This window comes from Dermacentor andersoni, chromosome 9, assembly GCF_023375885.2.
Source record: "Dermacentor andersoni chromosome 9, qqDerAnde1_hic_scaffold, whole genome shotgun sequence".
NCBI lineage: Eukaryota > Metazoa > Arthropoda > Arachnida > Ixodida > Ixodidae > Dermacentor > Dermacentor andersoni.
This window is the reverse complement of record NC_092822.1, coordinates 116842366-116986544: the sequence shown is the minus strand read 5'-3', so window position 1 is coordinate 116986544 and position 144179 is coordinate 116842366. Positions and strand designations below refer to the sequence as shown.

The 144179-nt window shown below is 46.1% G+C and overlaps 1 long non-coding RNA gene across 2 annotated transcripts; it reads left to right on the top strand.

Moving 5' to 3' along the window:
- Nucleotides 1-68792: 68792 nt before the first annotated feature.
- LOC140213257 (uncharacterized) lies at nt 68793-134539 on the top strand. 2 transcript variants are annotated; one of them, XR_011890211.1, is made up of 4 exons: nt 68793-69027; nt 113324-113571; nt 132794-132900; nt 134351-134539. It is a non-coding gene; the product is annotated as an uncharacterized lncRNA (long non-coding RNA). The 2 variants fall into 2 exon arrangements; XR_011890210.1 differs by lacking the exon at nt 113324-113571 and adding an exon at nt 84396-84501.
- Nucleotides 134540-144179: the final 9640 nt, after the last annotated feature.

Sequence of the window (144179 nt, the reverse complement as noted above, 5' to 3'; positions counted from 1 at the left end):
AATCCTGCCCCGCATTGCCTCTGATCACGGAGACATTTACAGCAGAGAACATGGCCGTTATTTAGCAATGGATAAACCTCACCAGTTCTACAAATCTTACTAAGGCCTATAATATCGCAAACAACGTCAAAGAGTCCTAATAAGCTAGTCTCGCTCGAGAGAGATTGGCTGTTACATGTTGAGTGGGTCGGCTTCAATGGCGGCATGTCCGGACCCAGAAATTCTTAGCACCCTCTGCAGCGTTAGAGGTCTGACCACCGCCTTCGTCAGATGCTCCGCTGCTGCTGGGGACTAAGGCCATGCTTTAATTGTAGATATTGTCAGAGAGGTTCTGGTCGAATACTACACCAGGGAGGACAATTCCTGATCTGTTGAGCGAGAGTCTGTGTTAAAAATTAGTGGACCTTCCTAATATGGTTGTACCTGGATTAGTAAGCTCCCCTAGCTCTCGGAATCTTTCGCCGTTGTCAGGCGTCACTCCATGCTTGCAGATGTAGTGCACTGGAGAATGTCAAATGTAGGTACACCATCGTAAAAAACAAAAAAAAAACGGGGGGAGGGGTGGATTTGAACTTTTGACTACCGCGACCGGGCATTCGACATAGCTGAATCAGATAAACCCGCAGGCAGCTAGGCTACCTTGTGGCCGAAAAGTACGGCCCACATGCCCCTACGTGCCTAAGAGAACCCCTGATTTGTACGTCCTTTGCGGCTATTGTGGTTTTGCGGGATTGCGGGTCATAGGTTTCACGATATAGTGTCGATTCGTCGTGGTCTTAGCCTCCTGTTTACCGAATCTGACGCATGACGTGGTCTTGAACGCGCCTAGGTACACGATGTATTTTCGCTGAATTTGAACAGCACTTAACACCTGTGTGTAAAAATAAAAAGGGGAAAGTTTTCAGCGCTTACCGAGAGGCCCCGAGTCGCGCATGATCCGGTCATCGCGTCTGCTTGTCCCTCGGCGTCCGAAAACTAGCGCTCCATGGTAGCTATTCAGAATTGTGAGTCGTGCCGCCGTATCAATACCGCTTTGAGTCTCGCGCAAAGCAGGCGACCTTGATCGCTCCCAATCAGCCTTTCTACAGCTTTGGACAGCAGTTATACTAGAGCTAATGAGACGAAGTAAATGGCACGGAGGGGCGGGGGTGTTGAATGACGTCATAGTCTTTCTGGGAATATTGTGGGCCATAACGCTAGGGAGTTGTAAATTGTATGCCTCACTTAACCCGCAGTGGTGCCTTCTTTGATCTGTAGGAGCTGGTATTAACATGTCGCACTTGTAAACAATTGACGGCTCTGCTATCACCGCGGTCGCGATACGATTCTTGTGAATACAATCGACAATAAGCGAGAAAGACCAACTGCAGATGTAGACGAAAGGAATGGACACCTATACGATCGTTCTGACGTGCTGAAAATCTGTGTGTTAACTTTACTGCTAGGTGTTGTTGCTACTTTCTTTTTCTTATTCTTTGCGTGAATACTGCAAACAAGAGCCGTCCCATTATTTTTCTCTGTTCCAGTTGTGCGGAAATTTCGTATCCAGAAAGAAAGCCCGTTTTGGCATCTACCACCATACAACGCGTCAGGGAAAACTACGGGGAATGGGGGTATTGGAAAGTTATGACGATGAGCTAAAGGAGGACAAGGTGAGAGCAGCAGCCAACGTTTTGGCTAGTCGGCCTGTCTTTCTCAAGGCACATGTAGGCTCATCCCACATGTATTGCTTTAAACCCTGCCTGAGGTGTAGTGAACGTTCGTATAAGCCACCTTGGTAGATTACCTGATCAAAGGGTAAGTGAGGCTTCGATGTGAATGAGATGACTCGTTAAGAGCAACAAAAAGTAGGCATGATAAAGTAAAAAGAGAGATGGTTGCGTTGCCAAATAAACGCCGAGGCAATAGCACACAAAAATATTCCCGGCTATTTATGCGGCTAACAGCGAAATTTGAACGGGCGCCATAGCGCATTAGTCTCTCGTAGTATCCACAGGTTACGCTTGCGTTTCCTCTGCTCACTTGTTCGTTCCCTGTTATTCATTTCCTGAAGCCCTAAATATTTTCATTAAAGTGTACGTACTGTGTACGTATTGGTATCTATAAACATGCGTGGGAGAGCAGAAAGAAAGTGTACTTTTATGCGTGCGTTGATTGCATGACTTTATTTTTTCTTACAGCCTACACTTTCGTATGCATGAGTGGGCCCATTTCCGCTACGGTGTTTTTGACGAATACGGTAAACGGGGAGACTCAGTTTCCGGAGACCTACTCCTCGGGGGTCAGGGTGAGCAGCACAAGTTCTTTTTGTGCAGTGTGCGCGATATTTTCCATCTGCGACTCACTCCCGGAATCCTGGGGCCCTATAACATAAAACTATTCCCATATGTTTCTATTCCAGTCTTCTGACGTCAAATTTGCGTAACCATCGTCGCAAGCACCGGGCGGTCACCCGCAGGGTTGTCTGAACAGGCCAATCAAACGCTTTCCTCGTTCATAGAATGTCACTTTTGTTTGCTTGAAAAACGAATAACATTGCCTACACTGAGCGGCTTGTAGTATATAATTGGCTGACAAGAGGCGAGGAGAACGCTCAAGTGGAGAGGGATTCACTGGGGCAGAGCCAGTGCACTGAAAATCGATAACCGGATGAAGAGGGTGGTGCCGGCGTCTGCGATTGGTCGGCTTTCCCTTACTTAGCTTGTGGCGGCTGGTCGAAAATTGTGGCGGCATGCAACGGAAGCTTAGGAATGACGGTAAAACTGACCCTCAGCAAAGAAGAGTTGGCAGAATGAGGTGGTAAACGTGCCGAAAGAGCTCGAAAACGTTACACGGTCACGCAAGAAGTTTTATTATACGCAAATACACCCATGCTCTCCGGCAGGTGCGAGTAGCCAGCGTCTCAGCGATCGGCGGCAGCTATCTTTTATTCCTTACGGAACGGGGCAGCCTGCGGCTATTCCGCAAAAAATTCAGTTTTGTTCGGCATATTAATGCATCTTTATCGCGTACACGTCACTTTGACGCGGTGAGTTTGTGCGGTTTTGTGACGTCGCGTGACTGGCAGGTGAAGTGGGTGCAGCCCCAAAGCTTTTTACCAATAGCCGAGGACTAATGGCGAAAAGGGGTCGAATCATGAATAACTGTTTTTCTTTTTCTGTCAAATCATGTATAATTAGTATGTACGCATCATATCAGATGGGGAGCTATCGCGGTTTCCGTGACGTCGCGTGACAGACAGGTGAAGTGGGGGTGGTCGAAAAAAGTTTTTGACCAATCGTGGAGGGCTGATAGCAGAATTGGAATAGAAAACTTCGGAATAGTTTTACGTTATAGCGCCCCTGTAATAGCAACGCTGGAGTGATGGAGTGTTCGGCGCGCTGGTTGCCTTTAATGTGCGCGTCTTCTACTAATTCGTTGTTATTCTTTGCTCCCGACTATACGACGCAGCATATTTATGGGCACATTTCACCCGTGACCAGTTTGAAAAATGACATGGCAAATCAGAGACATTATCATACTTGCTTTCCTAAGAGGCCAAAAGAAACTTTTGTTGTATATACTCATTAATGACTCTAGCTCTTCTAAAATGGTTCCTTCAGCTGATATTACACAGCTGCACCGTTTCTGCGGATTACGGAAAAAATTAGAGAATTTCATCTGGGATGCGCTTAATCAGGTTATAAACAAAAGTTTGGAAGTCTGCACACATACTCGTGGGGCGTCCTTCTTAGGGGCAACTGCACATGGGGAAATTAAGATATCACGGTAAGCGCCCGGGTGAAAATAGAACGTGCGATACAGCGCATGTATACCATTCGACATAATATTCCTGGACTGATGCACTAGTATCCGGCCTTGCGATGTCGTGGATTAATAATATCTGTTCAAAAGACGAGCATCGGTGGTTGCGATGCCGAATGCTTCAGCGCAAACATTTTAGCGCGTATGCTTTCGTTGTTTCTCCTTTAGTCACCTAATAATGATCCACCTAAGCTATAGCTCAAAAAAAGAAAGGAGTGCAAATCGTACTTATGCAAAGCTTGCTGCGAGTATATGTAACCAGTTGGCGTTCCGATGACTCAGATACAGGCGACGGGCGTGCATCGCCATTTGGGAGCCACCTCTGCTGGCAGACGCGTGGTGGCAGTAGGATTCTCCTTATTTTCGTTTCTGCCATGCTAGGGACATGTTCATCATATATGATACGCCATGCAGTGTGACATAATACAATGCAGCAAACTAAACAACCAAAGTACAATCAACATCGCCAAACGCACACACATGCGCTAACGAAATGCTCGGCAGCCTCCGGAAACAGCTTTAGCGTGGTAGAGCCAAATACTAAGTAATAATGAATAATAATAATAAGAACACGTAACACCAATTATCTTTTCCAAATGATCTCAATTCCAGGTGGCTTCCAGAAAGTTCCAGAATTCCAGAAACTCAGGCACATTTCATGCCGCGTTCTGGTGTCCTGTTCGTCCCGTCAGAAACAATATAACCACCAATAAGTCAGCGTTTAATTATGGTGCAAAAGTTATGTGTACAAAACTTAGCCCATCCTTTTTTTTTGGCCATAAACATTGGCAGCTATGCATTTGGCTAACCCATCATCGTACGTTTTTTTTATTGCACCCCGACATTGGCTGCCGCGTTTTGTTGCGGGAGAAATAAGAAAACAACCCTGTGCTTAGATAGTGTACCCAGGTGACAGTGACAGTGACAAGAACTTTATTAGAGTGTCCTGAGGAACTTGATTGGGGGGAACCGAAGGCTCCGCGCTCAAGTTGGTGGCTCCTCCCACGACGGGACAGGGAGATGGTGAGTCTCCGCGACGTCGCGGGCCCTCTGGACGGCCTGTAGTTTGTTTGGAAAATCCGAGCTCTTGAGCAAGGCGTCCCACTTGGACTTGTTATGACATGTTATGTTCGTGAGTCACCTCTACTCGCAGACGCATGTGACAGTAGGATTCTCCTTATTTTCGTTTCCTCAGGTACCCAGGTGGTTGGAAATATTCCGGAGACCGCCACTTCGGCGTACCTTATAATCAGATGGTGGGTTTTACGCGTAAAGCACCAAACGTAATTTCATTTTATTTACTGTGGAGAGGCAGGAAATGAATGCTTAGTAATTATTGAAAAGAACCTGCCAGTACGTAAAAACATCATAAACACCATCATTTTAAATTGCCACCTAAACGACAGACCAATAATTATTCGACCCAGTTCATTGAATTGAAGACGTATTAGTGTTTTTCCCGCTCCTGGGGAAGCCCGCGAAATACAAAACCAGATACCACGTGACATACCCGCTTGTGCGCCATTATTGCAGGGCTCGCCAACGTTCCGAATACAAACGAGCATAGTGTTTAGCCGCTTCGGCTGCCGCTGCACCTTCTTATCGCTATCATGAACCGCCGCCAGGGAAGCACCTCGCTGGCGGCAGCACAACCTGCTGACTTCGGAAAATCGTCGAATGTCGAAAGACCTATACCACCATTGGGACAGTGCCGGGCAGGAACAAGAAGATAAAAAAGATAGTGCCAACCAATTGTAGACGCTGAAGTAGACAAGGTCGACGAACACGAGGCAAGCATGGGGGTTCTAATGATTCGTTGGGTAAATGTTGATTACCTCCCTGTACTCTGTGTCTTTCCGTCTCCGCTTTCGTATCCATTATTCACTCATTTCATATCTTATTATTACCGCATTTAACGCGCAATAGTGTCGGCATTGTTTTGCTTACGTTGACCTTTGTCGTTATTTGACACATGGCTGAGCCTTCTCTTTTCATCACCAAGAGGCCATGGGCTAATAATCGGAGACAGTGTGGTATACGGTAATGTGGTTCATTTTGGTCGCTTAAAGGTACTTACGCCCATAACATTAATTTTACCTACAGTGGGACTGATTCTCTGTCCTCGTGGACACGGCTCCAGCTGCCTGCCGGGCACAATCGCCTTGCGTAAGCGCTGTTTATTCCTAGAAAACTAGCTCCATATTCCAAATGCGTACCATGCGGCATCTTTGCCTCAGTACAACACCATCTACGGCGGTGCACCCTTTACAGGAATAAAAGCACATTGTCATCATTTTAGGAGTCTGTGTATACATCGCGTATCTCGGTAAGCGCTGAAACATTTTTCCTTTGTCTCACTTGTTTTAACCGAAGTTTTAAGTGCTGTTCAAGTTCACCGAAATATGTCGTGTATCTATTGGCGTTCATGGCCGCATGCGAACGGGAGACTACGAAACCACGATGTTAGAACCAATGAGAAATACCAGATCGTTCCAGCTGCAGCGATCAGCAGAACCCTTATACCCCAGATAAATCAATCACGTTTTCAGACGTTTGAGGCAGACGAAAGTGACTTAGATTGACTCTGCTGATATGCCTTGGGCAAAAGTTATGTGTAGAAAGCTTAGCCCATCCTTTTTTTGGCCAGAAACATTGGCAGCTATGCATTTGGTTAGCACATCATCGTACGATGTTTTTATTGCACCCCGGCATCGGCTGCCGCGTTTTGTTGCGTTTTGTTGCGGTTTTGTTTCACTTTCTAGTGAAAGCACCCCCCCCCCCTCCTTCCCGCTAAAAAAGATTGCCGCACAAAAGAAAGAGGAAGAATTGATGAGATCCGCATTATCGTGCAAACAAAAAGAATAAAGTAACGTAGCTACAACAGTTGCACAGTTCACATGCTGATTGTCATCAAATGAAAAAAGTCTTTGGTTGAATCCATTTATCTCTTCTACTCTTGCGCCTGTATTAGTTTTCGCGGGTTTCCGTTTGTACTCCTTTAGATCACGAGGGTGTATTCGCAACTGCTAAATTGCAAGCATTGCGTGTGCGGCTGCAAAAGTCATGTCACTAGCTTCCCCGCGCGATGTCTACCAACAATGTGTAACCAATCGCAGACGCATACGCTATAGCTTTAAGGAGGCGCCCTGTAATCGCTTTTCAACCGTGGGTGCAAGGCCACTTCCAAAGTAGCCAATTTTACAATCTGCTCAGAACCGTATTTCTTGGTGGCCCGTCTCGCCTCTCTGAGGGTGTGCCATTTGAGCGAAAGTCCCTGCCAATGCATCATACTCCCACCTGAAGCCTCAGCCCGGGTCGGCGCTTCAGTACCCGTTCCGTCTCGTTCGGAAAGAGATTTCCGATGCCCGATTGCTGTTTTAAGTGCGGTTAAAATTCGCCAAAAATATGTCCTTTTCCCTTTTTCCACACAAGCTTTAGGTGCTGTTCAAACCCGCCGAAAATATATCTTTTACCTAGGTGCTTTAAAGGCCGCATGCGTGTGTGAGATTCGGGAACCATGATGTTAGGACCATTGGGAATGGATGCTATATCGTGCAACGTATGGCGACCAGTAAAACCCGCCGATCGCGGATAAACCAACGGATCTATTGGGGGACGTAGGCGCCTCAGGGCTTTACTGTACTACCTGAGGTACTACCTGAGGTACTACCTCTACCTCAGGTAGCCTTACCGCCTGCGGGACTGTCTGGTTGAGCTATGTCGAATGCTCAGTTGTCATAAGATAAAGTTCGAATCCTTCAATGACATTTTTTTAATCTGAAGATAGTGAGCTTGAATTTGTCGTCCTTCAATGCACTACATCTGCAGGCTTTGAGGGACGCCTGACACCGACAAAAGATGCCGAGAGCGAGTGGCGTTATACTAATCCAAGTAAAACGCCATTAGGAAGGCCCATTGTGTTAAAACAAAAACGCTCCCTCACTAAAACAGGAATTGGCCTCCCTGGTGCAGCATTCGGCGACTCCCTCCTTCATAATTCCTACAAGTAATCCATGGCCCTCAGATGCCAGCAGCGGCGGAGCACCTAACCAAAGCGGCGGTCAGACCTGCAATGCGGCAGAGGGTGCTAATAATCTCTCGACCCGGACAGGCTCGCTATGAAAACTGACCGTGGCAACCTTTAACAGCCGAGGTCTGTCGACTGAGGCGAGCTTAGCAGGACTCTTTTAGGAACTATGAGTCATTGTTTGGCATATTGACACGCTGATGAAGAAGATGTTTTAATCATCGTCGGAAGAAGTTCGCGCGCTGTCTACCATCTTGTCAGCTGATCTAATTATTGTAAATGTTCTGTAAATTCACGTGTGACTGTTTTGACCCCGTAACATTTTTGGTGGAGGTTTCGGGATTATTATCAAGACGGATGTACGCAGCGGGTGCTCCTTGGCTGCATCTACAATGCCAGCTCAAGGCGTGGATGCTTCGGGCCCCCACGCACCCACGCCCATCGTCATTCTAGCACAACCCCGCGACCTAGGAACCTTTTCTGGCACCGACGACACTGATGTTGAAGACTGGCTTCAACTATATGTGCGGATGAGCGCCAGCAACCATTGGGTGACCTATAGGAACCTTTTCTGGCACCGACGACACTGATGTTGAAGACTGGCTTCAACTATATGTGCGGATGAGCGCCAGCAACCATTGGGTCCAGACTATCATGCTCGCAAATCTGATATTTTACCTCGTGGGCACGGCACGCGTCTGTTTCAGACCCACGACGAGGAACTTACCAGCTGGGAGACTTGTAAACAGAGACTCGAAGACTTGTTTGGCAAGCCTGTTGGACGTCAGCGCGCCACCCAAAAAGACCTCGCTTCGCGTGTCCAGACGTGCACTGAATCCTATCTCACGTACATCCAGGACATGCTCGCTCTGTGCCGCAAAGTGAATCCGAAGATGTCCGAACCTGATAATGTTGCACATGTCATTAAGGGCATAGCAGATGATGCCTCCCATCTCCTTGTCTTCAAGAATTCTTCCACTGTGCAAGCCATCATTACCGAATGCCGCCGGTTTGACGAAGCCAAGAGTCCCCGCATTGCCCAGCCATTTCCCTGCCATCCTAACACTGCTGCTACGTCCACCTGCGAAGACCTCCGCAGTCCGGCCACACCCAATCACTCTGATGACATCCTCCATGTGATCCGACGTAAAATAGAAGCCGCATCTCCTGTCACGACCCCAACCCATGGCCTCGACAGTTGCCAGGCGACCGTCTCATTGATACAGTCCGTTGTGCGCCAAGATTTGGCCAACATTGGCTTGACCAATGTCTGCTCAGTCAATCGGCCTGACTACACACCGTCCAGCACTGTCATACGCGCCGGCAGCCTGAATGCCCCAACGCGGTATCGCAACCCGGCCGAATGGCGTACTCCAGACGACAGGCCTATATGCTTCACTTGTGGCGATATCGGCCAGATTTCACGTCTCTGCCGGTCTTCGTGGAATTCGACCCCCAGGTCCTACCACCCATCCCATGGCCCTCATGCTACTCCTCGGTTCGCCCCGCAAACGCAGCCAGCAAATTCTGGCGACACTTCTCGTCCTACCCGCTCTAGCCGCTCTCCTTCGCCACGTCGTCGCTTCTCCCGATCACCCCCATCTCACCGATCACCGTCCCCTAGCTCCTTCCGGCGCACCCTTCCGGAAATCTAACGGGTACAGCACCTGGAGGTGATGCTGCCAAACCTACCCGACGCAAATATCCTCTTTTGACCTTGCCCACACATCGGAACCTCATTAACGTGAACGTAGATGGTGTACCTGTTACGGCTCTGATTGACACTGGCGCGCACGTATCTGTGATGAATGCTCAGCTTCGTTATCGTCTCAAGAAAGTCCTTACTCCCGCCCCTTCACCTGTGGTCTAAGTCGCCGACGGTGGAACACCAGCCGTTATTGGCATGTGCCCTGCTCGCGTCAGTGTCGCCGGACATCATACTTCTGTTTTCTTTTATGTACTAGAGCACTGCCCTCACGACCTCATTCTGGGCCTTACTTTCTGTCTACACATTCTGCTTTGATAGACTGTTCTGCTGGGGCTGTGCAACTCGCTCTACCTGCTGCTATTGACCCTCCCGATAGTTCTCCGATACGGCTATGTTCCACAGAGCATATTCGCCTCCCTCACCGTGCTGTTACTTACACAGGTGTCTCCTAATGCGACAAAGAGGTGAGGCGTGCAGACAGGACACAAGAGTAGAGAAGTGGACAACAAGAACGCCAACTATCAACTAAAAGGAGCACGGAGGCGGTCTATTTCTCTCTATGCAAAAGGTCTATTTCTCTCCCTATGCAACAGGCCATTGCTACAAACTAGTGTGCAACATGTACTTTCCGCGTTTAAAAGAAGGAAAATAAGTGTGAATTATAAATACATGAATTAAACATGCGTTCTAGCGTTTCGCTGTGGGGTAAGAGGGATGTTGGGGGAAACAAAGTTGAAGAGAAAATGTCTCTGGAGAATAGCTTTTGGGTGAAAACCGTTTGAGCATTGCCAACTTACGGAGTCTTACAAATGGTTTTTTGCACGATATGGCCCCCATGGCCCCCGTAGTCGATGCGGTTTGTAAAAGCGGAACAAGGCTGGATTGTTGCTTATTCAGCAATCGCACGAGACACGTAACTGTAGCATGCGAATGCGCTCAACGACAATAAAAGTGCACTAGTTCTTTCTGTGTCTCTTAGAACGCGTACAACTATGAATGTTTTTTTTTTTCATTCCAAGTTGCGAGGCACGAAGTATCTGGTACTGGCACTAGGAGTCACTAATGGTCCATTTATTGTTACCATTATACGCTTCGCGTGTGCATGATGAGTCATTCTGGCTATATATTCTGTCTCGTTGTTTCCATTCCACAGTCGCCGTGGTCTTGCTGAGCGGGTCACTCGTTCTTACACTGTGGTTATTCTGCTTGGCGAGCGTTGGCTCTGGGACCACCGACAAAAGTCACGGTGGCTACACCGACATCATGGTATTGATACCCCCGGAGGTTGCACCAAACGAAGGCATTGGGCGAAATCTGAAGGCAAGGGCAAGTACTCAAGCTTTCTTTAAATTTGATGCAATAAGCGAATGGAACGTATGTTTTCATGAGATCTTAGCGTATAGGAGTGGGCTAAGTTCATAGCAATTGCGCTACTACCCTTCCGTCACTCTATTACAGGAACGCGAGCTGTGCTAATGAATTCAGGCCGACGAAGGGAGAGCCCCTGAAGCTTAGATGAATGAAGTTATTTGTTTAAACAATACGCGACGACGTTTCGTGGAAAGAATTTGGTTCAATATGCTATTTTTGATGAGGTAAATATTCAGACATAATATAGGAGATGGCTGATTGCTTGAGAAATCTTCTCAAGGCCGGCGAGGCATTGATCATGCGTGATGGTTACAGGGTATGGGCAGCGGTACCCTGCACGACTATATTCGTGGGCCAGTAGAGGACGCGTAAAAGCTTGCCCACACGAAATTGATTACCATTGCGAGAATATACTTAAACCTCCACTGACCCATGGTGAGCGAAACAATTAAGAAAAATGTTTAGTCCAACTAGATTGAAACATACAGCTTCCCTTATAAGGAATTTATCATCCGTAGTGAAAAGGCAGCTTCATGACTAAAAAAAAAGCGACGAAAACGTGAAATTGGAGTGGTGGCACCTGTTGCGGACTGGGTTATGTCTCCTATGTTGCCCGTACTGGCTAGTTTGCAGAGGTCATCATTGAGGGCGAGGTCACGTGCATGTTACGTGAACTCGTCCGTTTTTACTCGGGCGGATGCAGGAGCAGCGGGACCTTCGACGGCAATTTTTTACGCAATGTAGTGATTTTTTTCGGCACACCGAAAGCAATAACGATCTAAGGGATAGATATAGGGGATCGCGCGCACCTGTGGGAATCTGGTGCTGGATGAAGCTTTCGTAGATGATTACGACATGTGTTTACGTTTAGGCCTGTGCGCCGGCATAATTTTTAAGTTTTTCTGCTTGTAAAAAATGTCCTAAATATTTTAATTGGTTACCCAATGGCACACATTACAATATACGAATTGTAGCCGGTGAGCTTTCAAGGCGTATCTCAAGCTGAGCTTTCAAGGCGTATCAAGGTTAGCTTTCCAGACGAATTGTAGCCTTTACGAAATCCTGCCTGGTCCGCCGCCGTGGTCGATTGATTGCAGCGGCAGGGGACTGAGGGAAGGGGTTTCATTGCTGTGTTAATTAAGGAGTTTGCGGCCAAGTACTGCCCCAGGATGGCTAATCCTGCTCTGGTTAGGGAGTGCACTAACGGTTCTCGTCACGGGGAGATGGGTGTACTCCAGGCCTGTTTATGCAATTTTATCAACATGCGGATTTTTTTTTAATCCGGTGGAAATTTGCGCGACACCGGGATTCGAACCACGGTCCTCTTGTATGCGAGGCGGATTCTCTGCCTATACGACACCGCGGCACTGTGGCGTGGGTCTAAGCAGAAAGGTGGGTCTAAAAATTATTTTTCAGAAAACTAAAGTAATGTTTAAAAGCCTCTGAAGAGAACAGCAATTTACGATACGTATCGAGGCACTGGAATGGTAGGGGAATAAATCTACTTAGGGCAAGTAGTGACTGCGGATCGGGATCATGAGACTGAAATAAGCAGAAGAATAAGAATGGGCTGGCGAGCGTTTGGCAGGCATTCTCAGATCATGAACAGCAGGTTGCCATTATCCCTCAAGAGAAAAGTGTATAACAGCTGTGTCTTAGCAGTACTCACGTACGGGGCAGAAACATGGAGGCTTACGGAAAAGGATTCTACTTATATTGAGGACGACGCAACAAGCTATGTAAAGAATAATGATGGGTGTAACGTTAAAGGATAAGAAAAGAGCAGATTGGGTGAGGGAACAAACCCGAGGTGACGACATCTTAGTTGAAATCAAGAAATAGAAATGGGGCATGGACAGGACATGTAATGAGGAGGCAAGATAAGCGATGGTCATTAGGGTTACGGAGGGGATTCCAAGGTCAGGGAAGCGTAGCGGGGGGCGGCGGAAAGTTAGGTGGGCGGATGAGATTGAGAAGTTTGCAGGGACAAGATTGCCACAATCAGCACATGACGGTGGTAGTTAGAGAAGTATGAGGCCTTTGCCCTGCAGTGGGCGTAACGAGGCTGCTGCTGCTGCTGCTGCTGCTGATGATGATGATGACATCGAAACTGGTGTCATCCTGGAGTTTCGAGTCAATACATGTTCCAAACTCACAGGTCACAATTTTTATATTGTAATATGACCGATAAATAAATAATAAGGACGTTAATAGCGTTTCTTAATGAGTAAATTCTGCATTTCGATTTCTAGTTTGACTAATTCCCGCCGCTCCGAGTAATCCAACTCGAGGCGAAATTTATGCTATTTGTCACAAGTGACTTCTTAAAATTTCAGAAAAAAAAACCATTGCCTGGAATGTTTTTAAGCACGACTCTTTCCCTGATTCATCCAATGGACGCACACGCAGGCACAGAGAGAGAGAGTCTGCGAGACTCTTAAAAGTTTTGCATTCTGTACGTCTATATCTAAGACCCTATAACAGCAATTGGCGACAAAAGTATGCCGTGATTGGAAGAAAAGGCCAGAAAATGCAACTGCAGGCTGCACATTTTTCGTGTGTAATCATTGCAAATAAAGATATTTCAGCGTATTCCAGTCAATTCCAGGTTTATTAGGATTGCGAAGAGCCATTACCGTGTACTTGCTTTGGGAACTTGTTAGACTTCCAACAGAAGAGATTACCTCATGAAACAAAATACGGGAAATATTAGTCAGTATACAGAAATATTAAATTGTTAACCTTTCCTGGCGTGCTACGATGATTCCTAGAGAATCTTGCATATTTTCGATGTCCTTGCTTCGAGCACATCTCAGTGAACAGTCAACAGCAATCACTACGCCACAATATTATTGTTTACATCCGCTCAAATCCCGCTCACTGCTGGAAATGAAGTCAGCCTGCTACCCGAAAAATTGTGTCTAATAATTTACTTTGATCATCTACATTCTTTTTGGTGCTTTGGTACTTAACTAATGACGTTTCCTTATTCGGTGACTCTCACAGTAGTTCAATTGTTTGTTTGTCGGTAACCAATTACATGTAATTGGTTCTTTGTTGATGAGTCGAGCTGTAACAGGCGACGCAGGTTTGAGGCTTTCCAGTTGCCGAGAACTGTACTAGAATACGGGCGGTCACGCTACGCAGTAGCCTCGCGCATGCGCAATGCTGGAGAGACAAACGCCCCCTGGTGCTCAGTATTTATTGCCTCTTCTTAACATTCTGCCGGGTGTTAGCCGACGAAATAAACTGGCGCCACCTGGGATCCATTAAGACGGCCACTTCAGACGTCGACGCCAGGAAATCGCCTACGTACAATTTTGTCAGCTTTTCATTGGCGCTGAAGCGAGCGCCTTCTGCGAGCACCAGCAATAATAGAGGGCTGTGCTTCGTAGAGGAGCCAGACGCGAGCTTAACGGCACTGAGTAACCCCAACCATTGTTAGGCGCTAGGTGCTTGCATGTTAAAACACCACCTTTCCCTCCTGCGCGCACAGCGAGCGAGCTTTCAGTGTTGCGGATGATGTGCTGAAAAGAAATCGAGAGAACAATGACGGATGGAAAATTCTTAGTTATTGTTAGTTGACTAAAAGATGTGCGAATGGCTAAAAAGGAGGCAGTGAACAATCATGCCAGCACGTTCTATTTACTGTATTTGAGCAATGTTTATAAAGAATGGGAACACAGCAACATAAAAGCCGTAATTATGCTTCATTATTTCCTCACTTGTATTTCTGTGGTAGCAATTGGTCAGTGTCACCAACAGATCTTTTTAATTAAGCAGCAGTACTTGTTAAGGGCTACATAAGAACCAATACAAGTCTCACGTGTATAGCATGGTTCGATGTCGTGTGATTTGCAAGCAATGCCTTCAGAGCTATATTTCAACTGTTTTCAATGCTAAAGCGTCATGGAGCTAAAAGACGCCGAGTGTGGTGAGTGACTTTTAGGTAAGCTCGGTCACGGTATTAGTGCACGTCATATGTTGTCCAAGGCTGGTTGTGCGTGGAGTGTATTCTGTCTTTTCGATGCGCGTGCACACCAACTACTCTTGCGATAACCATGAATTGGGAACAAACCTGTGAGAAACGACGTGGCAAGCTTCAGTAGGCGGATAGCGTATCTCGTGAAAGTTGTGGGGGGGGGGGGGGGGGGGTGGCGGAGGAGGCAGTGAACGATTCGTCAGGCGCGATTAGAACGCGGATGTGAACGCGCCAGTTTGTGTCCCCAATGGGTCCCGCTTAGACTCGCGCTCTACAAAGCTCCCCATTGTGAAGGGGCCTTGATGAAGCAAACCCTTCTAAAACATACTCCTGCGTTTGCAAGGCTGCTGTCTGCTGCTGCTGCGTCGGTCGTTGTCTGGACGGAAATGAAATCTCGCAGATGGTGTGTGCGGCGTGCGCCACACGCTCGTCGCGAACACTATTTGCTGGGATGCACTCGGCCTTGTCACGTGGTAGCAAGCACTTCACGTAGCGGACACAAGGTGGGTGCGTGGTGAGGTCGACATCGACACCAATGGCAACAACAGACTGGGTATGGCGGGAGGCCAAGCTCGTTTTTGTGCCACTGGAATGTGCACGATACTCTAGAGTGTAACGTCGTGGACTTGTATGTGCGCACCTGCTTGTTCAAAAATAATAATAATAATAATAATAATAATAATAATAATAATAATAATAATAATAATAATAATAATAATAATAATAATAATAATAATAATAATAATAATAATAATAATAATAATAATAATATAATAAACATCATCACCATTCCTTATTTCTTTTCCTCGCCATTCTTATTTCCCAATGTAAGGTAGCTAGTCGGAGCACTCTAAATCTCAGGTTGACCCCTCTGCCTTTCTGTTAACAAATGTAAATGTCTCTGGTATTTCCATCTGTGATTACGAGTACTATAAGACGTGGCGCGACGGTTAATGTAATGAAAGTGGGGACATCTAATGTTTAACGTTGTCCAGTTGAAATGACGGCCCAACTTCAGCGAGACATTTGCTGCATTACTTGACGTTTGCTGATCGCGATACGTTTGGATAGAAGATGCGTTGCATTTGCGTCGCTAATCACATACTCTGATGACTTACAATTTTACTTTACTTCGTACGTCATGAATGTTATCCCCCTGGTTGCATCAAATATGAAATTAAGTTCGCGTAAAAATCAAGTAAACGTAAGCTTAACAGCCAATCACAAGTAAGTGTGTTATCGAACCATTTCTACTTCCCTTCAAGAAAATACGCCGGCGCGTGCAATTATACTTACGGTCGAGCATTGCCACTATCTCTCAGAACCTACGAAGACTAAGTGACCTCTTTGAACATGCAGGTCATGCTTGGATCAGAATACCAGTTCTTGCACACTGTTGCGAGAGGCTAACGTTACTTCAAGAAGTTCATCATTGAATTTCCGAAATCATGGCCTAAGAGAAAGCATCCACGCATCCTAGGGACAACGTGTTTCCCGAAAAGCAAAGTGCGAATAGGGAATTCCTCGTTTTGCGGAGACGATCGACGCTACAAGGTGACATCGAGAGACAGCGGGGAAAACGGAGACTTTATTCGTCTTCAAAGCGAGTATGTCCTAAACATGAATTCTCTGACGACGAAAAGAAAAAGCTCAAGTATGATACTTCTTTGTTGCTGTTAAAAGATGAAAAAAAAAATATTCTCACATAACCCATCTCACAATGAATGTCGACTCTGACGTGATTAGTAATGAATCTACATAGCGACACACCGTATTGTCGCCATCGAAATTCGTCATGTGTGCAGAGTGTCTGCCTCGAATGTCCTCTCCCTGGCGCCACCTGGAAGCGCCGCGTCTAGTAACATCGCTGCGAAGTCCTCACGTGACGCGCCTATCTTGTATGAATGTACATGAAAGCAACTTGTATACCACGCGGTTTCAATTTACTCCAGCACCGGAAAATTTTATTTTGAAGCACTCTCTTTCTCCTGGAGCAGCCACGCATGCCCAGTATATGCTGCGGTGCATAAGCATATGGCAGTGGCCTAAGTTGGCGTGAAAAATGTTTGCAGGCTGCCAATAGATGCCGGGGACAGTGTGCATCCAAAGTGAGCGGGGGTTATTGAGAGAGGCGGCGGGCCAGCCGGGCGGTAGGCTGCCGCTTGGGCTCGGTAGTGATTGAGGGTTCTCTCCGTAGCTCGCGACTTGTCGATCGCGATCGTTCCTTGGCGGACATCGTGAGCGTCCGCTACTGTAGCGCTGTTGCACGTTCGTTGAAGAGCCGCTCACGCACTGTCGCCCAAGTTGGCGTCTAAGAGCGTTTCTCAACTGTGGCACACGCGGATAGTCACAAACAAGACGGAAGCTGATTCAACGGTTCGTTTCGAACAGGGCTACCACAATGCAGCACTCCAATGCCCGACCTATTAGACCACGCACTTTCCAAGTGCGCCAAGCTGGCCTGAGAACTGTTAGGGACGTTGAAGGTAAAATGATGCGCGTCTTAGAAGAAGCAGGTTAGGTAGCCCGCTCTTGCGACGTTTACTTTGCTGAGTATAGTTCAAAAGCCCTCGGCATGACCCCGTAGGGAAACAGCATATTTAGGAGACTGTTGTTCTTAATTTTGCCGTCGGTTCCCCACTCTTAGTGCACAGATTTTCAAAGTGTATGACAACATGCGAAACAAAGCGGTTGATTATAAATAGCGCGCAAGCGCCAATTACACTCCTGAAATGTCGTTCCTACAACACACGCGTGCCTTACAGATTGCGAATATACGTCACAGAGAGTCAATCAATCAATCAATCAATCAATCAATCAATCAATCAATCAATCAATCAATCAATCAATCAATCAATCAATCAACCAATCAATCAATCAATCAATCAATCAATTTTGATTATTACATAAAAATAATATACAGACAGTGGTACACAGAAGGAGGTCCCATAGTTAAAACTGAATTAGGACCTCCTGTTCATGGTTAATATAAACGTTCATTTGGCAAGCAACAGCTGCTCAAATGGTACAATTGCAGTAATGATAAATAATGAGATACAAATCTAAGTAGATGAAGTAATTAATAGACAATATAATGACAGGAAGCAATATTTCAAAACTAGATAAAACTTAAGTAACAAAGAAAGAAAGAAACAAATTAATTACATGTTGGAGTACATAAGAATGGCAGGTCTAAAACCAATATCACACTGTACAGTGCATAGTGCCATTTAAATATCACATAACAGAAAATTTTTGAGTTCATCAGAACATCGATGGGGTTTCAGGAGTTTTATGACACATGGTAATGTAATCCATGATGATATGGCTGCAAAGTGAACAGTCTGGTTCCCATAATTAGCGCGCTATTTCGGCGGAATGAAGTTATTATGAAGCGCAATACTAGTTCAGTTAGTATTTGTTAGAGATGATATAGGAATTAGCGATAATGAGACTTTGTCATTTATTAGTTTGAAAAGAAAAGTGGCCAGGTTGTACTTGACAAGGGCTGCAACGTCTAAAGTGTAATTTGCTTGTAGCAGCTGTTTAGCATTGGCGGTGTGTGGAGTAGCTAGATATTGAATTTTCATATCTACCAATACGAGCCATCCTAATCAGAGCGTTTTGAAACAAGCACATAGCGCACACAAGAGCAACCACTCTGTTGCGCATGGGCTAGTGCGGCAGCGCACTGCGTATTAAAATTGGCGATCATCGAGAGGACCTAATTGCTGAGTGCATATGAACCTTAAAAAAAACATTATGGTTGTGTAAGCAAGCTCTGCTCAATCTACCCCATGGTATTGTTGAAAATGAAAGGCATATAAAATTAAAAGCAAAATGTCCAATTGCACTGCGTAAACCTTGGCACTTGGGTCTTCAGCGAATTTCACTGAAATAGGCTGTATCTAACAAGCGGGTCTTGGCATTCTGTATCTTAAAGGCCACCAATCGCTCCCCTAGCTATGCAATCGAAATTTTGCGTGCATCGGCGGGACTGACCGTACGTGCGTTTGCGTTTGAGCGAGTTCTTTTGGTGGTCAAGGCACCATGCCAACAATGAAGAGCAAACAGGAGACGCGCTGCAAGCATCACAGTTGCCCATGTCTCCCATGTTAAACTTTCCCGGCAACAAAGCGAGTATAATAATAATAATAATAATAATAATAATAATAATAATAATAATAATAATAATAATAATAATAGTCGACTGCACGACCAAGGCCGCTCCCTGCGATCTCCAATTACGCTTGTCCTGCGCCATCCGATTCCAAGTAGCGCCGAACAATTTCCTAATTTCATCGCCCCACCTAGTTTTCTCCCGTCCTCGACTGCGTTCCCCTTCTCTTGGTACCCATTCTGCGACCCTGTGGTCCAACGGTTACCTAATCTGTGCATTACATGACCTGCGCAGCGCCATATCTTTCTCTTAATGTGAATTAGAATATTGTCTATGCCCATTCTCAGATCCAAACCCCTATCTTTCTGCCTCTTGAAGTTATACCTAGCATTCTTCGTTCCATCGCTCTTTGCGCGGTCCTTAACTTGTTCTCAAGCTTCTTTGTCAGCCTCCAAATCTCTGCCCCATATGTCAGCACTCGTAAAGTGCACTGATTGTATACGTTCCTTTTCAATGATAACGGTAAGCGTCCAGACAGGAGCTCACAAGGTCGGCCAGATGCGAACCAACCCATTTCTATTCTTCTGCCAATTTCCTTCTCCTGCTTAGGTTTCCCTGTGATTAGTTTACCTAGGTAAACGTACTCCTTCATAGACTCTAGTGGCTGACTTTCGATCCTGAACTCTTGTTCCCTTGCCCAGATATTCGTCAATATCTTTGTCTTCTGCATATAATGTTGAACCCCACTTTCACACTCTCCCGGTTAAGGTCCTGAAACATTTGTTGTAACTCGTCTGCAGTATTGCTGAAAACAACAATGTCATCCGCAAACCGAAAGTTGCTGAGGCATTCGCCGTCGATTCTTACTCCCAAACATTCCCAGTTTAATAGCTTCCAAGCATGCAGTGAATAGCATTGGAGAGATGGTGTCTCCTTGCCCGACCCTTTTATTTATAGGTATCTTCCTATTTTCTTGTGTACATTTAGGGTCACTTTGGAATCTCTGTAGATATCCCGAAGGCTAATTACGTAAGCGGTCTCTACTCTTTGAATACGCAATGTGTCTATGACTGTTGGTATCTCTACTGAAACAAATGCTTTTCCGTAATCTATGAAAGCCATATAGCGAGGCCTATTGTACTGTGCGCATTTCTCGATTACCTGATTAATGACATGGATGTGATCCATTGTACAGCATCCCTTCCAGAAGCCAGCCTGTTTCATTGGTTGACTAAAGTCCTTCGTTGCCCTTATTTTAGTGGAGGTTATCTTGGTAAATATTTTATATAATATTGGGAGTAAGCTAATGGGTCTCTAGTTCTTCAGTTCTTTGACGTCTTTCTTTTTGTAGATTAGTATATTTCCATTCATTCAGTTTTCTGGGACCCTTGCAGTCGATAGACACTTCGTATGGAGAGCCGCCAGCTTTTCTAGCTTTATCTCTCCTCCATCTTTGATTAAATCGACTGTTATTCCATCTTCTCGTGCCGCTTTTCCCCGTTTCATGTCTTGTAAGGCACTTCTGACCTCATATTTAGTTATAGGAGGAGTTTCTATATCCTGTTCATTATTGTTTCGAATGGAGTACTCCTGAGTCCTCTGGGTACTGTATTGGTCAGTATAGAATTCTTGCACAGCTTTTATGATAGCTTCGACCTTACTGAGAATATTAGCCTGCTTATCATTCAGTACATACATCCTGGTTTGTCCTATGCCAACTTTCCTTCTCACTGATTTTAGGCTGCGTCCATTTCTTATAGCTTCTTCAGTTTTTCTCACGTTTTAATTGGTAATATCAATTATTTTCGCCTTGTTGATCACTTGTGACAGTTCCGTGAATTCTATTCTAATATCTTGAGTTGGTCACTTTTATTCCTTGTCGTTTATTTATTAGGTCCTTTGTTACTTGGGAGAGCTTGCCTACTGGTTGCCTTGGTGCCTTGGGTCCCACTTGAATTGCTGCATCTGAAGCCCGCCTCATTATGGCTTCATTAATTACGTCTATGTCACCAACATTGTCTGTTCTAAGGCTGCATATATGTTTGAAAGTAAGAGCCTAAATTGTCTGCTTTTACCCTTACTTTCTCTAAGTGGACCTGATTCTTCTCGACGAATTTACCTCTTTCTGTATTCAAAGTGAGGTCAATCCTAGCCCTCACTACGCTATGATCACAGCACTTTAGCCTACCTATCACTTCTGCATCTTGCACTATGCTGGGATAGGCAGAAAGCATGAAATGTATTTAAATTCTTGTTTCACCGTTACGGCTTTTCCAGGCCCACTTTCTCTAATTACGTTTACTGTAAGCGGTGTTCAATATTCTCAGCTTATTTCTTTCTGAAAATTCTACCAGCATCACTCCTCGAGCGTTTCAAGAATCGAGGCCGTAGTTGCCGATTGCCAGTTGACGCACCTGCTTTTTCCCCGCTTTTGCATTGAAATCAACCATTAGTGCTGTATACCGAGTTTGCACTTTTCTCATCGCTAATTAAACATCTTAAGAATGATCTACTTCCTCATCGTCGTGACTGGACGTTGAAGCGTAGGTTTGTACTACCTTTAATTTATACCTTTTATTGAGATTGATTACGACTGCTGCTACCCTCTCGTTGATGCTGTAGAATTCGGCAAAGTTGCCTGCTATGTCTTTATGGATTAGGAATCCTACCCTGTATTGCTTTTTATCCGCGAGACCTTACCAGTTCTTCTAATCTCACTAAGGCCGATAATATCCCAAACAATGTCTGATATTTCTTCGAAGACGCCATCTAAACTTGCCTCACTCGAGGGGCTACGGGTGGTAAACGTTGCAAGGATCTCTTTCCACTGGCAGCCTGCCTCGACCCAGGCATAACCTCTGCTGCGTTGCAAGTATGACCGCCGCCTTGGTCAGGTGCTCAGCATCCACTGCGGACTGAGGGCCATTTCATTGAATTGATTATTTCATTAGGGAGGTTGTGGCCGAATGCTGCACCAGGGAGGCCATTTCCAGTTCTGGTGAGGGAGTGACTTTGTTAAAGCTTAGTGGGCCTTCCTAATATGATTGTACCTGGATTAGTATAGCCCCACTCGCTCTCGGCATCTTTTGATGGTGTCAGGCATCACTCCAAGCCTGCAGATGCAGAGACGAAAGGAATGGATGCATATACGATCATTCTGACATGCTGAAAATATGTGTGTTACTTTACTTTACATATACTTTACATATACATATAAATATACTTTACAGCTAGGTGTTGTTGCTACTTGCTTTTCTTTATTCTTTGCGTGAATACTGTAAACAAGAACTATCCCTTAATTTTTCTCTGTTCCTTTTTTGCCGAAATTGCGAATCTTCAAAAACAGCCCGTTTTGACATCTACCGCCATTCAAGTGACGCTCTGTGCCACTGGCTTGGCACAACCAGGGAAAACAGGGGGGAAAGCGGGAGATGGAACTTTAAGACAATGAGCTAAACGAGAACAAGGTGAAAGCAGGAGCCAGCGTTTCGGTTTGTGGACCCGTCTTTGTCAAGGCACATTTATTTATTTTATTTATTTATTTACCCTCAGGGCCTTTCGGTATTAGAGAGGGGAGTGGGTTATACAACAAATAAGAAGAAAAAAATATATCATGAGCTTATACCTAATATTTGCTAATTATACAATGTTATCTGAAAGTATGATAAATGCAGTAATAGAACATGACATATAAAAGTAACATTAAACAAGAAAAAGGAAAACACCAGGAGCAGTTCGTACAAATGTTTGCTATTGTACATTGTTAGCTAGTGCTTTTCGAAAATGATCATTGTTATGAATGGAAACAATGTCAGTAGGAAGATCATTCCAATCTTTCGACGTACGTGGCAAAAATGAATGTAAAAAGTGAGTCGTGTTACATGTACCAATTCTAACTTTCTGATGATGATCAGTTCGGTGAGATAAGTAATATGGTAGCGACATGAATTTTGGATGAAGTGTAGGGTGGTGATACAGCTTATGAAAAAATGAAAGGTGGGAAATTTTTCGACGTGTTGTTAGCGGTTCAAGACCCAGAATCGATTTCATTGAAGAGACGCTCGCACCACGGTAGTAATTCGAAAGAATAAAACGAGTGGCGTTGTTTTGGATGAGTTCAAGGGAATGTATTAGGTTTCCGTGGTAAGGGTCCCATATAGCTGCAGCGTATTCTAATTTTGGCCGTAACAGGGTTTTATAAAGTAGTAATTTTAAAGGAGAGGGAGCATGAGAAAAGTTACGGCGTAAGTATCCCCTCAAGCGGTTAGCTTGATTAATTATGTATTCGACGTGATGATTCCATGTTAAGTTAGATGTTATATGTAGGCCTAAGTACTTATATGAGTTAGTAGATTCTACAGCAACGTTATTCAAGTAGTACACTGGCAGACTATCGTTAGATCGGGATACTCTCAGAAATTTCCATTTGTTAATGTTGAGTTCCATTCGCCACAATCGGCACCATTCGCTGACGTTATTGAGATCGGCCTGAAGCATGGAAATGTCGTATTCGTTAGTCATTTCTCTGAGGATTACACAGTCGTCTGCAAATAAATGTACGTCAGAGGTTATTGCTGAAGGTAAGTCATTAATGTAGATAAGGAATAATAGAGGTCCCAGGACCGAACCTTGGGGCACACCGGACTGAACGTCGCTTTGAGGTGAGTCATGGCCATTAGCTGTTACGAACTGAGAACGGTTAGCGAGAAATGACCCATCCATTTGAGAACGTTATGATCGAGGTTTACTTTGCTTAGTTTATAAAGTAAAAGTTTATGACACTCTTTATCAAAGGCTTTCGAAAAATCTAAAAAGATGCAATCGGCAAGAGAAGAACAGTCAAGTATTTGGTGTAGTTTGTGAGTAAATGTTAATAATTGTGATTCACATGAGATTGATTTTCGGAAACCATGTTGTGATGAAGAAAAAAATGAATTAGATTCAAGAAAATCAGCAAATTTAGTAAAAATAACGTGTTCTAGCAGTTTGCAGCAGGTACTGGTTAATGATATCGGGCGATAATTTGTAGGCGATGTTTGGCTGCCAGATTTGTGCAAAGCAATTATTTTTCCTATTTTCCATTCTGATTGAACAGTAGATGTGTTGAGTGATTGTTGAAATATTTTGGTTAGTATAATGGAACTATAAGTGCAGGTGTTTTTCAGAAATTTAGCACTGATGTTATCAAAGCCGGGTGACGAATCCATCTTCAATCAATCTATTTGTCGAATAACTCTGGGAACTTCAACAGTCACTGGAGGCATAGTTAAGAAGTTAAAGTCATTCAAGATGGGTAGTTCAATATCAACTGTGCACGAGAAATTTTTAACAAAGTTATTATTCAGGACAGTTGCGCATAGGTTTTTCGGAACAGGGTTACGAGAGCAAGTGTTAAGAGTGATAGAATCATCGGAAAGTGGATGTGAACATGTAGGCTCATTGCACATGTACTGCATGAAACTCTGCCTGAAGTGTAGTGACGGTTCTTATAAGCCACCTTGCTAGATTATGAGATCCCAGGGGAAGTGACGCTCTGATGTGAATTAGACGACTCGTTAAGAGCAACAAAAAGTGGGGTAGTTGCGTTGTCAAATAAACGCCGAGGCAATAGCGCATAAGAATACTGCCGGCGACGTCTACGGTTAAAAGCGAAATTTCAACGGGTGCTGTATAGCGCATTGATCTCTTGTAGTATCCACAACTTACGCTTGCGTTTCCTCTACTGACGTATTCGTCCCCTGTTATTCTTCATTTCCTGGAGCCCTAAATATTTTGTTAAAGTAGACAAGTGTTATCAAAGAGGTTTCAATTTCTCTTCCGGATGGTGCAGTTTCTGTGTACGTATTGGTATTCATAAACATGCGTCGGAGAGCTGAAAAAACCTGTACTTTTATGCGTCTGTTGATTGCACGACTTTATTTTTTCTTCTAGCCTACGCTTTCGTATGCATCAATGGGCCCATTTCCGCTATGGTGTGTTTTACGAGTACGGTAAACGGGGAGACTCAGTTTCCTCAGACCTACTCCTCGGGGGTCACGGTGAGCAGCACAACTTCTTTTTCTGGAGTGTACGCGATATTTCTCTCCGCAACTCGCTCTCAGAATTCTGTAATAGCAACGCTGGAGTGATGCAGTGTTCGGTGCGCTGGTTGCCTTTATAGTGCGTCAATTCTACTCATTCGTTGCGTTATTCTTTGCTCCCGACCGTGCTACGCACCACGTTTGTAGGCACACTTCACTCATGACCAGTTGGAAAAATGACATGGCAAATTAGAGACATTATCATACTTGCTTTCCTTAGAGTTCTCAGGACATCGCTCCCAAAACAAACTTTTGTTGTATATACGCAATAATTATTCTAGCTCTGCTCAAACGGTCCTTTCAGCTGATATAAAAAGCTGCACCGTTTCTGCGGATTACGGCAAAAATTAGAGAACTTCATCTGTGATGCGCTTCATTAGGTTATTCGCAAAAGTTTGGAATTCTGCACACATCCTCGTGGCGAGTCCATCTTAGGGGCAACTGCACATGGGGAAATTAAAACATCACAGCGAGCGCCCAGATGAATAAAGAACCTGCAATAGAGCGCATGCATACCGTTTGACATATTATTCCTGGACTAATGCACTAGTATGCGGCGTTGCGATGTCGTGCATCAATTATAACTGTCCAAAAGACGACAATTGGTGGTCGCGCGGCCGAATGCTTTGGCGCATACGCTTTAGCGTGTCTGCCTTCGTTGTTTCTTCTTTAGTCACATTATAATGGCCAGCCGAAGCTATAGCACAAAAAAAGAAAGGCATGTCAACGATACTTGTGCAATACTTGCTGCGAGTAACCAGTTAGCGTTCCGATGATTCAGTGACAGCCGACAGGCGTGCATCGCCATTCGGGAGTCACCTCCACCGGCAGACGCGTGGTGGCAGTAGGATTCTCCTTATTTTCGTTTCTGTCATGATAGGGACACGTTTATCATATATGATACGCCATGCAGTGTGGCATAATACAATGCAGCAAACGCACAACCAATGCGCAATAAACATGGCCGAACGCGCACACATCCGCTGACGATATCCTTGGGAGAGGAAACGACAAAGAATGAAAGTGTCCAACTCAAGAGAGAAGATAGAATTCCCGGATCTGCCATCTGCCAACAACAAAGCGAAAATAATTGATATTCGAAATTATCAAGTCAGAAATACTGATGAAGGCGTAACAATGGATGCAGCCTGAAATCAGTGAGAAGGAAAGTTAGCATAGGAGAAACCAAAAGTAGAGTTGAATCAGCCTCTATATATTCTTGCACTCGCTCTGTTAAGGTCCTCCATCATTTGTTGCAACTCGTCTACAGTTCTTCATTACTGTTTCCAATGGAGGTATTGTACTGAGTACTGTTCAAGCCAGTATAAGATTACTAAGACACTAAATTACTAAATTACTTTTAGATTACCAAAAGGTATTTGATTCAATAGAGATAGCAGCAGTCAAAGATGCATTACGTAATCAATGAGTACAGAACTCTTACAAAAATAACTTAGAAAATATCTACAGAGGTAGAGAGCGCCTTAATGAAGCTACCTTAATTCTCCACAAAAAAAAAAGTAGCAAGATGCTCATAAAGAAACGGGTCAGTCACAATCTCTCCGATGCTATTCACTACTGATAGGAAAGTAAAGTAATATCGTCAGCAATCTCGAAGGTATAGTAAAAGCAGCGAAATAATATTATACTGACTTGCACGGTACCCAGAGGAGTTACAATACCAGCATTCGAAACAGTAATGAACAGGATACAGAAACTCCTATATCCCTAGCTTCCTCAGGCCTCAACACATTATCGACGACCGCGAAACAAGGTCGACTTAAATTTCTGTTTCAAATGCTGCACCGTCAGTATAAAATTGATATCACCCAGTACGTTTCATATTCGCAATCTAGAATGACACAGCATCAACATGAACATACGCTAACCGACTATTCCTTTTCTAATGACGCATTCAGGTACTCATTCTTTCCTCGGGTAATCAGAGAATGGAATGAACTTTACTCGTCATTCACAGCGGCAAACTCTTTATTCCAGTTCGTTTCACAACTGGAGCTCATCACAAGAGAATATTAAAGACTTCTCATGTTTGTTCCATATTCTCTGAATGTTAAACTAACAGTACTTAGAAAAGAAATGTATACACTAGTTTGTTCACAAATATTTTACGTTTTTGCTTTGTCTATGATATGCCCCGGTTGTTCTTCATTTTATTCTGCTTTGTTTAGTGTTCTGTTGTATACCTTTTCTACCTTATCTTTGTATTTTGTTGAATATCGTTGCTTTTTCATCCTTTGTGTAGCTCGCACATGTATTTATGTAGGGAAAAGAAAGTGTTCATGTCCGTCTGCTAGGCACTTGACTGAGAGCTGCAGTATTGTAATATCAATAAAAAAAATTAGCGATGAGGTCAGAAGGGCTTTGCAAGATGTGAAACGGGGAAGAGCGGCAGGAGAAGATGGAGTAACAGTCGATTTAATCAACGATGCGGGAAACAAAATGCTAGAAAAAGTGGCGGCTCTCTATGCGAAGTATCTATCGACAGCAAGGCTCCAGCAAAACGGGAATAACGCAAACATTACACAAAAAAGAGAGACGTTAAAGAATTAAAATATATAGGCCCATTAGCTTAATCCCGGTATTATATAAAATAGTCAGGCTGGCTTCAGGAAGGGATACTCTTCAATGGCTCACGTCCATGTCATTAATCAGGTAATCGAGAGATTGCTAGAGTTGAATCAGCCTCTGTATATTCTTGCACTCTTGCACTCTCTCTTTGAAGGTCTTCGATCATTTCTTGCAACTCGTCTACAATTGTTCATTACTGTTTCGAATGGAGATATTGCACTGGGTACTCTGCAAGTCAAATATAAAATTCGTTCGCTTTCATAAATTACTAAACGGTATTTGATTCAATAGAGATAGCAGCAGTCAAAGATGCATTACGTAATCAATGAGTACAGAACTCTTACAAAAATAACTAAGAAAATATCTACAGAGGTAGAGAGCACCTTAATTGAGCTACCTTAATTCTCCACAAAAAAGTAGGAAGATGCCTATAAAAAAAGGGGTCAGACAAGTAGTCACAATCTCTCTGATGCTATTCACTGCGTGCTTGGAAGAAGTATTCAGGCGTAGATCGACGGCGAATATCTCAGCAACCTTCGATTTGCCGATGACATTGTTCTATTCAGCAACAAAGTAGACGAGTTGCAACAAATGATCGAGGACCTTAAGAGAGGGAGTGCAAGAGTGCGGTAAAAGCACAGTCACTCCTTTTTACCGGTGCTGAAATATGGTCCAGAGACTTGGAGACTGACAAGAAAGCTTGAGAACAAGTTAAGGACTGCGCAAGGAGCGATGGAACGAAGAATGCTAGGCATAAGGTTCAGAGACAGAAAGAGAGCGCTTTAGATCAGAGTTATTAAGGGAAAAGATGGAGCTGGGCTGGTGATCTAATGTGCAGGTTAGATAACCGTTCGACCATTAGGGTTACAGAAAGAGTACCAAGAGAAAGGAACTGCAGTCGAAGTAAAGGTAATGGTAGAAGACTAGATGAAAACAGGAAATTCGCGATCGCTACTTGGAATCGGTTGGCGCAGGACAGCAGATCGCCTTCGTCCTGCAGACTGATGATGATGATGTCGGCAAATACTCGCGCAGCGTCAGTTTTGCTTACATTGCTATTAATTCTTGCTTCGTCGGGGAGCCACTGAAACTGCCATTCAGACAACACTGCCTCGCTCGAGCCTTGCTTATTCCAAGCGATCTAGCTAATTACTCAGGATGGTGTTGTTCGACGGTTTTACGTCATCATGCCTATATCTACAGTGGTGCACCCTGCACACGGGGTTCATGCAATGTGATTATTTTTTTCGCATATTAGTGCTAACTACGACCATACGATTACTTTTACCTACTCTGCCGCTAATTCTGGTATCTTGTCTTGTTGAGATTTACACTTTGACACCTCTTGCGACTCGACACGAAGCTGTGAAGGAGTGAAAGGACGGTCGTTTTTTTTTTTGCTGGAAGTGTGCACGAGATACCCTGGTCCCAGACATGCCAAACACCGGGGGAAGCCCGTTAATAGGGCCGCCTCACCAAAAATATAGCCGTTCCTCCCAAAAGACGCAGCACCGATTGAAATAGCTAATTAGTAGACTGCTATACGAAGTGACAATATTAGTTTTATCGGCCGCATCAATTCGTAAACATTCGCTCACGAAATGGGTTAATAAGCATGGTTTCACACGCGCGCAAGGAAACGTGGAGCTATCTCCCTCTATGACCGTGGAATCTCGCTGTCAAAACGCCGGAATTGAAGAAGCACGGAAGCAGCAGCGAGCGGATTGTTCGTCGTGCTACCTCTCACTTCAACGAGAACTAAACGGCAAAAACACAGCGCATGACACAATGTGTCCCCACCGCAGATAGAACCCGTCCAGCCGCAGGGCTCCTATCTTGAGTGATCGATTGTTTCTGGTTCACCGCACTGTATAAATAAAGGGGATGCCGCCAAACCAGCCCTGTATGCACATAAACTTAGTGTCGGGATGCGGCAGCCGAGCCTTACTGATGTAATCCTTAATTTAATTGTTGGGCAGAATTTACGGCTCCAAGAGAATAGGACGTGGTCGTAGCGAGAATGCGAAGCCACACTAGATAGAGCGAATAGCTCATTCAGGATTGTGAATTAACATAAACCTAGCAGCGGCAGATTATATAGGCGGATGGGAGAATAGCAGGTACGAGAAACCACCACGGGAAGCGTTTGGTAATGAGTCTGCAGACTGGTGCGTGGGCAAACCTTTCTGCCCACGCACCAAAAATAAAGAGAATGCTAGGACCCCAATTGACGTGCAAAATGTTTGAATCACTACATATTGTAAGCGATGAACCTACAGAAAGTCGGTTATAATAGCTACTGATGAATGGGAGTGGTTCGATTTGTGCAGTGCTAAAACTACAGCTAGGAATTCTGCTGTCTACACAGCAGAATTCTTAGGGCAGAACTCGGGAAATCTATTCGAATGAATTTTCTTGTTACTCTAAAGTAGGACGGGGAAACGAATCACTCGCACAAAAGATTATTACTTAACGCGCAATGAAGACGACGTCGAACAGATATTATTAGTGCCGCTATAGTGCAGAGGGTTCAGTGTAGGAAACCAGAATCTCTTCAGGTTTACCTCAATCCCGTTTTTTGCCTCTTTCTCATCCTTATGAACGTTTTAGACGATGAAATACACTATGATGGAGGTTCATCATCATCATCATCATCGTCATCATTATACGGGTGTTTCAGGCGCATGCTAGGTACATCCCACACCTTGGTGGGTATTTGCCAAATTAAGGAAATCACCATCATCGTTGTCATCATCCTCATGCGCCTGTTCCTGACGCTGTTATTTTCTCCGGCATCCTGTAACGGTGGGGCAAGTAAGTGAACATCGGTTTTATGGCTCTCGCTGGGTTTTTCGGCTTCCCTGAAGTGTGCAGCCCACGGTGTGTTCTTGAGCAAAGCAGGCTAGCTTGGATATGGCATGACGGGGTGTTACCCTAGGTAGTTTGCATTACTTTCCTTCATGTACTGTTGGGCTTGCTCTTTGTACCTTTGTACCAGCTACGTCTCTGTGGTACGGATATAAACTCAATTATTGCGAGAATCAAGGCAAAGAAGGCCAGAGCCGTCTCAAGGCTCTGCCTTCTCTTCCAAAAGGTCAATAAAGGCGGTCATTTCGGCGGACATCGTATTCGTTGTTGTACATCATTGGATACGTGTGCTCAACGCAATTACGAAAGTTCTGCTTTTTCTCCTTGGCTGGTGCGCGCCTTTTAATCTGACTTACCTCCCGAGAAATAGCTCGTTGACAGAGTTGACAAAAATCTGAGCCTCGAAGGGATGGGACGTACGTTTTCGACGCCACGCCCGCTTTCGGCGTCCATGCCAACCTTCTTTGTCCTGTTCTCGTTCTAGTGAAAAATGTTGCGATGTGTTTTGTTAAAAGCTTTTTGAGGCTTTGCCGTAACTGTTCTTCCCTTAAATGGCGGTTGTTTTTGTTCTGCTTCTACCAGTTTAATTTCTTCAGAGTTATGATCTTCCTCTCATGAGTGCCTGCTGTACCCGCCGACGCACAAGGCGCTCCCCTTATATGAATAGTTAAAATCCGGTATTTCTTGATGACTCGCATGACTTTAAAATTGACCGGCGGCGCTTCTTTTAAGCACATATAATTTTTCTCTTGCTAGGAAGTCAAATCTTAAGCGTACCTGTAGGCTTAAGATTTTAAGCGATTTAAGATTTTAAGATTGTTTAAGCGGGCTCCCTAGCACCGTCTTTCTAAAAAAAAAAACGAAAAACTTGGAAGGAGTGAGATTGGGAGTCACCGAACACTGTGAAAGGTCTATCTCTCGGCCTGTGCAACATGCGAGTTCTACAAAAGTGTGTGCAACACGTGCTTTCCACGTTTCAAACAGGGAAAATAAGTGTACATGTGTCATGAATACGTTACAATTTAATAGGAAAATACATGAATTAAGCATCCGTTCTCGCGTTTCCCTCCGGGGTAAGGGGGAGGTGGGCGGAAACAAAAAGAGGGACAAAGTGTCTCTGGTTTTTGGTTTGAGCATTTCGAACTTGCAAATGGTTTTTTGCTGAATATGCACCCCAAACTGTATCTGCTTCTTCTTTTTCTTCACCACCACCACCACCACACGATTCTGCTGGGTCCCAAGCCATGTTGGGATACCGTGGAATGCAGCAGCAGGTAGAAGGCCTAACACTTCCATACAAAGACAGCATCCGAGTGATTCGTAAGGCCCTAACATCAAATTGGCATCAAGAATGGAACTCGTGCGTAAATACCTTTACATATGAGTTACAAATAACGTTATGACTGAATCCCTGCTTGGGGAGTAGAAATCATGCAGTCACCAAGAACGGTTCTATTAGGTGACATTATGTCGACATCGAGTTGAACACACACAATTTTCTATTTCTGTAAGAAAACGCACCAACTTGCTAGAAATTCCATGAATCGCTTACAGTAAATCACATCATTATGTCATGTCCACATACTGAAACACAGAGGCAGAAACATTTTAACAATTTGTATCACTTGCATATACCTTTACACGCTGCCTTCTTATTAGGCGATGGGCCGCTAGTGGCATTCACTAACGTGTTAGAGTGTTTAGATGAAACTGGGCATTTACACCGACTTTAAGGTAACGCAGCTATTCTCTCGTCACATTTTATCTGGTACTGTCCTGCGACTGGCGCCGCATAGCCTTAGTCGCTTTTGTGCCATTAAACTCGAATTACCTAAGGAACATCGGTGGCTCCGTGGGCTGTCGCAGCGCCGCTATTTTGTACACGTTCGAAAAGCCGACGTTCGATTTCGCCTCACGCGATTGGACTAGATTCGCCCAGGCCACGATATAAGCGCGGCCTGGACAATCACGCGAGGCGAAATCGAACGTCGGCTTTTGGAACGTGTACAAGATGGCGGCCCTGATCTGCCGGTCAAGCGCGTCGGCTTTTATACACTATCCATCGAACGTTCCAGTGCAGTCGCTGGTGCCCGCATGTCTTCCAGAAAGTTCTACACGATTCGCGTCACGCGTACATGCAGTCAGATTACACAAGGTTCGGCGACAACAGACAGCGGATAGAACCATCTATAACATTCCAGAAACTTCCGATAAATGCAGGTGCGTCCCGCGCTAAGCGATCGCATTTGTTAGACGGTGAAAAGCGCTCCTCGGAAAAATATAAACCGGCATGTAATTATTTTTTTACACAGAAACAAGTCCCAACATGAAGTTCCCTGAACTATTGTTGGGAAATTTGTTATTGTATGCCTCCGTTTGTGGTCTGCCTATTTTTCTACCACAAAACCTGATACAACGTTTCGCTAATCACTGCTGCGGACATGTTTACTCTTTCCATGCTATCCCTGAACGAAAGGGATTCAAAGAGGCCAGAGGTGCCTACGAGAGATTAAGCCCCGTGTTCACTCCTTCTAGCGCCTTTTAGATCCTTACCATGTGCACCATAAACAACAGCGGGAATAAAGGGCACCCTTTTCTTAGTCCTTTGGATATATCAACATTCTCCTTGTTCGTCATCCCTTCTCAATCAACGCAAATAGTATTATCTTGCTAAATCTCCCTAAAAAAGTTGTGTACGGTCGTTGCCTTAGCCTTCTCGCCCAAGAATATCGCACAGAATGAGGTGCTTGACGTTGTCGTAGGTTTCGGTAATGCGAAGGAAGCAAGTGCGCTTGCATAGAAGGTAAGGGGTCCACACATTCCAAAGCTAACAGCTGGACCCACAGTCTTTCTTCTTATATTTGTCATCTCTCGATCCCCTCTCCTCATTCCCTTCACTGTTGCCCGATGTTCGGGCATCAGCAGCGCGCGAGACAGTAGTGGCCATCTCGTCAGGCCTTGCTCCTCTCGGTCGGCCAGTGTCTCAATGGAACTCGACAAATGCCCAAAAAGTGCCAAGCTGCGGGTGTTCACCTTGGCCTCCGCTGACAGTGAGCTGCGTGTTTAGGTGACAGTCGCTGCCTAGGTATTGAGCAGGTAGTTGCCGAGTAAGGCAGTGAGCGTAGTCGGTTCCTTGAAATCACTTTTGGGGCCACTGGTCTTGCAGCGAATGGGTACTTACTGACGCGGATTATTTAGTATGTTACGCGCTGCGATTGCGGCAAAAATATATAAATTCATCGAATGCGAAAAGTTAAAAACGACTCAAAGGCATGTTTTATGGGAGGAAATAACAGTTTTGCCATCAAAAACCTGGCCCTCAAATAAAATATAAATGAAGTGGTTCGACAACATTTTTAATTGGTCGCTTTAATTCATCACCAATTCTCCTCATGGCGGAAAATGAGCTTTTGCGGATAGAGGAGAGATGTATACAAGGGAGTAGGCTGTACAAACTGAGAAACATTTGCTTGCTAACTGAAATAACAGGCATTATGCCAGCGACCACACGCAAACATGAAGACATCACAATCAATGATCGCGGAAACTCGCGGTCAAAATGCTCGTGCGAGCAAGAGCAGCAGCAGTAGCAGCGAGCGAAATGTTCTTCGTCTATTGCGTCACTGAAAAGTGGCGAGAAGAGAAAAAGTGCACAAAGGTATGAGCGGTCTCCAGGCCCCTTTCAAGATGTGGCGTGCGCCTCGCCGCGCGGCCGTGCACAGTACGCACCTGTTGGTGGAGTCAAAGCCACTCCCTTTCCCTTCCGTGCTGCCTGTACTTGCTTTCCGCCATATATGGCGTGCGAGATTGAGCCGCGATCGTCAGTTCCCCGTGAGTCCGGTCGCGAAAGGCGCACATGAAGCAGGAACGCAACGCCGTCCCCCTGTCCCCCCTCTCTAACTCCCAAAACCCCACCTTCTTCCGCACGATGGAAGACGGAGCCCTTTCTCTCCGCTTTCTTTCTTTGCGCGCGCCAGATTGAGCCGTGACCGTCGGCTTCCATCGCGTGCTTGCACTCGCACATTGACCATATGACGTGCGGCGAATATGTTATCGGCCTAGGACTTTATACGGGACATCACGGCGACAGCGACGGCAACAATGCTGACTGGAGGGTCCAAATATTTGCTATCGCAATAAATAGAAAGAATGGCGATCTCGCCTAATAGTGTTCACTTAGCTATGCCAGTCATATCTCTCTGTGATATTGGTATTATTTTAAACGTGATTAATTCTTCTATAAACGGGTGCGCGTTGCGTGTGAATGTGTGCGCACAACACGTCGATAATGTTCACCCAACGTTCGTTCACCCTTATTAACCCTATGTTGCTGCGGTGCTCATAAACACCATGCTCTTCGTCTCCGTGGTATGGGGCGTGACAAGTGCTTCATGTTGTTCAGGCAGAGACCGCTCGGAATGTGTGTCAGCCCAAGTCATTTCACCACTCCATGATCACCATACAGAACTTGTACACATTGTTTTTTTTAGGCGCCATTCATCGTGAAGCTGTTACCTATTTCTGTTTGTTTGCTATTGCGCGTTTCAGTTGTCACTTGTTGATGCAAATAGTAAACGAGCCCATTCACGGTGCATAGCAGTTCATCATGTAGTTGAGGTCACGGGGCCGAAATCGCTGCGCCGCCGTTCCTACGTGTGACGGTAGCCTTAACGTTTTTTTTTTATTGCAGGCGCTTTCGCAAAATTTATACATTTACAACCACTGCACTTTTGTAGAGCTATACATTGTCGCATTGTCGGGTTCTGTTTGTCTCTTATTGAATAATTTCTCCTTGTGCATTTTTTTTCTAGATACACCTAGAATTCAAAGCTCCTTGGTCCCCAATAGTTGTTGCAAATAAAACTGCACCCGCGTGATTACCATGCAGTGAGTGAAGCTTAGGGGTTTATGGCGAAAACTGCTAGGTAAATCCGCGAGCAAAATGTAGATCACTTTCGCTTTCCTGGTTCCTTACAGAGGCCGACATTGTCATGTATGAGCGTCTACTTCCCGAAAAAGCCTTATTTGACGTCTTCTGCAACGCGAATAGACTAAGAATCGATGCGACGGATGGAGGGTACATTGACCTTCTTGTCATAATCCATCCAGACATTCCACCAACTGAAGTTACCGGTAATGACGCAAATGTAAGTGCAAGATTCCGAGCTTTATTTTGCGCTACTCGTAAAGCATTGTTCCCAGATGCAGTACGCAACCACCGTTCGACAGTAGATGACAAGGCGCTTTCATTTGTTTTTGTTACCATCGTGGCCCTCGTGTGATTGTTGTGTATCAGTCTAATGGGAGCACTGTTACGCGGCATTTCGTATTATCTGATTGTTTGATTTTCTATTTAGTTGCCAAGGCCCATTTACAGAACCTATGCACACTTAGAAAAAAACAAAGATGTAACGAAAGCATGGTACACTTGCGCGACCATTTAATAGGCAGAGCAGAAATGTCTGCAAAACCATGTTTTTGTTGCAGTCTTTTTATTAATAATCAGTTACTATAACTTCCATGCACTTTTTCAAAAAATGCCCGCGGAAGACACTGCACACATTACCAGACATCTTGAGTGTACAATAGTAAGCAAAAGCCTTCGCACCAATGCAAGCATATGAGATGGGTGGATGGATGTATGCCGCGAGCTTCCCCTTTGAAACGGGGCGGTGGGTTGCGCCACTGAGCTTCTTTCCTTATTTGCTTACTTGATTTTTTTTGACAGACAAAAGGTTCCCAGCATCAAGCTATCTGAATCATTAGTGGGAAATTTGTTATTGTAGGCCTGCGTTTCTTGTGGTCTGCCTATGTTTCTGCCAACAAATCTGGAACAGCCTTATAATAATCACTGTTGCGGACACGTTTACTTTCCCTCTGCTATCCTTGAACGCAAGTGCTACAAACAGGACAGGGTTGCCTGAGCTAACAGCCGAGTATATATGTTCACATTCTAATAAAACATATTCCATCGTTTCCCTAGCTTCACTGCAGAAAGAACATACTTCCTCTTCCTGGGTCTTTCACGCTTTCTAATCACGCGTCCTGAGGTATCCTACCGCAGCCTGATCCCGCTTCGAAAAGTAAAGAGCGTCCGTTGGCATTATCATAAATTATTTCTTTCCTAATTTAGTTTTGTTTTACTTTTTCAGTAGTTACTCATAGCCGTTTTGTTTTCCATTGCCGCCCCGCATGAGATTATCTCAGCCTCTCTACCTTTTTTTTTTTTTTTGACGTGCCCTGTGGCCATATTGCCAGTTCTTACGTCCACTGTGAGTAAACGATACTTCCTTGTACAAATATATTAACACTCTCCTAACAGATGTACGTCCTATCGTATCTGTCAGTCATTCTCCAATATCAATTTTACTCTGAGCTTCCCTAATTTCAAGCCTTGTCTCGACCATATCACCTTGCAGTACAGCTTATTTAAGGTTTTCCCGCTAGCACCCAATACGAGGCGCTCTATTGACCTTTAGTTGCCATCACGTTGCGATTGTTCCTCTGATCTCAAGCAAAGAACCGCATTTCCAGATGTAAGTCCTGGAAGAACTACAACTTTCCACATACCCCGGAGCACCTCATACCTATTGTATTCCCATTGCTCTCTGTGTTACATCGCGGCCGCATTTCTCTTCTCCTTTGCATAAGCCAGACGAGTAGCAGGTAACAAAAAGCACTTTATTCCGAAACGCAGCCGGGTATATAAGGAGCGCTGCGATAAGTAGGGGGCGTGTTGCACATGCGCACTGGTTGACTTCCAGGCACAATATTGCGATCCAGTACATCTTCCCTTCTTTGGAAAAAAAGATAAGAAAAAGAAGGAACATCGATGAACATTTTCATTTGCAAACAAGGATTGCTTTGTTATTTACGTTCTGAAAGTGAATAACGTTGCGGCTTTTGGCGTGCCCGTTTACGTCTTCGAAGTGGGGCTTGAATTGCGTCTGCTGGGGTACTGGCGCCACCTGTCTTCGGGTTTCTGCTTCTGATTCAGCAGGCTGAGCAGCATCTGTGGCCCTGAGATGCTCTCTCGTACGGCGTAACTGCTGTCCACTGTCTGTAGCCACTAAGTAGGATCGCGGTGGGCCTGCAGGACCAATTACCACGGCCGGGGCCCACGTTCTGGTGTGGGTGTCGTATACGGACAATGTGTTTCCGCTACGAAGGTCTGGTAAAGGCCGTGTCGTTCTGTTGTAGTAGGAACGCTGTTTATGTCGTATTTATTGTAGTCGCTGACGAACTGCTTTCGTGGGTATCCTCTTGGGCTCCGTGTGACAGTTGAGAACCGGGAGTTGGCTTTTGGTGTGACGTCCCATGAGCCTTTGAGCTGGCGACTGCAACTGATTGTCCCACGGAGTATTCCGCCACTCCAACAACGCACTGTAAAATTCAAGGATGGAAAATAGGCATTTGTTTAGCAGATGTTTAGCTTCCTGAACGGCACGCTCTGCCAAGCCGTTGGCGCGCGGGTGGTACGGGCTAGAAGTGGTGTGGGTGATATTAAATTGAGCTGTGAATGCTTGGAATGTTGCACTGTTGAAAGGAGGGCCGTTGTCAGTGCACAGTTTGGCGGGAATGCCATGTGTCGTGAAGGTTTCTGCACTTGCATTGATTACAGCAGCAGCGGTAGTCTGATTAAGCTTGCGAACCTCGAAGAGAAACGAGTAAGAATCGAGCGCTATGAAGTAATCATTGCCTTCGTGGTGAACAAGATCGACCCCAACAACCAGCCATGGCAAACTCAGTAGTTCGTGGCTCAGCATGGGCAGCCTTGCATTTCTTTTTTTGTACTTGTCGCAAACAGCGCCTGACTTCGCTACATCAGAAATGTTGGCGTTCATGCTTGGCCAGTACGTTACCTGTCTTGCTCTCGCCTTCATTTTGTCTTCGCCGCAATGTGCAGCGTGGACCAGGCCGAGAACTTCCTTGCGTTTTGATGGAGGAATTACAAGCTTGTTGCTTCTGAGAAGCAGTCCATCCTCGACGTGTAGCTCATCACGGTATCTCCAGTATGGCTTTAAGGCATCAGAGAGCTGCTGCTTGCTTTTGGGCCACTCTGTACTCGCGTAACGGCAGAGGTCGGTCATGAGGGTGTCCTTATCAGTCTCCGTTCTGATACTGAGCAGCTGTTGATCTGAAACAGGTAACGAAGAAACAACAATGACTCGAAAGTGTTCTGTTTCATCCACCAGCTCTGTTTTGCACGGAAAGCGTGAAAGTGCGTCGGTGAAAGACAGTTCCTTTCCTGGTTAGTATATCACGCTGATAGGGAATCTTTGAAGCGTGAGGCGCGTGCGTTGAAGGCGAAAAGGGCAATCGCAAAGAGGCTTCTTGAAGATCGATTCCAGTGGTCGGTGGTCTGATTCTACCGTGACTAGTGGTTGACCGAGTATGTAGTCCTTGAATTTCATGCAGCCATGAACTATGGCTAGGGTTTCCTTTTCAATTTGTGCATACGGCTGTTGTGTGGCATTTAAGGAGCGGGACGAATATGCAATGGCGTGGTCATCTTGCAAAATGACTGCTCCGACAACGTACTGCCGCGCGTCCACGGACAGTTTCACTGGCTTGGACTGGTCAAAGTATACTAGGACTGGTGCTGTGGCAAGACGAGCGCGTAACTTTTGGAAACTGTTTTCCTGCACTTCTGTCCGCGTCCAAGCGACGTCCTTCTTAAGTAGCTCCCGAATAGGTGCAGATGCGACTGACAGGTTTGGGATGAATCGTGACACAAAGTTTATCATTCCAAGGAACACTTGAAGCTACTTACGGTTCTTCGGCGGTGGAACTTGCATGATGTCGTGAACTCTGTCTGGTTCCAGTGACAGTCCTTCAGCAGGGAGGACGTGGCCCATGTAACGTACACTGGCCTGCAAGAATTGGCACTTCTTTTTATTGAGCTTTAGATTACGCTCCTTACAGCGTTCAAGCAAGGCGGTGAGGTTCGTGTCGGGCTCCTGCCTTGTCTTTCCCCAGTCCAATATATCGTCCATTACGATAGCTACGCCAGCCAAGCTTTCAACGACCTCGTGCATGGCGCGTTGAAAAACCTCTGGTGCTGATGTGACGCCGAATGGCATGCGCAGAAATCTACCTTCCGAACGGCGTGCTCATGGTGGAAACGCGCGAACTTTCTTCGTCGAGGGTTATTTGCGAGAACGCTGACGCGGCATCGAGGGTGGAAAAATTGTTGGCTCCTTGCAGCCGTGGCAGCACGTAGTTACGTTTCGCCTACGACGCGCGGTATAGCCGGCGCGGATGCAACGGACGCCGGGGCTTCGTTCAAAGTGGCGGACATTTTGGCCCGTTCAGCGCCGCCGATACGCCTCCCCGCCAAGCGCGTCCAGGCGTGTTTCAGTGCCACGTGTCTTCGTGTGTGCGTGTGTGTGTGTGTGCCACGCTTGTGAAAGCGCAGCAGCCGGGGAGAGGAGCTCCCCAGTGTGAAGCGAGGAGGTCTGATCGGCGCCGGCTCGGCGATGCGTCACTACACTCGTCTCAACATGTCTCTCAGCCTGTCCGGGCCCAGAGTCACGTGGTCTCATCCCGAGACGTTCCTTCTTGCCCTCAACTCCGAGAGTATAAGAGCAGCTGCCCCAGGACGCCGAGAGAGAGGCTCCGATTTCTCCCGTTGAGTTACGTGCTCTCCCGTCTCTCCACTTCGGTCGACCTGACCGCCCGCTCTTTTGCGATGTTAGAATAAACAAGTTGTTCTGTTACCAGTCGACTCATGCTTTGCCGGGACCTTCGGATGCTTCCAGTGGTGCCCCAGGCCGCCAGGCCAACGCTACCCTTGGGGCTTGCGACCCATTTGCAATAACGGGCGTCAGCACTGAGGTTCCAACAACGGCTGGTAGCGGTGAGATCGCGACAACGGAGGCCAGCAGCGAAGATATGCGGTTGACTGTATGCTGAGCAGCACAGCGACCATCCGGGAGCAGTACAACGAGCCCTGTGTGATGACTGGTTGCCTGCAGCGGAACGACTGCGCTGAATTCTTGGCTGCGAGGTTTGGTGAGTGCGGGACGTTCTTCTACTGAGTTTTGCCAGGCTTTTGTTAGTGTCAGAAACAGAGCTGGTATTTGTGGTTGTCGTTGCTGCCGGGTTAGTTTGCGGCAAGACAATAGTAGGCAGTAGAGAAAGAAGCGTTCAGAGCAGCCATGGATTTGAAGTCGTTGCGCAAACCGAAATTGCTGGAGCTTGCAAGAGAGTTGGGTCTGGATGTCTCAGACAAACTCAGAAAACCAGAACTGCTAAGGGCTATTCTGGAGTTAGAAGCTGAGGATGACGAGCTGTCGGAATGCCTTGAGACCATTGAGGAGAGGGAGACGGCAAAAAGACAGGAGCGCGAACTTAAAGAGCAAAAAGAGAAACAGGAGCGCGAATGAAAAGAACAAAAAGAGAAAGAAAAAGAAGAGCGCGACCACGCTTTGGAAATGAAGCGTCTCGAGGTAGAGATGGAACGCGCTCGTAATGGAAGTCAGGCACACGGTGCAGGAGAACGAGTATTGTTCAAAATGACTGACCTGATGCGGCCGTTTAAGCTTGGAGAGGACATTGGTTTGTTCCTGGTTAACTTTGAGCGAACGTGCGAGAAGCAGGGGTTCTCTCGGGAAACGTGGCCACAGCGCTTGCTCACTTTGTTACCCGGCGAGGCGGCCGACGTAGTCGCTCGCTTGAATAGAGAGGAGGCAGAGGATTTCGACAAAGTGAAATCGAGTCTGCTAAAAAAGTACAGACTGTCAGCGGAGGCGTTCCGTCGGAAGTTTCGGGAAAATGAGAAAGGCAGAAGTGAGTCATATACAGAGTTTGCCTACAGGCTAATGTCAAACATGCAGGAGTGGCTCAAAGAAGAGAAAGCGTTTGGTGACCACGAGAAAGTTCTGCAGTGTTTCGGGCTGGAACAGTTTTATAGTCGGTTACCTGAGAACGTGTGGTACTGGGTCTTGGATAGGCCAGACGTTAGTACGGTGGCTAGAGCCGCTGAGCTAGCCGAGGAGTTTGTGACGCGTCGGGCTCGTGGAGCTAAGGATGGTCAAAAGGGTGAATTTGGCTAAAAGTTTGAGAGGCCGAAGTTCACGCCCATGAGAGCAAAGGGGGACACACGTAGTGCGGATGCGAGTGAAAGCAGTCCGACCGAACGTAAGGAGACGGCGGCAGCCGAAGCCGAACGCAGAAAGCGGTTCGAGACGAGGCAAGTGCGCGTGTGTTATACGTGTCAGAAGCCGGGTCACTTTTCGGCGCAGTGTCCAGAAACAAAAACAAAAGTCGTGCTTTTGTCATTGTGCAGCACTGACCAGAACATGAAGCTTCTCGAGCCTTACATGCGAGACCTCCTCGTGAACGGGAAAGAATGCCGAGTGCTTCGCGATTCCGCAGCTACGATGGATGTAGTTCACCCCTCTTACGTAGAACCCGATATGTTCACGGGCGAGTGCGCATGGATCAAGCAAGCCGTGGAAGCTCATAGCGTGTGTCTGCCCGTAGCAAAAGTGCTTATTGAAGGACCTTTCGGAGCACTTGAGACGGAGGCCGCAGTGTCATCTATGCTGCCCCCCCAGTACCCGTACCTATTTTCGAACAGGTCCGATCACCTCCTGCGCGAGAAGGGGCTTTTCTTTGGTGAGGCTAGCGTTCAGGCCTTAACCAGATCGAAGGTTCGGGAGCTCGCTGCAAAGGCGGTAGTTGCGGGGCCGACGTTGTCGAACAATGAGAAAGGGTCAGAGGCGCAGCAAGCTGATATTCAGAGCACGTCCGAACTGAATAAAATTGAGCCTGTAGCGTTAAAGGCACCAGATACTGGAGAGGAAATTCCCGATGCGGGAAAGTTGGAAGAGCTATCTGCAGATTTGCTCATCGCGCCTACGTCAGATGGACTTAATAGGTTGCTAAAAGTCAGCCGGTCGGCTTTGATAGCCGAGCAAAAGAAGGATGGCAGCCTAGAAAACATCCGCTGCATTGTCAAGGAAGGTATCGCCAAGAAAAATGCTCGCTTTGTGGAAAGAGGTGGCGTCCTGTACCGGAAGTATCTAGACCGCAGGGGAGTGGAGTTCGATCAGCTGATCGTGCCTCAATGCTATCGTCAGGATCTGTTGCGCTTGTCGCATGGGGGTTCGTGGTCCGGACACCTAGGAGTTAAGAAAACTAAGGACCGTCTCTTGCAAGAGTACTATTGGCCAGGGTGTTTTCGGGACGCCGACCACTTTGTGAAGACATGTGACACCTGTCAGCGGGTGGGCAAACCAGGGGACAAATCGAGGGCGCCGTTGAAGTTGGTACCTATCATTACGGAGCCTTTTAGACGGCTCGTTATTGATACAGTGGGACCTCTGCCGGTAACAGCCACGGGGTACAGACACATTTTGACTATGATCTGCCCAGCGACAAAGTTCCCTGAAGCAGTGCCGCTTAAGGAACTCAGCTCAGTTGAGATAGTCAATGCACTACTGTCCATATTTGCGCGAATTGGTTTTCCTGCGGAAATCCAATCAGATCAGGGCACAGTGTTTACTAGCGCTTTGACGACAACTTTTCTCGAAAGGTGTGGGGTAAAGCTGTTACACAGCTTAGTGTACCACCCACAGTCGAATTCCGTTGAGAAGCTCCACTCCGTCATGAAGCGCGTGTTGAGAGCATTGTGGTTTGAACAACAAACTGACTGGGAGCTGTGTCTGCCTGGGGTGATGTTTGCATTGAGGACCGCGCCGCATGCGGCTACGGGGTTTTCGCCAGCTGAGCTAGTGTACGGTCGCTCGCTGCGATCTCCGCTTCGCATGCTTCGAGACGGATCACTGCCCTCTCCAATGGTTGCAGACCATCTCTTCCATAAAAGGCCGCCTCCTGCGCTGGAGCCTCGCTTTGCAACAACATTCCTTTGAGGTGCGTTACAAAAAGGGGAGTCTCAACGGTAACGCCGGTGGCTTAAGTCGAAGCCCCTAACGTGGGAATCAGCCTCAAAATTGTTTGTTACTGATGTTTTTCTTCCTGAGGCAGGATTTTTAACATATTGCTTTTGTGTAGTGTTTCAAAGTGATGATGTGCTTTCTAGTGCAATTTTCTGATTTGTGGACGCGTTCTGAGTGCTGCTAGACTATTGTAAGGAACTAGGCAGTAGTATAAAAGGGGAAAGAGCCTGGCAGGGCTTAGTGAGGGTTGTGCTGTGCTTGCTGACTGAGCGGTTGACTTTCGGCGTAGTTCTAACGCTTGCCGGGAACGAGAACAAAAATGTCAACTCTCCCGAAGTCACTTTGCAGTGTCCTGTGTGAACCTGAACGAGAGAACGAGGCCTTCTCTGTGCGCTGCGCTCAAGAAACGCCGAAGGACGACCGACTTCGGTTATGAGCATCATCAAGCGACATCCCTCCGGACAGCGGATGCAGTTCCCTGACCATCGGGATCTCCTTCCCCCGGCGGGGCGGTCTGTTACGTTTCGCCTACGACGCGCGGTATAGCCGGCGCGGATGCACCGGACGCCGGGGATTCGTTCAATGCGGCGGACATTTTGGCCCGTTCAGCGCCGCCGATACGCCTCCCCGCCAAGCGCGTCCAGGCGTGTTTCAGTGCCACGTGTCTTCGTGTGTGCGTGTGTGTGTGTGCCACGCTTGTCAAAGCGCAGCAGCCGGGGAGAGGAGCTCCCCAGTGTGAAGCGACGAGGTCTGATCGGCGCCGGCTCGGCGATGCGTCACTACACTCGTCTCAACATGTCTCTCAGCCTGTCCGGGCCGCGTATTTAGAATTGCTCGTAGGTACAACGGGGCGTGCCACTTTTGACGGAGCTCGACGATTCTGCGCAGGCGCGAGTAAGAGCGGGCGCGAGAGAGAAAATCTGGGGGCTTTTGCTCCTTGAATATATGACTCAGCCTAGGCACTACGGAGGAGGTTTCTTACATTGCGTTGCATTCGTTTGTCCCCTGACATGCCGGCATTGCGGAGTTCGGTCGAGTTGGTTTATACGCTCCGCCGCTGGCTGTCCGCGCGGTGAGGCAGTGGGCGCGGACGCCGCTTGGTGATCGCTGTGTCTGAAGGGACAATGTTCTGACTGGTGTTTTATAAGTCGCAGGTCGAATTTCTCGTCGCGACGATAGATCGGATTTTTTACAAGCACTGCTCCAGGAGGGCACATGTAACCGGCAAACGGAGGCCTCAGGAGAGCACCTAAGGTTATATTAAAGCAGGCGGCGCAGGATCTCCGGGGCACCCAAGCGGTAGCGGGGGGATCAAAGCTAGAAGCCGGGCGGCCCGTGGGTTGGGGCCGCAGAGGCCGAAGCGTGCCTGGGGAGTATAAGATCGGCTTATGTTTTATGCGAACACCCCCAAGCACGCTTCGGCCTCTGCGAGCCCCAACCCACGGACCAGTCCGGCTTCTAGCTTTGATATCCCCGTTGCCGCTTTGGTGTCCTGGAGGCGCCGCCAATAATGCGAAATAATGACACGTTGTTTTCATTAGTAAAAACATGATCGATTAAATATGATTGCGTCGAGCCGCCAACTTGCGATGCTAAGTTCAGCACAACCGCGCCCCGCGACTTCTGCCGGCATGGCGCGCCTAGGGACAAGCGCATACACCGCGCCCCAAGGGACTGCTCCGTAGTACCTAGGCAGAGTCGTATTTTCAAGAATCAAAACTCCCCACATTTCCTCTCTCGCACCCGCTCTCACTCGCGCATGCGCGCAAACGTCCGTCGTCTCCGCAAGTTCCACGCCCCGTTGTACCTACGAGCAGTTGGAAATACGCGTCCGGGCCCAGAGTCACGTGGTCTCACCCCGAGACGTTCCTTCTTGCCCTCAACTCCGAGAGTATAAGAGCAGCTGCCCCCGGACGCCGAGAGAGAGGCTCCGATTTCTTCCGTTGAGTTACGTGCTCTCCCGTCTCTCCACTTCGGTCGACCTGACCGCCCGCTCTTTTGCGATGTTAGAATAAACAAGTTGTTCTGTTACCAGTCGACTCATGCTTTGCCGGGACCTTCGGATGCTTCCAGTGGTGCCCCAGGCCGCCAGGCCAACGCTACCCTTGGGGCTTGCGACCCATTTGCAATAACGGGCGTCAGCACTGAGGTTCCAACAACGTCTTCCAATGTAGGCATATGGTAATGCTCCCGCAAAATCGCCTTGTTTAAGTCGGAAGGATTGAAGCATATGCGTATCTTATCCTTTTTCAGTACTACGACCATAGAGCTAGACCACGAGCAAGGCTCTGTCATCTTTGCGATGACGCCATCGCGTTCCATCTCGTCGAGCTTCGTTTTCACGGGCTCTTGGAGGGCGACGGGAATTCTCCTCACTCGCTTTATGATTGGTCGTACATCGGGCTTCAGCTGCAAGCGATAGGCGATGCCCTCAAGTTGTCCTAGACCCTGGACCATGTCGTCCAAGCCAGATATGAGGATCTGAGACACTTCGTTGACGACATCTATGCGTTTTATCAGGCCCAGTTTCTCAGCGACGTGTCCACTTAATGTAACTGGTACATCTTGGACAACAACAAAAAACGTACCCTCGGTGCTACGAGTCTTATTAGAAACTAGCAGGTTTATCTTTCCCATTGCTTGTTCTGTGTGGCCGAAAAACGTACGCAAGGTTGCGTAACAGTTCTGCGCAGGCGCCGCGGACAACTTTCGAAAGACCGTTTCTGGCATAACACAACAGTTCGCCCCTGTGTCTACCTTACATTTGGTCATGATACCAGCCACATTTACCACTGACACCCAGTGCTCGTCACTCGTGACCGCTTGAACTTCCAACGCTTGAAGGAAGTATGTCTCGTCGCCAGCTCCATCTTCGTCACCACTTATTTCCACCTGTCGCACGTGTCGTCTTTCTAGGCGTGTTTTCGAGCTCTGTGTGCGGCATACACTAGCAAAATGGTTTCGGCCATTACAATTTTTGGAATGCCTGCCTATTGCCGGGTATCTTGCCGCTTTTTGATGTTGTAAGCCACATTTCGGGCAGGTGGCAGTCTTTGCTTTTACAGCGTCAATGTTGATTTCCGATCCAAAAAAAATGCTGCCGCCCTGGTTGCCTCGGATTTCAGCGACCAGTTCTTTGTTCTTTAGCACGGCAAATCTCAACCGTTCTTGCATAGTTCCGCTTTTCAGAAATAATTCTCTGCTGCAGCTCTTTGTCTCTTATTCCAAGGATTACTCTACTGCGTAGAAGTCTATCTTCAATCTCGCCAAATTCACAGTGCGCAGCTAGAGTCTTCAGTTCTGTGAGCCATTCGTTAAATGACTCGCCCTCGCGCTGGTTCCTGGAACCAAACCGAAACTCGTTGTAGGTGAGATTTGTAACTGGTCTCTAATGTTCTTCGAACTTATGCATTAAAACTTTCCGATCATTCTTCTGCTCTTCGTTTTCAAACTTGAAGGTGCGGAAAACACGCCTTGCATCTTCACCAATAGTCATTAAAAATGTAGTGGTCTGAACATCTTGGGGCTGTAGACTCAGCCTTGTCGCTGTTGCAAAAAGTTCGAACTCACTTTTCCAGGTGTTCCAGTTGTGGAAAATGTCGCCAGTACCATCGAGCGGCTTGGGCGGAGGTAGCAGAGTCGAAGTCAACGTTGTGGCTTGTGGTTCTCGTTCCGGATGAGCCCTTGTCTCGTTCATGGGAATTAATACTGCTGTTAAGCTGGGATTCTATGGCAAAACTGGCCGCACGGGCAGGAACTAACTGCCGCGCCCACTTCTGACAACATGTAAGCCAGACGAGTAGCAGGTAACAAAAAGCACTTTATTCCGAAACGCAGCCGGGTATATAAGGAGCGCTGCAATAAGTAGTGGGCGTGTTGCACATGAGCACTGGTTGACTTCCAGGCATGATATTGCGTCCCAGTACAGTTTGGTACTGATTTTTTTGTTTCCTTATATCTATTGCCATCGTTAGGGTATACACCTGGGTACTTGCATTCCATTACCCGAGGCATAGCATTGTCCTGTATTGACAGTGTCTGTTCACTTCTTTTTAATGCCATACATATTACCAAATTTTTAACGCTAAACTTCAATACAAATATTCCACTTTCCTGTCGAAGAAATTAGCCAGATGTTGCGTATAAGTTTGCTGTCAGCGAACAACACAATGTTGTCGGCATGAAAGAAAATTTGGGAGCTGCTGCTCTATAATCGTGCCCGCCTTACGTCATCATCATCATCATCATTAGCCTGGCTACGCCCACTAAAGGGCAAAGGCCTCTCTCATAGTTCTCCAACTACCCCGGTCATGCGCTAATTGTGGCCATGTTGTCCCTGCAAACTTGTTAATCTCCTTCGCCCACTTAACTTTCTCCCGCCCCCTGCTACGCTTCCATTCTCTCGGAAGCCAGTCCGTAACCCTTAAAGAATACCAGTCATCTTCCCTCCTTATTACACGCCCTGCCTATGTCCATTTACTTTTCTTGATTTTACCCAGATATCATTAACTCGCGTTTATTCCCTCAGCCAATCTGCTTTCTTCTTATCCCTTAACGTAACACCCATCATTCTTCTTCCATAGCTCATTGCATCGTCCTCAATTAAAGTAGAACCCTTTTCGTATGCCTCCAGGTTTGTGCCCCGTACGTGAGTACTGGTAAAACACAGCTGTTATACAATTTTCTCTTGAGGGATAATGGCAGCCTGCTATTCATTATCTGAGAATGCCTGCCAAACGCACCCCAGCCCATTCTTATTCTTCTGATTATTTCAGTCCCATGATCCGGATATACGGTCACTGCCTTTCCTAAGTAGATGTATTCCGTCACGACTTCCAGTGTCTCACTACCTATCGTAAACTGCTGTCGTCTTCCAAGACTGTTAAATATTAGTTTTCTGCAGAATAATTTTTAGACCCACCCTTCTGCTTTGCCTCTCCAGGTCATTGAGCATGCATTGCAATTGGTTCCTTGAGTTACTAAGCAAGGCAATATCATCAGCGAATTACAAGTTACTAAGGTATTCTCGGATAACTCTTATCCCCAATTCTTCCCAATCAAGGTCTGTAAGTAACTCCTGTAAACATGCCGTCAATAGAACTGGAGAGCTCGCATCTCCCTAGCTGACGCTTTCTTTATTGAGATTTTGTTTCTTTATTATGGAGGACTACTGGGGCGGCGGAGCCGCTATAGATATATTTTAGTATTTTTACATACGGCTGGTTTACATCATGATTCCGTAATGCATCCATGACTGCTGAGGTTTCGACTGAATCAAACGCTTTCTGGTAATGAATGAAAGACATATTATAAGGGTTGGTTATATTCCGCACATTTCTCTATCACCTGATTGATAGTGTGCATATGGTCTATTGTTGAGTAGCCTTTAATTTGTCGCCCTACCTACGAGAGAATAAACCCAATGTTCGCTCCTTCTAGCGCCCTTTCTATCCTTACCATGCGTATCATAAAGAATAGCGGGGATAAAGGGCACATTTTTCTTAGTTGTTTAGAGATACCAAAATTGCATAAGTCGTTACCTAAGCATTCTCGCTCCAGAAGACCGCACTGAAAGAGGCGCTTAACGTTGTCATATGGTCCGGTAATATAAAGGAAGCAAGTGCCCTTGCATAGACAGTAAGGGGTCTGCTGAAAGCAGAACCATCAGCTGGACCCATTCTCTTCCTCATTATCTTTGTCATCTCTCAACCCCCTCTCCTCTGACCGATGTTCGGGCGTCCGCAGCGCGAGATAGTAGCGGCCATCTCGGCAGGCCTTCCGTTTCCGGCTGACCAATATCTCAATGTAACTCGGCAAAAGCCTAAAAATTGCCAAGCTGTCGTTGTTGACCTTGGCCTCCGTTGATCGTGAGCTTCAGGCGAAAGACGCTGACTGTGTTATGAACTGTTGCTTACTGAGTTAGACAATGAACGGAGTCACTTCTTTAATATCAATTTTGGGGCGAATGGCCTCGCAGCGAATGGGTCCGTACTGACGCGGAATATTTAGTATTTTGCGTGCTACCCTTGCGACAGGCAAAAACAAAATAATTACGCCGAATATAACGCGCTAAAAACGATTCAAAGGCAAGTTTTGTGGAGCGAAAGAGCAGTTTTACAGTCAGAAGCCTCACACTTAAATAAAAACAAAAGTAAATGGTTAGATGCTATATTTATGTGGCCGGGTAATTGGTTCACCAATTTTTCTCTTGGAAGAAAAGCAGGACCTCTCGCGGACACAGTGAAGACGTCCCGATGTACTGACTTACTCCACCCGGCCCCCCGAAATGGATTTTCGCAGTGCCAGCGCACAGCACGTGACAAACTCATGGACTCCTTCTCAGCTCTTACCCTTAAGTTCCTCTGAAAGGAGCCGTCGTTGCTTAGTGGCTATGGTGTTAGATGCTACGGACGAGGCTTCGAGATAGAACCTCGGCATCGGCGGCCGCGTTTCGTTGGGGGAGAACTGCGAAAACACCCCTGCACTTAGATACAGGGGTACACAGGTGGTTGGAACTATTCCGGAGACCCTCACTTCGGCGTGCCTTAAAGTCAGACGGTGGCTTTTACGCGTAAAGCACCAAATTTCATTTAGTTTCATTTGCTATGGAGAGCCAAGACATCTTCAATAATATTCGAAGAGAACCTGACAGCACGTAAAAACGTCATCATCATTTTAAATGACTATTTAAAGGAGAGACTTATTATTATTAGACTCATTTCATTAAACTCATGTTAGTGTTTTTCCCCTTCCTGGGGAGGCGCGAGAAATAAAAAAAAAAAAACAAATACCACGTGGCATGCCCGCTTGCGCGCCATGATAGCAGGGCTCCCAAACATTCCGCAAACAAGCGAACATAGCATTTAGCCGATTGTGCTGCTGCTGGGCCTTCTTATCGCTATCATGAACCGCCACGAGGGAAGCACAGTGCTGGCGTAAGTCACACAGCCAACGCCTACGTCACCGCCCTATCACCTTTTAAGCGCCAGCACAATCTGCTACAGCGGTGCAGCGGTGGCGTAGCGGTAGAACATTGGCCTCGCTTGCAAGAGGTCCCTGGTACGAATCCCGGTGCCGCGCAATTTTCCACCAGATTAAAAAAAGAGGAAAAAAATCCGCGTGTTGATGACATTGCATAAACAGGCCTGGAGTGTGGCCTGATCCCGGTGACCAGAACCGGTAACGCACTCCCTCCCCAGAGCAGGATAGGCGACCCTGGTGCAGTACTTGGCCACAACCTCCTATATGAACACAACAATCTACCCCCTGACCTCAGTCCCCAGCAGCTGCGAAGCAACTGACCACGGCGGCGGTCAGACCTGCGAAGCAGCAGAGGGTGCTAAGAATCCCTGGCTCCGGACAGGCCGCCAATGGAATATGAACCTGGCAACGTTTAAACGTTTAACGCTAGAACACGTTATCTAGTGAGGCGAGTTAGCTGTGCTATTGAAGGAATTAAAGGCCAGTAAATGGGATATAATAGGGCTCAGTGAGGTTAGGAGGCCAAACGAAGCATATACAGTGCTAAAAAGCTGGCACATCCTCTGCTACCGGGCCTTAGCGGAGAGAAAATAACTAAGAGTCGGATTCCTGATTAATAAGAATTTAGATGGTGACATACAGGAATTCTATAGCATTAACGAAAAGGTGGCAGGTCTTGTTGGGAAACTTAGTAAGAGGTAGAAAATGAAGGTTGTACAGGTCTGCGCCCCTACATCCAGACATGATCAGGAATCGGCGATGGGTAGAGTGAAAACGAAATACACCATACTGATGGGCGACTTCTATTCCAAGGTAGGCAAGAAGCAGGCTGGAAACAAGGCAGTGGGGGAATATGGCATAGGCAATCGGAATAGCAGGGGGGAGATTTATTAGTAGAGTTTGCAGAACAAAATAATATGCGGATAATGAATACCTTCTTCCGCAAGCGGGATAGCCGAAAGTGGACGTGGAGGAGTCCGAACTGCGAGACTAGAAATGAAATAGACCTCATACTCTGCGCTAACCCTGGAATCATACAAGATGAGCATGTGCTCAGCAAAGTGCGCTGCAGTGACCATAGGATGGTAAGAACTCGAATTAGCGTAGACACGAGGAGGGAACGGAAGAAACTGCTCCATAAGAGCCGATCAATGAGTTAGCGGTAAGAGGGAAAATAGAGGAATTCCAGATCAAGCTACAGAACAGGTATTCGGCGTTAACTCAGGAAGAGGACCTCAGTGTTGAAGCAATCAACGACAATCTTCTGGGCATCATTAAGGAGTGTGCAGTAGAAGTCGGTGGTAACTCCGTTAGACAGGATACCTGTAAGCTATCGCAGGAAACGAAAGATGGGATCAAGAAAGACCAATGTATGAAAGCCTCTAACCCTACAGCTAGAATAGAACTGCCAGAACTTTCGAAGTCAAACAAGAAGCGTAAGGCAGCTGAGCTGAGGAAGTATAATATGGATAGAATTGAACATGCTCTCAGGAAGGGAGGAAGCCTAAAAGCAGTGAAGAAGAAACTAGGAATTGGCAAGAATCAGATGTATGCGTTAAGAGACAAAGCCGGCAATATCATAACTAATACGGATGAGATAGTTAAAGTGGCTGAGGAGTTCTATAGAGATTTATACGGTACCAGTGGCACCCACGATGATAATGGAAGAGAGAATAGTCCAGAGGAAGTCGAATCCCACATCTAACGCCGGAAGAAGTAAAGAAAGCCTTGGGGGCTATGCAAAGGGGGAAGGCAGCTGGAGAGGATCAGGTAACAGCAGATTTGTTGAAGGATGGTGGGCAGATTGTTCTAGAGAAACTGGCCACCCTGTATACACAATGCGTCATGACCTCGAGCGTACCGAAATCTTGGAAGAACGCTAACATAATCCTCATCCATAAGAAAGGGGACGCCAAAGACTTGAAAAGTTATAGACCGATCAGCTTACTGTCAGTTGGTTACAAACTAATTACTAAGGTAGTCACAAATAGAATCAGGCACACCTTCGACTTCTGTCAAGCAAAGGACCAGGCAGGATTCCGTAAATGCTACTCAACGATAGACCATATTCACCCTATCAATCAGGGGATAGACAATGTGCGGAATATAACCAACCCTTACATATACCTTTCATTCATTACGAGAAAGCATTTGATTCTGTCGAAACGTCAGCAGTCATGGAGACATTACGGAATCAGGGTGTAGACGAGCCGTTTGTAAAAAATACTGAAAGATATGTATAGCGGCTCCGCAGCAACCGTAGTCCTCCATAAAGAAAGCAACAAAATCCCAATAAAGAAAGGCGTCAGGCAGGGAGATACGATCTCTCCAATGCTACTCACAGCGTGCTTACACGAGGTATTCAGAGACCTGGATTGGGGAGAATTGGGATAAAAGTTAATGGAGAATACCTTAGTAAATCGCCATTCGCTGATAATATTGCCTTGCTTAGTAACTCAGGGGACCAATTGCAATGTATGCTCACTGACCTGGAGAGGCAAAGCAGAAGAGGTGGTCTAAACATTAATCTGCAGAAAACTAAAGTAATGTTACCAGTCTCGGAAGAGAACAGCAATTTACAATAGTCAGCGAGGCACTGGAAGTGGTAAGGGAATACATCTACTAAGGGCAGGTAGTGATGGCGGATCCGGACATTGCGACGGAAATAATCAGAAGAATAAGAATGGGCTGGGGTGCGTTTGGCAGGCATTTTCAGATCATGAACAGCAGGTTGCCATTATCCCTCAAGAGAAAAGTGTATAATAGCTGTGTCTTACCAGTGTCTTACGGGGCAGAAACCTGGAGGCTTACGAACAGGGTTCTACTTAAATTGAGGACGACGCAACGAGCTATGAAAAGAAGAATGACGCGTGTAACGTTAAGGGATAAGAAAAGTGCAGATTGGGTGAGGGAACAAACTCGAGGTAATGATATCTTAGTTGAAATCAAGAAAAAGAAATGGACATGTGCAGGAGATGTAATGAGGAGGGAAGATAAACGATGGTCATTAAGGGTTACGGACTGGATTCCAAGGGTAGGGAAGCGTAGCAGGGGGCGGCAGAAACGTGGGCGGATGAGATGAAGAAGTGTGCAGGGACGACATGGTCACAATTAGTACATGACCGGGGTTGTTAGAGAAGTATGGGAGAGGCCTTTGCCCTGCAGTGGGCGTAGCAGTCTGATGATGATGATTATGATGATGATGATGATTACAATCTGCTGACTTCGGAAAATTATTGAATGTTGAACAGCCTATACCACCATTGGGAGAGCGACGGGCAGCAAAAAGACGAAGAAAAAGATAGTGCCAACAAATTGTAGACGCTGAAGAATACAAGGTCGACGAACACGGGGGGTAAGCATGGTTGTTCTAATGATTCGTTGGGTGAATGTTGATTACATCCCTCTGTTCTGTATCTTTCCGTCTCGGCTTTCGTATTCATTACTCACTCATTCCATATATTATTATTATCGCATTTAACGTGCAATTGTGTCGGCGTTGTTTTGCGTATGTTGACCTTGTCTTTTTAGACACATGGATGAGCGTTCTCTTATCTTCAGCAAGAGGCCAGGGGATAATATTCGGAGATGGTGAGGTCAATGGTGCAATGTGGTTGATTTTCGTCGACTGGAGCTACTTAGGCCCGTAACAAAAATTTTACCTACTGCGGGACAGATGCTCTCTTTTCGTGGACACAATTCCTGCTGCCTTTTGGGCACCATCGGCTTGAGCGAGCGCTGCTTAATCCTAGAAAACTTACTCTATTTTCGAAATGCCGTAGCTTTGCGTCAACACAATGTTATCTCCGGCGGTGCACCCTTTACAGGGATAAACACATTGCGATTAATTTTGGTTTCTGTGGGTATATCATGCATCTCGGTAAGCGCTGAAACATTCTTCCTATTGCTTACTTTTTTTCACACGTTTTAAGTGCTGTTCAAGTTCGCCGAAATATATCGTGTATCTAGCCGCGTTCATTGCCGCATGCGTAGGGGAGACTACGAAGCCACGATGATAGAACCACTGAGAAATTCTTCGTTGTAACACCGGCAGCGATTAGCAGAAACCCCGTATACCGCCGATAATGCACGTTTTCAGACATTTGAGATAGATGAAACTGACTTAGACTGACATTACTGATATGCCTTGCACTGGCTTTCGAGTGATACCCCCTCTTCCACCAAAAAAAAAAATTGTCGCGCAATAGAAAGAAAAAAAAATGAGAAGGTTTGCAGTATCGCTTTGCAAAGTATGTGAACTTTAAAACAGTTGCAAAGTTCGCATACTCATGTCATTTCATTTCATTTATTATACCCTCAAGGCCTGTGAAGGCTTTACAGAGGGGAGTGGGCTACAAGGGAATTCAAATAGTAAATCTTGCAAAAGAAAAAATATGCAACATAAAAATACAATTGACAAATAATTCAGTAGCAATACAATGAGCAATTACAAAAGGTGTTACAAAAAAGGACAAGATATACAAGCACGTGAGACAGCATTTTAGCAAGTAACGTTGGTTAAGGCATCACGAAACAAAAGATTATCATTGATGGACACAATGTTTGCGGGCGGGTGGTTCCACTCTAGTGATGGCCGAGGTATGAATGACTGGGAAAATGTATTTGTGTTGCAAGAAGGGACGTGAACCTTGTAAGAATGATCGATGCGACGAGATACATAGTGTGGAGTATGGATGAATACATCACGTAGTTTTGTGTGGTTAAAAATTTTCTGAAATAATGATAAACGGGAGACTTTACGTCGAGCTGCAAGAGATGGGAGAGAAAGGCTAGGTTTCATGGCTGTTACGCTGGCAGTTCTGTTATAATTCGAAAGAATGAAACGAGCAGCGTTATTCTGAACTAATTCTAATGCGTTAATTAAGTTTAGGTTATTAGAGTCCCAGACTGATGCAGCGTATTCTAATTTCGGGCGTATTAGTGTTTTATAAAGCAATAATTTCAAAGTGTGTGGAGCCTTACAAAAGTTACGCCTTAAGTAACCAAGAGCGCGGTTAGCATTGTTCACTATATTGGTAATGTGAGTTGCCCAGGTAAGGTCGCATGTAATATGTATTCCTAAGTACTTGTACGAAGTTACCTGTTCTAAAGGAAGACAATTTAAATAGTACACCTCAGAGACGTTAGGTGTCCTAGATACTTGCATAGCTTTACACTTGTTAACATTTAATTCCATTAGCCATAAACTGCACCAGTTAGATAATATATCAAGGTCCGATTGAAGACGGTTAGTATCACAATCCGTAGTTATTTCTCTAAAGATAACACAATCATCCGCGAAGAGATAAATGTTAGAAGTTACTTGGGAAGGAAGGTCATTAATATATATTAAGAACAGCAAAGGACCGAGAACCGATCCTTGGGGCACTCCTGAAGCAACAGAGCACACCGGTGAATTGCAGCCATCAGCAGTAACGTATTGTGAGCGATGAACCAGAAAACATTCGATCCATTTTAAGAGATTAGCATCAATATTCAAATGGGTCAGTTTGTGGACTAGAAGTGTGTGACAGACTTTATCGAATGCTTTTGAGAAGTCTAGAAATATGCACTCGGCGCGTCATGAACGATCAAGAATTCGATGCAACTGATGAGTGAAGGATACGAGTTGAGTCTCGCATGAGTATGATTTCCTAAAGCCATGCTGTGCAGGTGAAAAAAATGTGTTATCTTCAAGAAATTCGACGAGGTTTGTGAATACAATGTGTTCTAGAAGTTTGCAGCACGTGCTGGTAAGTGAGATGGGGCGATAGTTCGCTGCTATGTTTTTGTTACCAGATTTATGGAGCGGAACAACCTTCCCGACCTTCCACTGATAAGGTAAAGTGCTGGTGTTGAGTGACTGTTGAAAAATTTTTGTTAGTATTATAGAACTGTATGCGGAAGTGCTTTTTAGGAACTTAGAGTTAATTGAGTCAAAGCCAGGCGAAGAATTGTAGTCGAGCTTGTCAATAAGTTTAGCAACACCAGATGTGTGAACTATTACTGGAAACATGACTGGATAACTATAGTTACGTAACTCGGGAAGTTGTTTATTTAGAGCTCCCGAAAAATTTTTGAGAAAGGCTTCGTTAAGGTGAGTTGCAGCACCGTTTTTGGGAACAGGCTGCCCAGTAGAGTCGTTTAATAAGATTTAAGTTGTCAGAAACAGGTTTAATTATTTTCCAAAATTTTGTAATGCTAGTTTTAAGAATGGATGGAAGAGTAACAGCAAGAAAAGTACGTTTAGCGAGTTTTAAAGCTTGAATGTATTCGTTAGAAGCCGCCTTGTATGCCGTCCAACGAGAAGCACTCGAGGACAACTTAGCTGAGCGGTAGATACGCTTTTTACGGTTAGAAAGTCGTTTAATGCGAGTGTTATACCAGGGGGCTTGTGGGTTAGAAGTTAAGATACGGCTCGGAACATACATGTTCATTAGTTCATTTACTTTATGAGCAAACAGGTCCCAATTAGTTTGTACAGAACGGTCATCAAAGTTAATTAGGAATGTGTCAAGAAACATATGTAACTCGTTATTGATGGCCCCGAAGTTTGCTCTACTATAGTCTAGTATCGTTTTCTTTTCCTTGATATTTTTCGGATGGTTGGCACTAATGGTAAAATGCATTGCAGAATGGTCACTTAAAGGCGGAAGGAAGGTAATGTTGGAAGTTAGTTTGGGTTCAGTAGTAAGTACTAGGTCGAGAGTGTTTGATATAGTAGCAGTATTCCGAGTTGGTTCAGTGACCACTTGCGAAAAGGAAACAGTGGAACACAAATCTAAAAATTCCTTCGCCTGAGACGAAAATGGGAGTAATGAAGGAGGGTGAGAGTTCCATTTAATGTTCGGAAAGTTAAAGTCGCCTAACAAGTAAAGGGGCGATGATGGAAAGCGTGATGATACGTTATTAATTACATCATGCAATTCACTAAGGAATGTGGACGAGGAAGAAGGAGATCGGTAGCATACGCCTATAATTGCCTTCTGGTGATGAATCTTAAATGAAGCCCAGACGATTTCAAGGTCAGTAGCAACAGAAATTCGTGAAGAAGGAATGTCGTTAGAAATGGCAAGTAGGACGCCGCCTCCACGACTCACAGTACGATCTTCCCTATAGATAGCGAAGCGATGGGCGTCCTCGAAGATTTCAGAATCATTAATGTTGTTCGAAAGCCACGTTTCTGTTAAGGCAACAATGTGTGGAGAACAAGTGTCAATCGCTGAGGACAATGAAAAATATTTGTTCAGTACACTTCTAATGTTAGTAAAAAAGATGGACACATGGTGTTGGGAAGACTGTCCACTTCCCCTCTCGCTCCGCTAGGTTAAATTGCCTGCAGGAAGTGTGTTCCTTGCGTGTTGGCCCTGCGACGGTTTTTCTGTCATGCATTTCGTTTCGGCGTCAGAAACGTAGCACCTGTCATTCATAAGTAGTTTGTCGTATCTGAGTTTAAAAGCAGGTGCGCCGGGCTGATTTTTTCCAAACTCGATAAGATTTCCCCGAGCGCGATGGGTTGCTGGGGAGTAATCCTCACTAAGAGTGATATTTTCGTCAAGTAAAGAAGGTCGTTGGTTGCGTCCATTTATTTCTTCTATTTTCGCACCTATATTCGTTTTTCCGGGTTTCCGTTTGTACATTTGTAGATCACGAGCATGTGTTCGCAACGGCTAAATTGCAAGCATTGCAAGTGCGGCGCAAATGTCATGTGAACATCTTCCCCACGCGATGTCTACCAACAATGTATAACTGATCGCAGACGCATACACTACAGCTTAAAGGAGGCGTCGTGTAATCGCTTTCAAACCATAGGGCAAGGCCGCTTCCGAGGTCGCCTATTTTACGAGCGGCTCAGAAGCATATTTTTTGGCGGCCAGTCTGGTCCCTCAGAGGGTGGGCCCTTTGAGCGAAAGTCTCTGCCAATGCATCCTACTCCCATGCGATGCCTCAGCCTTAGGCGGCGCTTCAGTATCAGTCCCGTCTCGTTGGGAAAGAATTTTCCGATGCTTGAGTGCTGTTTAAGGTCGTCTTGAAATTCGCCGAAAATATATAGTGCAACATATCGCGATCAGCAAATCGCGCCGATGGCGGATAAACCAGGGGATGTCTTAGCCACGTAATCCCATCTGGGCTGTACTTTTCGGCAATAAAGTAGCCGCGCCGCCTGCGGGATTATCTGATTGAGCTACGTAGCATGCTCAGTTGCCGTAATAGGAAGTGCGGATCCTTCTATGACACTTGTTTTTATTCAGGCGATAGTGAGCTTGAATTTTTCCTCGTCCTCCTGCGCACTACATCTGCAGGCTTGGAGGAACACCGGCAAAAGTTTCCGAGAGCGGGTGAGGCACTACTAATCCAAGTATAACGAAATTAGGAACGCTCATTAAGCTTCAACAAAGACGCTCCCTCGCCGGAACACGAATTGGCATCCCTGGTGCAGTATTAGGCCACTCCCTCCTTTATGATTCCTACAATTAACCTGGTACTTGTGCGCACACCATCGAAATCTAGAGCGATACCCCGACGTCACCATTCAAGGGTTTAACGCTCGAAGCTTCGCTCGTCAGTGGGCAAAGTGACAGCGGCGGCGACACGATGCTGAAACGCTGTTTCTTCATTGTGCAGGTGTGTTATTTCGAAAATTCTCGATGCTTTAAATCCGACAATCGATCGTTGCTGCTGTTTCTTTGCACACAAGGCGCGGCTGATTTATGCTTGAATTTCTCGTACTGCATCAGTTGCCTTTTGTTGAGTGGAGAGGTGGAGTTCAATCCTGGTCCCCCCAATGTTGATCCCTCAAAAAAGCTCGGCAATTCAGCGAAAAGTAATGATTCCAGTAACAGTTCTTCTGAACGATCTACGCGCTCCACAATGACCACTCGACATTCGGCTACTGCGGAATGTTCGACCGAAAATGTTGACATTGTCACTATACTTACTGACGTACTTGAACGACAAAACCTCATGGCTGAAAACCTTGCCAAAATAAGTCATGCAAAGCTTCTGTAAACTCCCATTTTGATGCGCTAGAAAAGCATGTAGCAGTACTTGAATCGCCTACAACAGGCCAAAAGGTTGATGCCAATGTTTCCGATCTTCTCTGCTCCGAAGTTAAAGCACTAACTGGAACTGTGGCTCAGTTGGTTGCCATGAATGACGACCTTGATAACCGATCCCGTCGCCACAACATTATTATACATGGCTTGGATGAAAAACCGAATGAAAATGAGAATTTGCTAGATGGGGTTGCACATATATCTTCTGATATACTGCAAATTACGCCCCCACACATTGAGCGTTGCCACAGGATTGGCGGAAAGCGCAGAGAGTGTCCACGCCCGGTTAATCTTAAGCTGTTGGATTTTCGGGAAAAGCTTGCGGTGATGAAAACCGTCTCGAAGCTAAAGGGATCGCAATATTACATCACTAAGGATCTTTTAGCCAGCGTTCGTGCTGCCCGGAAAACAATTTGGGATGCCTCAGAACCTTTTAGAAGATGGGGATCTATTGTCAAGCTACGTTATGATTACGTTTTTATCGACAAAGTGCGCTACAGTTGGGATGGCGTGTCCGATGCCCTTTCATAGACCCGAAATCCTTCATCAACAAAACATCTCGAGACACACTGCCCGATTCGTCAGCTACAGTTAAACCTTCTGAGTCACTGTGATGTGTGTAGTGGGCGACATGGTGCGGTGGTCAGAAAGGACAAGCAGACGACAAGGAGTGTGCGCGCCGAGGCGAATTCCGTGCTGGAGAGAAAACGACAACACCGAAGAGCGTCCAGCACGTGAACGTGCGGCGTAGGAAAAGAAAACAAGAGAAAAATGCCAACCAATTACGAGAAATCACACAGTGTCCAACAGCCAATCGGACAACGACTAATCGGCCAGATTGGAAGAAAAAGGGAGGCGCGCTAGCAGAAAGGGGGAGATGCCGGGAGAGTTCCAGGAAGCAACGCCAGGAGAAGGCCAGTCACCGGACCGGGAGTTGAAGACGCGCCGTCGGGTTGCGGACCCGAGCCACCAGGACTTCATCCGACCGGGGCCTCCTGCCAACCCGTTCCTGCGCGTCGCCATTCTACCCGAGCGTGCCGCCAGCGGCCCAAGGCCGGCGAGCATCTGTGCCCGGGGGCGGGACGAGAGCAATCGGGCTACGGGCCCGAGTTCTACGCCCAGCTGCCTGGCCAGAACGCGGCTGCCGTCTGCTCGTGCCGCCAAGCCACCTGCCTGCTATCTCCAAGCCAGAGCTAGGGCGCCCTGGTCGCGTGATCATCAGGTCAACACCCCGACCTTTGGTGAGACCAGCGCAACTGCTCTTATCTTGTCGCCGCGTCTCCACGTCGAGACTATTAGGCGCCCCTGCCATCACGGTCAGCCCGGACTCCCGCACTGGTTAACGCCACCAAAGCCCGAAGTGTGTTCCTTACCGCGGTGCCTGAGTGTTTATTTTATGCTTTTTTTCTATTTCTTTCTATCATTGATTTAATGCCTCTTTCTAGTTTTATTAAAGGTTTGTTAATAGGCTTTTGAAACCAACGGCTTTGTCCTCAATTAGGTTCTCGGAGGCTCCGCCTCAGAGAACCGTCAGAACGTATGAACACAAGAACCTGCATCACAGTCACTACGTTCCACTTCTTCGGACTAACTGCCTCGTACTTCCAATTGTAAGCTTTCAATTTTAAACCTCAATGCTAGGAGCATAACTTACAAGTTCGGATACATTTTGTCTTTAATATCTGCACACTCACCTCATGTGGTTGATATCACAGAGACTTGGCTGCATTATGATATTCTAGACTCTGAGTTCACTCCTCCTGGCTTAATTGCGGTTTGCGCAGGTCGGCGTCACTCTAAACCAGGTGGCGTTGCGCTGCTTTTTCGGTCGGATCTCAAGTTTTCACGATTGCAACCAGCAGCTGATATAGAATCAGTCTGGTGTAAACATCTAGACAAAGCACATGTCGTGATAGGCGTTGTTTACCGTCCACCAAGTTCCTCTGTCGACCACGTTCTAACTCTTAGTCGATATATTAGCGAGCAGCACCTAAACACGGGTAACCTCATTAGCATGGGTGATTTTAATGCCCCCCGCATTCATTGACCTACTTTACCACTTGTGGAAGAGACTTCCATATATAGAGAACAAGTTGTTTTTTCTCTTTTATTCGACCTTGTTCAGATTACCAATAAACTTACACAATTCGGTGCTCTGCTCGATTTGGTTTTCGTTAGTTCTAACATTATTGCAAGAGTTCCAGAAGGGGTTTCATTCAGGGAATTTCTGATCACTAGGCCGTTCTTGTCTCCTTAAATTTATCGGTCACTAAGCAAATTTTGTTTTTTGTACATTTCCTGATTTTAATCGCGCTGATGATGTTTCAATAATAGATGCTCTGTCTGATGGTTTTGACGAATTTGCTGCACTAAGTACTACTTGTGGTGTTAATGCATAGGTAGCTTATTTCGAATGCTTGATTAAAAAGCATTCAGCGTTTTATTCCTTCCAAAACAAAGAAGAAAAATGTGAGAATTTCCTGGATGACGCGAGATATGTAACATCTGACACGTCGTGTAAATGGACTAAGGTGTAAGAGGCACTCTAACAATCAGACAGTCATGATGAGTTTCAATAAAGCAAAAGAAGAGCTTAGTCTGAAAATTACTTGCGCTAAGAATTTCTTATTCGGTGTGCAGCTTCAGGGCCTATTAAAAACCCACCCGGGTAAATTTTGGCCGTATGTTTGGCCACGTGATACGACGGCTACTTCTATAGCGACTAACAATGATTCTACCAATGATCCATTTCATATATCTAACGCATTTAATGAGTATTTCAATTCCGTTTCCTCTCGTGACAACGTCATCCAACCAGACACCATTTCTCGTAGTGACGTACTTATCAACGACATTAACATTTCCAAAGAAAGTGTGTTGGATTTAATATTGAAACTCGCAATTGAGAAATCTGCTGGGCCAGATGGCATTCCGAACTTATTTTTCGTATTCTACTCATTATGGTTCTGTCGCTACCTCACTGGCATATTTCGCAACTTCCTGGCATTCTCCACATAAGCCTCATCCTGGAAAATAGCTCAAGTTCTTGCTTTATTCAAGACCGGTGACAAACACGTCTTACCTAATTATAGAAGAATTTCTACAACCTCTCATTCGTGTAAAATGTTAGAGCATGTTATTTACAAACACATTATGGAATACCTTGAGTCACACAAATTACAAACCAATGTCCAGCACGGCTTCAGACGTGGGTTCATCACATTAACATAGCTAAGTGAGTTTACACATGACATTTGTATTAACCTCGACGCGGGCAACCAAATTGACGCAGTCTTCATTGATTTTCAAAGGCATTCGTTGCAGTGATTCATTCGAAATTGATGCATAAACTTCACGCCATCCTTAGTAATACCAACATTCTCAGCTGGATTTCTAGTTTTTTTTCTGATCGATCTCAATTTGGGTCCTTTAACAGAGCTAATTTCAGGGTGACAGAGGTGCCTTCAGGAGTTCCACAAGGTTCCGTGCTGGGTCCGTTGCTTTTCTTGATCTTTATAAACGATTTGTCTCGTCACATAACCTCAAATATACGTTTGTATGCTCATGACTGTGTATTGTATAAAAAAATTTCCTTCTTTGATGACCATTTACAGCTTGAAAAATAATTTGCTAATTTTAGCTGTTGCTGCGATACCTGGCAAATGATAATTACCATCCGTAAAACCGTTGTTATGACTTTCACTAATAAAACGACCCCTTCAGCATTTACTTACAACGTTAATAATACTCCGATTCTGAGCGTTAGTGAATACAACTACCTTGGTCTTCTTTTCACGCCCAGTATGTCCTGGTCGAAACACATAGATTTAATAAGCTCAAAAGCACTGAAAGACATTGCACCGCACATTGACCACAAAAAACAAGCACCGCACACTGACCACAGCCCCAAGGGAAACTACACTACTGATACATAAATCACTAATCCCGTCTGTATTCGATTATGCTTCTCCCGTCTGGAATCCACACAAACAGTGGGACATTAATCAAATTGAGGCCATCCAAAAGAAACCGATCCGCTTCATATGCCGTAGGTACGATAGGGGTTTTTCACCCTGTCCAGCGCTTTCATCCCTAGGCTTACAGCCGGTCTATCGCCGACGCACGAAATCACTGAAGTTTTGGATTGAATTATTACCTCTTCTTGCCGTATATCTTAAGATAACCACCTTACTCCTGAAAAAACAATCAAATAATGGAAGTCACCATCACCTAAACATAGCACCTTATTTTGCCCGTACGGACACTATTAAATACAGTTTATTTCCCCGTGTATTCGAGTACTGGAATTCTTGGTCGGGGTCTATTCGTTCTCTTGCTTTAAACTTATTATTGGCGGCCGTTCAATAGTTTTGGTTTGTGTTGGTTTGTATTTTTCGTATTGCCTGTATTACTTGCTATTTTCATTTGTCTGCCTTTCACACCCACTCCTGCAATAGCCCGATCGAGCTGCAGTATGTACAAACAAATAAATAAAAATAATTGGCACCCAGTCGACTACAGCTGCGGAGCACCTGACCAAGAAAGCGGTCAGACGGGTAACGCAGCAGAGGGTGCTAACAATGTCCGGACCCGTAGAGCCCCCCAATGATAAGTGACCCTGGCAACTTTTAACACGCGAGCTCTGTCGAGTGAGGCTAGCTTAGCAGCGCTCTTTGAGGCATTACGTGTCATTGTTTGGCATATCATTGATCTTAGCGAGATTAGAAGAACTGGTGAGGCCTATACAGTGCTGAATAACGGCCACGTCGTCGGCTATAGAGGTCTTCCAGACAAGAAGCAGGATGGGGTAGGATTCCTAATTCATAAGGAGATAGTGGGAAACTATGACAAATCCCACAGAAATAATGAGAGGGTAGCAGTAGCTGTACTTTAACCTAATAAAAGCAGTAGAATAAAGGCAGTACAAGCCTACGCTCCAACATCCAGTCACAATGACGCTCAACAAGAGGAGTTATATGAAAATATTGAATTCGCGAGGAGAAAAGTAAAAACACAAAATGCTGCAGTAATGGGCGACTTCGATGCTAAAGCGGGGAGAAAGCTGACTGGTGAATAACCATTTGGCAACTACGGCGTCGATTCTAGCGCTGCTAAAGGAGACATGCCGGTCGAATCCGCCGAAAGAAATAAGCTGAGAATAATAAACACCTTTTTCAGCAAACGTAGCAACAGAAAGTGGACTTGGAAAATCCCTAATGGTGAAACAAGAAATGCAATTGGTCTCATACTTTCTGCCGATCGCAGCATAGTGCAGGAAGTTGAAGTGATAGGTAGGGTAAAGTGCAGTGATCATAGGTTAGTAAGGGCTAGCATTCACCTCAATTTGAACAACGAAAGAGTAAGATTGGTCAGGATGAAGCAGGTAAACTTAGAGGCAGTAAGGGTAAAAGCAGACAAATTTAGGCTCGTACTTGTAAACAAATATGCAGCCTTAGAGCAGAGCGATGAAGATGACATAGAGGTAATGAATGAAACCGTAACAAGGCTGACATCAGAGGCAGCAAGGAATGTGGGAAGCAAGGCACCACGGATACCAATAGGCAAGCTCTCCCAACTAACAAAGGACTTAAGAGACGACAAAGAATGAAAGTGTCAAACTCAAGAGACAAGATAGAATTCGCGGACCTTTCAAAACTGATCATCAAGGCGCAAATAAGTTTTATTCGAAACTATGAAGCCAGAAATACTGATGAAGTCGTAAACAATGCACGCAACCTGAGATCACTGAGTAGGAAACTTACCATGGGACAAACCAAGATGTATGCACTGAAAGGATAAGCAGGACAATATGTGCAATGTCGAAGGTATAGTAAAAGCAGCGAAAGAACTTTATACTGACTTGCGCAGTACCCAGAGGAGTTATAATACCTCCATTCGAAACAGTAATGAAGAGGGTACAGAAGCGATGAGGTCAGAAGGGCCTTGCAAGGTGTGAAACGGGAAAGAGCGGCAAGAGAAGGAGTAACAGTCGATTTAATCAAAGATGGGGGAGACATAATGCTTGGAAAACTGGCGGCTTTCTATGCGAAGTGCCTATCGACAGCAAGGCTCCCGCAAAATTGAAATAATGCAAACACAACACTAATCCACGAAAACCGAGACGTTAAAGAAATAAAAAAAATATAGGCCCATTAGGTTACTCCCGGTATTGCATAAAATATTCAATAAGATAATTTTCCGTAAAATAAAGGCGACACTGGGCTTTAGCCAACCAACGAAAGAGGCTGCCTTCAGGAAGGGACACACTACAATCGCTCACATCCATGTCATTATTCGGGTAATCGAAAAATCCGCAGTACAGACCGCTTACGTAAATAACTTGCAAAATATCTACAGAGGTAACACAGCTACCTTAATTCTCCACAAGGAAAGTAGGAAGATGCCTATAAAGAAAGGGGTGAGACAAGTAGACACAATCTCTCCGATGCTATTCACTGCGTGCTTGGATGAAGTATTCAAGCTATTAAACTGGGAAGCCTTAGAAGTAAGGATCGACAGCGAATATCTCAGCAACCTTCAATTTGCCGATGACATTGTTCTATTCGGCAACGCTGCAGACGAGTTGCTACGAGTGATCGGGGACCTTAACAGAGAGAGTGCAAGAGTAGGGTTTAAGATTAATATGCAAAAGACAACGATAATGATGAATAGCCGTGAAACGCGACAGGAGTTTAGAATCCACAATCAGCCTCGAGAGTCTGTGAAGGAGTATGTCTACCTAGGTGAAATAATCACAGGGTAATCAGAGGGAACGGTTATGATGAGATGGAAATTCATAGAAGAATAAATATGGTTTGGATCGCATACGGCCCACATTGTCAGTTCCTGACTGGATGCTTAATACTGAAATTAAAAAGGAAGGTGCACAATCAGTGCATTTTATTGTTGCTGAAATATGGTGCAGAGACTGAGAAGAAATTTTGAGAACGAGTTAAGGACTGCACAAGGAGTGACGGAACGAAGAGCGCTAGGCATAAAGTTAAGAGACAAAGAGTGCCCTTAATATAAGAGATCAAGTGGGGTTAGCCGATATTCCAATTGATATTAAGGCAAAAAATTAAGCTGGGCAGGTCACCTAATGCACAGGTTAGATACCGGTTGGACCATTAAGGTTACAGAAAGAGTATCAATAGAAAGGAACTGCAGTAGAGGACTGTAAGCGACTAGGTGGGGCGATGAAATTAGGAAACTCACGGGCGCTACTTGAAATCAGTTCGCGTAGGGCAGGGGTAATTGATGATCGCAGGGAGAGGATTCGCCCTGCAGTGGACATAAGATATTCTGATGATGAGCATGTCGGCAATTACTCCCGCAGCGTCAATTTTCCTTACATTTCTAATAATTCTTGCTTCTTCGGGGAACCACCGAAACTGCCCTTCAGACAACACTGCTTCGCTCGAGCCTTGCTTATTCGAAGTGATCTAGCTAAATTACTCAGGAGGGTGTCGGTCAGTGGTTTTACGTCATCATGCCTATATCTAGTGGTGCACCCTGTACACGGGGACCATGCAATGTAGTTATTTTTTCCGCATATTAGCGCTAATTGCGCCCATACGATTACTTTAACGTACTCTACCACTAATTCTAGTATCTTGTATATTTCAGTCGTAGACTTTGACACCTATTGCGATTCGATACGACGCTCTGAAGGCGTGAAAGGACGGTCGTTTTTTTTTTTTTCTCGAAGTGTACACGAGATATATTGGTCCCAGACATGCCATACCCATTTGATAGCTGTTAGTAAGGCCGCCTCCCCAAAATATTGCAGTGCCTCCCAAAAGACGCAGCACCGATGGCAATAGCAAATTAGTAGAATGCTGCTGTACGAAGTGACAATAATAATTGTATCGGCCGCATCAATTCGTAAACATTCGCTCACGAACAATTTAATAAGCATAGTTTCACGCGTGCACAAGGAACCGTGGACCTATCTGCCTCTATGACCGTGGAATTTCGCTGTCAAAATGCCGGAATTGAAGAAGCACGGCAGCAGCAGCGAGCGAATTGATCTTCGTGGCTACTTCTCGTATCAACGAGAACTAAACGGCAGAAACACGGGGCACGACACAATATGTCCCCACCGCAGATAGCTTTCAACATAGGGCCCGCGCAGCCGCAGGTGTCCTACCTGGAGTGATCGATTGTTCTCGGTTCCCCGCACTGTATAAACAAGAGGGGATGCGGCCAATCCAGGCCTGTGTGCACAGAAATTCAGTGTCGGGATGCGGCAGCGTAGCCTTGCTAGTGTAATCCTTAATTTGCTTGTTTGGCAGAATTTGCGGCTCCAAGAAAATAGGAGGTGGCCATAGTCAGAATGCGAAGCAACGCTAGGTATATGTAGCTAATTCATCATTGTGAATTTCATAAACCTAACAGGAGTGATATAGCCTGAAGGGAGAATGGCAGATACGAGAAGTCCACCAAGGGAAGCGCTTCTTTATCATTCTGCAGACTGATTCAAAGGCAAACTTTTGTGCCCAGGCACCCAAAAGAAATAAAGCAAATGCAAATGACGCGGACCCCAAGAGATATAATGCTTGCGAAATGGTTGAATCACTACACGTTGCAAGCGATGAACTAACAAAAAGTGAGTCGTTGATTATAGCTACCGATGAATGGTAGGGGTTCAATTTGCGCAGTGCTAAAACTACAGCTCAGAATTCTGCTTTGTAGATAGGGGAGAACTCAGGAAGTCTAATTGAATAGGAACATTCTAGCGAATGAGCAAAATTTTTTACCTATTTTCTACCGTATGGGCTATGACGAGTGCTTCATGTTGATCAGGGTGCTATCGTTCGCAATGTGCGTCAGGCCCAGTCATTTCACCACTCTATGATCACCATACAGCCCTTGTCCAAATTGTTTTTTTCAGGCGCCATTCATCGTGTTACCTATTTTTGTTCTGTAGCTATTACGCCTTTCAGTTGTCATTTGTTGGTGGAAATAGTAAACGAGCCCGTGCACGCTGCATTGCAGTTCATCATTTAGTCGAGGGCACGGGAATTCGCCCAATAAACAGTCGCTGATGAAATCACTGCGTCACCGTTTCTACGTGTGACAGTAGCCTTAACGTTGTTTTTTATTGTAGGCGCTTTCGCAAAATTTATACATTTACAACCAGTGCACTTTTGTCGAGCTATACATTGTATCATTGTCGGGTTGTGTTCGTCTCTGAATGAATAATTTTTCCTTGTGCATTTTTTTGCTAGGTACACCTAGAGTTCGAAGCTACTTGATCCCTAATAGTTGTTGCAAATAAAACTGTGCCTGCGTGATTACCATATGCAGTGAATGAAGCTTAGGGGTTTATGGCGAAAACTGCTGGGTAAACCCGCGAGCAAAATGTAGTTTACTTTCGTTTTCCTTGTTCCTTACAGAGGCCGACATTGTCATGTATGAGCGTCTACTTCCCAAAACAGCCTTCGATCGATGAAACAGACGGAGGATACACTGACCTTCTTGTCATAATCCATCCAGACATTCCACCACCTGAAGTTTCCAGCAATAACCTAAACGTAAGTGCAAGATTCCGAGCTTTATTTAGCGCTACTCGTAAAGCATTGTTGTGAGATGCCGTACGCAGCCACCGTTCGACAGTAGATGGCAAGGTGCCAGGCACGTACCCAATGGCGGGCCCGGGGAGGCCCGGCCCCTACCCCCCCGAAATTAAGACGCATACCCCCCCCCCCCCCGTCCTCCCCCCCCCACACCACAATTTCTCACACACATTCCTAAAGCGCCACCAAATCAATCTTGAAACTTGACAGCTATTCGGCGGTCAACATTTTGCTTCTTTTTTCACACCTTTTGGATCGCGGTAGTTATCGGCATCTTTTGGGGTGTGAAGGCCAGTTTGCTCATCGATTCGGTGCCCACGCGGTTAACTCGAGATGCATTCAGTTGTCACCATCTTTTCGATGGTCACGCGCTTCGCTGTTGCTTCGTTAGTGCAACCTTCTTCGTTTCGGATTCGGTTCGTCGTCAGCTGGTCTAAATGCACGTAGAACGAGTTGCGGCGAGAGAAAACGCCAATTGCGTTTAACTTTTTCTTTTGCTTCATTATTTCCTCGAGTAACGGCTCGCCGCGATGCTGACAGATTCTCAGAACCATATACCATGATCTGGGTTAGATAAGGTGAAAAAATAATGCGAAACAGCGTCCATCATCAAACCATTCAATAACCGTTGAATCCATAAGCAACATGAATGTCACCCGTTACCTCGTCTGGTTCTTGCCTAATTTTAGAGCACATTTCGTGCGAAATTGCCAACTGGAAGCAAGAGTCGCAAGGTGTTGAGAAATTAAGCGATCTGCTAAGGAATCCATTGTCGGCAACCGAGGCAACAGCCGAACAGGAAGAAAAAGCGAAAGTTCACAAATTTAACCGCTGTTTATGAAAACATTTATAAATGAACATCTTTTTATTTAAAGAGGAAGTAGAAAAAACACCGCCGAAAGTGGAGAACAATTCCGTGTGTTTTGAATGACGCTTCTACAGTTATCAGTCGAGCCGCCTGATGTAGCAACTTCTCCACTGTGCTTATGTAAGTGTCTTTCTAAGCTTCCGCGGTGGGTACAGTACGTCTAGAATCGCAGCGTCCTGCGCCCTACGAAGTTGTACTGGACTGGCACCCGCGCATCGTTACGTAACTTCCCAAATAACAATAAGAGTCGTTTGCGGCACTTAACTTGGTAGAGCATAAACGAGGGATCCAAAAGAAGTGTGACGGTTAGGCAAATATATATTTATCTATAGTTCTTCCAGAGCTAATTCAAAAAACGCTACTGTAGTCGGATACAAATTAAGTCGGCAGTGAAGCCCCGCCCACGCCCTCATAACCGCAGGCCACTGTTCCTCCGGGAGGCTGCAAATAATTCGTATTTCAAACTTTTTCTTTTACCCAAATAAGGCGGCAACCACAAAAATAAAATTACAAGCGCGTAAAATTTTATACCTTTTCCTCGCCTATTATAGTGGAATGGCTAAACCCTAATTCTTTATTGAACTGAAATAACATGCTTGCTTTGCTGCAACTATGTTTTTGTCATGTTTCACTTTAGTTGACAGTGAAGTTTTTTGAGTAAAACAGGTTGAGCAGTGAAATGAACGTGCCGTTCATTTCACTGCTGAACCATTTCACTGCAGCCTTTTGAAGAGTGAAATACTCGGTCTCCATACACTTTGTCCATGTCTGTTGCACACCGTATTGCTTCCGCCGATGAAAAGACTCTTCCAGAACAGCAGACGCTTCGGAGGTATTAAGTACGACGCCATTTTAAAAAGGCCGCATGACGACGATTTTGTTTGCTTCTGTGATTGGCTGGCGAAGTAACACAACCCCACGCGGTTTGTGTGCCTTAGTGGCCAACTGCAGATATTTTTTTTTAGTTGTATTCTACTAAAGTAACCTTTATTTTACAGTTTGCCTTCTTTACTTGTCCTTGGCAGTGTTCTTCCTGCGCTTCTTTCCTGCGCAAGTCCATTTGACGCAGTTACTTGTTGTCCAAGTAAAGGAGAGGTGTATCGCACAGGGAGCACCTGTAAAAGACACCTTGGGCGCTATAACGTAAAACTATTCCAAACTTATCTATTCCAATTCTGCAAACAGCCCACTGCGATTGGTCAAAAACTTTTTTGCACCACCCCCACTTCACCTGTCTGTCGCACGACGTCACGAAAACCGCGATAGCTCCCCATCTGATATGACGTGTACACACTGATTATGCATAATTTGACGGAACAAAACAAAAATAGTTATTTCTTATTCGACGCGCTTTCGCCATTAGCCCTCGGTTATTGGTCAAAAGTTTTCGGGCCGCCCCCGCTTCACCTGCCTATCACGCGACGTCACAAAACCGCAAAAACATACCGCATCAAAATGACGTGTACGCGTTAAAGATGCATTGTTAGATACGGGACCTTTTCCTAAGCCTCCTTCGAGTTCACCAGAACACATCGAATTGCGCCACACCTAAGTAAGGAATGCAGAAGCAAATCTACCCCGTTCCCGAGGCGTGGCACGTGCAAACGAGTTGGCGTCGCGCCCCCCCCCCCCCCCCTCGTGTGCCGCAGGTGGAGCTATTCACTGCTTGACTCTTCCGGAAAGTGTAGCGGGAGCCTGGAACGGTTCCAGGTAACGTGGGTCCCGAGGCAAGACGGATGTAATGCACCGTGAAGCCCTGGCAGCAATCCCCCCATCCGCCTTTGTGAAGGCAGTTGCAGACCGGGTTGGCAATAACGTAGAGAGAAGTAAGCCCTCGGACAATAGGGGTCCAAGGAGCGACCCTGTGCGCCGGGTGTGACACAATCGGACGGGCGCCTACCATTGGCCGAAAATGACGTCACCTGAGCGGGCTCGTCGATTGGCCGAAAATGACGTCACCTGAGCGGGCTCGCCGATTGGCCGAACGTGACGTGACTTCGAGACACCGAAAGGGTTAAAAGCCAGAGACCGAGAGCAGCAACACAACATTCCTTCATTCATCTCTTTCGAGCTTCTTGCCACGGGCCGCAGCTTCCGAATTGCTGCCGGCACGTAATGAATTTATGACTGTTAATTTCTTTGTACTCTCACTGTAAATATTGTAAATAAACCTCCAGTTTTTCATACCGATGTCCTCCTCAACCTCGGCTAACTCCCGCACCCAACGGCAAGGTCCAAACACTGGGGGACCACAATTGGGATTGTCCTCCAGATCCAACAACTGCTGGCAGCGCTAGGTACGAACCTTCGTCGAGAGAAATCCTGAGAAACCCGGAACAGCGAAAAAGAGCCTTCGTCCAAAAGGAGTCCCGAGGAACTTGGAACAGCGAAGAAGAGAGAGCCTTCGTCCAAAGTAGTCCTGAGGAACTGGGAGTAGCGAAGAAGAGCCAGCCTTCGACCCAGGGAGCCCTGAGGAACCGGGAACAGCGCACCAATGAACCAGATGGCACGGTGCTGCAACCGTAAGTGAGCGCGTGGTTTTTTTCCTTTTGATTCGCCAGACTTCAAATGTTATGTGTTTATTTTGATAGTTCTAGGAATCGGGAATTTGTTGCATAATTGTGTGTTTGCACAAATTAATTAAGGAAAACAGTTCTAACCACCAGTAGGGGTAGCTGCCATGGATCTTAGAAGGTTCACGAGGTTTGACTTGTTGGTGTGCGACGATTTGGGAGTTGAGGCGGACGAACAGATGAAAAATCCAGCTACCATAAAGGCAATTCAAGATAGTGGCAATGATGATGAAAGCATTGAGATTGCTTGGAAGGTGATACAAGAACCACGGGAGCGTGAGCGTCGTGAACGAAAGCTTGAGAGTCACGAACGTGAGCAAAAGTACGAGAGAGAGGCAGCATTGATCAAACAGCTACAATATTTTGAGCAGTTAAAGGCACAGAGACAACGGCTCTCTGAAAATTCTGTAGGCAGTACAGATCAAAAGAATGAGGAAGTATCTAGCGGATTTTCACCAAAAGCCGACGAGAAAAGTAGTGCCTGTGAGATTAGCGGCCCATTCATAGACGAACGGAAAGGGCTATAGCTGCTAACGATGCCGTAGTGGCAACAGAGGCCGTTAAAGGCCTGAGTGAGAGCGACGAGGTGCTGTGTCAACAGAGGAATGTAGAGACAGCTAGGCCAGCTGCGAACAAATTGGCACAGTTACCGCGCATGTGCGTCGAATGTGAGGTTAGCGAGGTCGTTAGCGAGGTAAAGAGTACTGCTGAACCAGCAGACGCGAGCACTCATGTCGAGTCAGATCTGCGTGCCGAAGTGAAGTGCCAGCTGGACGATGCAATTGAGGGTAGTTCTCAGGATTGCGAGCTGCGTAGCTCAAGGGACGACAACTGCATTGTTCAGGGATCGGTGCGCCTCTCCGACAGTCTAGATAGCCAAGAGAGCGGTGATTTAGTTAGGAATCATTCAGACTGTGCGGGTAAGAGACCGATCCGGGCCGACGAAATGTGTACCGGCCAGCACGAGGCGCGAGAAGGCGACATGAAAGAAAGTTCGCGGAAAAAGCGCCGTAGAAAGAAGCTCGCTAAAGATAAGAATGCGGTAAATAATGTGGCGCGTCCAAAATCGGCGACAGGCGCAAAAAGGCCGAGCGCGAAGAAAAGAAGGGTGCGGTCGTCGTGGACGACGTGTGCGCATAAAGCACGTTTTAGCCACCGGTCCAAAGGAGGCCGTGAAGCATGTTCTGCACGGACACGGACAAAGGGCACGGGGCAGTTATGTTCCTCGTCGTTCCGTCGTTCTTTTCGGAGTGCAGCATGTAGTGCGAACGAGCGCAAGGTGGCAAGACGAGACGAGATGGTAAGGAGTCGCGACGCGGTCAGTGGAGTTAGTAAAGAAAGCGTGGCGCCAGGGCGCAAATTGGCCAGAAACTGTAAGGTGTTGAAGGAGCTAATAGTGAGTCACCCCTTTTCTTGTTCCTCGGTAGCCAGAGTAGCTCTTGAACCGCGACCACCTCGAGTACGGCTCAAAAGTATGAGTCAGTTGTAAACACTTGCAACGAGAGGCCAAGAGAGCTTCCGTAGAACGAAGAAGAAGAAGAAACTTTAGTAAAGAATAGTCCGGCAGTTCTTGATGTGGTGGCCTCAGGTGACGGCTCGAAGTTCTTGGACTCGAGCGGCATCTTTGGCTTGCCGGACGGCCCAGAGCTGGTCTGCCAGCTCTGAACTTCTGATAGCCGCCTCCCAGCGGCGGCGACGCCTACGGAGAAGGTCCCCCGCGGCTCCCGCATCCGGAGCGGCGTCGGGAAGAACGGAGCTCGAGCCTTCTCCTACTCTGGCAACAGCCGCGATTCTGGACGCGTCGCCAACGGAGCTGCTTTGATTGCCGTTATTGCCGGCACACTCCCAGAGCATGTGTCGCAGCGTTGCTCTGTGTCCGCATGTTTTACACGCGTCTGTTGGGTACAAACTATAGCAGTGGTGTAAGATAGCGGGGCTAGGGTAGGTGTGTGTCTGGAGCACGCGTAATGTTACGGCCTCGTTCCTGTTCAATTTATCGTGCGGTGGCGGGAATGTGCGTCTTTCAAGTCTGTAGTGTTGGGTGAGGTCTCTGAACGTGGTTAGGCGATCGCCCCACGCCCAGTGTGTTTCTTGTTGCTGTGTTTCTGTTGTAGTGTCCCGATCCGGCAGATCCGATGCCCCGCTCTCGGGGGCGGAGGCGGCCACATAATCAGCGGCGGCTCGGCGTGTGAGACCTCGAGCCGTGGCGTGGGCCGCCTCGTTTCCCGCGAGCGGAACATCGGTGTGTGCCGGGGTCCAGAGGAGGAAGACCGTAGAATTTTGGGGTTGCGAGGGCGAGTCGCCGTCGTCAGAAATTTGGAGTATGCGGGCCGCTTCCCGCGAGACACGACCACGCGCGAAGCCGCGGATTGCCGCCTGCGAGTCGCTGATCACGATCGCAGCGTTCGGCACCGCAACGAGTGCTAGGGCTATCGCGGCTTCCTCGGCCGCCTCCGTGTGTCCCGTGGTCACTGTGGCGCTCGCGAGGCACCTACCCGAGCGGTCTACAACCGCTATCGCGTGCGCGCTTCTCCCTCCTCCATATCGCGCCGCGTCTACGTACACCGCCTCGTTGCTGTTACCAAACTTCTTCTGAAGGTCGCTTGCTCGTTTGTTGCGCCTCCCGGCGTGGTGCGTCGGGTGCATGTTTTTGGGAAGCGGCGGGATGATCAGGCGGTCGCGAACAGAGGCGGGAACCGCCGTCTTTTCTCCATGCTGAGTGTGGTACGCGATGCTGAGCGACTCGAGGATGCATCGACCTGCCTTTGACCTTGATAATCGTTCGTATTGCGCAATGTCGTGCGCCTCGATTAACTCGTTGAGGGAGTTGTGAACTCCGAGCTCTAGAAACTTGTCGGTGCTCGCGTTGAGTGGAACGCCGACCGCCCTCTTGAAAGCCTTTCGGATCATGCATTCGACTTTGTTTTTTTCGGACCCGATCCACCTCAGGTAGGGGGCAACATACGTTATGCGGCTTATCGCGTACGCCTGCACGAGACGGATCGCGCACTCTTCACGCATACCATTGCGTCTATTCGTGATGCGACGCAAGAGTCGGATCGTGTCATCTACCGAACGACGAAGTATTCGCACCGTCTCTCCGTTATGGCCGTTTGCCTGCAGGTGTAACCCTAGGATTCTAATTTTCTCTACGTGCGGTACGGGAGTACCATCTGCCAATGTAATGCAGAACGAAAGCGTTCTCTTTTTTTTTTTTTTGAGCACTGAAAGATTTTCGCGACTTGAGACAGTTTCTTTCAGTAAGTAAGGTATGAGCTTTGTTTTGTTTGAGAAGCTCCGAAAGTTGAAAGATGCGTTTTAGGTAAACATTTAGTCTCTCGAGGTGTTAATTATTGAGTAGATAGGCTTTTTCTGTGTGTGTGAGTAACCTGAGTGTCAAGGTTATCGTTGAGCGGCCTATCGGAACGCGCCTGTGTATTTGTTAACCTTCTTTTTTATGTGTTTTTTTATTTTGTAACGTTAAGCGCGTAGATTTTCAGTTAGTGCATCATTTGCACTGAGAAGCGTTCTTAGCTCCATTAGCGCGTGTCCTGTGTGGACGGAAGGAAGCAGATTTATGACTGGGTTGCTCGTATGTGTTTAGGGCGGCCGTGTTCTTACTTATTTAGTTAGCGTGCATGGAACTAGTTATTAAAAGACGGATTTTTAAGGGTTCTGAGAAGTGCGTAGGTCCCGCAAGTTTAATTGTTCGTTTAAGTTACGCGTCCTGTAGGGACTAAAGGAAGAAACGTGAGTAAGCATAATGAAACGTTTGCCTACGACGCAAGTACGTGTTCGGAATAGGGACCACAAGGCTAGCGCGCTTGTGATTACGTACTTGTGCAGATGGCCAGACTGTTCAGTGGCAACAGTACGTGAGATAAGTACGCCACTGCGCTAGGGTGAGAACAGGCTCTTCGCGAAATTAGGCCACTTAAGTTATGTTCGGCTGTTTTCATTTTTTGTTTGCAACGACAACGGCCCTTTGTTTTGCAACAACAATGTCACTCTGGCCTTGTCGGTATTCGGGGATAAATGGATAGCGGTTTGGAAAGGTGGTTGGAACTGCTTTGTAAAAACTGAGGAAATAAAAGATCAGGATTCATTTTGACTCAGTAATAGCCTGGCGAGTCAGGGGTGAAGAGCCTGCTCTTGCACGTGGTGCAGCGCTGTGTTGTTTTGTTTGTTTGACGTACGTTCTCCAGGGCCCAGGATCCCGAAGTTCGTCAAACGAGGCTCGACACTAGTACCCTGCAGGTTCTTTCAGCGTTCCTCATGGCCAGCGAATTGAATTCACCAGCCATTCCGAACTTCCGGGGCGAGAAGGGGCTGTCAGATACGTGACCTTTTCCTGAGCCTCCTTCGAGTTCACCAGACCACATGGAATCGCGCCACACCTAAGTACGGAATGCAGAAGCAGATATACCCCGTTCCCGAGGCGTGGCAGTCCCGCCATCCGTAAGTAATCCCCCCATCCGCCTTTGTGAAGGCAGTTGCAGACCGGGTTGGCAATACCGCAGAGAGAAGTAAGCACTCGGACAATTGGGGCCCAAGGAGCGACGCTCGGCGCCGGGTGTGACACAATCGCACGGGCGCCTACCATTGGCCGAAAATGACGACATCTGAGCGGGTTCACCGATTTGCCGAAAATGGCGTCACCTGAGCGGGCTCGCCGATTGGCCGACCGTGACGAGACTTCGAGACACCGAAGGTCTTAAAAGCCAGAGACCGGGAGCAGCAGTGGAGCATTCCTTCATTCATCTGTTTCGAGCTTCTTGCCACGGGCCGCAGCGTGCGAGTTGCTGCCGGCCCGTAATAAATTTACGACTGTTAATTTCTTTGTACTCTCACTGTAAATAATGTGAATAAACCTCCAGTTTCTCATCCCGATGTCCTCCTCAACCGCGGCCAACTCCCGCACCCAACGGCAAGGTCCAAAATCTTGGGGACAGCAATTGGGATTGTCCTCCAGATCCAACAGCATTAATTGCCGAACAAAAGTGAATTTTCTTAATAGCCGCAGGCTGCCCCGTTCCGAACGGAATAAAAGATGGCTGCCGCCGATCGCTCCTGCGCTGGCTATAACTCACGCTTGCCGGAGAGCATTGGTTTACTTGCGTTGAATAAAACATTTTGCGCGACCGTGTAACGTTTTCGAGAACTTTCGGCGGGTTTAAGACCTCGTTCTGCCAACTCTTCTTTGCTGAAGATCCGTTTTAACGTCATTCTTAAGCTTCCGTTGCATGCCGCCGCGATTGTCGACGAGCCACCGCAAGCGAAGTAAGAGAAAGCGGACCAATCACAGACGCCGGCACCACTCTCTTCATCCGGTTATCGATAGTCAGTGCAGTAGCTCGGCCTCTTCGAATCCCTCTCTTCTTGAACAAGCTCCTCACCTCTTATGAGCCAATTAGATAAGACAAGCCGCCTAGTGCAGGCAATGTTATTCGTTTTTCAAGCAAACAAATTTGACCTCTTATGAACGAGGGGAGCATTTGATTGGTTTGTTCCGACAACCCTGCGGGTGACCCTCTGATGCTTGCGTCGGCGGTTACGCGAACTTGACCTCAGGAGATTTGAATAAAACATATTGGGATAGTTTTACGTACTAGTAAAGTAACCCCCGCTCCTCTCATTTGCATAGCAGATACCTTGGGTTGCCCCCCCCCCCCCCCGACAAAAAAATCCTGCGTACGTGCCTGCAAGGTGCTTTCATTTATTTTTGGTACCATCGTGGCCCTCGTGTGATTGTTGTGTATCCTTCTAATGGGACCACTGTTACGCGGCATTTCCTATTTGATGGTTTAGTTTTATATTTAGTGGCCAGGGCCCATTTACAATACCTATGCAAACCTAGAATAAACAAAGATGTAATGAATGCATGGTACTCTTGCGCGACCATTTAAGAGGCGCAGCACAAATTCCTGGAAAACCAAGTTTTTCTGGCAGTCTAGCACGGCAGGTTGATGACCTCGAAAACACAAGTAGGCGATCGAACCTAATCGTTTACGGAATTAAGGAAGAACAAGAGGAGACTGTCGAGCGCCTTGAAAATGAATTATGTGTGAAACTCGTTCAAAATAAACTTGGTGTTACTATTTCTGGAGTAAAGATTCACCGCCTTGGGGCAAAAAAAAAAAGAAAACAAGACACGTCCTGTCACTTTTAAGCTGCTTGATTCCAGAGATAAAACGAAAATATTTAAGAACTGCACCAAACCTAAAAGTACCACCATATCAGTCAGCGAAGACTTCTCGTTAAGGGTGTGTAATATTAGGAAACAACTATGGGATTAAATTAAGGTTAATGATGACGTGCTCGTTTGGGACGAAGAAAGTGGCCACAAAGCACCATTAACCAGAAAAAAAGCAGAACTTTGGAAAAAACGGCAACAGCCCGACCAACAAGAAAAGCTAACTATAGGGAACATTAATTCCAGAAGCGTTGTAAACAAAACAGAAGAATTAGAAGCTTTTGTTCTGGAGCACTCTCCGCAAATAGTCGCAATCAGTGAAACATGGCTGTCGTCACGAATTCCGAGCAGCGGTATCTTTCCACCCGGCTATATTGTCCTGCGCAAAGATAGATGCACCCGGGGGGGTGTTGCAATTTTGGTGAGAGACGACATTCCAACGATGCCCATGTCTGACCTACATGGTATAGAAGCACTGTGGTGTAAGATTGCTGTCGGTCAGTTTGTATTCTTCGCCGGAACTATGTACCGGCCCCCTAACGCCGATTGCAGTATGCTTCACGCTCTGCCTGATTACATGCAACGTTATCTTCAGGATACTCATAAAATTATACTCCCGGGTGACTATAACCTGTCCTCAATAGACTGGGCAACGCTTGACGGTGGGACTACCGATCCGCCCTGTGCAGATGCACTGCTGGGAATCGCCTTTAACTTTAGCCTTAAGCAGATTATACATGCACCAACAGGTGTAACCATGAAAACCAGCAATATATTAGACCTCACCTTCTTAAGCGACAATAGTCCCGATAACACAATCTCTTGGGAAACAGTCAATGGAAGCAACCATATGTTCATTAACATTACACAACCGGCGCAGAGCGCGAAAGAAAGACTCAAATATACGACTGGACAAATGCCGATGACGTTAGTGTTCTTGACTTCCTAGAAGAATCTTACCCAGAATTCCTTCGGTGTTTCCACAATGGAAGCATGCCAACTGATAACCTATGGGTGCTTTTCAGGGCGAATGTTGAGCACTGTCTCGCAAAATTCATTCCTAAGAAAATAAAGACCGTACGCAAAGTGAACCCATGGATATCAAAAGAGATTATACATTTAAAACGTAGAATTGCAAGACTCCGGAAACTTAGACACAAAATAACTTCTTTCTTCAAGTGTACAAAAAAATCAGCGAACTTTCTCACGCGTTGAAGATAGCAGCGACAACGGCTAAACAAAAGTACTTAGATGAAGCCTCAAATAAGTTCATTAGAAAATCCCCTCGTAAAATTTGGCACTATCTTAAATCTAAAGTTCCGAAGAAGAGTAACTTATTGCCAACAGAAGCCTTAATCAAGGCTACCCAATTTAATCAATTTTTTCAATCAGTTTTCAGAGTGGACAATAACACTATCCCAGACATGGTCGCACAGACAAGTGACATAGGTAAGGTACCATGTGAGCTAAATATAACGGAACCGGGAATTCTTTCTTTATCACTTATTCCTGATATAAAAACATCTATAGGCCCAGATAACATTCCAAATATTTTTCTCAGAAGGTACGCTGAATGGGTTTCCAAATACTTATTGCTAATTTTTACAAAATCGTTGCAAACTTCTGAGGTTCCTCAAGAATGGAAAATTGCTAAAGTTATTCCGATCCATAAATCAGGTGATGCTACAAATCCTTCAAACTTCCGTCCTACTTCACTCACTTGTACAGCGGGGAAAATTTTTGAGCATTTAGCATTAAAACGCATCGTAATTTTTGTTAAAAGTCATTCTCTAATTAACCCTAACCAATATGGATTTAGGAGTGGTTTGTCTACAACAACTCATATAATAGAGACTATTCGTGACCTAGCGTTAACAATCGATAAGCGACGACAGGTAGACGTAATTTTTCTAGACCTATCAAAAGCTTTTGATCGGGTATCGCATCCAAAACTAATGCATAAGCTGCAAAGAATTCTGGGACACGGTATTCTTACAAAAAAGTTAAAAGCAGATGTGTCACGACATCAACAATTCGTACATTTCGAAGGGCAATCCTTAGACTAAGTTGAAGTTCTATCCGGTGGGCCTCAGGGCACAGTTTTAGCTCCCATTCTTTTCCTTCTTTTTATCAACGACATAGGAAATGGCATTGACACAATCGTACGCATGTTCGCAGATGACTGCATTATTTAGAAAGCAATACAGACCAAGGATGACCAGGTTGTTTTGAATGACGCACTTAAAGAGATAGCAAAATGGTGTCAAGGCTGGAAGAGGACGCTAAATGCAGAAAAAACTGTCTGCATGACAGTCACGAGAAAGAAAGCACCACTAACCTTTCCATACCAAATTCAGCAACGAGAACTACAAAAGGTTGAAGAATACAAGCATTTAGGTATCATTATTTCTTCCGATTTAAAATGGAACAAACACGAATCATACGTGGCAACAAAATCACTCTCGGCGCTTTTTTCCCTCAAACAGGTCCCTCAGATACGCTTCACCCAATACCAAACTACTCGCGTACACGGCAGTCATTCGCTCCGTGATAGAATATGGCGCCATATGCTGGTTCCCATACACTAAATGTGCCATAGCGAAGTGAGAGAACGTACAAAGAAAAGCAGCCAAATTCATTTATAATAAATACCGTCGTCATGATTCCCCAACTGAACTTCTACGCTTAGCCGGACTCCCAGCAATTAGCGATCGTGCTAGATATCTCAGACTAATATTCCTGTTTATTCTCCACAGCAATGCTCTAAAAATAGACAAAAACAAGTTTTTAGTACACTTTAATGCTACAATATTAAGAACGAAACACAATAAACAATTATCTGTGTATAGGTTTCACAATGACACCTTCAGGTATTCATATTTCCCACAAGCTGTCAGAGAATGGAATCTGTTACCACAAGATGTTGTCGATTGTACAACCCTGGATTCTTTTTTGTCCAAGCTGTCTGACCATATCTTTGTGGTTACGTGATGAAATGTGGTTTTTACATTATGTTCTATTGTCACCAAGAATGTGCATTGTCATCTCGCTGTACGAGTCCAGAAATAAGCTTGTTTTAAACCAAAGCCAAGGCCTCTTGTAAACGATTGTCGTTGAACCCTGTGTGAATGATCTATTTTCCCTTTTATGAATGTAACTTTTCCTGCCAAAGCCTTCGTTAAGGCTAGCAGTTTGTTCCAAATAAATGAATAAATAAATAAATAAATAAATAACAACTTCCTACTTTCCATGTGTAGAATTAAGGCGGCTGCGGAATCTGTGTACATATTTTCCAGGGTATTTTCGTAAGCGGTCTCTACTCCTGGATTACCGAATGGCTCTATGACTGCTGGTATCTCAACTGAATCAATTGCTTTTTCGTAATTTATGAAAGCCATATAGAGAGGGTTATTATACACTACGGATTTCTCGATAACCTGATTAATAACATGGATGTGATCCATTGTAGAGTATGCCTTCCTGAAGCCAGCCTGTACCGTTGGTTCACCAAAGTCCAGTGTTGCCCTTATTCTATTGGAGATTATTTTGGTAAATGTTTACATAATACTGGGAGTAAGTAGTTCCTCAAAGAGTCCTGCTAAGGTAGCCTCAGTCGACAGAGTTCAGCTGTTCAAGGTTGAGAGGGTCAGTTTCCGTTGGAGGCCTGTCCGGACGCAGAGATTCTCAGCACCCTCTGTTGCGTTACATGTCTGACCGCCACCTTAGTAAGGTGCTCCGCAGCTGCTGTGGTCTGAGAACCGTGATTTAATTATTGATATCATCAGGGAGGTTATGGCTGAATACAGCATCAGGGATTCCAATTGCTGCTCTAGTGAGGGAGTGTCTTTGCTCAAGCTTAGTGGGCCTTCCTAATTTGGTTGTACCAGGATTAGTGTAGCCCACGTGGTGTAGCCGCACGCACTCTCGGCATCTTTCGCGGGTGTCAGGTGTTACTCCAAGCCTGCAGATGTAGTGCACTGGAGAATGTCAAATGCAGATACACCACCGTTAAAAAATATGAGAAAACGGGGGGGGGGGGGGGGGGGGGTGAGATTTGAACTTCCTACTGCCGCAATAGAGCATTCGACATAACTCAGTAAGATAATCCCGCAGGCGGCTAGGCTACTTTATCGCCGAAAAGCATGGCCCAGATGCCCCTACCTGCCTAAGAGATCACCTTATTTGTCTACCCGTTGCAGGTTTTGCGGGTTTGCGGGTCATAGGTTGCCCGATATAGTGTATATTCTGCGTGGTCCTAACCTCTTGTTTCCCGAATCTCACGCATACAAGCGGTCTTGAACGCGCCTATGTACAAGATATATCTTTGCTGAATTTCAACAGCACTTAACACTTGTGTGTACAAATAAAAAAGGGAAAAGTTTTCAGCGCTTTCTGAGACGCCCCGCTTCGCGTGTCATCCGCTCCTCGCGTCTGCTTGTTCGTTCCTCGCCGTCCGAAAACTAGCGCACCCGGGTAGCTATTCAGAATGGGGAGTTATGCCGCCGCATCAATACCGCTCTGAGTCTCGCGCAAAACTGGCGACCTTGACAGCTTCCAATGGTGTCTGCAACCTTTTTACACTTTTGCAGAGCAGTTATACTAGAGCTAATGAGAGGGAGGGACCGGTAGTCATTCTGTGAACGCTGCGGGCCTAAACGCTATGCATTTGGGAATTGTGTGTCTTATTTAACCTACAGTGGTGCCTTGTTTGAACAGTAAGACACGGTTTCAACATTTGGCGCTTGTAAGCAATTCACGGCTCTGCTACCACCGCGGTTGGCATAGAATCCTCAGGAATACAAACGATAATAAGCAAGAAAGAATAACTGCAGATGTAGTAGAAGAGAATGGACGTATATAAGATCGTTCTGACGTGTTGAAAATATGTGTGTTAACTTTACAGCTAGGTGTCGTTGCTACTTGCTTTTCCTTATTCTTTGCATGAATACCGTAAAGAAGAACCTTCTCGTTATTTTTCTCTGTTCCTGTTGTGCGGAAATTTCGCATCCTCAAAGAAAGCCTGTTTTGGCATCTACCACCATTCAACGCGCCAGGGAAAACGACGGGGAATGGGGGAGATGGAAATTTAAGACGATGAGTTAAGTGAGAGCAAGGTGAAAGCAGCAGCCAGCGTTTCGGCTAGTGGGCTTGTCTTTGTCAAGGCACATGTAGGCTTATGGCAGATGTATTGCACGAATCCCTGCCTGAGGTGTAGTGATGGTTCTTATAAGCAACTTTGCTAGATTATGCAATCACAGGTGAAGCGACGGTCTGATGTGAATGAGACGGCTCGTTAAGAGCAACAAAAAGTGGGCACGATAAAGTAAAAAGAGACGTGGTTGCCTTGTCAAACAAACGCCGAGGCAATAGCACAAAAGAATGTTCCAAGCCACGTCTACGGCTAAAAGCGCAATTGCAAAGGGTGCCATATAGCGGATTGATCTCTAGTAGTATCCACTGCTTACGCTTGCGTTTCCTCAGCTTACTTATTCGTTCCCTGTTATTCTTCATTTCCTGCAGCCCTAAATATTTTCATTAAAGCTCGACAAATGTTGTCAAAGAGGTTTCAATTTTCTTTCGGGCGGTACAGTTTCTGTGTCCGTATCGCTATTTATAAACATGCGTCGGAGAGCAGAAAACAAAGTGTACTTTTATGCGTGCGTTCATTGCACGACTTTATTTTTTCTTCCAGCCTACACTTTCGTATACATGAATGGGCACGTTTCCGTTATGGTGTGTTTTACGAGTACGGTAAACGGGAGACTCAATTTCCGGAGACCTACTCCTCGGGGTGCATGGTGAGCAGCACAACTTCTTTTTCTTGAGTATCTGCGATATTTCTCTCCGCAACTCACTCTCGGAATTCTCGAATAGCAACACTGGAGTGATGCAGTGTTCGGTGCGCTGGTTGCCTTTAATGTGCGCGCCTTCTACTAATTCGTTGTGTTATTCTTTGCTCCGGACCATACGACGCAGCATGTTTATTGGCACATTTCACCCGTGTCCAGTTGGAAAAATGACATGGAAAATTAGAGACATTATCATACTTGCTTGCCTAAGAGGCCAAAAGAAACTTTTTGTTGTATATACGCATTAATGACTCTAGCTCATCTAGAACGGTCCTTTCAGCTGATATAAAATGCTGCACCGTTTCTGCGGATTACGGAAAAAATTTGAGAACTTCATCTGGGATGCGCTTTATCAGGTTATTCACAAAAATGTGGAAGTCTGCACACATCCTCCTGGCGCGTGGGTAAATTAAAACATCAGGGCAAGCGCCCGGGTAAATATAGAACGTGCAATACAGCGCATCTATACCGTTCGACATAATATTCCTGGACTGATGCACTAGTATGCGGCCTTGCGATGTCGTCCAGGAATAATAACTGTCCAAAAGACGAGAATTCGTGGTCACGCTGCCGAATGCGCCGTCGCAAACGTTTTAGCTCGTCTGCCTTCATTGTTTCTCCTTTAGTCGCCCAATATTGGCCCGCCTAAGCTATAGCACAAGAAAGAAAGGCCTGTCAGCCATACGTATATGCAATACTTGCTGCGAGTATATGTAAGCAGTTAGCGTTCCGATGACCCACAGACAGGCGACGGGCGTGCATCGCCATTTGGGAGTCACCTCCACCGGAAGACGCGTGGTGGCAGTAGGAGTGTCCTTATTTTCGTTTCGGTCATGCTAGGGACATGTCTATCCGATATGATACACCATGCAGAATGGCGTAATGCAATGCTGCAATCCCACAACCACTGCACAATCAACATCGTCGAACGCGCATAGATCCACTGACGAAATCCTCTGCAGCCCTCTGAAACGGCTTTAGCGCTGTAGAGCGGAATACTTATTAATAATAACAATTCGAGCACGTAACAACAATTACGCTTTCCAAATACTGCTAATTCCAGGTCACTTATTAGAAACTCGGGCACATTTCATACCTCGAGCTGGTTTCCAGTTCGTCCCGTCAGAAACAATATAACCATAAATAAGTCAACGTTTAATTCTGGTGCAAAAGTTACGTGTAGCAATTAAACTTAATTTAATTTCGTCTACTGTGGGGATGCAAGACAAATTTAGGAATTATTGAAAAGAATCTGCAGCACGTAAGAACATCATCATCATAATCATAATTATCATCATCATCATCATCGTCATCATTTTAAATCGCCACTTAAAAGAGAGACGTAGTATTATTCGATCCATGCCATTGAATTAATGGCGTATTAGTGTTTTTCCCCTTCCTGGGAAAGCCCGTTACATACAAAATTAAATAAAGCGTGACATGCCCTCTTGTGTGCCATTATGGCAGGGCTCCCAAACGTTCCGCATACAAACGAGCATTGTGTTTTGCCGCTTCTGCTGCCGCTTCGCCTTCTTATCGCTATCATGAACCGCCGCCAGGGAAGCACACCGCTGGCGTAAATCGCACAGCCAACGCCTGCGTCAGCGCCCTATCACCTTTTAAGCGGCAGCACATCGTGCTGACTTCGGAAAATTGTCGAATGTCGAACAACCTATACCTCCATTGGGAGAGCGCCGGGCAGGAAAAAGACGAAGAAAACGATTGTGCCAACCAATTGTAGACGTTGAAGAAGACAAGGTCGACGAACACAGGGCAAGCATGGGTGTTATGATTCGCTGGGTAAATGTTGTTTACATCGCTGTATTCTGTATCTTTCTGTCTCGCTTTCGTGTTCATTACTCACTCACTTCATATCTTATTAGTATCGCATTTAACGCGCAATTACGTTGGCGGTGTTTCGCATGCGTTGACCTTGTCTTCTTTGACACATGGCTGATCCTTCTTTTGACCAAGGGGACAGGGAGTAAAAATCGGAGACGGTGTCGTCTGTGGTGCAATGTGGTTGATTTTCGTCGATCGGAGCTACTTACGCCCCGTAACATTAATTTTACCTACTGTGGGGCTGATTCTCTGTTCTCGGGAACACGGCTCCAGCTGCCTTACGGGCACCATAGCCTTGCTCGAGCACTGTTTATTCCCAAAAAACTAGCTCCATGTTCCAAATACGCACCATGCGGCAGCTTTGCCTCAGCACAACCCTATCTACGGCGGTGCAACTTTTACAGGGGATAAACACATAGCGATTAATTTTGGATTCTGTGTATATATCGTGTATTCCGCTAAGCGTTGAAACATTCTTACTTTTCCTTACTTTTTTTCCACACAAGTTCTTAGTGCTGTTAAAATTTGCCGAAATATATCGTGTATCTAGCCGCATTCATGGCTGCATGCGTACGGGAGACTACGAAACCACGATGTTAGAACCACTGCGAAATACTATGTCGTACCATCTGCAGCGATCAGCAGAACCTGTATGCCGCAGATAATTCAAGCACGTTTTCAGACATTTGAGATTGTCGAAATTGACTTAGATTGACTCTATTGACATGCCTTCCGTTGTCTTTCCAGAAGAAGCCCCCGCCCCCCCCCCCCCCCCAAAAAAAAATAATTGTCGTTCAAAGGAAAGAGAAATATTGAAGAGAAGATTTGCAGTATCGCGCAAACAAAAAGAAAAAAAGGTAACGTAGCTCTAACGGTTGCAAAGTTTACATAATAATTTTCGTCAGGTAAAAAATGTCGTTGGTTGAGTCCATTTATTTCTTCTACTTTTGCAACTTTATTCCTATTCGCGGTTTCCGTTTGTACTGATGTAAAGCAGGAGCTTGTATTCGCAACTGTTAAACTGCAAGCGTCGCAATTGCGGCTGAAGAAGGCATGTGAACAGCTTTCCCACTCTAAGTCTACCAACAATGTATAACGAAAAGCAGACGCATACACTATAGCCTAAAGGATGCGTCGTGTAATCACTTTCTAACTGCAGGACAGGGCCGCTTCCAAGGTCGCCTATTTTACGAGCAGCTCAGGACCATATTGTCTGGCAGCCCATCTCGCCACTCTGAGGATGTGCCCTTTCAGCGAAAATCTCTGCCAATGCATCCTGCTACCATGTGACGCCTCAGTCCTAGGCCGCGCTTCAGTATCAGTTCCGTATCGTTCGGAAATAATTTTTCAATGCCTGAGAGCTGTTTTAAGTGTTGTTGAAATTCGCGGAAAATATATGGTGTATCTCCGTCGGCGGTGACACCTTTTTTCCTTTTTCTTGCTTTTTTTACACAAGTTTTAAGTGCTGTTCAAATCCGCCGAAAGAAGGAAAAGGAAGGAAGGAAAAAGTGGAGAAGGAAGGCAGGGAGGTTAACCAGTGTAGCTTAACCGGTTTGCTACCCTACACATGGGAGCGGGATGGGGGGATGAAAGATGGGGAGAAGAGATAGAGAGCACATAACATGGCACACACATTGTTGGTTACAGTCTGTCACTCTTGCGCGGTACGTGACATCACTGTCACAGCCGCTTGTCCAAGCCCGTGTCCTTCATAAACCGAAGTATCCCTTCGTCGCCTTCAGTTGCGATGTCTTCTGTCGGCGATATGTGAAAATAGTTGCAACTGACGATGTTCTATTGTCAAGGTGCGCTAGAACGGACGCCAGGGACTGTCTCTGAACATTACACTCAGGACAGTCGCACAGAAGGGTTCTAGTGTCTCCTCGCAAAGACAGGCATTGCAGAGAGTGTTGTCGGCCATTGAAATTCGAAACGAGGAAGATTTGGTGAAAGCCACTCCTAGCCTTAAGCGATAAAGCAGAGTGGCCTTGAGAAAGGACAGAAAGCAGAAAGGACATCACGTCACGTGATGTCCTTTCTCATGTGATGTATGGAGTAGGCATCTAATATCGAGCATGAGCTGTTCGAATGGCCCGCGACGCAGAGCTGATAGCAGAGATTGTAGGGCTGCCTTTGAGTCACTGAAAATTGACCATTGTCGAGGTGGTTCCCGATTGACGAAACAAAGTGCAGCGCGAAGAGCAGCTAGTTCCGCAGATGTCGATGTCGTTGGGTGGTCAGTCCTAAAGCTGATGGTAATACCTCTTTCTGGGGCTACCACAGCACCGGATGGACACTGGATGTTTGTGGAACCATCACTATAAATATGTGCACTGTCCGCGTAACTCCTGTACAGAAGAAGCAGAGACAGTTGTTTCAGCACAGGCGATGACAGCTTAGACTTTTTCCCGATTCCTGGTACGCTGAGATGGACTGTGGGGCTGACAAGACACCAAGGGGGTATCGATGGTTTAGATGCAGCGGTGAAACCTGAGGGAAGTTTGTCGTTGTACTTGACGATAGTTTTAGAGAATGATGCTTGGTGCCTGTCTGAAGGTAGTTTTGCAAGGTGGTGATAGGGGTGCACGGGCAAAATGTCTGATGTGCGTTCTCAGGATTTCCACCGTGATGTGAGTTTGCATTGGATGGCCCCGAGCAATCGCAATAGTTGCCTCTGTTGATGTGCATCTGGGCAAACCAAGGCAGACTCTAAGTGCTTGAGCTTGGGCTGCCTGCAGAACACGAATATTTGTCTTGCGGGTGTTGTTCAGTACAGGTAGACTATATCTTAAAAAACTGAGAAAGAGAGCTCTGTAGAGTCTGAGCACTGCGTCTACTGACATCCCCCACGTCTTTTCTGTGAAGTATTTGAACAACTGGGAGGTTGCTGTGAGGCGCCGTTTCATGTACGCCATGTGCGGGCTCCAACAGAGGTCTCAGTCGATAATTACGCCAAGAAATTTGTGGCTTCTGACATAGGAAATGGTCCTCCCATTGATTGAGATGACATAAGGCGTCATTGGTTTGCGAATAAATGCCACTAGGGCGAATTTTTCTGGTGATATGCCGAGACCTTGTTCACACAAGTTGCTCGCTGTCAAAGTAGCCGCTCTTTAAAGCCGTGCACGTATCTGAGGACGTGTGACTGCCGAAGTCCAGACAAAGATGTCGTCTGCGTATATTGAAATTTTGGTGGTAGTTGGCAAGTATTCAGCAAGCCCAATAAGAGCGAGGTTGAATAGCGTCGGGCTGCGAGCACCGCCTTGAGTAACGCCCCTGCTGGTATAGCGTCGCGTAGTTGGGCCATCGTCAGTTAACACATCGAATGCTCTTGCAGATAGGTAACTTGCAATCCACAAAAATACTCGACCACCTAGACCAACCGTCACAAGAGCGTCGAGAATGGCCTCATGTAATACGTTATCGTATGCCCCTTTCACATCTAAGAATAAAGCTGCAGATAAACGTTTACGGGACCTTTCGTGCTGGACATATGAAACGAGATCAACTACATTGTCGATGGAAGAGCGGTCACGTCGGAAACCAGCCATGGGATTCGGAAAAATGTTGTAGTCTTCAAGGTATCATTCCAGGCGGCCAAAGATCATCCATTCCATTATCTTTCTTACACAGCTTGCCAACGCTATTGAACTGTAAGAGGTGGTGAGCTCTAGCGGGGATTTGCCCTGCTTCAAGATTGGCACCAGGCGGCTCACTTTCCATTCGTCAGGAACATTTCCCTCCTGCCATGAGGTGTTGTAGAGACTCAACAACGCTATCCGTGCGATTCTACGAGATAGCACAAGGCTCGCTATGATATTCTGTCTGGACTCGGAGATGATGAGCGCCTGCAGAGAGCTAGTGCCGCCTCGAGCTCCTCCATTGTAAAAGGAAGGTCCGTGCGGCAATAACGGGAATGGGCGACGTCATCTCGGGTTGGAGGATCTGGGCGTGTCGCTTAGTCTGCCATCCGCGCACAAAAGTCTTCTGCGACATCGGTGTCTTGCCGACCTTGGAAAAGTGCTAGTGCCTTGAACGGAAAACGCTGTTCCAGAAGGCAACGCAGACCTTGCACCGTTTTCCAAATGTGAGACAGTGGCTTGCGGGGGTCGAGTGTCTGTCAAAACGTTGCCTAATGTTCCGACGCTAATCTATCCCCTCGACGCTAAATCTTCTTTTGCATCCTCCTGGCTGCCCTAAGGTCATGGATTGATTTTGTGTGCCGATATCGACGTTCCGCCCGGCGACAAAGTGCTCGAAGTCGCTCTAGTTCTATGTCGAAGACATTTCGCGTGTAAGAGCTCGTCAGCATGGGAGTGGCGTTTTGCATCGTATATTTAATTGTTTGTTCTAACCCAGAGGGTAGGCCCTCGCGGCAGGCATCTTCCATATCAGATTTGAAGTTGGCCCATTGAATCGTCCGAATGGTATTCCGTGGGCCAGATCTAGACAACAAGCCTTTGAGGTTCAAATAGGTGGGAATGAGATCACTCCCATGTGTCTCAATATTTGGAAACCACTTCACACATCTGGCGAGAGAGTTGGAGACGAAAGCAAGGTCGAGGCAGCTGCCGTATGTTACGCCTCGAAGAAAGGTGGGGCTACCATCGTTCAGGAGAGTAAGACCATAGTTGTAGGCGATGCTTGCTAATCTTCGTCCTCTTGCATTTGTCCTTGTAGTTCCCCATGCTGGATGGTGTCCACTGAAATCTCCTATGATGACCCATGAGGCGGGACAAACTCGCAAGATATCCGCTAATCTTTTAGTAACGAAATTGCAGGATGGCGATATATACACGGCTATGAGAGTAAACAAGAGTTCGTTCTTTTTAATGGTGATGCATATATATTGATTGTCGTCATGGGGCCCAATTGATTGCAAAACATAGGTGAGTTCACGACGAACAAAAACGATGATTTTGCTGCATGCATCATTTGTTGATGACATGGTATATTCGTACCCTGACAATTTGATTGGTTTCGACAAGTGGGGCTCACAAATGACGATGAGTGGAAACACATTGGTGTAAACATACTGACGCAAATCTGAAATTCGTGATTTTAGCCCTCTGGCGTTCCACTGGATGACGGACGCTGCCTTGACTTCTTTTCGGAAGGATGGGGTATGGGTAGCCATCTTTTTTAGTTGAGGGATTCAAGCAAATCCGCTGAAAATGTATCTTGTACCTTGGTGCTTTCAAGGCCGCACGCACGCGTGAGGTTTGGGAACCACGATGCTAAGACCATTGATAATGGACAGTATATCGTGCAACATATGGCGATCAGCAACACCCGCTGATGGCAGATAAACCAAGGGATCACTTCGGCACGTAGGCCCCTCTGGGCTGTATTTTTTGGCAGTAAGGTAGCCTCGACGCCTACGAGAATATCTGATTGAGCTATGTCGAATGCTCGGTTGCCATTATAGGAAGTTCGAATACTTCTATGACATTTTCTTATACTGACGATAGTGAGCTTGAATTTGTCCTCCTCCAGTGCACTACATCTGCAGGCTTGGAAGAGCGCCTGACACCGGCAAGAGATGCCGAGAGCGAGTGGGGCAATACTAATCCAGGTGAGTGAGTGAAGAAACTTTGTTATGAATGCCTGCAGAACGGTTAGCCTTCCCCTGTTGGGGAGGCGTTACCGTGACGCGGCCATGCCGTTTTCGCGGCGTGTGGCAACTCTACTTCGGCCGCGGCCACACTATCCCCCTTTGGTCGACCGCGCCTGCCCCTCTTTTGGGGTGGGAGCCTCCCTCCGGTTTCGCTCGGTCGTTGCCTTTCGAGGGCCGCCGAGATCTGCTGGACGGCCTAGGCTTGGGCATCTTGATCATAGCACCTCGTTGCGGCCTCGAGCCGCGGCGGGAGAGTTGTTATCGTTGCAGCTTCGTGAGGATATTTAGCACAGTCCCAAAGGATGTGAGCTGCAGTGGCTCTTTCTTTTCGGCACACACAGCACAGGTCACTAACATACACACTTGGACACACGTACGTCATCAGCCCTGGGGTGAATAACGGCTCCGTTTGAAGTTGAGGATATAAAAGCGCCTCCTTACGGGTGAAGCCCGGATGAGGTGGCGGCATATTCCTGCGCTCTAGTCTGTACCACTTCACAATTTCGCTTTAGGAAGCCAATTTGTTCTTCGTTTCCCACCACCACGACGGGTCGACCGTAGTAGCAGCAGCACGGTTGGTTTGTCCTCGCGCCGCCGCGTTCGCCGTCTCGTTGTGGTTTGCACTGCCGCGATCCGACACATCATTGCCCATGTGCGCCGGAAACCACTTTATCACCACGCACCGATTTTAACTCGCGAGATGGACCACACGCGCGGCTTCGCCACACACCCTTGCTCTGGCGTGCTCTTTCACTGCCGTCCTAGAATCACAGAGCACAGTCGTGCACCGGGGTCAGCGATGGCCAGGGCAATGGCCACCTCCTCGGCTAGATGCACCCCTCGAGTCTGCACACTCGGCGCTGTTCTCGTTGCACCGGTCGATGCCCCGATGACTGCAGCGGCGAATGCCTTTCTGTCATGTAGATACTCTTACGCGTCCACAAACACGGCACCCCTGTCTTTGGCATGGAGATCGATGACCGCCTTGGCCCTCGCCGACCGCCGCTTTTTGTGGAAATCAGGGTTCATGTTTCTTGGCACCGGATATAGCCGTAGCCGTCTGCTAATTGCGTCCGGTACAGGCACTTCTGTATTTTCGGGTACCCTTTCCTTTGGTCCCAGGCCTAGGTCACGCAGCACTTGTCTATCCGTTCTTGTTTCCGATAGCCGCGCGAGCTGAGCAGTCCTCGGCGCCTCGGCGATTTCCTCCAGGGTGTTATGCGCTCCCAGGGCCAGGAACTTGTCGGTGCTTGTGCAGTCGAGAAGTCCGAGTGCAGCCTTGTACACTTTGCGTATGAACGCATTGATCTTATTTCGTTCACACTGCCTCCAGTTGTGGAAAGCAGCAACGTATGTAATGAGGCTTATAGCGAAGGATTCCACTAGCCGGGTGAGGCTTTCTTCCTTCATCCAGGTACAACGAAATTAGGAAGGCTCCTTAAGCTTCAACAAAGATGCTCCCCCACCAGAACTGGAATTGCCCTCCCCGGTGCAGTATTCGGCCACTGCCTCCTTTATGATTCCTAGAAATAACCCATGGCCCTCAGTCGCCAGCAGCTGCGGAGCACCTGACCAAATTGATGGTCAAACCTGTAACGCAGCAGGGCGTGCTAATAAACTCTGGACCAAGAGAAGCCGCCAATGAAAACTGACAGTGGGAACTTTGACAGCCGAGCTCTGTCGACTGAGGCTAGCTTAGCAGGACTCTTTGATGAACTATGAATAATTGTTTGGGATCTCATTGGCGTTAGCGAGATTAGAACTAGTGAAGCACTATACAGTGCAGAATAACGGCCACGTTCTCTGCTATAAAGGTCTTCCAGATAAGAAGCAGCATGGGTAGGATTCCTAATTCATGAGGACATAGCGGGCCACATTGACGAATTCTACAGCAATGATGAGAGGGTAGCAGCAGGAATAATCAAACTTAATAAGAGTTATAGATTGAAGGTAGTACAATCCCATCCTCAAACATCCAGTCACAATGACACTGAAGCAGATCAGTTTTATGAACATGTTGAATTAGCGATTAGAAAAGTAAAGACAGTGTGCTATAGTAATGGGCTACTTCAATGCAAAAGTGGGGAGAAAGCTGGCTGGTGAACAACCATTTCGCAACCATGGCGTCGATTCTAGGAGAGCTAGAGGAGGGATGCTGGTAGAATTCGCAGAAAGAAATAATCTGAGAATGATAAACACCGTTTTCGGGAAACGTAGCAACAGAAACTGAACGAGGAAAAGCTCTAATGGTGAAAGAAGAAATGAAATTGACTTCATACTCTCTGCCGATCCGAGCATAGTGCAGGATGTAGAAGTTATAGGTAGGATAGAGTTCAGTGATCATAGGTTAGTGAGGGCAAGGATTCACCTCAATTTAAACAGAGAAAGAGCAAAATTGGTCAGGAAGAAACAGGTAAACTTAGAGGCAGTATGGGCAAAAGTACACATATTTAGGCTCGTACTTGCAAACAAATATACAGCCTTAGAGCGGAGCGATGAAGATGACATAGAGGAAATGAATTAAACTGTAACTAGGCTCACTTCAGAGGCAGCAAGTGAAGTGGGAGACAAGGCACCAAAGAAACCAGTAGGCAAGCTCTCCCAAGTTACAAAGTACCTAATCAGGAAACGACAAAGAATGAATGTGTCCAACTCAAGAGACAAGACAGAATTCCCGGACCTGTCATAACTGATCAACAAAGCAAAAATAACTGATATTCGAAATGATGAAGTCAGAAAGACTGATGAAGCCATAAAATATGGACGCAGGCGGAAATCAGTGAGATGGCAACTTAGCATAGAGCAAACGAAGATGTATGCACTGAAACGATAAGCAGGGTAATATCGTCAGCAGTCTCGCAGGTCAAGTAAAAACAGCGAAATAATTTTATACAGACCTGAACAGTACCCACAGGAGTTACGATACCTCCATTCGAAAGAGTAATGAACAGGATACAGAAACTCCTTGCTTAATTAGCGGTGAGGTCAGAATGGCCTTGCAAGGTGTGAAACGGGGAAGAGCGGCAGGAGAAGAACGAGTAACCGTCGTTTTTATCAAAGATGGAGGGCACCTAATGCTTGGAAAACTGGCGGGTCTCTATACGAAGTGTCTATCGACAGCAAGGCTCCCGGAAAAGTGGAATAATGCAAACATTAGGCTGATTCACAAAAAGGGAGACCTTAAGGAATTAAAAAATAATAGGCCCATTACCTTACTCCCAGTATTATATAAAATATTCACCAAGGTAATTTACAATAAAATAAAGGAAACATTGGACTATAGCACACCAAGGAAACAGGCTGTTTTCAGGAAGGGATGCTCTACAATGGATCACATCCGTGTCAATAATCAGGTAATCGAGAAATCCGCAGTGTTGAATCAGCCTCTCTATATGGGTTTCATGGATTTCTAAAATATATTTGATTCACTAGGGATAGCAGCAGTCAAAGATGCATTACGTATTGAAGGAGTACAGACCGCTTAACGAAATATCATTGAAGATATCTACAGAGGATCCACAGCTACCTTAATTCTCCGCAAAAAATTAGGAAGATGCCTATAAAGAAAGGGGTCAGACAAGTAGACACAATCTCTCCAATGCTATTCACTGTGTGCTTGGAAGAAGCATTCAAGCTATTAAACTGGGAAGGCTTAAGAGTAAGGATTGACGGTGAATATCTCAGGAACCTTCGATTTGCCGATGTCATATTTCTATTCAGCAACACTGCAGACGAGTGGCAAGAAATGATAGAGGACCTTAACAGGGAGAGTGTAACCGTAGGGTTTAAGATCGATATGCATAAGACAAAGATAATAATGAATAGTCGGGTAACGGAACAAGAGTTGAGGATCGACAATCAGCCTCTGGAGCGTTAAGGACTACGTTTACCTATGTCAAATAATCACAGGGAACGGAGATGATGAGATGGAAATTCATAGAAGAATAATGGTGGGTAGGATCGCATACGGCAGACGTTGTCAGCTCCTGACTGGATGCTTACCACAATCATTAAAAAGGAAGTTGCACAATCAGTGCATTCTACCCGTGCTGAAATATGGGGCAGAGACTTGGAGACTGACAAGAAAGATTGGGAACAAGTTAGGGACTGCGCAAGGAGCGACGGAACGAAGAATGCTAGGCATACGGTTAAGAGACCGGAAGAGAAAGCTTTATATCAGAGAGCAAACGGGTATAGTCGATATTATAATTGATATTAAGGAAAAAAATGGAGCTGGGAAGGACATCTAGGAGGTGAGGCGTGCAGACAGGTCACAAGAGTAGAGAAGTGGCGTTCGCATTGTCCAGGACATCTAATGCGCACGTAAGATAACCGCTGGATGATTAGGGTTACAGAAAGAGTACCAAGAGATAAGAACTGCAGTCGAGGACGGTAGAAAACTAGGTGGGGAGATGAAATAAGGAAATTTACGGGCGCTACTTGGAATCGGTCGGCACAAGAGTTGGAGATCATAGGGAGAGGCCGTCGTCTTGCCCTGGACATAAAATAGGCTGGCGATAATGATGTCGGCAATTACTCCCGCAGCGTCAGTTTTCCTTACATTGCTATAAAATCTTGCTTCTTAGGGTAACCACGGAAACTGCCTTTCAGGCAACAGTGCCTCGCTCGAGCCTTGCTTATTCGAAGCGATCTAGCTAAACTACTCAGGGGGGTGTCGTTCGGCGGTTTTACGTCATCATGCCTATATCTACAGTGGTGCACCCTGTGCACGGGGCTCCTGCAATGTGCTTATTTATTTCCAATATTAGCGCTAATCACGCCCATACGATTACTTTTACCTACTCTGCCACTAATTCTGGTATCTTCTCTTGTTGAGACGTACACTTTGTCACTTGTTGCGACTCGATACGACGCTCTGAAGGAGTGAAAGGACGGTCGTTCTTTGTCTGGTAGTGTGCACGACATACACTGACCCAGACCTGCAAAACTCGCTTGAAGGCCGTTGCTAAGGCCGCCCCATCAAAAAAATTGCAGTGCCTCCCAAAAGACGCAGCACCGATTGCAATAGCAAATTAGTAGACTACTATGAGAAGTGACAACATTAGTTGTATCGGCCGTATCAATTCGTAAACATTCGCTCACGAACTAAGGTAATAAGCATGGTTTTACGCGTGCACAAGGAAAGATGGACCTATCTTCCACGATGACCGTGGAATCTCGCTGCCAAAAAGCTGGAATTGAAGAAGTACGACAGCAGCAGCGAGCAAATCGGCCTTCGTGCTAGCTCTCCCTTCAACGAGAACTAAACAGCAAAAATACAGCGCACGACACAATATGTCCCCACCGCAGGTCGCTTTCAAGATAGGGCCCGTGCAGCCGCAGGGGTCGTATCTGGAGTGATCGAATGTTTCTGGTTCCCCGCACTGTATAAACAAAGGGGATGCCGCCAAACCAGCAACGTGTGCTCAGAAATTTAGTGTCGGGATGCGACAGCGTAGCATTCTAATGTAATCCTTAATTGCTTGTTGGCCAGAATTTACGATTCCAATAGAAAAGCAGGTGGTCGTAGTCATAATGCGAAGCCACACGAGATATGTATAGCTCATTCATCATTTTGAATTTCACAAACCTAGTAGCAGTGATATAGGCGGATGGGAGAATGGCAGATACGAGAAGGCCACCAAGGGAAGCGTTTTCTAATGAGCCTGCAGACCGATTCAAAGGCAAACCTTTGAGCCCAGGCACGCAAATTAAACAAAGCGAATGCAAATGATGGGGACCCCAAGAAATATAATGCTTGCAAAATGGTTGAATCACTACACGTTGTGAGCGATGAACTTACAAAAAGGGAGTCGTTGATAATAGCTACTGATGAATGAGTGGGGTTCGATTTGCGAAATGCTAAACTACAGCTAAGAATTATGCTGTGTACCTAGGGCAGAACTCAAGAAGTCTGATCAAATTGACCATTCTAGCGAATGAACGAAATTTCCTACGCCTGTCTTATTATTGCTCTGTGATGAATCTACAGCTATGATGGCGTTGGTCTAAATATGACTCAAGTGATCACCCAGAAAATCATTGAGAAATTGAGCACAGAAGTTTGCACGATTTGGATAGATGCTATCTAAAATAATTTCCAGGGAGATGGCAGTAGGCTTTGCTGCAGTTATACAGTTTAATATTCAAGGGCTAGTGTATTGCCTGATCAAAACCAACTGTGACATATAAAAATGGGGCCACTGGACATTAAAAATAAAATGGCCTAATACATACTATGCGGTGTGTTTCACTGTTATTAGTCGAAATGGAACCGTTGACCAAGGACCCACGGAATTGTTCTTGTGTTCTGAATATGTGGATTATACCCATAATGGGCGATTGGTCCTTGCTCAGGTGGATAATCCTAAATGATTATAGTACTGAAATTTCGCTTTCAAGTTTGCGAGGACTATAAATTCAATGAGATAAGATGCAAGGAAACCAATGACGTCATCTGAATTGAAATCGTAATTTTTATTCAAATAGGCTCGATTCGACTCCTCGCCATCAAGAGAGAGAGGTTATTGCATGAAAGGCATAAAGCTAGGCCTGAGCTAGTGTGCGCTGAAATTCTACTTTGCTCAGAGGAGAAAAAAGAGCGATAAAAGATCATAATGAGGACTGGAGGAGCAGATGATCCATATATACCAGAACAACCTAACGCTTTGATTTCCTCAAGGTTTCAAGTCTAATTCGGTGCCATACAAGTGCCCTTGTAGTTGTTGGAACTGTGCGTGGTCAGACATGTGTGAAAAAATAATATTTTCAATGAGTAAGACCCTGCCAATGCTAGCAAGCGTAGAAGTTCCCTTCGCATTTGTTACCTCTGAATGTTATTTGCCTTGAGGCACGATCCTCCATGGTTTCACTGTTATTGCACTTACCCTCAATGTTATCGCAGTGAGACTAAAACAACCGAACATTTCTTTATAGGGTGTCCTAGGTTTGCAGTTCAGAGGAAGCGACTTCTGGAAAGTTGCCTTGGCCTGCTCAGGCTGGGCTTTGCGCTCTCCGTGATAGTATGCTTAGAAGCATTGGCATCTATTGGGTGCAAGACGAACGTATGGGATGGCATATCTAATTTTATAGGCGAAAGAGAAAGATGGCATACAAATTTTCTGAAAAACTTTTTTTCGACTCAACATTGACCAGCGACACTATTAGCAACTCTTCTTTAATATTTCCGTAAAATACATATTAACAGAGTTCAGCCATCTGAGCTTCAGTACTATGAGTACTCACTAATGTGTTTAATCATTATTCTTCATCAGCTTCTCCGTATTTACCCAATTCGCTGTCAGTTTTTTTCTTTTGATCCTAATACCTCTTGATTCACGGCCTATCCCCTGTAGAGGGTTAAGTCAATAACAGCTGAGATCAAGAAACTAACCTTCGTTGAGTCAACAACGACATCAACCACAACCATGATGCGTAATTTCGTGGCGTGGTTTCCTTCAGCTGCATTGCAATATTGAAACATTCCACCATTATCAACATGAGGATTTTGGGTGAAAGGTAGACTTCAATTGTGTGTCGTACTCTATGTTTATTCCAAGATGGATCTCCAGCGGCATCTGCGTGTATTTCAGAGCATCTTGAACCAGCGGCTATGGGTACCGCGTCGCCCATTCACTCATGTTGTGGCCGTACTCCGAACAGGTTTACACTAGAAAAGAATATCTGTAAACAGGCTCATTCATCGCTTAGCCTAGCCGCTTCCGGAGGCCTATAAGATAAGTTTACTGCCAACAGCTAATATTACCAGAGATGCAACAGTATAGAGTGAAAACTGCTAGATTTTCTGAAGTGGCTGTCGCGTAACTTCAGACTTTTCGACATTCTGTGATTTCTTGTCACAGTAAAGTGAGACGGAAAAACAAATCAATCGCAAAAATGAATATTACTTCACGCAAAATGAAGACGACGTCGAGCAGATTTTATTGGTGCCGCTATAGTGCAGAGGAAAGAAAAACGACACTGACTTCGTCGCTAGTGGTACCCTTCCCCCAGTTCAGGCTAGGAAGCCGGAATCTTATCAAGTTAACCTCAGTGCCTTTTCCATTTCATTTTTTTTTTGCCGCTTTGTTATCCTTAACAAGGCTTTAGAAGACAAAATACACAAAATACGTACAGTATTGAGTGTTGTTGCAATTAATTTTTGCCAGGCAGTTCGTTTATGCATTGTATCAAAAAGGTAACCGGAACACCCCTGTATTTCGTCCCCCACTTTTGTAAGTAATACATCGGAACTGGTGCCATCCTGGAGTTTCTAGTCAATACGTGTTGTGAACTAACAGGCTGGAATTGCTAAACTGTAATATGCACGATAAATAATTCATTAGGACGTTAATTGCGTTTCTTTATCAGTAAATTACGTATTTCGATTTCGAGTCTGAGTATTGTCCGCCAGTTCGAGTATCCTAACTCGGGCTGAAAATTATGCTATTTCTCCCAAGCGATGTTTTAAAATTCCGGAACACAAAAAGATCATTGCCTGGAATGTAATTACGCGCGATTCTTTTGCTGATTCATTCAATGGACACACACACGCATGCACACACAGAAAGAGAGAGACTGCAAGACTTGTAAAAACTGAGCATTCAGTAGGCCTATGTGTAACATTCTATAACAGAAATTTGCGATAAAACTGCCGTGAATGGAAGAAAAGACCAGAAAATGCAACTGTATGCTGCGTTTCCTGTGTTTCCTGTTTACTGCGTAACCATTGCAATAGGAATATTTTAGCGTATTTCAGTCAGTTCCAAGTTTATTACCGTGTGCTTTCTTGAGGCATTTGTTAGACTTCCAAAAATAGAGATGACCTCATGAAACAAAATACGGGCAATATTAGCCAGCACACAGAAATATTTAGTTGAATACTTTTCCTCGCCTGCTACGATGATTCCTAGAGAATCTTGTCCTAGGGACACCTGGACTGAGCAGGCCACCCACCTTTGGGCTCAAGAAGCCTGGTCTAACAATAAAGTTTATTTCTCTCTCTCTCATTAGCCAGTATACAGAAATATTTATTCGAAAACTTTTCCTGGCTTGCTACGATGATTCCTAGAGAATCTTGTCCTAGAGACAGGACAAGATGATTCCTAGGGATGTTGACGCGAGGAAATCGGCTACGTACAATTTTCTCAGCTTTTCATTGACCCTGCAGCGAGTGCCTTCTGCGAGCACCAGCAATAACAGAAGGCTGTGCTTCATAGAGGAACCAGACTCGAGCTTAACGGCATTGAGTAACCACAACCATAGTTAGTAGCAAGGTGCTCGTATGTTAGAACACCACCCTTCCCTCCTGCGCGCACAGAGAACGAGCTTTGAGTGTTGCTGCTGATGTGTTGAAAAAGAAAACAAGGGGAAAATGATGGATGGAAAATTCTGAAAGCGATTGTTGCTGGAATAAAAAAATGTGCGATTGGCTGAAGAGGATGCAGTGAACAATCATGCCAGTATGTTCTATTTACTGCATTTGAGCAATCTTAATAAAGAATGGGAAGATAGCAACGTAAAATTAGTAATTCCATTTGAGTAATCACTCACTTATATTTGTGGTGTAGCATTTGGTCAGTGTCAACAACAGAATTTTTGAATTAAGCAGGAGTACCTGTTATGGTCTACATAACAACATAACGTCGGGCGTCATGAGAGCCCCGATGTGAACGTGCCTGTTTGTGTCGCCATTGGGTTCCCCTTAGACTCGCGCTTTATAACGTTCCCCACTGTGAAGGGGCTTTCGTAAAGAGAACCCTTCTTTCAACATTCTCCCGCGTTTGCAAGGCTGCTGTCTGCTGCGTCGGACGTTGTCTGGACGGAAATGAAATCTCGCAGACGGTGTGGGCGACGTGCGCCACTCGCTCGTCACGCACACTATTTGCTGAAATGCACTCGGCCTTGTCACGTGGTAGCCAGCACTTCACCCAGGGCACACCAGGTGGATGCGTGGTAAGTTCAACATCGACACCAATGGCAACAAAGACTGGATAAGGCGTGAGGCCGAGCTCGTTTTTGTGCCACTGGAATGTTCACGTGACTCTAGAGAATAACGTCGTGGACTTGTATGTGCGCACCTGATTGTTCAATAATAATAATAATAATAATAATAATAATATTTATTGTTGCCATCTTACAATAATCGTACATCAGAAGGCAGGCCCGTCAAAGCCAAGGAAGTGGCTTGCGTGACTTGGCCCGGCATGTCGGCAAACAAAGTCAAAATGGCAACATGTACAGAAATTAAAAGCTTGTGAAATTTATCACACAACAATAAAACAGAAACTCAGCTGAAATCAGTGACAAAAGAACAAGAAACAAGAAAAGAGAAATGTAGTATTAGACTTATCTTATAGTGCCTTCAACATTTTTTTCAATATGCGTTTCGAAGTCGCAGTAAATATATGATCAGGTAGGTCGTTGAATATTCTTGGGACATAAGCATACCTACTAGCCTTACCAAATCTTGTGTTGCAGTGCGGGACTATAAAACGCAATGTTTTCCGCAGTGCACGGGGAGCAATATATTCCTGTTTGAAATCAGGGTCCCAAAAATGTTTTACCACAACAGTTTGAGTGAACAAAGTTTTAAATGACGGAAGACCCAGATGTATAAACAAGTTCACATTGTCGGCCGAGGAAGAGTTATAAGCAATGGACTTCAACATATTTGTTAGAATTCTGTCAATTCGACAGAGCCATCGAGATGAGCAAAACCCGAACACTGTAATGCCATAACGTAACACACTGTATGCTAAGGCGTGCATGATAGTGATTTTTACAGACATCGGAACAATGGATTTAATGTTAAAAAGCAGTGAGGAGACACTTCTGAGCCTGCCGCAAAGATATGTCATGTGATCATTCTATGAGAGGTCACTGTCAAAGAAAACACCAAGGTATTTAATGGAGTTTACATATTCTACAGGGGCACACTGACACGATTGACAAGTACGACAGTGTAGAAACAAGGGTAAATTTGTAACCGTTGCTTTAAGTGGATTTCTAAAACATAACATTTTTGTTTTTTCTTTGTTTATTGACAAACAGTTGTTAGCAAACCAGGTCACTGCATCGTACACACTCTCTTGAAGTAACGCAATTGCTTTTGAATAACAGATATGTTTAGTTCAAAGGACAGTGTCATCTGCATACTGAAATTTCATACACTTCGATACAGCTGAAGAAAAATCATTTATAAATATGTTAAAAAGAAGAGGAGACAATATAGAGCCCTGAGGCACTCCAGCTTTCAAAGGTAGCTTGTTATTGAGGAATAACTCGTTATCTAAAGATATCACCTGCCAGCGGCCGGACAAATAGTTTTTTAGGAACTGGTAAAATGGCCCCCTGAAACCGAGCAGGAATAGTTTTTCAAGCAGGAGTTCGTGGTGCACAGTGTCGAATGCTTTAGAAGTATCGAGAAACAAAGCGCATGCAAACATGTTTTGTTCTAAAGCTGTGTTTAATTCGTCTGAAAATTCCTCGAGCAGAGCAATGGTGCCCCGTCCAGCGACAAAGCCGAACTGACGACTCGATATAACTGAAAACTTATCTAGAAATGACGTCATAGTTTCTAAGAGAAATTTTTCTATTATTTGTGACATGATAGGCAAGATCGAAATAGGTCGGTAACTGTCCACAATGCCTTTCTTTCCTCCTTTAAATAATGGAGAAACAATAGCCGTTTTTAATTCCGTTGGCATTGTAGCTGTCTCTAGGAATCCATTAAGTATGACAAGAAGAATACGCGATAGTGCGTTGAAGTTTCGTTGGAGCAAAGATACTGATATACCGTCTATACCAGCTGGCTTATGTCGCCTAAACCCAGCAACTATTCTTGCGAGTGTGTCGAATGTTATCGTCGGTAAGAACGCGGAAGCAGATACGATTTTTTCTATTCCACAGCGGCCAGCTGGCACCGTTGAGGTTGCTCCCGAAACGCGCGCGAAATGTTGATTGAAGATTGTAGCTGTCTGTTCAAGATCACATGGGAAAGCGTCAGCTAGCTTTGAATTGGTAGCGTCTTTCCCGCGTAGGTGGTTTATCAGTGACCACGTCTTCGCCGGGTTTCGAGCAGATAATTGAAACTGACGTTGAAAGTAGCGTCGTTTTGCGCATCGCATAAGGGCGACGACTTTATTCCTTGCGATTCGGTAGCTAGCGTGAAGCTCAGCATTGCTTGGAGTTCGTTTAAGCCGTTTCCACAGCAAGTCTCGGTAGGCGATTGCGTTCATTATATCCACGGTAAGCCAGTTATGATTTCTTCTTTGTTTAGTTAGAACAATTCGAGTGCAGGCTTCTTGAAAGCTACGAATTTTCGAACAAAATTGTTCATAAATAAACACTGGCACTCCGGAAACAATCAGTGAAGACCAGTCGAACCTGCCAATCATGTCATCCAATTTGCGTTGATCAACAAAGGCAACGCGCGTTCGCCTATCTGAGCTAGTTACATTCCAACGTTGAGGTGCATTAAAAAGGCGCCTCAAGCTAAAACGACAGACAGTGAAATAGTGGTCTGCTAAGCGTTGCGTAATCACGCATGAATGCAGATCATGATTAGGCGCCCGTGCGGCGATGTGGTCTAAGCAAGAATGCGTTATTCGGCCATTCACAATTTCTTCACGTGTGAAGGTGGTGACCATGCTTTCGAGGCCAAAAGCAGAAAGGGCAGATAAATAATCTGACACTTGAGCTTTGCCTGGGCATAATATGTCAATATTTAAATCACCGGTGAGGCAAAACACCTCCTCGTAACTGAAACGCTTCAAAACAGTCTCTAATTCTATTATAAAGTGACTAACACTGTTCGCAGGAGGCCGGTAGATCGCTAAGAAAGTAAGAGTGGTGTGAAAAAAGCTTATATTTAAACACAGGCATTCCGCATGAGCAAGATCTACATCAATGCATGATACTGTGTACTTTTCATTCACAAAAACTGCAATCCCACCCCCTCGACGGTGTGAACGAGGGATAAATTCTGCACTGTAACCTTTTATGGCAAAGAACGGTTTGCTTGATTCGGGAATATTTATTTCTGTTAGCACAAATGCATCTACAAAATTTGTTGCATCTTCTGCAATATGTTTAAACTCATCCCAGTATTTACGTAGACTGCGAATATTTATATTGACCAAAGTAAAGTCTGATTCGGAATTCGGACCGAAGCTGTCCTTAAAAGCTCGAAAGCTCGGAAAATCAAGCAACACAGACGGATATATATTCATTGGATTTTTTCAACATCCATTTCATTGGTAATGCGAATGCGTGGAGAGGCTTCGTCCTTCTTCGCGAACATTTTGCCTGCTCTCACCCAAACGAACTTGTACTTGTGTTGCTTGCCTGCGGCCCGGGCAAGCCAGAACAGATGCCGATTTGCCTTGGTTAGATTGTCATTGAAGTAGAGCTTCGGAAGCACTTTGGATTCACAGAGCTGTCGAAGCTTTCCACGAGCCTTGATCCAGTTTTCTTTCATGTTTACCGTTGAGAAACGAACCAAGACTGTGGGGACAGTGTCTGTTTTGCCAGAAAGTCGGTGGACAGCAACGACGTCAGCATCAACAGAAAATTCGGGTAAATCAATTTTGTCAGCCAGATCATGCAGTATTTTCTTCAAATCTTCCTTATCGGCAACCGGCAAACCACGAATTTCCAAATTTGCCTTTCTGCTGTGCTGTTCAGATTCATTTTGATCGTGCTGCAATCGTTGCAAAATCTCAGCCTGAACACGGACAGTCTCATTTAACTTCTGAATTTCTCTGTCTCTGGTCCTTGCGGCTTCTTCAGACAACTTAAGCTGTTCACGTGTAGTCTCGTACTGCTTTGACAGGAAAGTGACGGCGTCTTCAAGGTCAGAGACGGTCTTCGACAGCTTTAAGAATTCCGCTTTCAGAAGCAACAGCGAGTCAACCTTAGAATGCAGCGCCGGCAGTACTTCTAAGCTTTTTTTTACGCCCTTGATTTCCGCAACAAGAGCTAAAATAGCGTCGTTATGGCCCGCCGCCTGCGCTGAATCCGACTGGGATGAAGAAGGTTGCTTTTTGTTCGCTCTGCAGGTCTTGCATACCCAACACTCACGTTTCGCCTGCCCCATAGTGTTAAAGGTATTAGGGGCAATACCCGAGCAAGTCTGTCCGAGATGATATGAATATTGGCATTCACAACACGCCATAATACGTCCATCACTAGGCAGACTTTTTTGACAGGCAATACAAATGCTGTCTTCGGACATCGCGACAGGTTATAAAAGCAACGCTTGGCAGTCGGCAGCACTTCACATACAATGAGAAGCAAAAGATTACAAAGGAAAATATACCTGTGGAAGTACAGGCGATCAGTTTAACAGGCCAATGTATCGCTGCCGACTGCGAAGCGGTCTGGGTTGAGTGGGCGTTTTATGCTGAAACGCCGGGTCAGCGTTGCCAGAAGAGCAGGATCCAGGCGATGAAATCAGCCGAGCAGTGTCGGTAGGCGTCGATGAGCGCACCTCTGCCAGTCCAGCGGGAAAAACCTTCAGCAGGCCAAGGAATCTGTGGAAGTACAGGCGATCAGTTTAACAGGCCAATGTATCGCTGCCGACTGCGAAGCGGTCTGGGTTGAGTGGGCGTTTTATGCTGAAACGCCGGGTCAGCGTTGCCAGAAGAGCAGGATCCAGGCGATGAAATCAGCCGAGCAGTGTCGGTAGGCGTCGATGAGCGCACCTCTGCCAGTCCAGCGGGAAAAACCTTCAGCAGGCCAAGGAATCTGTGGAAGTACAGGCGATCAGTTTAACAGGCCAATGTATCGCTGCCGCTGCCGAATAATAATAATAATAATAATAATAATAATAATAATAATAATCACCATCATCACCATTCATTATTTCTTTTCCTTGCCATACCTATTTCCCATCGTAAATAGCAAGTCAGAGGAATCTAAACCTCAGGTTGACCTCTGTGGCTTTCTGTCAATAAATATAAATGTCTCTGCCCGCAGGGACGTCTGCGCCAGCACGCGTTTGGTGTGTTGCGACAACACGTACCCGAGCACATCGAGGTTGGAGCGTCCCGCGTCTAAAAGTGCGCGGCTTTGCCGTGTCCTGGGAAAAGGGGATCCAGGAGGTTGAGCCGATGTCGGGTGTTTGGACCCTTATGGCCCCTCGGCGGAGGCAATACGCCTCTTTGGCCTCGGCTTTACGTTGATGGCACCCCCGGACTGACGCACCGGGGGGAAATTGGTAGTTGCCTTTTCCTGACCCCCTCTCCATTCTGCGTCTTTCTCTCTTCCTTTCAATCTTTCCTGTCTTGTCATCTCTTCTGTTTACTTCCGAATTTCCAGGAAGCGAGGGTTAACCTTGTGTGGGTGGCCAACCTTGGGTATTCCAGATTGTGTTATAGTGGCACCGTAGTACTGCCAAGGGCTTGTCTTACTCATAAGACTTGCTCCGTCCCCGTATTGGATTCGGTGGTGGGCGGTTGGCGCTGCTGCCGAACTTAAGACCCCTATATTACTTCTAGTAAACCACTTTCCCTTCCTCTGAAAAGAGGGCGCACAAATGCAACGTTTCAAATCATTTTGAAGAACAATCAAGAACACTTCCCTAAGTACCAAGTAATCTACAGTGATGGAAACAAGAGCGTGCATGTATTCTCCCCCTTCTTAATTGCGAAATACCTCGTAAAAATATAGGACCTGGGTACAAAGCCACAAAAATGCCCAATAGAGTCCTGCTCCTTGAATTGAAGGATAAAACTCAACATGACAAAATTAACGACTTGAAATGCATTGGCGATGTAGCAGTCACTGTGTCGGCACATCGAACCATTAACACGAGCCGTGGAGTAATCGCTGAAGATGATTTCTTGGGCCTTAGTAACGAAGAGGAGCTTAAAGGTTTGCAGGACCAAAATTTGATCAAGCTAGAAAGAATTGTAATTCGCAGCAACAATGAACAACTTCCAACAAAGCACATTATACTAACCTTTGGTACTAGTGTGCTGCCTAGTACATTGGATGCAGGCTGTATCAAAGTACGTGTTAGGCCGTGCATCTGAAATCTTCGACGGTGCTTTAAGTGCCAGAGGTATGACCATGGAGCTCAGACATGCCGAGGAAGGCAGACTTGCGCGAAATGCAGCACGAACGATCATCCATCACACACTTGTGACTTATCTCCACATTGCGTGAACTGTGATGGAAGCCATCCAGCTTACTCCAGGAAGTGCCCTAAATCAAAGAAAAAAAAAGAAATCATTGCACGGAAAGTCGAAGAAAATATAACATTTCACGAAGCAAAGAAACTTCTTTCGTACTTAGATCACAAAAACTTTTCTGAGGTGGCGCGACGGGGGGCAGCGTCACAAATGCCTCGGGTGCCTACCGCGGTCTTGAGCGCCGGACGCTGGCGTAAAAATAAGTTTTCTCTCTCTCTCTCTACCACGGTCGCTGATAGCGATCCGGTAATCACTCCGCCTGCCCCCCTGGTGGCAGCAACAAGTGCTCCTCGATCATCGTCGAAGGTAGGCCTGCAGATTTCGGTTCCGCAGGTTCCAAAGCTAAACCGAACTCCACGGCCTGGGACACAAATCTCAGCGCCTAGTTCCCAATTCTCCAGCGCCTACGAGAAGATTATGGAGGTCGATCAAAAATCTCCCGCGTCATCGACGCCGAAAGATCAGCGCTCTCACGAGTGCGCTAGAAGATATAAAATACCTGTAACTGCTCAAAGAAAGGGACCGGTAACCAAATCAGTTACCGTCCTTGTATACATATCTATCTTTAACAAGTGCTCTTGAACACAGAGAACAAAAACCTTTCTCGATATGGCTACAAAAATAATTCAGTGGAATGCCAGGGGCCTATTTAGGAACCTAGATAATGTCAAAAATCTACTCGAGGAATATCAGCCACGACTTTTCTGTCTTCAATAAACACATTTAACGTCTACACACAAGAACTTCTTAAGACAGTGCATAATTTTCCGTAAAGATAGAAATAATGGTAATTCTTCTTCAGGTGGTGTGGCAATCATAGCCCAAATGCCAGTAGCATGCCAACATGTATCACTCCAGAGTTCACTTGAAGCAGTTGCTGTTCGGGCCATATTGTTCAACCAACTTATAACTATTTGCTCCATATATATACGTCGCCTGATGAACGGTTTGACTCAGCATAATTTGAAAAGCTGATTGACCAGCTTCTTAACCCTAAATAGTAATGGAGACTTTAATGCTCACAGCACATTCTGGGGGGACTCAAGATTTGATGCGAGAGGACGGGCAATTGAAAAGTTCCTTCTTTCAGCTGGAGCCTGTCCATTTAACAAGACAGAGCCAACTTTTTACAGTCCTACACACAACATGTATCCGTGTATAGACTTAGCCATAGGGTAACCATCACTTCTTCCATACCTGCAGTGGAGAGTTATTAGTAATCTATGTGGGAGCGATCACATCCCAACACTCCTAGGAACAACAAAGTGGCACGATGGACCAGCTTACCCCAAAAAGTAGAAAACTCATAGTGCAGACTAGTCGAAAGTTAGAAACCTATGTAAATTGTCCCTGGAAGATGTGGGCCACCTAGGTGTAGAGGAACTGACCACCTACATCACTGAACATATACTCTGTTCTGCTAAAACTGCATACTTCAGTCCTGCACAGATAAAGTCAATCCAAAACCGCGGTGCAACAAAGACTGCGAAACCGCCAGGAAACGCCAGAACAAAGCATGGAGTAGATTTTCATGCTACCAACAACACAAAATCTAATAGATTTTAAGCGGTGCAAAGCAAATGGCCGCCGTAGCCGCAGAATATCCAAAAGAGAAGGCTGGACACGCTACGTATTCTCAATAAACTCATACACGGATGTTAGCAAAATATATAGCAGGTTATGTAAACTAAAAGGACAACGTCCAAATACATTCCCTCTCGTCACTGGCTCCGGTGGTTCAATAGAAGATGAAGCAAACACTCTTGGCGAGCAACTTGAGAATATCAAGTTCGGAAAATTATTACAAAATGTTCTTACACCATAAAAGAATAGCTGAAAATATTCTTCTGCGGCCAAACAAGTCATCAGAAGGGTACAACAGACCATTAACATTCCACGAACTCAATCTTGTCCTAGGCTGTTGTGACTGCTCCGGTCCAGGTTCTGACACAGTAACTTATGAAACAATCTGCCTGGTGAGACCCTAAACTGCATCTCAGGTCTATACAATAAGATTTTTGCAACTGGTCATAAACCTTGATCTTGGAAGGAGGCAATAGTGCTGCCAATACGAAACACGGCAAAGATCCCTCCTTAGTTAACAATTACAGACCAATTGCACTCACTAGCCGCTTACTTAAAATATTTGAACAAAAATGATTAACCGTCGGCTTGTTTTCTTTTTGGAATATAATAGTATATTGGACCCTCACCAATCTGGCTTCCGAAGAGCAAGGTCTACAACCGATAATCTTGTTCTCCTTGAGTCATATATACGTGATGCATTTGTACACAGCTAATACTGTCTATCTGTATTCTTTGATCTTGAGAATGCATACGATACTGCCTGGCAATACGGTATTCTGCAAGACCTCCCATCCTATGGAATTTGTGGCTATATACTCAACATCTTGCAAAATTACCCATCTGAAAGGAAGTTCCGCGTAAGAATTGGCAACGTACTATTGCGCACTTTTGTTCAAAAAAACGGAGTACCAAAGGGAGAAATGCTAAGTTGCACACTTTTTGTTATAAAAATGAACTCTCTCCACTCTGCTATACCACCCATAGTGTCTTATTCTATGTGTACGACATCCAAGTTAGTTTTAAATCTTGCAATCTGTCCATATGTGAACGCCAGATACAGTTACGCGTCAATCGGCTCGCGAAATGGGGAGACGAAAACGGTTTTAGATTGAGTGCAGAGAAGACTACCTGCGTGCTGTTTTCCCGAAGAAGAGGGGTATGTCAAGACCCATGCATTACGATGAATGGGAGAAGCCAGGTAATTAAACAAGAACAAAAATTTCTGGCGTAATCTTTGATAGTAAGCCAACCTTCATGCACCATATAAAACAGTTGAAGCTGAAGTGTCTTAAAAATATGAACCTTTTAAAAATTTTATCTCACTAGTCGTGGGGAACAGATAGGTGTTATCTCCTATCTCTTTTTAAAAGCCTTGTGTTGTCACGCAGACTATGAATGTATTGGTTACCCGTAAGCTTCAAATACAGCACTTAAGCTACTCGATCCTATCTATCACTTAGGTATCCGCCTAGCACTTGGTGCCTTTCGTACGAACCCTGTCCAAAGTCTCTATGCAAAGTCGGATCAGTGGCCACTGGATTATCAGCGCACATATCTCGGAGTCACCTATGCAATAAGAACGATGTCGCTAAAACAGCATCCATGAAAAGCACTCATAAATGATCAGTCCACAAACCAGTTGTATTTCAACCGGCCTTATCACGCCCCGCCGTTCCCATTAGCAGTAAAGTCTGTTGCGGAAAAACTTGCAATAGTTTTTGCAGATCTTCAGGAAAGTGACTATGCTGAATCCATCCCACCTTGGGAGCAATGTTCAGTCACCTGTGACTTGTCCTTTACAGAGCTTAACAAAAAGAGTTGTCCAAGTTCCCTCATCCAGCAACATTTCATGGCTCTTGAAGACAAGTACAGATCTATTGCATTTTTCACTGATGCTTCAAAGTCTGCAAATTCGGTATCATGTGCAGCCCACGGTCCAAGCTTGTCCAACTCTAAAATTTTACATAAACAGAGCAGCATCTTCACAATGGAAGCGTACGGTATTCTAATCACTGTTAGGTATATAGTACAGCACAAGATACAAAAGTCTATAATATACACCGATTCTTTAAGCATTGTCACAGCCCTGTCCTCTCGGAAATCAAGCCAAAACCCTGTATTAAACATGATCCTTCAACTAATTCAGGTAGCGTATAAACACCTTGCTGTTGTTCTATGCTGGGTGCCAGGCCACTCTGGGATCGCAGGCAATAAAATGGCGGATAAAAATGCTGGACAAGCGGCTAATCGGGATGCAATTGATGTAACCTGGATACCTGGTGTAGACATGAAACCTGCCGTACGAAAGGCCCTCTGTAATCATTGGCAAGCTGAATGGGACAACGAAGTTGAAAATAAGCTGCCCTTTCTTAAACCTCAGTTAACCAAATGTTTCGCGCTGAAGCTTCATCGACTCACCGAAGTCAGGCAGGCACGACTCAGAATAGGACACACTTATGGCACACACAAATACCTCTTAACTGCAACTGACCCACTACGTGCACACGCTGCGGTGAGAGCCTAACCATCCTACATGTCTTCACTCAATGTACTCAACTTCACCGAGAGCGAGTGGCTCATTTTAGGGAACTTTACACACAACATATACGCCCCCATCCCTCAATGTTCTTCTCAGAGGATGCACTTTTTAACTTTAAAAGAGTGCTTAATTATCTTGCACAAGTTAACTTTCTAGACGTGATCGCAAAGCATCCTAACCATCAGATTGTTACTCACACGTGAGATATGGTCTGATGTACAAAAGTATGTCTCAGCTCTCGCTCTTCATGTGTAAGTAAGAATTGTACAGCTATAGACTCGCACAATCTACAATAATTTACGATGTGTGCCAGTAACCAATGCATTTAAGGCTTTACACTTACTTTAATAATTATTTTAGAATTGATGCACAAGCATTTATAGACATATCTTACGTGTAGGCCTCTATACAGCCTTTATTTTAAGTCATAGCCCTAAACTCCCAATTTTACTATACCAAAACACATGTACTGGCGCTCTTTGGCCTCAGATGCCCTTGCGCCAATAAACTTCAATAATCATCATCATATAAATGTCTCTGGAACTCTCATCTGTGATTACAAGCACTATAACACGTGGGACGATGGTTAATGTACAGAAAGTGAGGACGTCTCATGTTCCCCTTTGTCCCGTTGTAATGACGGCCGAAATTCCGCGAAAATTTGCTGCATTATTTGACGCTTGCTGATCGCGAAACGTCTGGATAGACGTTGCATTGCATTTGCGTCGCTAACCATATATTATGATGTAAATATACAATTTTACTTGACTTCGTATATTGTGGATATTACGATTGCATCTAATATGAAGCTATGTTCGCGTAAAAACGATGAAAATGTAACCTTAACAGCCAATCACAAGTAAGCGTGTTATCGAATCATTTCTTCTTCCCTTCAAAAAAATACGTCGGCGCGTGCACTTGTACTTGCGGTCGAACATGGCCGCTATTTCTCGAACCTACGAAGACTAAGTGGCACCTTTGCACATGCAGGTCATGCTTGGATCAGAATACCAGTTCTCGCACATCGTTGCAAGTGGCTGAGTTTACTTCGAGACGTTCATTATTGAATTTCCGAAATCATGGACTAAGAGAAAACATCCACGCACCCTAGGGACAACGTGTTTTCCGGAATGCGAAGTGCGAATAGGGAATTCCTCGTTTTGCGGAGACGATCAACGCTACAAGGAGACATCGAGAGGCTCCAGAGAAAAGGGAGGCTTCATTCCTCTTCAAACAGAGTATGACCTATACCTGAATTCCCTGACGACGGAAAAAAGGCTCTAGTACGCAACTTCTTTGTTGCTGTTAAAAGATGAAAAAAACAATATTCTCGCATAACGCATCTCACAATGAATGTCGACGCTGATGCGATTAGTAATGAATCAAAATAGCAACATACCGTATGGTTGCCATCGAAATTCGTCATGTGCGAAGACTGTCTGCCTCCAACCTCCTCTCCTTCACGCCTCCTGGAAGCGCCGCGTCTAGTAACGTCAAGGCGAAGTTCTCACGTCACGCGCCTATCTTGTAAGAATGTATACGAAACCATCCTGATTTACTGTATACCATGCGGTTTCAATTGATTCCTGCCCCGCAAAAATTTACTTTAAGCACTTGCTTTCTCCTGGAGCAGCCGCGTGATATGTCGCACTAGGCTTAAAAACACTGACATCAGTCAGACATAACGCCGCAAGCACCACAGCTTCATTGCAGCCTGCGTCCGTGTGTTCCGCTGCTCACGTGTCATGATGATCATGGCAGTGCCGATGAAGGCACGATGAAGATGACGATGAAGTTGGCGATACATCACTTCTTCCCCTCTTACAGGTCCAAGCGTTCAGGAGGCCGTCGCTGTTGGGTCGATCTTCGTAACGGTGGCGGGCTATCCGTCTGGGCCAGTTCCGGACTATGTCGCGACGTGATTGGGGTGCTATCTGCAGGGTTTACGGCTACCCTCTGTTTCGAGAAAGAGTCTGAGACAGTTCGACGTCTCACCTGGTCCAAGTGTCGCCGCTGAATTCCTTTCCCGGAATTAACAGTGACCATTCTGGACCCCAGGTGATCTCGCACTACTCCTGGTATCCACCTGCGACGACTTGTTCGGAAATCGCGCATCCAGACTGGGTCACCTGCCTGAACTGGAGACCCTCCAACTCGTGGTTGGATTTCTGGTAACCTTTCCTCGGGAGCGATACAGTCCAGCTTTGTTCTTATTTGGTACCCCAATAAGAGTTCCGCCGGCGACTTTCCATCCTTGACGGGCGTTCGGCGATATCGACATAAAACCCGCGCTATGCGTATATTGAGGTCTATTCCGGGGTTCTTCTTTAGTCCTTCCTTGAGCGTACGCACAGCTCGTTCGGCTAACCCATTCGACTGTGGATGATAAGGGGCTGTTGTGAGTTGTTGCACATTGTTCCGTGCCAGAAACTCATGAAAAACTTTGCCCACAAATTGTGGTCCGTTATAAGAAACAAAGGTTTTTGGAAGGCCGAACCGTGCAAATATTGATCTTAGCGCGTTGGCCGTGGTTTGGGAAGTGGCAGTTTTCATTGGAATGGCTTCCATCCATTTCGTTTCCGAGTCGACGACGACTAAGACCATTTGTCCGTCCAACGGGCCTGCGAAATCTGCGTGCAGCCGGCTCCACCTTTCCCCAGTGGCTGGCCAGGCCAAAGGTATCTGTGCTGGTGGCATCGCCGAAGCCTGCGCACATGTGGAACATGAGTTCACCAGTCGCTCTATGTCGGAATCCAGTCCCGGATACCAAAACAACGTTCTCGCTGTGGTTTTCATGGCTGTCATGCCGGGGTGTGTCTCGTGCAAAAGACGCAACACACGCCTTGCCGCCGCCAGGGGTAGAACAATGCGATGTCCCAAGTACACGAAATTATGGCTGACTGTAAGCTCTGTTCTTCGGTTGAAGTACGGCCGGAGATGCTCATGGCCCTGCGGAAGATATGACGGCCATCCCTGGGAAATCCATTTTTTAACCTGCAGAAGGCTGGTGTCTCGATTAGTCAGATGTTCAACCTAGCGGGCGCAAAGCGCTGTTTCCTCCAGAGAGTGGGCATACAAAACGTACTCGTCGGCAGCAGAGTCCCGCGGCTCCTCCATTACTGGCAAGGGCAACCGACTGAGGGCATCAGAATTGGTATGGTCACTGCCCTTCCGGTACTGCAATGTGTAGTTGTAGTTGCCAAGAAACAAGGCCCAACGCTGCATTCTTGCGGCCGCCATCGGTGGTATTGCTTTACCTGGATTGAATAAACCAGTAAGAGGCTTGTGGTCTGTTACTAAGACGAACTGATGTCCGTACAGGTAGTCTTTAAACCGGGCGACGCCGAATACCAGTGCCAAAGCTTCTTTTTCTAACTGCGAGTAATTGCGCTCGCTCTTGGTAAGTGTCCTGGACCGGAATCCGATGGGGTAGTCAACACCATTCACGCGGTTTGACAAAACGGCCCCAATGCCTACTGATGATGCATCGCACTCCAGCCGCAGTGGCTTATCCGGGTCGAAGTGAGCCAGAAACTTGGAAGCCACAATTGCCTGCTTAACTTGCTGAAATGCTTTCTCCTGTTCCTGGCTCCATTGCCACTTGACTCCTTTGGATAAGAGAGCATGTAGCGGAGCTAGCATGGTGGCCAGATTGGGCCACCATGCCACCATGTTCAGTTGGAGACCATACACCCGCAGCCGCTGCAGCACGGTTTTGAGCCTAGATGAATCATGTTTTTTCTCGGCGATGATAATGTCATCCAGGTACACCTGCACTCCAGGAATATCCCCCAGCAGTCCGTCCATTCGCCTTTGGAATATGGCTGGAGCAGAACTTACGCCAAACGGTAATCTGTTAAAACAAAAGAGACCCTTCTGGGTGTTGAGCACTGTTATCTTCTTAGCTTCCTCATCCAATGGCAACTGGTTGTAGGCTTGACGCAAATCCAAGGTCGTGAATACTTCGCCACCGTCTCCAAATTTGCCGATGCAGAAGGTACGTGGCCTACGTATCGCGTTCGCCTGGAGGCGTACTTTGAGGCTCATAGCATCGTGGACCCAACGAAGAAGTGAGCGCTGCTCATCGCTTCGCTCACGGACAGTGCTGTGCGTGTGGTGCAGGGCCGGTGTCAACCAAAAAAGGTGAATAAACTGAGCTATGAGGAAGTCGTCGGGTATCTGGAAGATCACTATGCTCCGGAGGTCAACGAGATCGCTGCAAGTTATGCTTTCTTCATGCGTTCGCAACAAGACGGGGAAGCTGCTCAGGACTTTATTGAGGACATTCAACGCCTAGCTGAGAAGTGTAACTTCGGCACCTCATTGGAGCGCATGTTGAGGGATCGAATCGTTTGCGGAGTGCTGGATGAAGACGTTCGGCGCCATTTACTGACGCGACGGAAGCTCACCTTAGAAGAGGCTGAAGACTTTGCTGTCTCGGCACAGAGAGCTGTTGAAAATGCCAGGAGCATGAACTCGGCGCACTCAGAAGTACATTTTGCCCGACAAAAGAGCCATTCCTCGAAGCGACGTTCCAACCCGGAACAACGCGACGTGTGTGGAAGGTGTGGAGAATCGCATGCTGAGGACGAGTGCAAACACCTTCGCGCGGTGTGCCACCGGTGTGGGAAACGAGGACATCTACGTCGGATGTGCCTGTCTAGCACAAATAGTGACCGTCGGCAGGGATCTTATCTAGCAAGGCAACGGCGCTAGGGTTCGTACGCCATGGCAGCCGGAGAGGACACAAGCTCGGACGACAACGACGCCTTGCACACGATTACAGCGGTTCTCCATCACGCAGCCAGTATCCGCAAGGTTAGGCCTATTTACAAGGACATCAGATGGAATAACGTTCCGCTCACTATGTTGGTGGACGCGGGGTCACCTGTAAGCGTCATTCCCGTAACGGTGTTCCGCAAGTACAAGCAGCTCTGGCCTCCGTTGGAGAGTTCACAGCTCAAGCTCTCTTGTCTCTTGGGAGAACTTCCAGTTGTCGGCCAGCTTAGCATGACCGCTACGTGCGACGGGAAAGATATTCCTGGTACTGTCATAGTGGTCGACAGCTCCGGACCATCTTTGTGCGGCAGAGACACCATCAAGGCATGTAATGAAGTTGGAGTGGCAATGTTGTCGAATGTGGTAGCGAATCTGCAACCGGTTGGAATACAGGCTGTGAGCACAGGTCTGCAACAGCTGCTTGACGAATATGCCGACGTGTTTGCTCCGGGACTCGGCCTGTGCAAAGGACCACCGGTCACTTTTCAATTGAAAGAAAACGCGTGTCCACGGTTCTTTAAGGCCCGTAGTGTACCCTACGCTCTCAGAGATAAGATGTCTGAATCGTTGGATCAGCTGGTTGCGGAAGGCGTTTTGACGCCGGTAAAAACCGCTGAATGGGCAACCCCTGTGGTACCCGTTTTGAATGGCGATGGGTCCCTCCGACTGTGTGGAGACTTCCGTATGACTGTGAATGCGGCCACTGTGGTAGAACAATACCCGTTGCCTCGAGTGGACGACATTTTTGCTAGGTTAAACGGTGGCGTAGTATTCACGACCTTGGATTTGCGTTAAGCCTGCAACCAGTTGCCATTGGATGAGGAAGCAAAGAAGATAACAGTCCTCAACACCCAGAAGGGTCTCTTTTGTTTTAACAGATTACCGTTTGGCGTAAGTTCTGCTCCAGCCATATTCCAAAGGCGAATGGACGGACTGCTGGGGGATATTCCTGGAGTGCAGGTGTACCTGGATGACATTATCATCGCCGAGAAAAAACATGATTCATCTAGGCTCAAAACCGTGCTGCAGCGGCTGCGGGTGTATGGTCTCCAACTGAACAAGGGAAAGTGCAAGTTTCGGCAAGACGAAGTCACATTTCTCGGTCATCGTATCGACGCGAAGGGTCTGCGACCGAAGGACGACAATATCAAAGCCGTTGTTGAAGCCCCAAAGCCCACCTCGGAGAGTGAGCTGAAAGCTTTTCTCGGTCTCATAAATTACTACGGCAAGTTCCTGCCCAATCTGGCCACCATGCTAGCTCCGCTACATGCTCTCTTATCCAAAGGAGTCAAGTGGCAATGGAGCCAGGAACAAGAGAAAGCATTTCAGCAAGTTAAGCAGGCAATTGTGGCTTCCAAGTTTCTGGCTCACTTCGACCCGGATAAGCCACTGCGGCTGGAGTGCGATGCATCATCAGTAGGCATTGGGGCCGTTTTGTCGCACCGCGTGAATGGTGTTGACTACCCCATCGGATTCCGGTCCAGGACACTTACCAAGAGCTAGCGCAATTACTCGCAGTTAGAAAAAGAAGCTTTGGCACTGGTATTCGGCGTCGCCCGGTTTAAAGACTACCTGTACGGACATCAGTTCGTCTTAGTAACAGGCCACAAGCCTCTTACTGGTTTATTCAATCCAGGTAAAGCCATACCACCGATGGCGGCCGCAAGAATACAGCGTTGGGCCTTGTTTCATGGCAACTACAACTACACATTGCAGTACCGGAAGGGCAGTGACCATTCCAATGCTGATGCCCTCAGTCGGTTGCCCTTGCCAGTAATGGAGGAGCCGCGGGACTCTGCTGCCGACGAGTACGTTTTGTATGCCCACTCTCTGGAGGAAACAGCGCTTTGCGTCCGCGAGGTTGAACATCTGACTAATCGAGACACCAGCCTTCTGCAGGTTAAAAAATGGATTTCCCAGGGATGGCCGTCATATCTTCCGCAGGGCCATGAGCATCTCCGGCCGTACTTCAACAGAAGAACAGAGCTTACAGTCAGCCATAATTTGGTGTACTGGGGACATCGCATTGTTCTACCCCTGGCGGTGGCAAGGCGTGTGTTGCGTCTTTTGCACGAGACACACCCCGGCATGACAGCCATGAAAACCACAGCGAGAACGTTGTTTTGGTATCCGGGACTGGATTCCGACATAGAGCGACTGGTGAACTCATGTTCCACATGTGCGCAGGCTTCAGCGATGCCACCAGCACAGATACCTTTGGCCTGGCCAGCCACCGGGGAAAGGTGGAGCCGGCTGCACGCAGATTTCGCAGGCCCGTTGGACGGACAAATGGTCTTAGTCGTCGTCGACTCGGAAACGAAATGGATGGTAGCCATTCCAATGAAAACTGCCACTTCGCAAACCACGGCCAACGCGCTAAGATCAATATTTGCACGGTTCGGCCTTCCAAAAACCTTTGTTTCTGATAACGCACCACAATTTGTGGGCAAAGTTTTTCGTCAGTTTCTGGCACGGAACAATGTGCAACAACTCACAACAGCCCCTTATCATCCACAGTCGAATGGGTTAGCCGAACGAGCTGTGCGTACGCTCAAGGAAGGACTAAAGAAGAACCCCGGAATAGACCTCAAAATACGCATATCGCGGGTTTTATGTCGATATCGCCGAACGGCCGTCAAGGATGGAAAGTCGCAGGCGGAACTATTATTGGGGTACCAAATAAGAACAAAGCTGGACTGTATCGCTCCCGAGGAAAGGTCACTAGAAATCCAACCACGAGTTGGAGGGTCTCCAGTTCAGGCAGGTGACCCAGTCTGGCTGCGCGTTTTCCGAACAAGTCGTCGCAGGTGGATACCAGGAGTAGTGCGAGATCAACTGGGGTCCAGAATGGTCACTGTTGATTCCGGGAAAGGAATACTCCGCAAACGATTCGATCCCTCAACATGCGCTCCAATGACGTGCCGAAGTTACACTTCTCAGCTAGGCGTCGAATGTCCGCAATGAAGTCCTGAGCAGCTTCCCCGTCTTGTTGCGAACGCATGAAGAAAGCATAACTTGCAGAGATCTCGTTGGCCTCCGGAGCATAGTGATCTTCCAGATACCCGACGACTTCCTCATAGCTCAGTTCATTCACCTTTTTTGGTTGACACCGGCCCTGCACCACACGCACAGCACTATCCGTGAGCGAAGCGAGGAGCAGCGCTCGTTTCTTCGTTGGGTCCACGATGCTATGAGCCTCAAAGTATGCCTCCAGGCGAACGCGATACGTAGGCCACGTACCTTCTGCATCGGCAAATTCCGGTGGCCATCCAGCACTCATGCTGACGCGGGTCTTCTCACCTAGCGACGCTAGGCCTCGTCGCCACTGATATGTCGCACTAGGCTTAAAAACACTGACATCAGTCAGACATAACGCCGCAAGCACCACAGCTTTATTGCAGCCTGCGTCCGTGTGTTCCGCTGCTCACGTGTCATGATGACCATGGCAGTGCCGATGAAGGCACTATGAAGATGACGATGAAGTTGGCGATACATCACCGCGCATGCCCAGTATATGCAGCGGTGCATACGCATGCAGCTGTTGCATAAGTTGGCGTGAAAGATGTTTGCAGGCGGCCCATTGAAGCCGGGGCCAGTGTGCATTCAATGTGAGCGGGGGTGATTAAGAGAGGCGGTGGGCCAGCCCGGCGGTAGGCTGCCCCTTGGGCTCGGTAGTAATTGAGGGTTCTCTATGCAGCTCGCGACTAGTCGATCGTGATCTTTCCTTGGTGGACATCGTGAGCGTCGGCTACCGTAGCGCTGTTGCACGTTCGTTGAAGAGCCGCTCATGGCCGGTCGCGCAAGTTGGCGTCTAAGAGCGGTATTCAACTGTGGCACGCACAGATAGTCACATACAAGACGGAAGCTGATTCAATGGCTCGTTTTGAACAAGGTTACCTATACGCGGCTGCGCAATGCCCGGCGTATTAGACCCGGCGCTTCTCAGCAAGCCAAGTTCGCATAAGAAATCTTATGGACGTGAAGATAAAATGATGCGCCACTTAGAAGAAACAAGTTATGTAACCTGCTCTTCCGACGTCTACTTTTCTGTGTATAGTTCAAACGCCCTCGGCTTGACCTCGTAGGGAAACAGCATATTTAGGAGTGTTATTCTTAATTTTGTCGTTTGTGCCGCACTCTTAATACACAGACTTGCAAAGCGTGTGACAATATGCGAAGCAAAGCGGTTTATGATAAATACCGCGCAAGCGCCAATTACACTCTTGGAATATCGTTCCTACAACACACACAGGCATTACAGATTGCAAATATACGTCACAGAAAATAGCTAGATATTGAAATTTAATATCTACCAATACGAGCCATCCTAATCAGAGCGTTTCGAAACGACCACATAGCGCACACAAGAACAACAGCACTGTTTCGCATGAGCTAGTCCGGTAGCGCACATCAAATTAAAATTGGCCATCATTGAGAGGACCTAACTGCACAGTGCATAAGAAGCTTAAAAAACATTATCGTTGTGCAAGCGAGCGCTGCTCAATCTACCACATGGTAATGTTGAAAATGAAAGGCATGCAAAATGAAAAGAAAAATGTCCAATTGGACTGCATAAACCTCGGCACTTGTGTCTTCAGCAAACTTCACTGAAATTGGCAGAATCTAACAAGCGGGTCTTGGCATTTTGTATTTTGGAGGCCACCAATCTCTCCCCTAGCTACTGGTATGGAAATTTAACGGGCACCGGCCGGACTGACCATACGTTCGCTTGCGTTTGAGCGCGTTCTACTGGTGCTCAAAGCACCATGCCAACAGTGAATAGCAAACAGGAGACGCGCTGCGAGCATGACAGTTACCCATGTCTCCCGGATCGTTCAACTTCCCCGGCGACAAAGCGAGCATCATCATCATGATCATCATCATCATAATCATCATCTTTTATGTCCACTGCAGGATGAAGGCGATCTCCAATTACCCCTGTCCTGCGCCAACCGATTCCAAGTAGCGCCCAGGAATTTCCTCATTTCATTGCCCCACCTAGTCTTCTTCCGTTCTCGACTGCGTTTCCCTTCTCTTGGTACCCATTCTGCGACCCTGTGGTCCAACGGTTACCTAATCTGTGCATTACATGACCTACTTAGCACCATTTTTTTTCTCTTAATGTCAATTAGAATATCGTCTATAGCTGTTTGTTCTCTGATCCGAACCGCTCTCTTTCTGTCTCCTAAAGTTATACCTTGCATTCTTCGTTCCACTGCTCTTTGCGCGGTCCTTAACTTGTTCGCAAGCTACTTTGTCAGTCTCCTAATCTCTGGTAAAATGCACTGATTGTATGCCTTCTTTTTTTAATGATAATGATGTCAGGAGTTTATGATGCCTGCCGTGTGCGAACCAACCCATTTTTATTCTTCTAGGAATTTCCTTCTCATGGTCAGGGGTCCCTGTGATTAGTTGACCTAGGTAAATGTACTCCTTCACAGACTCTAGAGGCTGCCTTGCGATCCTGAACTCTTGTTCCCTTGGCCGGATATTCATCTTTATCTTTGTCGTCTGCATAATAATCTTCAACCCCACTTTTACACTCTCCCTGCTGAAGTCCTGAATCATTTGTTGTAACTCAACTGCAGTATTGCTGAAAAGAACAATGCCATCGGCAAACCGAAGGTTGCTGATGTATTCGCCGTCGATCCTTAATCCCAAACCGTCCCAGTTTAATGGCTTGAATATTTCTTCCAAGCACGGAGTGAATAGTCCTGGAGAGATACTGACTGCTTTCTTTATAGGTATCTTGCTACTTGTGTAGAATTAAGGTGGCTGTGGAATCTCTGTAGATATTTACCAGGGTATTTACCTAAGCGGTCTCTACTCCTGATTACGCAATGCCTCTATCACTGTTCGTATGTCTACTGAATGAAATGCTTTTGCGTAATCCATGAAAGCCATATAGAGAGGCTTATTGTACTCTGCGGATTTCTCGATTACCTGATTAATGACATGAATGTGATCCATTGTGCAGTATCCCTTCCTGAAACAAGTTCCCTTGGTTGACTAAAGTTCGGTGTTGCCCTTATTCTATTGGAGATTATTTTGGTAAATATTTTATGTAATAATGAGAGTAAGCTAAATGTGCCTATAATTTTTCAGTTCTTTAACGTCTCCTTTTTGTGGGTTAGTATAATGCGTGCATTCATCCAGTTTTCTGGGATCCTTGCAGTCGGTAGACACTTCGTATAGAGAGCCGCCAGTTATCTAGCATTATGTCTCCTTCATCTTTGATTAAATCGAGTGTTATGCAATCTTCTTCTGCCGCTTTCCCCCGTTTGATATCTTTCAAGGCCCATCTGACCTCATCTTCAGTTCCCCGCAGGGACGTCTGCGTCAGCAGGCGTTTGGTGTGTTGCGACTCCACGTACCCGAGCACACGAGGTTTGGCCCCTCCCGCGCGTAGCCGTGCGCGGCTTAGCCGTGTCTGGGGAAAGGGGGATCCTGGGGGTTGAGCCGATGCTGGGTGTCTGGACCTTTAAGGCCCCCCGGCGGAGGCAACACACCCCTTTGGCCTCTGCTTCACATAGACGGCACCCCCGGACTGACCCACCCGGGGGAAAGCGGTAGTTGCCTTTTCCTATCTCTCTCTCCCTCCAGCCTTCGTCTTTTTCTCACTTTTCATCTTTCCTATCTTCTCCTTCCTTCCGCTTACTTCCAAATTTTCCAGGCAGCAAGGGTTAACCTTGTGTGATTAGCGAACCTAGGTTATTTCATATTTGGTTATAGTGATGACGTACAGCTGGCGTTTACAGGACCTGTTCTTACAGTCTCTGTAGCGTCCCCTTGTAGGACTCCATGGTGGGTGGCTGGCGTTATTGCCGAAAATTCAATTGCTTTATGGCAACATCCTTTCCTCCACTTCCTGATCGCCCTCAGAAAAGAGGGCGCACCGATGAAGTATTCCAGTTTTCTGGACGGCAAAAAGAATCTTTCCCTCGTTTTCACGTGATCCACTCTGAAAAACAAGCTAAACCATTTCGAACAATCTCACCATTCCTTGTTTCTAAGACCCTTACCGAAGTTTTTGGCCCAGGATATAAGGCGTCGAGGATGGCTAGCGGTGACCTCCTCTTGGAGCTCCGCGATCTGAAACAATTTGAGAAACTGCCTAAACTGGTATCATTTGGGGAGACCCAAGTAGTAGTAACCCCGCACCGCACGATGAATACCACCCGCGGCGTTGTCTCGGACGATGATTTGCTGAAGCTCACTGAGGCTGAACTCTTGGAGGGCTTCAGTGAACAAAATGTCATAAATGTCAAAAGAATCAAGATGAGGCGAGACGGTAAAGAAATTGCGACCAAACACCTAATACTCACCTTCAATTCAAGTGTCCTGCCCGAGTCAATCGAGGCCAGGTACATCAAGCTCCGTGTAAGACCGTATGTGCCAAATCCCTTGAGATGTTTCAAATGCCAGCGTTTGGGCCACAGCTCGCAGAGCTGCCGAGGCCGCCAAACATGTGCAAAATGCAGTGCCCTTGAACACGCCACTGAAGCATGTAAGAACTCTCTGCACTATGTAAACTGCGATGGGGTTCACGCCGCGTACTCGCGGTCGTGCCCCTCCTGGAAGAAGGAAAATGAAATCGTAACCATAAAAGTAAAAGAGAATATATCGTTCAAAGAGGCACGAAGGCGGGTAGCATACCTGCCAAAGAAAAGCTTTGCCGAAGTGGCGCGTCAGGGGGCACCGTCACAACGGCCTCTGGCGGCTGTCCGACCCACAAGCAATGAGTCGGCAGTCACGCCATTTGTCCCCGCGGCGGTTGCAGCTAGCGCTGCTCCGTCAACCGAGCAGAAGGGACCATCGACCCCGCAGGTGGGTGCAGCTGAGGCTGCCTCAACCCCCCAGGTCCCTCCCAGCGCTGGCAACGGCCGGCGTAGCCAAATACCTCAGGGAGCCCCATCGACCTCCGGGCTGGTGGGCGCAGGGGTCTTGCCCTCCAAGGCGGGACTCCCCCTGAAAACCTCTCGCTCGCAAGAGCACGTGTCCGGCGCCTCACAAGAGGCAATGGACACAACACCTGTCCTCAAGGCGCACCAAGCGCCTAAGGAGCGGCGAGGCTCGCTCGAACGCTCCAGAAAGGGCAAAACTCCCGTTACAGGGCCTCGAAAGGGCTCTGTAATTTAATCACTGTAATTTCCATAATCACTACTTCTGTTTCTGTACACACAGCACCTATAAACTCCCAATATGGATGCACAAATAATTCAATGGAACGTCAGAGGTCTTCTCAGAAACCTTGATGATGTGCAGGAACTTATGCAAAAACACAATCCGAAAGTGCTGTGTTTACAGGAAACACACTTAAAAAACAAACACACAACCTTTCTTGGACAGTATCTAACTTTTCGCAAAGATCGCGATGATGCCGTCGCATCATCGGGCGGTGTTGCCATAGTCACCCATAGAAGTATAGCGTGTCAACCTTTACAGCTACAAACGCCCCTTGAAGCAGTGGCGGTTCGAGCTGTCCTATTAAACAAACTCATCACCATTTGCTCGCTTTACATACCCCCGCATTACCAACTAAACAAACATGAATTTCAGTCCTTGATAGATCAATTGCCAGAACCTTATGTTGTTCTTGGCGACCTCAATGCGCACAGCAGCCTGTGGGGAGACTCTCGCATCGATGCGCGAGGTCGCCTCGTTGAACAGTTCCTTTTTTCGTCCGGTGCGTGTCTGCTGAATAAAAAGACACCCACATATAATTCTCTCGCAAACAGAACATTTTCTTCAATTGACCTCAGCCTAGTTTCCCCTTGTATACTGCCTGAACTCGAATGGGAAGTGACCAACAATCCTTACGGGAGCGACCACTTCCCCATAATGCTAAAAGCACACAAAGAAAGACAATGTCTACCACAGGCTCCTAGGTGGAAGATCAATACAGCCGACTGGGAGAAGTTCCGAAACTTAACTAGTATCTCATGGAATGACATGTCTTCTTTAGGAATTGATGCTGTGCAGTATCTCACAGCCTTCATTATAGATATTGCATCTAAATGCATATTAGAAGTAAATGGCTTGGCATGTAAACGGCGGGTCCCGTGGTGGAACGACGATTGTAGGATCGCTCGTAGGAAGCAAAACAAAGCGTGGGGGTTGCTACGCGCTTCTCCCACTGCAGAGAATCTAGTCAACTATAAGCAAGTAAAATCTCAAGGCAGGAGAACCCGCCGACAGGCCAGAAGAGAAAGCTGGCAGAAGTATTTATCGAGCATTAACTCGTTTACAGACGAGGCCAAAGTCTGGAACAGGGTAAATAGAATTAGAGGGCGACAAACATATTCACTCCCTCTGGTAAATACACAGGGCGATACACTGCAAGATCAGGCAGACTCACTTGCGGAGCACTTTCAGAGAGTGTCAAGTTCAAACAATTATTCGCAATCTTTTCTCATATATGAACAAATAAAAGAACGTAAGCCATTAACAAGAAAAAGTCGACAGAATGAGCCTTACAACCGCCCTTTCGGTATTGCCGAATTGAGAGCTGCCTTGAGCACATGCAAGAGCTCCGCACCAGGATGGGATAGAATCATGTACGAAATGCTGAAAAACTTACACAATGACACGCAAATTACACTACTTACACTTTTCAACACTATCTGGGACGCAGGGTACCTTCCGACCGCATGGAAAGAAGCCATTGTGGTCCCTGTTTTAAAACAAGGCAAAGATCCTTCCTCAGTGGCAAGCTACCGCCCGATAGCCCTCACAAGTTGCATGTGTAAGGTATTTGAAAAAATGATAAATCGGCAACTGATCCATTTCCTTGAACAGAACAAAATGCTTGATCCCTATCAGTGTGGCTTCCGAGAAGGGCGCTCCACAACCGACCATCTTGTGCGTATTGAAGGAAATATCCGGGATGCATTTATACATAAACAGTTCTTCCTCTCCATATTTCTCGATACGGAAAAGGCGTATGACACGACGTGGCGATACGGGATCTTGCGAGACTTATCGGAAATGGGCGTTCATGGTAATATGCTCAACATAATAAAAAGCTACTTGTCCAATCGTACCTTCCGGGTGAAAGTCGGCAATGTGCTGTCACATCCTTTTACACAAGAAACTGGTGTACCCCAGGGAGGCGTGCTCAGTTGCACAATCTTTATTGTTAAGATGACAACGCTTCGTGCTTCCTTACCACCGGCCATTTTGTATTCCGTATATGTGGACGACATTCAAATAGGCTTCAAATCCTGTAACCTCGCAGTATGCGAGAGACAGGTACAGCATGGCTTGAACAAGGTGTCAGGGTGGGCCGAGAAAAAGGGTTTTAAAATCAATCCTCAAAAGAGTTCTTGTGTGCTGTTTACAAGGAAGAGATGCCTGGTTCCGGATCCTTGCCTGGAAATGTGTGGACAACAGATACCTGTAAACAAAGAGCACATAGTTCTAGGTGTTGTACTTGACAATAGACTCACATTCGTCCCACACATTAAACACCTTAAAGCAAAGTGTCTGAAAACAATGAGCCTAATGAAACTTCTATCCCAGACTACGTGGGGTAGTGACAGGAAGTGCCTAATGAATCTCTATAAGAGCCTGATCCTGTCACGATTAGATTATGGTGCCGTGGTATATAACTCTGCCGCTCTGAGCGCGCTAAAGATGCTAGACGCTCTTCACCATCTAAATATCCGCTTAGCCACGGGCGCTTTCAGAACAAGCCCAATTGAAAGCTTATATGCCGAATCCAATGAATGGTCTCTCCACCTACAGAGATCATACATCAGCGTTACATATTTCCTTAAAGTGCGCTCTAATCCTGAACATCCATGTTTTGATATCGTTACCGATATGACGTGCGCTACACTTTTCAGCAACCATCCCTCCATAAGACAGCCTTTTTCGCTGCGTGTGAAGGAGCTTAGCAATGAAATGCATGTCCCACTCCTCGAGCATCGCTTAATGTACAAAATCAAGCTCTTACCTCCCTGGGAGTGGCAGGCGATACAATGTGACATATCCTTTATAAAAGTTACAAAGCACGCTCCTGAGGCCGAAATCAGAATGCATTTCGTAGAACTACAGTACAAGCACTCCTGCGCAGAGTTCTACACAGACGCTTCGAAGTCAAATGCCGGGGTATCCTATGCAGCAGTCGGCCCCTCCTTCTCGGAATCCGATGTACTGCATCCCGAAACAAGCATCTTTACGGCCGAGGCCTACGCATTACTCTCTGCCGTGAAGCATATAAGATCAAAACTTTCAAAAGCAGCGATCTATACAGACTCTCTAAGCGTCGTGAAGGCCTTAAAGTCACTCTACAAACATAAAAATCCCGTATTCAATGAACTGTATTCGGTATTATGTAAAGCATACTCATCTAACCAGAATATCATAATATGCTGGGTCCCAGGCCATAGGGGAATCGAAGGTAACGTTCTCGCGGACGAGATGGCTACGTCAATCACATCGCCAGCTGTTAACCCTACCGCTGATGTGCCTGTCACAGACCTGAGGCCTTTCTTACGAAATAAACTGCGAAGTCACTGGCAGTGCACGTGGGACGCGCAAACAAATAACAAACTGCACGTTATAAAGCCCCGGTTAGGTTTTTGGCCCTCCCCAACAAAATCTCGGCGAACAGATGTCCTATTCTGTCGCCTCAGTATAGGACACACATTTGGGACCCATAACTTTTTACTCACGGGAAACGATCCTCCAACCTGTGGTAGATGCGGTGAGAGGCTGACCGTCCTCCATGTCCTCTTGGAGTGTCGGAAAGCCGAACCTGAAAGAAAGAAACATTTTCCGCTAGCATACCGTTATTACATCCCTCTGCACCCGGCTATGTTTCTTGGTCATGAACCGCTTTTTAACACCAAGGCAGTCCTCGACTTCTTAAAAGATGTAGTTCTACACGTCATAAGACCATTAAATTCGTAGAGCATCCTCGCTCCAGAGCATGCCGCTGCGATAATTGTTTTGAATAGCACATGCCTCCAGGCCCTTGTTTCAAGGGCTCTAAGGAGGCAGTAGTGCTCTAGCATATCCTATATAACCTGATATATCTTTAGACATCATATCATTCTCTTTAATTTTGTCTTATTGTTCGTAGTACACTTCATAAGTCATCGCCCTAATCTTATTATACACATTTTACGCACTTTAGCGCTACCATTTTATAGGCCCCTCTACAGCCACGCCACACCAACTTCATAGTACTCATGATTTCACTGCAAACTAATTAACACGGACATGGCGCTCTTTGGCCATATCTGGCCCTTGCGCCACTAAACGACACACATCATCATCATCATCTTCAGTTATAGGAGGATTTTCTGTATGCTGTTTATTATTATTTCGAATGGAGTACTCCCTTGTCCTCTGGGTACTTTACAGGTCAGTAGAGAAATCTGTGGCTGCTTTTATTATACCTTCGAGATTGCTGATATTACCCTGCTTATCTTTCAGTGCATACATCTTGGTTTGGCGTATGTCAAGTTTCGTTCTCACTGATTTCGGGCTGCGCCCTTTTTTTACGGCCTCTTCAGTTTTCCTCGCGTTATAATGGCGAATATCAATTGGGCACTTTCTTTCTGTGTAGTTTCTTTATTAGGTGCTGTGTTACATGGGAGAGCTTGCCTACTGGATGCATTGCCGCCATGCCTCCCACTTCAATTGCGGCATCTGAAGCCAGCCTCTTTACGGTTTCAATCATTACGTGTATGTCGTCGTCATCTCTCTGTTCTAAGGCTGCATATTTGTTGGCATATACGAGCCTAAATTTGTCTGCTTTTACCCTTGCTGCTTCTATGTTGACCTGTTTCTTCTAGACGAATTTTACTCTTTCTCTGTTCAAAGTGAAATGAATCCGATGATCACTGCACTTTACCCTACCTATCACTTCTCCATCCTGCATTATGCTTTGATCGGCAGAAAGTATAAAATCAATTTCATTTTTAGTTTCCCCATTAGGGCTTTTCCAGGTCCAGTTTCTGTTGCTACGTTTCCTGAAAAGGGGTGTTCATTATTCTCAGCTTATTTCTTTCTGCCAATTCTACCAGCATCTCTACTCTAGCGTTACTAGAATTGACGTCGTAGTGGCCTGTTGCCTGTTCACTCACCTGCTTTTCCCCCACTTTAGAACTGAAGTCAACCATTACTACTGTACACCGAGTTTAGACTTTTCTCATCGCTAATTGAACTTCTTGAATAAACTGATCTACTTCCGCATCGTCGTGACTAGATGTCAGAGCCTAGGCTTGTCCTGCGTTTAATCTATACCTCTTATTACCTCTCTGTACCTGTCGACTACAGCTACCCTCTCATTAATGCTGGAGGAGTCGTCAATATTGCCTGCCATGTCCTTATTGTTAAGGAATCCTACCGCGTATTGTTCTTATCACGGATACCTCTGTAGAAGAGGATATGGCCGTTATTTGGCAATGTATAAGCCTCACCAGTTCTTCTAATCTCACTAAGGCCGATAATATCCCAAACTACGTCGGAGAGTTCCTCAACGGGTCCTGCTAAACTAGCGGCACTCGACAGATTTCGGCTGTTAAGGGTTGACAGGGTCAGTTTTCAATGGCGGCCTGTCCCAACCCCGGCATTCTTAACACCTTCTGCTGCGTTACAGGTCTGACTGCCGCCTTGGTCAGGTGCTCTGGAGCTGCTGGGGAATGAGGGCCGTGGTTTAATTGTAGATATCGTCAGGGAGGTTGTGGCCGAATACTACACTGGGGAGGCCAATTGCTGTTCTGGTGAGGGAGTGTCTTTGTTCAAGCTTAGTGGGCCTTCGTAATTTGGTTACACCTGGATTAGTGTAGCCCCCCTCACTCTCGGCATCTTTCACGGGTGTCAAGCGTCACTACAAGCCTGCAGGTTTAGTGCACTGGAGAATGTCAAACGCAGATACACCATCGTACAAAAAAGCGGGGGCGGGGATTTGAACTTTCGACTGCACCAACAGAGCATTCGACATAGCTCAGCAAGATAGTCACGCAGGCGGCTAGTCTACCTTGCCGCCGAAAAGTACGGCCGAGATACCCTTACTTGCCAAGAGATCGGCTGATTTGTCTGCCCTTTACGGGTTTTTGCGGTTTTGCGTGCTTGCGGGTCATAGGTTGCACGATATAGTGTCAATTCTTTGTGGTCCTCACCTCTTATTGTTTTCCGAATCTCACGCATGCACGCGGTTTTGAACGTGCCTAGGTACATGATATATTTTCGCTGAATTCGAAGAGCTGTGAGCCCTTGCGTGCAAAAATAGAAAGGGAAAAAATTTTCCGCGCTTGCGGAGAGGCCCCGAGTCGCTATGATCCGCTCCTCGCGTCTGCGTGTCCCTTGGCGTCCAAAAACCAGCGCTCCCGGGTGGTTATTTAGAATGGTGAGAGGCCCCGAGTCGCTATGATCCGCTCCTCGCGTCTGCGTGTCCCTTGGCGTCCAAAAACTAGCGCTCCCGGGTGGTTATTTAGAATGGTGAGTCGTGCCGCCGTGTCAATACCGTTCTGAGTCTCGCGCAATGCAGGTGACCTTGACCGCTCTCAATGGTGTCTTCAGCCTTTCTACAGCTTTGAACAGTGGTTATATTAGAGCTAATGAGAGAGAGGAAAGGGGGGGGGGGGTAACTGACACCGTAGTTTTCTTGGAACGCTGTGGGCCTAAACGCTATGGATTTGGGAATTGTATGACTCATTTACCCTACAGTGGTGCCTTCTTCGAGTCAGACATGGTTTGAAAAATTCGCGCTTGCAAGCAATTCACGGCTCTGCTACCTACGCGGTCGCAATAGAATCTTCGGGAATACAAACGCAAATAAGCGAGAAAGGATAACTGCAGATGTAGAGGAAAGGAATGGGCGCATGTACGATCGTTCTGACGTGCTGAAAATATGTGTGTTAACTTTACAGCTAGGTGTTGTTACTACTTGCTCTTCCTTATTCTTTGCGTGAACTCTAGACAAGAACCTTCTTGTTATTTTCTGTGTTCTTTCTGTGCGGAAATTTCGCATCCTCAAAAAAAAAAAAATAATAAGCCCGTTTTGGCATCTACCTGGCTCTGCACAACCAGGGAAAACATGGGGATTGCGGGAGATGGAAATTTAATACGATGAGCTAAACGATAACAAGGTGAAAGCAGGAGCTAGCGTTTCGGCTGGTGGCCACGTCTTTGTCAAGGCACATGTAGGCTCATCGCACATGTATTGCACGAATCCCTGCCTGAGGTGTAGTGAAGGTTCGTATAAGCCACCTTGCTAGATTATGTGATCACAGGGGAAGTGGCGCTTTGATGTGAATGAGATGACTCGTTAGAGCAACAAAATGTGGGCATGATAAAGTAAAAAGAAAGGTGGTTGCGTTGTCAAATAAACGCCGAGGCCGTACCACAAAAGAATATTCCCGGCCACGTCTACGGTTAAAAGCGAAATTTTAACGGGTGCCATATAGCGGATTGATCTCTAGTAGAATCCACAGCTTACGCTTGCGTTTCCTCTGCTTACTTATTCGTTCCTTGTTATTCTTCATTTCCTGCAGCCCTAAATATTTTCATTAAAGTTAGGCAAATATTGTCAAAGAGGTTTCAATTTTCTTTCGGGCGGTGCAGTTTCTGTGTACGTATTGCTATTTATAAACATGCGTCGGAGAGCAGAAAACAAAGTGTACTTTTATGAGTGCGTTGAGTGCACGACTTTATTTTTTCTTCCAGCCTACACTTTCGTATACATGAATGGGCCCGTTTCCGCTATGGTGTCTTTTACGAGTACGGTAAACGGGGAGACTCAGTTTCCAGAGACCTACTCCTCAAGGGTCACGGTGAGCAGCGCAACTTCTGTTTGTGGAGTGTCAGCGATATTTTCCATACGCAACTCACTCTCGGAATTCCGTAATAGCAACGCTGGTGTGATGCAGTGTTCGGTGCGCTGGTTGCCTTTAATGTGCGCGTCTTCTACTAATTCGTTGTGTTATTCTTTGATCTTGAGCATACGACGGGCCATGTTTATAGGCACATTTCACTCATGACCAGGCGGAAAAATGGCATGGCAAATTGGAGACAATATCATACCTGCTTTCCTTAGAGTCCTCAGAACAGCGCTCCCAAAACAAGCTTTTGTTGTGTATATGCTATTATGCCTCTAGCTCTTCTAAAATGGTGCATTGAGCTAATATTACACTTCTGCACGGTTTCTGTGGATTAAGGAAAAAGTTAGAGAACTTCATCTGGGATGCGCTTTATCAGGTTATTCGCAAAATTTTGGAAGTCTGCACACATCCTCGTGGCGCGTCCCTGTAGGGGCAACTGCACATGGGGAAATTAAGACATCACGGCAAGCGCCCGTGTGAATATAGAACGTGCGATGCAGCGCATGTATACCGTTTGAGATAATATTCCTGGACTGATGCACTAGTATGCGGCCTTGTCGTGCATCAATAATAACTGTCCAAAAGACGAGAATTGGTGGTCGCGCTGCCGAATGCTTCGGCGGATACGTTTTAGCACGTCTGCTTTCGTTGTTTCTCTTTAGTTACATTATCATGGCCCGCCAAAGCTATAGCGCAAAAAAAAAAGGCTTGTCAACCATACGTATATGCGATACTTGCTGTGAGAATATGTAAACAGTTGGCGTTCCGATGGCCCAGAGACAGGCGACGGGCATGCATTGCCATTTGGGAGTCACCTCTACCGGCATACGCGTGGTGACAGTAGGATTCTCCTTATTTTCGTTTCTGCCATGCTAGGGACATATTTATCTATCGGTTACACCATGCAGTATTGCATAATACAATGCAGCAAACGCACAACCAATACGCCGTCAACATCGCCGAACGCACGTACATCGACTGACGAAATCCTTGGCAGCCCCTTAGGCACCTTTAGCGCTGTAAATCGGAATACTAACTAATTAATGAGTGATAATAATCGGAGCACGTAGCACCAATTACCTATTCCAAATGCTATGGATTACAGGTCGCTTTATAGAAACTCGGGCATATTTCATACCACGTGCTGGTACCACGTCCTGTCAGAAACAATGTAACCTACAATAAGTGAACGTTTAATTGTGGAGGGTAAGTTAAGTGTAGCAAACTTGGCCCATCCTTTTCTTTTGGCCATAAACATTGGCAGCTATGCATTTGTTTGGGACATCATTGTACAATGCATTTTATGAGGAAGTCGCAACCCGCTTTCGACAATATTGAATTCTTTTCTACGCCTTCCGTCTCCATTTACAGTCTTTTCGTTGTTCTGTTCCGTTGCTTACAGGTGAAACTGAATGCTTGTTCAAAACCCTAGTTTTCACCGCTTTAAGAAAAGACGGTTCGGCAAGCGACATGGATGTCGAATGTGATTATCACGAAGAGGGTATCGTGTCGCCCTATGTTGGCTCTAAAATGGCAGCAGAAAGGTGTATCATGCTCATGCCGTATTCAATAAACGCATGCGTACCTGGTTTCTTACTGCCTCTGTTGTGAATTGTTCTGCAGATAGAACATTTCTAATAAACAAACAAAAAAAACCCTGTATCTGAGGGGTCGTGAACCACCAATAAATTGAAGTAGCGAAAGACACGTGTATTTTGGAGATCGACCATGGAGCTAACTGCCAGCCTGTGAGCCGAGTTCGTAATCACACGTGTCGAAACTCATCTCACATGCGAGATTCACAAGCGAAACATAACGCTACTTCCACGTTTTGCGATGCGCGAGGGAGCTTCTCATCATTTCTGGAGCTGCCGGCGAAGATCACGTGACGGGAGCCAACGAATCGTCGACTGCTTGTATGGACATGCTTGCTCTGGCACCTGCGCCCTTTCAGGCATCAGGTATTCCCGTGTTTATTACAAAACAAGGAAGCGCATTTGTGAACACATCGTGAATATTCCCTCGGCGCTGCATTGCCGCTTTAGGATGGCCTCGTGAGAGCGTGAGTCAGCTTGAAAGGCTTTCGATAACTTTCAGTAGAAGTGACCTTCAATTCTCGGTTAAAATTTCGGCGTGTTTTAATGTGGACGTGTTCACAATGTTTTTAATGTTTGTAGAACACAATTCCTATGAGCAAAACTGCAAAACAGGCTACATGTGACTACAAGGACAGAATACGGAGCCAGGTTAAGTGTTTGTGCTGTGTTTCATCGATGTCTTGCCATGATGTTCATGCTGCTCCGCGCACTTCGAACATCTTTAGTGAGCGAACACGTTGCTCAACGTTGCTTCGGGTTGGTACAAAATAAACACGCACGCACAAGAAAGGCCCATTCGTATTGACTGATGCATCCACGATGCATTACCGAATTGGGAAAACACGGGAAAACATGTCCTCAGTTAGTGCCGCTGTAGAGCTGTGAAGCAGGTGACGGGATACTCAGTACTGCGAATGAAAACGTATTTCTTTAGCTGTTCTTTCTAATTATATTGACATAAAAACTGTATCTTCTTTAAAGTATGTCCGCCGTTTTAGCATTTGAACTTTCTGAACATGTTAATCAGATTGCTTTCGAGGTGTTTGGCAGCAGTTTAGAGCCAGCCAGGCAATTCCAAGCCAAAGTCTAGGTACGGCTGGTACGAAAGCCAAGACAACCCATTCCTGGATTGGTATGTTTCCCTGACCACGTGCACTATGATCAGCTGTGATTCTTGTGTTTCTGGTGTGGTTTTGCTATATGTGTACGTTATTGCTTGCTGTTTTATCTTTTGTCGTTTCTGAAAGCTTTGGCCTGCTGACACGAAATATTCGATGACGTTTAGCAAGGCTGTGTCTTGTGATGGCGACGAATACCTCGATGACTTTTTCGCTGCGCTTGCCGCTCAAGGAAGAGCGCATATGTATGCCCGACCCGAACTATGATCACATGTCGTCCCCTTGTCATACCATTTTATATCTACACCCCCCCCCCCCCCGCGCCATATCTCCTTGTATATAAGCGCGTTCTTTAACAGTATTAAACAGTTGGTTGTTTGTGCTACGTCCGTCCACGTCCTGTTCTTCACTTAATATCGTCTGTGTAAAACTGAACGCAATATAACCATGAACAGCGCTGCACGATAAGCAGATGGAAGTACTCCGTGTACTGCAAGACCCTGAGGAACTCGAACACGAAAGAGAGAACGCTGAAAGGCAGTGTCGTCTACTCGGGGCCACGGTTGTTCGGCTTTGTTCCCGTGAGGGTCATGTATGGTCAAACCTGCGGGCGCAATCGTGGTATCAAGAGACACTCCCATACTTTAGAGAAAGTGTATTCAAGGACAGCTTCCAACTTGGTCGGTGCACGTTCCGATATATTCTATGCGTGTGCAGGCGTCATGCTTATCAAGAGGGGGGCCATTGACACGTGCGCCTAATAGTGCCTCTACCGGGGACTGCATCTCTCCCGCTAACAGATTAGTGTTAGCGCAAGGTGCAAGACATGCCTGCGTGCCTCATTTGCAACTTACTGGGACGTTATCGCTGATTCTCTGTATCTTGCGTGAGCTCTTGCTGATCCTTGCTTAATCAAACTGTATGCGCAACACGAATTGAGTAGTAATTTCTAGAATGCGGGCGGGCACCAACGATCGCGTAGGAACCTTCGAAGGGTCATGTATAAAAGCTAGCGCGCTTGACCCGCTGATCGGATTTTCCAAGATCGCCGACATTGCTCGGCGCTATGTTTGTGCTTGAATGTTTCTCGTTTCACTGGGCACAAGTTCTCCCAATAAAGAGTTAAATTTGTAACTCACATTTTTTAAACTCTATGAGGGATCGACGTTGGACTAGTTGGTGCTGCGTATATGGAGGGGTTTGATTGTTGTGTTCATACAGGAAGTTGTGGCCAAGTACTGCACCAGGGTGGCCAATCCTGCCCTGGTGAGGGATTGCGTTACCGGTTCTGGTCACCGGGCTCAGGCCACACTACAGGCCTTTTTATGCAATTTTATCAACACGCGGATTTTTTTTTTTTAATCCGGTGGAAAATTGCGCGGCACCGGAACCACGGACCTCTTGCACGCGAGGCGGGTGTTCTACATCAACGCCACCGCTGCACTGCCACTTCAATACCACTTCTAGGTAGCGAGGCACTGGAAGTGGTAAGGGAATACATCTACTTAGGGGACGTAGTGACGGCGGATCCGGATCATGAGACGGAAATAATCAGAAGAATAAGAATAGGCTTGGGTGCGTTTGGCAGGCATTCTCAGATCATGAACAGCAGGTTGCCATCATCCCTCAAGAGAAAAGTGTGTAATAGCTGTCTTACCAGTACTCACGTACGGGGCAGAAACCTGGAGGCTTACGAAAAGGGTTCTACTTAAATTGAGGACGACGCAACGAGCTATGGAAAGAAGAATGATGGGTGTAACGTTAAGGGATAAGAAACGAGCAGATTGGGTGAGGGGACAAACGCGAGTTAATGACATCTTAGTTGAAATCAAGGAAAAGAAATGGGCATGGGCAGGACATGTAATGAGGAGGGAAGATAACCGATGGTCATTAAGGGTTACGAACTGAATTCTGAGGAAAGGGAAGCGTAGCAGGGGGCGGCAGAAAGTTAGGTGGGCGGATGAGATTAAGAAGTTTGCAGGGACGACATGGCCACAATTAGTACATGACAGGGTTTGTTGGAGAAGTATGGGAGAGGCCTTTGCCCTGCAGTTGGCGTAACCAGGCTGATGATGATGATGATGATGATGATGATGGTGATGATGATGATGATGATGATTTTGAGGGGGTAAACAGCGCGTAAGACGTGATTGACACTGCATTGTTCTTTACCATCAGTACAACGTGCCAATACGCTGGCAATCAAGACGCACGCAAATCAACCGTCCAACACGTACACTCCAGCTTCAGAGCAAGAATCGCCATCGCACCACTGCTGCGGAACACGTAGCCTGAGTGATATTTTCTTGATTTCTTTTTTGAACACAGATATGCGAGCACTGACTGAGGTAGTGATTTTCTATAAAATTGTCTTTATCAATTTCCTTCCCCCAATAGAATCGCATGCCCGGTAAGAAAAGCAACACTTATATGGTCATAATGCCTTATACGGGATCGTACAGTTTGTCCTACGGGATCCTATACAATAATAAGAGGTTATGAATATACGGCACATCGAGAACACGGTACGATTCAATAAGGTCCGAATGAGCTCTTTTAATGTGGACTCTATGCTTCCCGATCAAATCTGTTTGATTTTGCATTAGCCTGCGAAGATAATGCATGTTCAACAAGAGCAAATAGGTATAGCGAGCGTTTCTTTTTTTTTGTTTTTGCCGGTGAGCACGAGTAGGATGATTGATATCGCGAAGAAGAACAATTCAAATAACAGGTCATACGTCGGTGAAATTAGTAGTTGTTCTCAAGAAATACAGAGCGCCAAATTAAACAACGTTGTTCGGTCTCTTGCCGAAGCAAGAAAATGAGTCCATTGATACTTCTAACGTTATTGCGATAGCTGCCTGGTTTACTTATGAGAAATTTATGCTAGTTTATTTTTTGATAATTTTCGATGATGTAGCAAGCACAACACGCGATAAGCTACTTTTCTGTCAATGTTGCATCTACGTACGATGCCATATACGGCATGCGGCACTTTTATAAACAAACCTTCCAGCAAGAAAAAAATTTTCAGCATCCGCTTTTATTGCGTAAAAAAAAAAGGAGGGGGGTTATACGTTCCACACCAACGATCTGATTATGAGGCACGCCGTATAGTGGGGAATTGCGTAATAATTTCGACCCTCTGCGGTTCCTTAACGTGCACCTAAACCTAAGTACACGGGTCTTTTCGCATCTGGTCCCTATCGAGATGCGGCCGCCGGGGCCGGGTCTTGATACCGCGACCTCATGCTTGGCAGTCCAACACCATGGACACAAAGCGACAGCGGGATTTTATTATATACAATTTGTAAAAACCGGATGGGATTACGTTGCGTTTTTTTCTGCTTTGACGTGGCTGAACGCATAATTCATGTCGTGAAAACATTGTCAGAATCCTCTTTCTTCCTTTTTTTTTTTTTTGCTAGAATGCACTTCAACGCTCACCGTTGTCCAATAGCGACGTGTCGCGTCGGCATAGATTATGCGAGCAGTTCATGGGCGCCCGTCAATTTGCAGGAGGCACCGCGCACGTTCCGCGTGCTCTACGCCGCGGTTAAAATTATGTAGCATCCGGCTAGGCCGCTATTAAGCGCCTTAATGCCAGAGACCCAATAACTTGAAGCGTCTTGCTCCAGAGTGCTCCGAGGTGCTGGCCACATGCGGCTGGAACGATTTACCAAACTTTTTTTGAAGCGTTGTTTTCTTTACCCTGTGACGTGTACTACCTGAGATATTAGCCGTGCTTCTGTGGTAGAATGCCGAAAAGTTACATCATTACAACCCATCCCCCCAAATTCGGGGGTGAAAAATGACATCACATCGGTCGTCAATATTTCGACGTTGTTCGATGTTATTCAACGACCAGTAGCATCGCCCAGGGGTGCTATGCAGGATGCGCCGAGTTTGGCGAAACTCGGGATCTTCACGAGCTCTGGCGACACCCCAAGATGAAAGCACAAATGGTACCGAGACACAGTTTATCTTTCGAGAAGCCTCCAGTTTCATTGGTTTATATAGATTCACTCTGGGTGGCTATCATTCCTTGGGCGTTGCCTTCTTGGCGGTCGACAAGCTGGGGATCACGTGATCATACCGTCTGTGCATGGTCGCGCCTTCTTTCACTTGTTTGTCGTTCCACCAAGTGCATTACACGCACAAGTGAGTTATAAAACAAATGAATTTAATACAATATTATTAGTTAGTTTAACGTGGTTTAAAAGCAATTTAAAGCTTACAAGATGTACACTGAATGTGTATTCGACTAATTTGTAATTTAGTACGTTTCACATTATACCACGAGGGAACGCTGTGGTGGCGTCATCACATACATTCATCGGGCGAGCATGGCGGCTAAACATCGAAGAGGCCCAGTGTAAACAAACTCGTACAACTAGCGTGCAGTGCGCAACGTAGTGATCAGGCTCGACGATGACCACTATTTCTTGGATAGTTCTGTTCCTCCGTGAGCAATCTTTCCGTGCACCCCGAAAGACTGCGAATAGCTTAGGCGATTTTACAGATCGCAACTCGCACTTACTGCTCACGGCACAATCCTGAACAAACAACTTATCCGGTGCTGCTTCTGTGAGTGCGCCGAGTTCCTCCACTCTGCGTGACTGCGAGTGTCACGAATATTGCATAGTGTGTGCAAAAGGAAGACAGCCGATATAGCTACGATGCGACAAGGAGGTGGTGCCTACGATGGATCTCGCAACCAACATAGTGACGGAGGCATCGACAAACTGGAGATAAGTATATTTCTGCTGTTTCATATTTAGCATAATAATAGTGCACGGATTAAGTCACTTTCGTAGTAACGAACTGAATATCCTCCAGTTTAAAAAAGGCATTGAGAGCCAATGAGTGTTCGTGCTTTTACATGTACGTGGGCCGGCGAAAATATGGAAAAGATAAAGGTAACCTTCACTAACTTGGTGATATAACAGAAGTTCATCAGTGACATTCAGCCCGCAGAATCCATGGAAGAGTATCTTTATCCAGGTGAAATATCAATCGCAGGTACTGATATAAAGCAGGAAACTTATACAAAAATTTCATGGGTTGAACAGCACATGGGAGGCATTACCGAATCGTGATCGCCACGTTACCGATATCCTTGAAAAATGTTTAGAATCGTTGCATTCTACCGGTTATGCAATATGGGACATAAACCTGGAGGTAAACAAGGAAACTTGAGAAGTCGAGGACTGTGCAGAAAGCGAAGTAACAAAAATTGTTGGAGATAGCATTAAGGCAGGAAGACAGTGGCGTAGTAAACCGTAGCAACTGATATGCTAGTTGAGATTAAGAAAAAAAGTGGAATCGGTGGGCAGGCCATGCACATCTTCAATCACTTGTTGCCAATTTATAACAGGTGATTACATAAGCGTGACAGCATGGATGTCAAGGAGAGAGAACTGCAGCCGAGGATGGTAGAAAATTGCGTAATGGGACAAAAATATGATGTTTGTAGGCATAGGATGCAATCAGCTCGCATAAGACGGGATTGTAGGGAGCGCCATTGATTTTGAAGTGAACAAAATTAGGTTTGTGGTGCTGACAGTAGAGACTCGTGAAGGTTCGAGGACACGTCAGCTGTTGGCACACTAATAAACATTACAATTGGCTCTGAAAAATACAACCCGTTATGAAAAATATAGCAATGTTGTCCCGACAAATTGTTTTATTATGCATACACTAAAGGCTTCCACAGTCAAGGGCAGTTAGTACCAATAGTGCAATGAGCATTTTTATTTGTAAATAATGGTTTATATGCGGTTGATTCATTCCAACAATCCACTTTTTTTGCAGCCAAACATTCTGCTGCTGGAGGCACTCAACCGCCTGGTGGCAGTAGGCGAGCACCAGGCACATGCTCTTGAGAGTGTGGCAAGGTCCAGAGGGCTGCTCTGCAACAGTAGGATCAGTGCACTCACTGCTTTCCAGTCGAGCCCCCAGAACACACCTTATAAAGGAGCTTTCAGTTTATTATTTTGTTTATTATTCAAGAGCATAAATAAAATTATTGCAGTAAACATTGTGCTGTGCATATTGGGACACTTGTAACATGCACTTGATGTCTCTTCAATATGGGCAAACACATAAGACAACCTGGACCGTGTAAATGAAAAAGACACTACTGCAGCATATACATCATTGTGCTGCTTGTTCTTTCTATGTGCAAGAATACAGTGGGTATTGATTAGCCAAAAAATGAACGGTGTGTGTATTTCACAATGAGAAGACAGGAAACAGCATTACCTTAATAATGCTATCACCTATAGACTGTGCACATGAATGCAACACTCCCCGATTTACACGTGCCATTACATGCATGTTCGATACCACATATTCTTTAACAATGTCATATATTTGCATGTACTAATTTTCACACAGCTTAAGCGCATGCATAGCTCACTTGTGATGTATCCATTTCATAGGCCAAATAATTGCACACTTTGTCCTTTTGTGTTGCATGAAAAGCGGCATCCTCTAGTCCGATACAACTTCACAAGACCGGAGAGGCCCCGCTCAGATGACCAAAGCACAGCAGCCGATTGCCTCCACGTCTAAAGAAATAGTCCCTCTCCAATGAGCGGGTATAAGTGCGTCCAGCGGCATGACGTCAGTGTAGAGTGTGTGCCCATTGGTGCAGGCTTGTGTTCACCTGCCACTGAAGTGCAGATTCTGCGGCCTCCTAAAGTTGTATCCGACTATAGAATCACGTAATGCCTTGCACTGGTTGCATACATAGACTTTAGCAACTTGATAGCACACAATGATCAGGAACAGAAATCTATAAAGGCACCCAAGCAAAGCTGGCTGGCCACACTTCCTATGAGGGGCTGTAAACAGTTCTCACCAAATATTCCCATAATCAAGAACAGATTACAGTGAATGTTGTGTACCACGTTAAAACAAACTGAGCTTGGTTATCTGCACAGCATGTAATGAAAGCTTGTGCTTCACATAGGAAACAAAGTGCTCTGTCCAGTACAACTGTCGAGTTTGCTGTGGCACCTATTATGTCATTAGTGTCAACATACAAATTTTCAAAGGCCATTCATTTCACCATTATTTTTGTATGATGGTTCTTTCAATCAGTGCTTGTATTACATGAGCAGGTGGATTTGAAAGCAAAGCTTTGTTTGCAAACCTTCAGACTTCCATAATTGTGTGGCAATGCACTGGCATGGTGTCGAATAGCTCACACTTCCTCGGTCCTGCACCAAAGAGGCCCAATGCTCTATTTGAAGTTGGATCGCACAACAATTCGACGGCACACAAAGAAGAGTAACACACACAGCAGTGCGTTCTACTGTGTGTATTTCTCTTCCTCAGTCCTGCACCAAAGAGGCCCAATGCTCTACTTGAAGTTGGACCGCGCAACAATTCGTTGGCACACAAAGAAGAGTAACACACACAGCAGAGCGTTCAGCTGTGTGTATTTCTCTTCTTTGTGTCCCGTCGAATTGTGGTGCAATTCAGCTTCAAGGTTCTATACCGATACAACGAGTCTTCAACCTCACCAATGATCTAGTTATTAAGCCACAATGGCGCACATCTTTGAAATGTCCCAACATGAATTAGCTTTCCAACAAATCACCACAAGCATAAAATTTTGCTGCACAGGTGTATGCACGTGCCATATTCTGTACCACTCAACTCGCAGGAATCAAAGGGGCAAGCATTAACCAGCCTTACTGCTGCCGTTACCATCATCATCATGACACCAATAGAAAGACAGTGCTGTGTTTCAGTAAAGGGAGTGCCGGAGGGAAAGGCGTGACAGCGAGGCTTGAGGCTCACAATAAAAATAGCATTTACAAGACATGTTCAATGCCAAAATATGCTGCATATTGCGCATCCTACTTTCACATTGCGGCAAGCTTTTACACGTTTGAGCATGTCACAGTTTGTGTAATCATTGCTCTAAAGCTGTACAAAAGGTCTATTCGCTCTGCAATCTTTATTTTTATCATGGCGGGTTAAAGACCCACTTTTCATTGGCATCTGCACCACATTTCTCCCGATATGTAATTTTGCCTTGGTGGTTCACAACATCTTCACGCACACCGAGTTCTGCAGAGCATTAGATCTGCATTGTTCTACTGCTGAAGAATTAGAGCCCTATTATGAGACGAAAATAGACGATTTGTCCATACAGAATAACGCTGCCCCCCCCCCCCCCCCAAAAGAAATACACTGAACCACTGGCACATGCACCAACAGTGAACACAGCAAACACTCTGAAGTATTTTCTTCATGCAAGCCAGCACACAAAGATTCTCAATGCATTTTCATTTTGCCATAAATGCATAGGCACAACCGGCTTGGCGCGACATCCGCATCTCGCACTGCAACAAATTGTGCAATGCCTTGCTGTTTCATGGAGTGGCCGATAGATGACGCATGACCAAAATTCAGCATTATGCATACTAAGTAACTTGTACTAAGTACTAAGTAATCTCATAAAAAAAACCAAGTCCTTCATGAGATTAGCATTCACAGG